The following is a 144179-nucleotide window of genomic DNA, read 5'->3' on the forward strand; positions in this document are numbered from 1 at the left end:
ATGCTCTGCCAATTGTAATTTTTACTTTCATTGTGATTTCAGTATCACTCTGATGAATGAAAATCCTGTATAATGTCAGATAATTTTAAAGAAGTAAATTTGGCTTTAAAATTAAACCATCCACATTAAACACCAAGCCTGCCACCCTCTTGTTATTAAAAAAAACCCCACAACTCGCAATATTCTGAACAATCATCTTGGTTGAAATTTTATTCTGAATTTTCTTCATGAGTCTAAGATTATTAATTAACTCAAGTCCCAGGAAGAGGTTACCAAATTCTACTCACTGAAATGCTTAGTATGATACAATATAGGTTTCTGTTTTCTCTGAGACTTCAGAGCCTGTGCCTGTTCTCATATTAGTTGGCTAAAGCAGTCAGGGTAAGCCCCTGAAATTCCATAGATATGAACTATATAGCTATATTGCCAACCTCCCATTTTTGCTTCATCTTGATGCTGATGCATCTCCTCAATCTTAAATTCGGGAATAATTTCACTGTGTAGAAAGAGCAATTTCCATTTTTAAAAGTAAACTTCTAGTTATATGATAAAGAACAAAAGCTTGAGGCTACTAATACTGAAGCCTGAATATACAGAAGGTAAATAAAAAGACCATGACATGTTATTTTCTAAAAATAATAAAAACAATAAAAATAATGATAACACCAAATTTTGAACAGATTGTGAGGTTTTCTATCTGTCCAATTACTTCCTGAATGTATGAAAAAGTTCAACTCCTAGGGTGATTCTTTGTCATGTTTACCATTTTTACTTCTTCCATCAATTATTTTGTTTATATTGAAAAAAACCTCAACTGCATTGACCTTGTAGAGTGCAAGAACAAATTCTTGATTTACCTACTAATATTCAATGGGTTCTTATGCTATCATTTTAGCAACTAAACACCATGTCAAAATGATGGATAAGAATATAGAGCCCTGAATTAGTGAAGCTGTTACTTCTATAGATATTTCCGTACCTTAATAAGGCATCAAGAAAAATCAACCTGTTTCTAATTTCCTGGAAGAGGATACTGACCCCTACCTGGCTACAACCTCCTTGCAGGTAGCTGTAGATAGTGATGAGGTCTTCCTTGAGCCTTCTTTTCTCCAGGCTAAACAACCCCAGCTGTCTCAGCCATTCCTCACTTGACTTACTCTCTAGATCCTTCATGTTTTTTGCCCTTCTCTGGATGCACTCCAGTACCATAATGTCTTACTTGAAGTGAGGGGCCCAGAACTGGACACAGTAACCAGGACTGCTGCTAAGTGATGGAGGGTGGCTTGGCAAGCATTTCTGCCAGTTTCCTCACTACCCTCACATGAATCTCATCAATCTTGTAGACTTGTGAGTGTCTAAATGACACAGCAGGTCATTAACTACTTCCTCCTGGATTGCAGTGGGTCTGTTCTGCTCCCTGTCCATGTCTACCAGCTCAGGGGGCTGGTTGACCCTAAGAATAACTGGTCTTTCTGTTAAAGACAGAAGCAAAAAAGACATTAAGTACCTCAGCCTTATCTTTATCCTTGATTACAATGTTTCCCCCTGAGTCCAATAAAGGATGAAGATTTTCCTTGGCCTTCCTTTTGCTGTTAATGTATTTATAAAAGCATGTTTTATTATCTTTTATGGTAGTGGCCAGATAGAGTTCTAGCTGTGGTTTCACCTTTCTAATTTTGTCTCAACCTACCAATATATCTGTACTGTTCCTGAATTGCCTTTCCCTTTTTCCAAAGGTCATAAACCTCTTTTATTCCTAAGTTCCAGCAAAACCTCCCTGTTCAGCCAGGCTGGTCTTCTTCCCCAACAGCTTGTCTTTTGGCACACAAAACCAGCCTATTCCTGCATCTTTAAGATTTCCTTCTTAAAGTATGTCCAGATTTCCCAACCCCCTTTGTTCTTAAGGATTATTTACTAAGGTATCCTCTGGAACAAGTCAAAATTTGCCCTTCAAAAGTCCAAGGTAAAGGTTTTGTTGAGTCCCCTCCTTACTTCACTATGAATCAAAAACTCTTAAGACAGTCTCCCACCACCACATCTTCCACCTTCCCTTCTCTGTAAACAATAGGTCTAGTAGAGCACAACACCTGGTAGGCTCATTTACCAGCTATGTTAGGAAATTATCTTCCACAAGCTCCAGGAACCTCCTAGAATACATCTTCTCTGCTGTACTGAGTTTCCAACAGACATCTGGTAGGTTAGAGTCTCTCACAAGAGCAAGGGTTAGCATTCATGAAATGTCAACCAGCCACGTATAGAATTCTTCATCTACGTCTTTGTCCTGGTTGGCTTGTCTATAACAGACTCCCACCAGGAATCTGCCTTGTTAGCCTGAAATTGTTCTCTGTTTTTTTGAAACTATGAATCAATATTCTTTGTATTGCAGACCTAATATCTATGTTCAGTGCATAAAAAAGGACTAGTGAGACTGAAGGAATTGAGGAAATCCAGTTAAGTAGATGAAAAGAAATACCATACAATTGGCAAAATGATCAGTTTTGAAGTCCAAGATATTCGACAGAAACAGATGAAGACATAATGTTCATAACTAAAAAATTATGCAAATATACAGATATTTGAATATTTAACTTGTAAGTAGATGAAAGCATCTTGGCTGTTTGTTTGGCAACTCAGTTATCTCTGAAACTTTTATAATGCATTGCATTGGAAGAGAATAGCACAGCTATTTGTTGTTATCTGTTTTAATAGTATCAGCAGCAAAAGTTCTCCTTCTACAGAAGACCCAGACCTGGCACTAGAGACACTGCTCAGCTGTTAATTAGATGGCTCATTAACATGTTCATATGAAAAACTTATAGGTTTTTTTATTACTTTTATTTGAATTTGGAAAATTTTGAAAGGTTTTTTTACAAATTATTTCCATAATTTTTGGGGTAGAAGGATGTTTAGTCAAGTTTTATTGTTTAATATATTATACCTCACCCTTGCTGAAATCCACCTGCCTATCTTAAAGTTTTTCCAAAACAGGAAGTATTGCTGTCTCTGTTTTACAACTAGGGGAGCTGATAAAGCCCCCACTGCAACCCCATCTTGCTGAGTTGCAAGCCTATGAATCTTAATTTATACATGTTCACATGTCTTTCCTCTATTTTTTTCATTTTTTCCCTCCACCAAAAAAAGCCCTGTTTTTTACACCCCAGTATAAACCTTTTCCTTTATTATATGTTTTGAAAATGAGTTAAATAGTTAATAATGCTAAACTGTAAAATCTCTTTCTCAGTTTCTACATCACATGGAATAAACAGGACATTTCATAGCTCAGAACTGTGGCATCTAGCTCTTCTTCAGGAAAATGTCTCTCTAGATAGCACTTTGTCATTTGAATTTCAAAAGCTCCTTTTGCAAGCACATTATCCTTTGGGTTTACCTTCATTTTTATAGTAAAAGATTAAGCTGCAGAGAACATCAGAGTTCTCTTTTGGAATTTTCTATACTACTATATATGGCCCATGAAGGAATGTTTGGAAACACATTTTGGAAACATGGATTTTAGTAAATTTGTTTTCTTTCTCTTCCAACCATATGCATTTTTTTCCTTAAAGAATATTTAGTTACATATCATTATGATGATATTAGTAATTTGATTTGGTCAAATCCAGGAACTGGATGGAAAAAAAAATCTTAAAAGTTTCTGGTAGCACTGAAAGGCACATGTAACTATGTATTAAACTCCCCTTAAATACAGTTCTACAATGCCTGTCATGGCTGTATGAACCAGAGATTAATGTCTGATGTCAGGTATGAAATTACCTGCAATCAGATTTTTTTCTTAACATCAAAATCAAGAAAAACAATACAGTCTCTACTTCTTTAGTTTGAGTCCTTTTGGATTTGTTTTCGTAATCTGATGACAACTGGGGATAAGATAAGCCTAACCAATGGCAATGTTTAATTTGTCTCTGTGTGTGTTCACTTTTAGGTTGACATTACAGCAGAGTAGCATTAGGTATCCCTAGGTCTACTGGTAGAAAATATATTTATCTTCACACACTAAATGTGAATGTTAGTGTTGAGCTACAAGGGTTTGGTCCTTAAAAAAATATGGAAAGATTTGTTGGAAATTTTATTTTCTGAAGGAAAGAAGATCTGACTGACTGACCATCAGCTAGGTGGTAAACAGTATAATACTTCCTTTTGTTGTACCTCAGTATCTGAGAGATACCAAAGAATACAAATAGAGATGAGGGGAGAGGGACACAGAGAGAGATGAGAAAGGAGTGATCATTATCCTTCTTCAAGTATTCATAATGGAATTATATTTATCAGTCTATGGAGCTTGAGAGGAAGATCGGTATTTATGATTTATGTCTTATTATATGAAAATGTACAGTCTTCAGCAAACTATACTTTATGCTTAAAAGATTTAAACATTATCCTAAAATAATGATTTCCATGCAGTCTTGATCAGGCTTTCACTTGTCTGTCATTGCCGTAGAGTAGGTAGGTAAGGAAAGTGGGTGGAAATCTAGCAACTTAAATCTTAATGGGTACCAATGCCTCAGGGAACACCACGCAGATTTTGATAATTATTCTGATTACCTAATCTTAGTATTTTGTGCTAACAGGCAGTATTCTGAGGGGCTAAAATGTAGGAATGTGTTTTGAGTTTTAGTCTATTAAATGGAATAGCATTTATTTTGGCATTAATACCTTGTTTCTTTTAGTAGGAAACAGAAACAAGTACCACGAAATACAGTCTCTTCATGGTTTTATTAGAATTAACCCTCATGTGCATCATCTGGTTTTTATTGCTACAGTACTTATTGAAAAAAAAAAAACCAGGCAGATAAATATATACAGAAAGGAAAAGGGCAAAGAAAAAGACAGAAAAATAATATAAATTCTTCCTCACACAGTAGACAGGTTTTTACATTCTCCATCTAGCTTCTCTGCCTTTTAGGTATCACTCTAGGCAATAACACTGACAGATATTAACAGACTGGGAAAGTCTATGTAGCGCTTTGAATCTACTGATGTAAATTTTTTCAAAAGAAATTCTAGGCAATTATGAAAGTTGTTCATAACATTTTATGAATAGTTCACTACAAAAAATTCCAGCAGAATTAATTTAAACATATCCTGTTTGACAAATTCACTGTAGGTTTAAGTCAACCCAGCCTCTTCTTGCAAATCTTCTTCCTGTGCAAGGGAGTCAAACCCATTCAAGGTGTATGGCAATGGCTGACATAAATTTTGGCTACTTACCTGTGTCTAGATCCAAAACATCTAAAGTCATAGTTTCAAGGAACAAAGTTTAAAGAATTTTTATTTAAATCCAGGAATTTATTGATGGTATAATCGAAATCTTAGCAGTCTAGCCAACGTAGTCTGGATCTAATTATTGCAGGTGTCCTGGTTCCAGCCAGGAGAGGTTTTGCAGTAGCCAGGAGGGTCATGGCTAGCAACTGGAGGTTATTGTATACTACCTCATATTATTATCCAGGGATGGGGGAAGGGCTCACTTCCAAGTTGTAGTGTAGTGGAGGGAGGAGTCAGGTATTGTCTACAGATAGGGAGTTTCTATGTGAATCATTCACCTCTTTCTGATACCCTCTATCATTAGTATTATTGCTGTTACTGTTTGTTTTGTTATCTCATTGCTGTTTCCAGTAAATTGTTCTTATCTCAACCCTTGATCTCTACCTTTTGTGCCTCCAATTTTCCTCTTCTTCCATCACAGGAGGAAGAGGAGAGGGAGGAACAAGCAAGCAGCACATGGTTTAGAGAGTCTTGGTGGGAGTACTAAACTGGGGAGTACTATTTCTAAACCAAGACAGCAGGAAAAGAAACAATATGCAAATGCAGAAAAACTGGTGGTTTTAAGCCCAGCTGGAGATGAAACATCATGCAGACACTCCTTCAGCCTCTCCTCTCTTCCTTCCAACCCCAGTGGAATGGGGAAGAAAATAGAAGTGAAATTTTTGTGATGAGGTGAAAACAGTTTAATAATTGAAAATAAAATAAAATACAATAATAATAGTAAATAATAATGATAATAAAAAGGGGGGGAAGTGATGCACAATGCAATTGCTCACCACCCACTGACTGATGACAGGCTCCCCCTTCCAGAACCCAGACTGGCCCTTCCAGGTAACTCCCCTCAGTTCGGTCCTGACTTCAGCAAAACCTTTGACACCATTTCCCACAGCATACTCCTGAAAAAGCTGGCAGCCCATGGCTTGGACAGGGGCACTCTGTGCTGGGTTAGGAACTGGCTGCATGGTTGGGCCTAGAGAGTGCTGGTGAATGGGGCTGCATCCAGTTGGCAGTCGGTCACCAGTGGTGTCCACCAGGGATCAGTGTTGGGTCCAATTCTGTTTAACATCTTTATCGATGGTTTAGATGAGGAGATTGAGTCCACCATTAGCAAATCTGCAGATGATACCAAGCTGGGGAGGAGTGCTGATCTGCTGGAAGGCAAGATTGCTCTGCAGAGGGACCTGGACAGACTAGAGAGTTGGGCTGATTCCAGTGGGATGAAGTTCAACAAGGCCAAGTGCCGGGTCCTGCACTTTGGCTACAACAACCCCTGCAGCGCTACAGGCTGGGGCACAGAGTGGCTGGAGAGCAGCCAGGCAGAAAGGGACCTGGGAATGCTGATTGACAGGAGGCTGAACATAAACCAGCAGTGTGCCCAGGTGCCCAAGAAGGCCAATGGCACCCTGGTCCGTATGAGAAACAGTGTGGCCAGCAGGAGCAGGGAAATGATTTCTTCTCTGTACTCAGCACTGGCGAGGCCACACCTGAAGTGCTGTGTCCAGTTCTGGGCCCCTTCAGTTCAGGGAGGATATTGAGGTGCTGGAGCAGGTCCAGAGAAGAGCAACCAGGCTGGTGAAGGGACGAGCACAAGTCCCATGAAGAAAGGCTGAGGGAGCTGGGGTTGTTTAGCCTATTGAAGAGAAGGCTCAGGGGTGACCTCATCACTCTCTACAACTACCTAAGAGGAGGTTGTAGCCAGGTGGGGGTAGGTCTCTTCTCCCAGGCAGCTATCAGTAAGACAAGTGGTCATGGTCTCAAGCTCTGCCAGGGGAGGTTTAGGTTAGATATTAGGAAGAAATTCTTTACAGAGAGGGTAATCAGGCATTGGAATGGGCTGCCCAGGGAGGTGGTGGATTCTCTGTCCCTGGAGGTATTTAAGAAGAGACTGGATGTGGCACTTAGTGCCAGAGTCTAGTAACTGTGGTGGTAGTGGATCAAGGGTTGGACTTGATGATCTCAGAGTTCCTTTCCAACCCATCTGATTCTATGATTCTATGATATACTGGGCATGACGTTCTTGGTGTAGAATATCCCTTTGGTCAGTTCAGGTTACCTGTCCCAGCTATGCTCCCTCCCTATTTGTTTTTGTGTACCTCCTCCCTGGCAGAGCACAAAAGAAGGAAAACAGGGTCCTTGACTAAGGATAAACATGGCTTGCCAAAAAAAGCAGAACACAAGTGTGTTATTAACACTATTCTCATTCTGAATCCAAAACCCAGCACTGTAACAACTACTGAGAAGAAATCAACTCTACTCTAGCTGAAACTAGGAAAAAACCGTTCCATACTTATAACAGAGGTAGAACTCTTATATGTTCACTCCATAATTTCTACTGCTTTGCCTGGTTGCGTGCTTGCTCTTCATCTTCTGTTTCCAGATCTTAAGACTGGTGCTTTCCTTCCCATGGTGGTATGGATGTATGCTTGGTAGTCGACCTTTGTCATCCTTCACTGGAGATAATGTTGTGCTGGTACTGATAATTTTTTCCTTCTTTATTTACTTGTGGTCATTTTTACTGGTCTGCTGACATGCTTTCACATTTTGTGTTGGTCTATAGCTTCAAAATACACTCAGTTTTACTTTATACAGTGGCTTTTATGTGGTGTTTAGTCTATGACCGGTTTTGTATAGCTCTGTGTTTGATATTCTCTAAATGACACCCAGTGAGTTGTTTATAGGTGTGAGTTTCTGGTTCCAGGGCCCATGTCCCATCCCCTGTCATCATGGGGCTGTGCTCCTCTAGGCTGCATTCTCTATCTCCACTTCTCAAGGTCTGTGTTGTCACACCAGATCTGCTTTTCCCTGCAGACTTTAAAAGTCATGGCAATGTTGTACAAAGATAAACAAGTTAGCCATAACTTCCCAGTCAGTTAGAAAAATTGCTCTTACATCTAAACCAAGTCACCAAGGTAAGTTAGAAAAAAAGCTAAGAGAAAACAGGCTTGACAAGTCTTAGTCCTGAGGCCATGCAAATTCAGTTCAGTGTCTGCCCCTGTTGCTAGCAATGACTGTATCATGCAACAAGGTAGCAAAGAGGATATAAAAGTACCTGAAATTTGAAGAGATTTTCCTAGTGAATAGGAAGTGACTGAGCAAGTAGAGGAAGGTGCCATGAAAGTCCTATAAAGAGTTCGATATGACCCTCAAAATTACTCAGTCACCTCTAGCATTGGATGCATATGTCACATCCATTGCCTCAATGAAAGAAGAAAGAAGTCAGTCATTTGTAATAGCAAAAGAACTATTGAATAGATTGGTTACATCTGTAAGTATTTAATAAGGATCCTTTCTCTGTCAAGAACTTGAGAGTACCTCTGCCTTTGTCTTGTCTGTGCAGAGAAAACTGGATAGCCTTGCAGAGAGACCTGGATAGGCTGGAGAGTTGGGCTGATTCCAACAGGATGAAGTTCAACAAGGCCAAGTGCCAGGTCCTGCACTTTGGCCACAACAACCCCCTGCAGCACTACAGGCTGGGGACAGAGTGGTTGGAGAGCAGCCAGGTGGAAAGGGACCTGGGGGTGCTGATTGACAGGAGGCTGAACATGAGCCAGCAGTGTGCCCAGGTGGCCAAGAAGGCCAATGGCATCCTGGCCTGCATCAAGAACAGTGTGGCCAGCAGGAGCAGGGCAGTGATCCTTCCCCTGTACTCAGTGCTGGTGAGGCCATGCCTTGAGTATTGTGTTCAGTTCTGGGCCCTTCAGTTCAGGAAAGACATTGAGGTGCTGGAGCAGGTCCAGAGAAGAAGCAACCAGGCTGGTGAAGGAACTTGAGCACAAGTCCTGTGAGGAAAGGCTGAGGGAACTGGGATTGTTTAGTCTGGAGAAGAGGAGGCTCAGGGGTGACCTCATCACTCTCTTCAACTACCTGAAAGGAGGTTGGTCTCTTCTCCCAGGCAATCAGCAGCAGGACAAGAGGGCAGGGGCTTAAGCTCTGCCAGGGGAGGTTTAGGTTGGATATTAGAAAGAAGTTCTTTACAGAGAGAGTGATCAGGCATTGGAATGGCCTGCCCAGAGAGGTGGTGGATTCGCCATCCCTGGAGGTATTTAAGAAGAGACTGGATGTGGCACTGAGTGCCATGATCTGGTAATCACAGTGGGGTTGGATCAAGGGTTGGACTTGATGATCTCAGAGGTCTCTTCCAACTCAGTTAATTCTATGATTCTGTGAAGAGATAACCTTCCCAAATTAATTTTGGACATACTTTTCCAGATTATATCAGTATTTGAAAAGTGTTTTAGAGAGAACAAAAACCATATTTCCAAACAGACTGGTCATCAAAGTAAAAATCTTTTAGTCCTTTAAAAACTGTGTCAAGTTTTATGCATTCTCCTATAAAGTGAATTTTGAAATCCCTGAGGGAAAAAAGGTAATCTGGGATGAGGGAGTTCTTTAAAGTCTGGCTTCTCCCTATACATTTGAAAAAGATACCTATCAGTGCCTTTTGCCACAGTGGTTTTCTTTGATATGGTAATTTGGTCATTAGACTTGTATCACAGAATATTTACTGTAGGAAAAAAAAAGGAGAAAAAAAACCAGGTAGGAAACACATTTAAACCACAAATGTGTGAACAAGACTAAATCTTTTTTAACATGTTGGCATATAAGACCTGAATATGAATGATATAGCTTCTATCCACAGTTCTACTGTCAGTGGCATACTATTTGCTCATTTGGAAAATGTTGTGGTTGAGCTCACAAATTGAATTTATGGAAGACAATAAAGTTAAGCATATGCTGAATACAAAATGTTCTGTATTTGTGAAGTAAAGAAAATGAGGAGAAACAGATCTCTTCCCACTAGTGGGTGCACCTTTCTGAGGTATACCATCTTATTTCCTCTATTACTTGAAGGGTCAATTAATATTTAGCTGTTCTATGCAAAATAAAGTGATTTCTAAAAAAGGGATTTTGAGATTTTACCAAAATACCTATAACATTATGGACAGGGCATTCTAATGGGGGACACAGATCCAGATCTTCTGAGATAAAGAAGATAATTGAACCTGTCTCTCTAGACAAGCAGTGTAATCACTGAGATGCAAAGGAACTGATGAAAGAGGATATGAGGGGATTAAGAAGAAAATTATTTATGCCCCCTCTTCTTTTGGACTGAATTCATAGGATATGTCCATCAATTTTGAAAGAAGAATGTTAGTTAGTTGAAATCTGCAAAAGGTTCGTGTGTCTTGAGGTGATAAAAAAGCTCAGAGGTACAGTACTGCTCCCCCTCCCCCAGACTGTCATTTTCACTGTTTCCTCAAACATAGATCTGTCAGTTCCTTTCTCAGTATTCCTGGTCCCACTCCTAACCTGAATATGTTTCTCTGTGCCTCTATAGGGAACCTACACTAATAATTTGACTTTCATTAAAAACATGAGTTACTACTACTGTCTTACAAGTTGAAGTAACCCATAAGGACAGGGATGGCTGGTTTAGAGGTGTCCCTTAGTTCCATAAAGAATAACTCATTGGTGGTATCATCTTGGGTGGCCTATAGCAGACTTCCACGATGAAATCTACTTTATTTGTCTGTCCCTTAGTCCTTATCCAGAGTGTCTCAACTGTGTCATCACCAACTGCAATAACATTAATATATTAACACTATCTTCCATTTATGGTGTGCTACAATCTCATGAAAATGTTTTATAAAGTCATTGTAAATGTATCTTGATTATTTAATGATTATTTTTGCATTTCTATTGTAAAAATGAAAAATAATGATGACTTATTTAATCTAAGATAATTATAATGGTAAGAATGTCACCAGAATCCTTTGTTATTATCTTTTTTTAAATATTTCGTTCTGATATTTATTTTGAAGTAGAAGCATAGGTGTTTTCTGCTGAGAATTTTCTTTTACTTGTATTTTGTATATTTGCACTAGTGATGCCTAATCCAGTGTGGCACACTGTACTATTTCTTATGATGTTGCACTGATGCTAAGATGTCAACAAGGTTTGATAGTATCTTCATGATTTTATTTGTTGTTTGTTTTTTTTTCCCTAAATTAAGTTGGTTTTCTGAATAAAAATGATAAATATTTTCACTGTGCATCAGAAGTTTTGTTCAAGCTAGAATGTGGTAGTCCATTTATTTCCATGAGGAAATAATCCAGCAATATCTAATAATAAAATGAAATCTCACATCACAGTTTTTGACCTTGAACTTCCTATTTCTGAAGTAAAAAATGTTAGGATAAATTTATTCTATGTCATGACCAAGAAGCAATACAACACCTTATACTGCCTATGCTTTACAAATTAAGCCAAGATGGTCAAGGTGCTCTGATTGCCTTAATATGTTTATGTGTTTTGTTGATTTATAGAATAGGTTAGTTTACAGCATAAAAGAGAGATTGGAGATAACAATAACTGTCAAGCATATCACACACATGTACTTTAATACAGATATTGATTGGTAGAGCTGAATATTTGATACCATAGGCTGATCTGAAATAATGTTTGTGTAGTAAATAGATGTACAGACATGCATGAATAGTAAAAATAGTCCTTGACTACTCAGTTTGATGTCATATATTGGAGTGCAGGGTTGTTTAATATTTTATTTCTGGTTCTTATAATGACATCAATACAATTACTAGTTGTTTGAGCTGACAAACTAGTGTACTGATATTAATTTGCCATGGATGTCAAAAATAAAGATAAGAAAGAGACAAAAAGAAAAATTAACCTACTTTCTTTCAGCTTTGGAACAGTAAAAACAGAATAGAAGCCAATTCCACTAAGGCTGGAGAAATATATCTCAGTATGTATTCTCTAAAGACATACATTGGAAAAAGACCACACTGTTTGACAAAATGAGCTGTATACGAATTAGTGATGGCAAGTGAAGTAAAGGTTAAACTAAAACGGAAGTAGTGAGATGAAAATAAAGGTAAAAAAATAAATGAAAATATCAAACATAATAATAAAGATCAAGATCAATAGTTCACTTCCAGAAATATAATAATCCTTTGCCAAACAGAATGTCAAATGCTATAGTAGTAGTTGTGTGAATTCATTGACACAGTAATACATCCCCCAACGATGGTCAACCATAATTTAAGTGCAAGGACTCAACTTTGGTTTGTATTGTTGTGTTTGGGAGTAAAATATACTCCATTTTATTACCAGTTATTTGATTATGCAGAGAAAATATTCATCACTCCAAATCACTTGCCCAGTTACTCCATCTGTTAGAGAGCTATTACTGTTGCTTACAGTGATTAAAGCCATGAAAACAATCTAAAGGAGAAGTGACCAGTGGAGCTGAGAATCTGAAGAGAAAAAAGAAAAAAATGAACTCAGAAAAATTATTTTGTGTAACAGTGCTATGGTACTTTCCCATTCTTGTTAAACAGTAAGAACAAGGTAACCCTCTGGAGTTCCTGACTGGCATTCTTAACAATGAGACTTGATGCTGTCCAATGATATCTGATGTCTCAGTAGTTCCTTGGTCAATTTAGTACTGATCTAAAAGCTATCAGTAGATAGATACTCTTTAAGTACAGTACTTGACTGACACTAAGATTTTCATTGCTAGAGAAAAATTCTAGACTTGTACAAAGTTGTGGTGAAAATATCCCTCAGTATAAAGCTCCACAGAAGAAAATCTAGCTAATGTGTCTTTCTGTGCAGTCCTGTGATGAGAGATCCCCTCTCACTGTATGTTTTCATATGAATCACATCTTGCTTCAGAATAACAGCTACCTGCCCCTACCACATTTCTTGGAATGATTTAATCTTTAGATCATTATGATTTGGATGAGGCTATGATTTATAAATACATTGTTCATGTCATTAGATGTCCTTTTAGTTCTAGGAAGTTTTCACACAGTGCCTTCTTTTTTGTTGTTGTTTTTAATCATTTACTTAAATAAGTTGTTTCAAGTTCTCTCGTATCCTTCACATTTTTAAACTATGTGAAGATATTCAAGACCTTCATTACTTAAAACAAATTATTTTAATTTGTTCAACTATATTTAGTCTGTACTTTGACATTTATGCTTCCACATCTAATTTTGATACTGAAATTGCTCTATGTACAGCTCTGACATGCAGATTGCTAGAAATCTGTTTAGATTTTAATACTTTTTAAGGAATAAGAGTTTTCTCTCTCTTCTTTTCAAACTTGGTTTTTGCTTATGTAAGTCTCCTTTCAAAGTGTAGTTTTAAACATTTGTCCAATAGTCTGATGTTGTACAACAAAACTTATATTGCAATTATGATATCCTATTTCCATTACAGAATATACAGACTAGGCTAAAAACATTATTCTGTTTTGTTCTTATTTGGTAAAACAAATAATGTAATTATTTGGTAAAACAAGTAATGTAATTATTTCTAGAACTCAATCAAATTAGTTAATAAATTAACGAATTCAGTTAGTTTAATTAAAACTAATTCAAACTTGCAAAATCAGCTACATTGAGGAGCTGGAGACTATAGTAATAGGTATATAGTTAGCCTGTTCCAGTGCCCTAGTTTACAAAGTTAGGCAATGTCTATCTCATTATGTTACATATCTTAATATTCAAACACAATCACAGACAACTTTTGAACTGGCCTTTTGATATCTCTATATTCCTTGAGAGTTATTCTCTCCCACAGAGTTCAGTGTTAAAATGCTTCTTTTTCAAACTTATTTGTTGTTTAAGTTTTATTTCATTGATTGAATGACCCAATTAAAGTTAATCAGAGTAATGCCTGGAGCCAGTAAAACCCAAGTTCAAGACTCTGCAGGACCAGGGCTGCTGTATATTTCTGGTGGAGGAGAATAAAATAATCTTTAAAGAATATATGTTACATAATGAAAGTGTACTGATTATTTCTGAACTCAGTTTGATAAATTCTAAAAAATTTACTTTTAATCAGCTCTGAAATACTGATGTGATATGTTGTATGGGAATTATAATTTGATAAATGGGTATATTTTAGGTTCCATATTGAGTCCAGATGGTTACAGATTCCTTAATATATCTATCCATGTGGCATTTGCACATTTGTGTATCTCAGTCTTCCTCTCATTTATGTTTAATGATGGATTGAATCCAAACAATGCAAGATGTTCTTCAGCATGCTAAGCTTCTGTTAAGTGGACTGATATTCAGATCCTTCTGCACAGGATCTTCTTTCTTTCAGCGTACTTTGTTCCAAGACAATCAATCTCCATTTGAAACAGTTTTATCGACAACATTTCATGTATAAGCAAATGATAGCACTAAGAGCCTCCCCAATTATCCATGCAGGAGTCTGACTTGACAGTTTTGTGCAACATCCTTACTAGGTTATCAATTCTATTAGACTTTTGAACCAAAGTTATAGTTTTGTATATATTATCATTTACAGATCTGTACTTGATCATTAAAACAAGCTGTAATTCTCAATTAACTTGACGTATTCAGATTTCTCAGGATTCTGTGGTTTTTGGGGGTTGTTTGTTTGATTTAGTTTGGGTTTTTGAGGGAAAGATGAAGAAATCCAGATTATCCTACCACTTTTATGTGTCCCATCCTCTCACCTCCATTGCCCCCTGTTTCTCATCCACTGATAGGAGAACTGTTTTCCTTTTGCTGAGGAAATAGAAGACTAATTAGTTGGATTCCCACCAAAGAATTCAATTAACTGAGATAACAACTTCTTCCCTCAGGTCAGGGAGTCCTGTGAGACATCAGTTGAACTTTACTCTTCTAATGGAAGAAATATCATGTTCACTTGCACTAAGTTCTGTTGGTAACCATAAAAAAGAGAATTAGCAAACAATAGCTTGTGTGTGTGTGTTTTGTTGCCTTTATAAATCAATACTTCAGTGCTGTGGTTTCACAGTATGCTATAATTTTTAGTGTTCATTAGACTTCTGCTGTGCAAACACAAGTAGACTCTGTAACCTCTAGTGAGGAAGGAATAATTTGTTACATATTCACTTTAACCACTATTTGAGCTTAGAGTTCCTCTTTTCAAATGTGTCTTAGTATTGGTTTCTCATTGGATACATACATTCTTGCCATCCCACATGTCTGTCACTACTCCTGTCTTTATTATATCATATGAATGAAAAAGGTTTATTAAATACTGCTCAGAAAAATTACATTGTAATAATAAAATGTGTCTATTGTTAAATATATTGTCTCCTGTGCTAGTCTTAAAACTCAGTGGGAAAACCAAATCCACTTAAACTACCCCCTTTTAGTAGTGGAGGAAAAAAATATTAGGAGAGATTATAAGTTGGAGTCACAATTTACTGAAGAAATTGCAATAAACACAACAATAATAGTAAAAGATTGTACAAAAGAGGGAATGGTTTAACCAAAAAAGACAAGATGTTACCTTACCCCCCTAGAACAAAACCGAGATGGAGTCTGTTCCCACGCTGCACGCCATGTGAGGCCCTGGGTACAAAGGCAAGATGTCAGAGAGCTCCAGCAACAACTATTTTCCTCCCTGCAATCTGGAAAACAGTGGAAAACAGGGACAAAACCATCAGTGTGCTGGATAGTGCAGTCTAGCTGCACTATCTAGGTAGCAATTGAAAAACTACTCTGACATGGCTTGTGGAGAGGCGACTGCGAATCAGCTCTAAAGTGGTTTGAGAAGTGACTCCTGGGTTGGACTGTGACTGTGGTGGGGCAGCTCCTCCTCTTAATGTATGTGATTTAGCTAGTTTTTACTAGATTTATATCTAAATAAATATTCTGAATCATCATTAACTTCAGATGTGTGGGCTACTTCTGGAAAACAGCTTGTTAGAGAGGGAGAAATTCTCAGTTCTTCTGTTGGAAATTTCCATGAAATCAAAAATTTACTAGTCTAGGGTTTTCATTACGGATAAGTAAGTATTTTACCCATTATAATACTGTTGTTTTAAAATCTACTACTATTCATCTTCGCAAACACACTTGAAAGTATCAATATTGTTCCTGACACTTCTTATAAATTCAATTTGTTTTATATAAAATGTCTCAAAATGGTAAGATTTAAGCTCTGATGTAAAATGGGGTTTATTAGATATCTTTGTCCTTAATGAAATTCATGTAGGTTTTTTCAAAATCCCATATTTGCATCATATGACATGTGTTTTCTGATTAGAAAAATATGGAATTGATGCTTCCACAGGATTATTTCCTTTTCCCATTAGCTGAATTTCAGGATGGCTTTTTGATCACTTAAAAGCATAAGACAAGGATAAAGGTTCACACAGTGCTAGTTCAAACAAATGAATTGAGAAATTCTGTTAATAGCTGGGTTAATAACTGGAGCACATTAAATTTTATAAATTTATATTGTATATTTATGGCTGTCTGTTGAACTAGTTTCAACTGTGCAATTTTAACAAGATGTTCATTTTTTTTTTTTTGAGGATTCATTATTTTCTCTGTGTTGAACATCTTCAAAATTCTTTTTTTATTTCTTCTTTTATTGTTTTACATTTATATTTTGTAAGACCTTCTTTGTGTTTTGTGTGACTCCATGCTTCTTTTTCTGTTGATTCTTCATTAACAGATGAAACAAAATGTTACTTACAAAAAAACATTCTGTTCCATAAAAATTACTTTCAGTTGTTCTTTTTATTGTGAGAGAAAGCCAAGTTGTGATTAATAGCAGTACAATTATTTCCAAACACCAGAAGTAATCATTCAATGCTTCTAATGAAGTTAAAGTTGATAACAATTTCTTGTCCAGTGCAATACCAAAGGTACCAGTTCATCAGCCTACTCCCTATCCCTTTCTGACTGATGAAATACCATGTTAGATATGACTTACAGATACTGTTCTTACTTGTTCTCCAAGTGCTCTTCCCATGCTTGAAAATTTCCTCAGCAATCCTTATTTAAGTCAACTAGTCTCTTGGACATTTTAAACAATTCTGCAGGAAGAATTAGAATTCATGGCTTACAGAGTAACTGGTTTAGTCCTGTAATAAGCACATCAGCTGACAAAAGAGAGGCAGAAAGTTGAAGTCAGTGTGTAGATTTGGCAACTCATGGTAAATCTATTTGAACATGGCATTAGCAAAACAACATGGATCCAAACTTGGTTTTGTTGAAACAAATGACAAAATTCTTATCTATTATATAGGTATGCGGGGAGTTTTCTAAACAAATTTCTACAAGAATACTATAGGAGACGAAAATGGAACAATATTTTATATTGAAAAGTTGCTTATTTTGTGGCAACAATCCTGGTGTCTGTCAACTATTAATATAAATTGTGGAATAAAATTAAGTATAAAAGTCCATGATTTACATTCTGAGATGCAGCACAATAGCCCTGCAAATTTCAGTTTATTGGAACCCATCTTAAAAATTATGATCAAGATCGTCAGAGTCTAGCAGCACCTGAGGATGGATGAGAAAGAAAAAACTCATTAATTATCTCTGAAATAATTTTGTATACAGAAAAAAAGCTTAATAACCTTTGTGGCAGATTGATTTTAGAGTGGAAGAAAATGGATTAGCGTTTGGCTTCAGCTAGGTGTTTACTCTAGCTTCAGTAATATGCAGTCTGAAACACCAAAAGTGAGAATTTTTCAGTCCAAACCTTTTCAAGGGCTAGTTGCCTTCATATTATTTTTCTAGAAGGGCTGCACAAGAAAGGTTTCCATAGGAACCAAGTGAAAACTTAAATGTTGAGGTGTTATTTAAATTGTACATATAGATCTCTTACTATGTCAAAAGAAGTTAATAGTATTAGAAAACGACTCTGTGAAAAAATGGGATAAGAACATTAGAAAACAAAATCAATAAGCTAAAGCACAAAAAACTTATAAGAAATAAAAATTGAGAATTAGTCAGTATGCCATGCATTTGGTTTTTATTTATTTGCGTTTTTATTATAATTTTGTGTCCTTTCAAAATCTCTTCTTTTGATGTCATATAAGCCTGGGGTCAATAGAAATTATTTCAGCTGCTCTGAAGTTGCAAAGCTTCTCCAAAGAAAGTAAAACCCTTTGACCTCTAAGGAATGTGAAGAGAGATACAGGATATTTTGAGCATCCCCCCACTTAAAGTTGCCATTCAAAAAGCACAAATCAAAGGCTTTCTGTCCCTGAAGAATTGTTATGTAGAAGGCTGTGCCAAAACGAAATATGCAAAAAATCCCATAGGAATCAAGAAGGTATGCATTTTAAAGGAAAAACCCAACACATTATTAATTGCATCTCCATTAGGATGCTCAAAAGTTATCTCATTCCTTTACTCAAGTGAATACCCTCACATTTGAGAAATACACCAACCATACACTTTCTGACACTATGGGGACAAATTTATTTTTACAAGATTATTTCCATTCTGTGGAGAGTAACACTATATCAAGAGTTCTTGTGATTGTTATAAAAAAGGGTACCTGAATGCCTTATTTTTATACCTACTGAGACAAACAATAAGGTAGTAACTAGTTAGTATTATATAAATATTTCCCCATTGCTTGGTAACTGAGGAAAATAATGATATTTCCTAAACTGCTGAGCTATCTCATAGTCTCATGCTTAACCCAATGCTTCATTTTCATACTCAATAAGTTGTAGATAAAATTCTACAAAAATTTTAATTAAATCTGGGAATATGAACTGTCTATCCACAGAAATATGGCCATCAGCTCTAATTTCATCCTTTCTCTAACAAGCAGAAATTTATCCAAAATTCATTTGTGTCCCCTAACTATACAAGGATTTTTTCTTCAACCCAATATGGAATTTTTCTTTTTTTCTTTATTCAGACCATTAATCTTTTCTTCAGGCCATTTCTCATAATGGAACTATAGAAGTATGTGTTCAATAGCATGAGTTTTGCAAGTAAAGTCATATAATATGAATCAAAGGATTTTTCTATGTTACTAGGTGACCAAGTCAAACTCGTGTTCAGAAGGATCAGTCAAGCCTATCAGAATTCTATTGAGATAGAAGAATCTGAAGGGAAACGTTTTGCTCTCAGAGTCTCTGTCTGTGATATTAGAATTTATTTTTTTTCTAATTCCTTTAGGAACTGTCAGCTATGAAGAATGGTCTGATTGACACACAGTCTATAAGTAAGTTTCAGCTTTACATAGAGAACTTTGTTTCCCAGTTGTACAAGGTCTTTCATCCCATCAGTCTAAGATGAGATTTTATTCTTTTCTTTACAAAGACTGACACTCCATCTACACTTCTTATTCTCCCACTCAGCTGGAAGTTGCCTGCATCTTATCACTTAGCATTTTGCTTCATGTGTCTGTTTCACGAGGACAATTCTTCCTGCGAGTTAAACTCATGTCATTGATTGCAATTACTGGATAGGTCAGGAAAGAAAAGAGAAATTCTGATGAACAGACTATTTGGTATTTTACAGTGTTATTTGAAAAAAAATAGAGACCCTACATTTTCTTCATAGTAAAAAATAGAGAAAATGCAATTGGGACCAACATGTGCTTTTTGCAGTGAAATTAAAGGATTGAAAAAGGTATTTTTAAGTGTGCAAAGCATATTTTGATCAGTGAGCACAGACAATGAATTGTTCCATCTAATAGTATTTGTGCTTTTATATCAATTCTGATATTAACAAAATCAAAATGATGATGCAGGTAGACAGGATCTAGGGGAGTTTCTGTTTCCTAAAAAGTACAAGAATGTACCAGTTGAGATCAAGAGTCTGTTCAGTCTGATACTTTGCCTGTACCTGGCAAGGAACACCTCTGGATTTCCAGAAAAATGTGTTTGACGAGGTTAAACAAAAAATTTAACCAATACAGTACATTTTCCCAATGTACAGTATCATCATCATCTAAATCTAGGGAAAAAAAAAGATATTCTTCAGGAGTTATTCTTCTGATCTATTTTAAGCTTCTGTTGGGTGGCAGCAAGAGCAGGTCCACCCCTGGACCACATGGTCAGGGAAAACAAAAAAAAGCAATGTTGCAAATGGTCGTCAGTGGTTTAAAAGCCCTCCCCGGAAAACAAATAAACAAAACCCGAAAACAAAACCAACATAAAACTACAAACAAAACAAAACCCTGGGAGATTATTTAATCCAAATAAGAGGTGGAAGATTATTTAATCCAAAGTATCACAGAACTGTGGTAGTGGTTTGAGTCCTAGGGGGTGTCTGTTTCCCGGTCCCGCCATGGCAGCGGGTGGCAGTGAGTTGGCTCTGTCTGGTGGCCGGGCAGGCATGGTGGCAACAGTAACATCAGAAGTAGCAATTGCCGCAGTGGCAGTGATGCCAGCCGAGGTCTCCCAACGTCAGCGGCTTTCTTTCCCCAGAAAGGGCAGCAAGGGCGAGATTCATGGAACATCTCCGACCTGTGGCTGGGGCAGCTGCGACCTGCAGCGCAGCTTGAGGAAAGGATGGCATGCTTTTTTCATGTTCAAGGTCACTGTCCGCTGGGACTCGTGGAGCTGCCCCAACATGTGGCAAAGCAGCTAGCTCCACCTCGCCAGGGAAATGACAGTGGTGGCTCTTCTGCTTCTGCCCTGGGGGTCAGGGGACCCATCTGCATTCTCTTCTGCAACTCAGGCAAGGTAAAGACCATTCTGTCTCCTGTGCTTACAGAGACAAAAGAATTGAATGGGATAAAAATACATAATTGGTCAAACCCACATAGAGCTAAACCCTGCCTCCTTTCCCTATATCTGGGGCATTATGCAACACATGATTTAGAGACTTAACTATATTACTTCACAGTCAGGTCTTTTTCAGTTTAAAACAAGTCTTGTTTATTTAATTTTTCCCTATACTGAAGCCAGTCAAAGCTCAGATCTTCCTTGTTCCCCTTCTCATGATCTTCTTTATTTCTTACTATTTCCTGTCAGAGATTAAGGGATCAGAACTGGGCTGATAGAAGTATTGGGAACATAAAGAAGTTCTTCATATCTGGCAGTCATTAATTGTCTGTCTACACCAAACTGTGATGTTTAACATCTATGTTTAACAACCTATGTCTCTTGTACAGCAAGGTAGTATCATATTTCTACCTCAGATCTGGGGAAAAAAAAAAATAGAATCAGAAACCATAAAGAAATCATGTTGCTGGCAGGTCAGAATGTTTCAGATAAATCAATATTCTTGAATGAGAAGATCTGAAAGGAAAAAATTAATTTTTTTTTCTGTTTGCTTAGTTTCTTTGCTTGGTTTGGGGGTTTTAACTTGGTTTTTTTATGAAGTTTACAGAAAACTTTGTAAGAAACTAACTGTTATACTATCCAGGCAATAAAATACCTTTTATTTCCAGGAGGAATGCATATTTTTCCTTCAATTTTTAGATTATGTGCGGCACGTGTCTGGTGTCAGTCACCAGAATGTTATCGAATAGCAATCCCGAAGTAGGTGAACAAGTGTACCTTGGCCATTCTAGTTGCAACTTAGGAGAGAAAACAAGACAAATTATTTATCTGCCATTTCACATTTTGCTGTGGCTACATTATCTGCTTCAAGGCAAGCAACAAAGTCCTAAACATTACAGAAGAAAAGATGTTTTGCCATCAATCACTGTGACATTGGAGATAACTAAAGGCAGTGCAGAAATCATAGGGTTTTAATCATTTCCCAGTAGGCAACACAGGTTTTAAAATCTCCATTCACTAAAGATTTTCAGCTGGTTAAAATACTGAGCACAAAAAACCCTAATAATTTCAATTTAAAGAACAGGTATTGAATTTTAATTCTATGGCACCCAAGAACCTCTGAGACTGTCCTTCCATTCCATAACTGACACACGTTCTGGTGCCTAAATATTGCATCAGCTGGTGTGACGAAAAATGTGCTGTTTGATAGAACTTTTTGAAAGGGATATAGGGAGATAAAGTGCAAGAACTAGGATTATGGTCTAGAAATCTTTTTTCTTCTTTTCCCATTATATCTACATCTCTAAATGGTCATGAAAATTTCTAATTAGTTAGCCTTAAATAGAGTTAACACAGTTGAGGAAAACAACAGTATATTTTCTCATTATTAGAGCATTATAATGTCTAGCATCTCCATGGGACGGACTTAACGTGATACAGGAGACACAATTTTTTTTTTAATTTTTTTCTTTTTTTTTTTTTTTTTTTTTCTTTTTTTCTTTTTTTCTTTTCTCAGAGTAAAAAGAGTTCTCACATGAAAACTAATCTGAAACTGTCACATTCCTGAACTGTAAATAACCTTTCCTACACTGAGAGGCAATATGTAACTGTAGTAAGTGAGTACCAAAACTGGAATGTTCCAAAAATGTATCAGAATGCCTTCTTAGCATTTATTTATATAGATTTAGATGTGTATAAATAATAATAATGGCCAGTCTTCGCGAGTGAAGATCTGGGGAAGGTCTTTCCACCTTCCAGCCTGCGCATTGGATTTTTTAGGTGAGACACAGTGTGCGCGGAACTGAGCCCACCCTTTAATCCTAAGGTTCATCTGCCGGGGCCAAGCGAGCTTGGACGGTGGCAGTGAGGTCCTTAGGACGTAGGTGGGTTGCCTTTAAGGGCTAACGAGCCCCACCTGCCCGGGAGTGGCCCTGACCGGGAATCGAACCCGGGTCTCCGCGGTGACAGCGCAGTGCCTTTACCACTAGACCACCAGGGGCTCCATTTAGATGTGTATTTACTCTAAAAAGGAATGCTTTTTTAAATGATCAAGAGTCTTCATTACTAATGGAAAATATGTTGCCTCTCATGATGAGAGGAATGTTTCATTGTTGTCTTACTTTCAGTAGAGAGTTATCTTCCAGTAATGTATTCCTTCTCATTTTAAAATATTAAAAGATGGAGAGAAGAAAGATTGCTTGTTGTCATCTCCTACAGAAATAATTCACATCCTTCTTCAGTCTTATAGAAGCACCTATAAGCACCTATAAGCACCTATAAGTGAAGCCACTTAGATCCCTTAATCTCTCTCAAAGATAATACCAATATCTACTATTACTTTTCTAGAACCTAAACCTCATCAGGATAAAAGTCAAAAAGTGTTTGGGAAGTATATGAATAGTAGTGTGCTTTCCAACTTCTTTATCAATTTAGGCAGAACATTCCTGAGAAGAGAAATTCTTAAGCAGAAAGTTACTTTTCTCTGCATTTCTGTCTTTTGAACCCACATTTTATTTTTTTTTTATTACTTCAAAGTGATATGGCAAAGGACACCTTGGCATTGAAAAAGTCAATTCAGACAACTTTATGAAAACATCTGTGCAGCTGAAGGTACCAAAGTAAAACTTTATGTCCAGATATGTTTACAAATCTTCCTGCCACTGTTCTAAATATGTAGTGTTTTACAGTAAATAAACTCTGCTACACTGGCTGCTTCATTTTGTGCTAATGATGTGTCTCAGTTAACCAAACTTAATTTGGCCTATGCTGACCATAACAGGAATAAAATAAAGATAAAAATGAAATACCAGAAGAAGACAAAACAAAGAAAATTCATATTTTCTATACTTCTCTTTTATTATATTAGGATAGTAGAACTTTAAAAGTGTACTGTTCATAGTATGTAGTGAAATTCAGCTGTAGCTTAGTTTGGTTAAAACTATTTTTAAACTGAGTCATCTATTTCCATTATGATCATTTTCTAGTAAGACGTTTATACCATAAGTGTTAGCAGTGACTTTAAGAACCTTAATGTTTGTACCAAATGGGAGATACTTTATAGGTTGTTGTAAAGATCAGTTCCATCCCCTCCTAAGACATGTTAATTTGAGTTTCCCACATTAGAAGTAAGCAAGAGAAGTGACCTGGAGCATCACAGAACTTCTTGCACAAAAGACTTTTTCTTTAGGAAATAGAGTTTTGATGAAATTGAGGGAGTTGAGAGGGGGGGATTGTGTAGTATGGGTCTGGTTATGCCAGGTGCTGGGAGTTGTAGTTCTAAGTACTCTGTCACACAAGCTCTGTTGAATGCTTGTATGGGATTGGCTTAAGAAGTTACCTGTGTGACGTGGCAGCATTTGAAACTGCTATATAAGCTGGGACTCCTTGAATAAACTCTCTCTTGTTACACACCACGTTGGTGTCGCTATGGTCCCCATGGGATTTATTATTTATTATATTAATAACTGCTACAGTGTAGGTGTTATATAAACATTTTTAATAAAAATTGACATAGAAAAGTATATCTAACATTTTCAATATATAGTAACAACATTTCTACTGACATGTCCTGAGATAATATAAACATAAAATATATTTTCAATAAAACACTTTTTAAAATAAAGGGAAAATCCTGATTTCCTGATTAATGCTTGATTTCATATATCTATAATTTTCTTGACAATCTATTAATGTAATTTTCATAGAATACATAGGTCTTATAAACATATAACAGTTTGAAGTTAGACAGTTAGGAAAGTGCTTTTTCTTAAGAAGATTTAAGTAATTTGTCATGAATTTCTTTCATGGAGAAATCAGGATTCCTTATGTTGTACAAAGTTAACAGAACTTCCCAGAATTTTAAGGAACTTTGTCTCATGCTTCACAGTACACCTTTGTCATGGTACTATCAGCCTAGCACACGATACATAACATTTCTAGCTTAAGTGATGTGATTTAGGAAAACATATGCAAAGTAGTCTTCTAAAATCAATTATACAGGAGTATAATACCAATTTTGCAATATTAATAAAGGTCCTAAGAGACAGTTCAGTTAATTTTGCTCCAAATATAGTAAATTTATCCTCATGTATTAAACATTGCTTAAATTTGTGTAATATAAATAATACATAGTGCCTAATAATTTATTTATAAGAAATAAACATAATTTAATTTTCTTTTGTAGTTTTAAGCCACATTGTTATTCATGTACTTTAGCTATACCAATTAGCTATGCTTGATAAGTGTAATAATATGTGCAAAATACAAAAATTATTGCAAGTAATCTTTAAGATCGGTCATAGATATTAGGAACCATAATAATGTTTTATTTAATACAAACAATTACGTATTTCTGTATTTTTTCAAGCTCAGATTCTGTGTTCACCTCCAGCATCTTTACATCCTTAAATAAAGTAAATATACACATACACACACGAACACACACATATGCAAAATGAACTAACAAAAAAAATAATCTCAATATGATGAAATGGAGGTAGTAGTTTGGAGAGGAATTTAAACCATCTTTGGTAAGGCATTTTATTTTAGGATGCTATCTGAGCAATGAATACAGTACTCATGTATGGGTGAATGTCCTAACATTTTTTTTCTGCTTTAAATACCATAAAAAAGTAACTTTGAAAATTATGTATTACTAATTTGTGCTTCTGTCTATGGAGAAAAATAGGGTGTCTAGAAGAGTTTGTACATGGTAAGCATTTTGTACAAAAAGTCTTGGAATATTATAAATACATGCTCATTTTCTCTACTTTTGCTTTTCTCTAGATTTATTGAAATTCTGTGACCATATATAGAATATAGGGAGATTATTATCATAAATTCTTTATAGAAAAAAATTGATTGGGAGCATTTTATGGATAGATTACACTTCCAGTAAAAGAATTGAAGATATAAACAGTTCTTCAAGAAAGTAGGTGTGATAGGTAATACGAAAAATGCCACACTGTGGCATGACCTTATCATTACCAATGAGTTTCAGCACTTCACCCTCACATTTGTTTAGAGCTTTTTGCACTTCTTGAGGGAGAATTTATGACTTGTAGACAAATCCTTAGTTTTCTGATACTCCCAGGTGTATCTTCATATCTTTTTAATATGACCTTAACACTGAGCATGCAGAAAAACAACAGAAAAGGGGGTAAAACAAAAATAACCATAACATTTAAAAAAACATAAAATAATTATATCCTTTAAAGAGTGGTAATATTTGGGGAAGAATAATACCTGATTATGATAAGCTTTCTAATGAAAAAACAAGAAAGCGTAATTAGTTATGCAATATCTAGTTAATGATAGTGAATTCCTCATGAATAAAAGTTCATGAGGAATCCACATGCCATCTTGTCATGTTATTATCCACATTAAAAATGATGGCTCAGTAAGTCCTTTAGAAGGATCAAAAAAGTTCCTTACTTGTACTTGGAGATTTTTAAGTGTTATCATTTTATTTCCACCACACCAGATGTTGTTTGGCTTTCCCTAATTAGACCTAACACTGTCAACCTTAAATCATTTAAAATCACCATCTGAACATTCTCTTTAGTAACAGGAAAAAAAAAAAAAAGTAAGCACAGATGTTCGATACAGGTCCCATTTGCCCACAGCCTATTTTTGCCTACAGTCTCCTTTTGCATGTCTTCCTTGAAAAGAGTAAAAATATGGTCAGAACATCAGTCTTCACTGACATCAGCTGTTTTTTAGTTTAACCTCATTAAAGGTTGCTTCCTTCTCGGCTTTGCAATGTGACAACTGGACAACCTGCCTTATACCCTCCAAATCTAGACCTGTAAATCTTAACATATTCATATTCCAAGATTCCTTTTAGCACTGTAAGACAGTTACAGTATAACTCAGAAAACTGAATTGCTAATGCATGACATACATATGCAGGAAACAACTGGGATAGCTGGCTCCATTGTCATAAGCTATGTTTCACAGAGCAGCAAGGGAAAAGGACATAGTTGTTAGAGGTAATATGATGTGGCATGGAATAAGAAAAGTGTTAGAGGATTAAGTCTAATTTTAACTGCCGTTTGAAGTCTGGCTGTGACAGCCATCAGTCTTAAAAACCTGACAAAAATTTTCTTAATTATTTATGATGATAGTAATTCAGGGGTAGGTATATCTGATTGACAACTCTTCATCTAAACTTTTTTTGAAAGTAGAAATAGTATCTTTTTTTTGTTTTTAATGGCAGTAATTGTAAGAAATAGAGCTGTAGTTTTTCTTAGAAAATGTAAGAAATAGAGTATTTGAAAAAATTGAATGCTTAAAAGAGTGAAATTATTCTTTTGGTATTCTGGGTAAATTACAAGGCATATTGTGTCTGGAATTATACATATATGAGAAGAAAGGTGATGTAAGGAGGCCTCTGTGTTGTTAAGGTATGCAGACAGGTTATGTCCGTGTCCTGAAGGTTAGGTGACATAATAGAACTTAAGAAATTACTTAACATGGAATGAAATATTTCTGAACATAACAACTAAGAGTGACAACTCACAAAACAGGCTTTCAGTATAAGAATGGTACCATCAGGTTGAAGAATGGCTGGATTGCAGAGGTAACAGTTACTCAAGTATCACAGATAATTAGAGATTTTGGAGTCACACAACAACCAGGTAACCATGTCAGAAGTATCATCTATGTATGAGACTGTGTAGGTAACTTTATGAGAAAGAAGAAATTTGGGTACAGAAGGAACAAAACTGTAACCAATAGGAAGAAAGTATTAGGGGCTTTTGTTTGTTTGTTTGTTTTTAATCTGGGAACAGATAACAACAAAGAAAAGAAGAGAAAGAAGTAAATGGGGAAAGAAAATAGGAAAATGGAGGTAAGTGGGGTTAAAAGGGACTATTTGAGTATGAGCAAGTTGCTGATCAGTACACTTGCCTGACTGAGTTCTACACCTCATTGCTGTAAACTTTCCTATCTCCTTATTAAGGTCTATTACTAACCGGGGTGAGTGTATGTGTACATGTGCGCAACCACCAGCAGACTACAGACTAGCCAAACAGAAGAAACAAGATGGTTCAGAAGAAACAAGTGGCTCACGTGAATGCTGTTTCTGCATATGTGTATGCTGATAATGGAATTGCTCTCTGTCCATGTTGATCTGTTCAGCTCTTGTTGGTCTAGGATGTGCCTACTTCTGACATGTAAAAGCTGATAAACTGTTCAACCTATCCTACCACATTATCAAGTGATCAGTTTTAAGGAAATTAGGCTTTCAGGTGAGAAATACTTTTACTTCACTTTTCCTGTCAAATAAAGTACAAAAATGTCGTGCTGAAGTCATATTTATAGGTTTTAAATATTGTTGTTTCTTCTCAATTGCAAAGCAATACCTACCTTGTGCTTTCTATTGGAAATCTTGAGTGGGGGTAGCATATAAACATAATGGAAAAATCAAAATCTTTTAGGAAAGAAAAGTTAATGCAATAATATATTCTTTAAAGAAAGTGTTTGAAAGTTCCTTTCAATATCACAAAACCAGGGAATTACAGGGAAAAGACCACAGATGGCGAAGTAGTTTATAACCTCAGTTGTATGAGGCAGGCTCATACAGCACAGCTTGAAACAGATACCCAATGTAATGTATTTCACTGATGTGGTGGAAGTTTTCAGGGATATAATTTTTAAGATTTCATGCACGTGTGTTTCTGTTTTTTCTTTTCGAAGAAGTGTTTGTACAGATTCTGCTTATTGAGAATGTGGGCTACAGCACTAAGGACAAGAACATATATTTTTCAGGTCATTGGAGGAACTAACTTGAACTGGCATATGACTACTTACATGCATGCTCTGCTTTCAGTATGAGTATTCACAATAACATAAGAATAGGAATTGAGAAAAGTAATACTTTGATGAATTATTTTAATGTTGTTACTATTTTTAAGAGTGATTAGAATGTCTGTAATTAGATGAGGCCCTGTTTTTTATGGAATTCTCAAACAGCTTTGGATTTTTTATTTAGTTCATATGTATCAGATGTACCTGCTCAAATTGGTATATAGAAGTCAAAATACATATTCTTACTATAAATATAGTAAGAAAACAGACTTAGTGTGAACAGTAGTTAATGATGAAAATAAGTTTGTGCTAAATTTCTCTCGTGACACAAATAAGTCATGTGTTACCGGGGAGGGTGAGACCTAATATTTGGATTTGTTTCAGCAAAGACATGCATTTCAGCATTCCACATACTGGATAAATGCTATGGCATTAACATAGAACAGCTTTTAGTATAGTGGCTACATTTTATGAATAAAACAACTCACATATTTAATTCAGAGAAATAGTTTGTGTTTGTACATTCTATCTGGAAATAACATCTATTTGAACAAAGAAAAAAAAGGAAGGCACTTTGGATATAAAGAAAAGTGACTCTTAATGGACTTAAGGGCTGTTAAGGCCCATCCTATTCCCTGTGTCCACTGCTTTCTTTATGTATGTTGGAAGGCTGGGTTTGTGATTTATATACTTAACATATGGAAATTATGAGTATTCATCAAGGAAGAAGTTTTTAAGAGAAGTAAAGCATAAAGGTGGATATCAAACACTTGACTTAGCACTCCAATATAGATCTAGGCTACTGAACAACAATGCTGAAACTGAAGTGCCTAAAATTCAGGAACTATATATAGATACATAAAATATCTTTTGTGAAAAGTCTAGAAGAATCCAATATGACAGGATGAAAAGAGAAGGTAAACACATTAGGAAGAAGTCTCAAAAACTACCTCTTACTTGCTGTCAATCACAATCATCACAAACTGTGGGGCAGAACACTCTGCAATAGCAGATTTTTTCACAGTTCAGTATTCTCTTAAAAAACTCTAATCCTCTCAGACATCTACATTACAGAACATAGTCTACATAAAAGAATTATGAGGATGAAAGAGAAAACTTGTGGGAAGAATGAAATAAATAGTATATTTCTCAGAACTTATGTCTGACATAAGTCTTTTTTTACAAGTTTTTGTTGCCACTCAACAGTTTTAACCACAACTAGTAGCGCTGCCAGAATCCCTTAATATGGTAGAGATTTAGAAACCTTCAAAGTCTCAAGTTGATATTTTGTTCATTTTAATCAGAAATAGAGTACTGTGTTATTGTGTTTATAAAATCACGACAAATTGAAATGCTCCATTTGTCATGGTGCCTTGAAATGCAATATCCGTGCTTGGAAAACACAGACAATGATACCCATAAAAGAAACAATGTTTTGAGGGGAGATGTAACCTAAGTGCAGCACAAAAGAAAAAAGAGAAAATGAATTGTAGAAAGCCTTTGGTCATCTGTGTGGGTGTACAGCATAAGTTGTCTGTTTTTTCAGCAATCATTGAGAATTTTAGAGGTAGTCAGTCAAGTAAACTACCTAGAGGCAACTCTAGTGTCTCATAAATCCTAAAGAACCTGAAAGATCATTACTACTTCTCTGGTGCTTCAGACTCTTGGGGGTTTTTTTTAGAGAAACTGAAACATTTTGTGTCTATATTTCTGTTGTTGCCTGTATGTTTCATGATTTCAAAAGATAGATATTATTTTACAGTATTTGATTTTTTTTTTCCTGTGGAAGGCAAAGGCCCAGTGTTGGTGATCTGGCTTCTTCTAAAGAAGGTTTCCTGTAGGACCATAGGATGCACTTAGACTCAATTTCCTACTGATAAAACAAGTAAACCAATGTGTAGGGTTTTTTTTTCCCCTCTCTCTTTTGTCTATTCAGAATAGAACTTTTTGCAGCATTGTATTTTGTGTTCACCATAATGTCACATTGAAACTTCAGCTTCAATTTTCATTTTTATAATAAAAATAGTAAAAACAATAGTTCCTTTATGACCTGACTCTAGTTTCACAGAATTCAGCTGGTATACAGGTAATTTTTCAAGTAAGAATAGACTTATGCAAAGCTTTCTGTTTGTTTGCCTGACCCTGTTGAAAAGTTTTATTTTTGCAATTACAGAACTTTTCAGATAAAATTACCAAGAAAGAAATGCCATTTTCACCTTGGGAGACGTTTTATGACGAACCTCAGGAGAAAGCTCATAACTGCAAGTACTGCATTCATCTGAACAAAAGAAGGAGGACAAACAATTGAAGGTGAAGTCACTGAAATTTTCAGCACAAACATATGAATTAAATATTACAAGGATAAGAAATGTTAGAAGAGACTTGTGAGGAAAAAGAACCTAATTTTCCTTCTTCATTAAATTACAAGTATAAAAACTTCAAAGATTTCATACTGGGTTTTGTAGTTAGTTACAATATCTTACATTCTGCATTTATTGTTTAAAACTTGACTTTTTTTTCTGTATACGCTATATTCTTTTGCACTTTTCGGTGTTATTTTCTAGATACTTGGACTTACTGCCCCAAATTTGCAGCCTACTCTAGTTCATTATAAACAGGGGACCACATTGCTGAATTCCCTTATTTGAAGCTGGGCCAAGTTCACCTAAAAAATTTACAAAACCAATTAAAATGTTTAGCAAACTCTTGATTTTTTTTTTCTCCTGCTGTACTCGAGTATATCCCCACATATAACATGTCTTCATAGACGAATAAGACAGTAAGTCATACAGGTGATTTATCTCTGTTTAGATATTGTAAGGGACGCATTAGGACCAGGAAAATCCAAGTCCTGACCATTAACAAACAGCCCCAAAAATCGCGACATGTGCCTGAGAGCATTGCTGAAATGCTTCTTGAACTCTGTCAGGCTTGGTGCTGTGACCACTTCCCTGGGGAGCCTGTTCCTGTGCTCAGCCACTCTCTGGATGAAAAAACTTTCCCTTATATGTAACTTAAACCTCCCGTGACACAGTTTCATGCCATTCATTCAGGTCCTGTCACTGATCATCAGAAAGAAGAGATCAGTGCCTGCTGCTCTGCTTCCCCTTGTGAGGAAATTGAAGACTGCAATGAGATCTCTCCTCAGTCTCCTCTTCTCTTGGCTGAACGTACCAAGTGACCTCAGCTGGCCCTCACGTCTTCCCTTCTAAATCCTTCACTGTCTTCACAGCCCTCCTTTAGAAACTCTCTTATGATTTTATATCTTTTTTATAATGCAGTGCCCAAAACTGCACACAATGTTCAAGGTGAGGCCACCCCAGTGCAGAGCAGAGCGGGACAGTCATCTCCCTCAACCATCTGGCAGTGCTTTTCCTGATGCCTCCCAGGACAACGTTGGCCCTCCTAGCTCCCAGGGCACTGCTGACTCATATTCAGCTTGCCATCAACCAGGAACCCCAGGTTGTTTTCTGTGGCACTGCTTTCTAGCATCTCATTCCCCAGTCTGTATGAACAATCTGCATGCCAGGTGTAGAATCTGGCACTTTATTAAACTTCAGACGGTTGGTGATTGCCCAGCCCTCTTTTGTCAAGGTAACTCTACCTCTACAGGGTCTCTCTGCCTTTGAGGGAATCAATAGCTTCTCCCAGTTTAGTATAATCAGAAAACTTACTTAATATTCCTTTCCCCCCGTATTTCTTAAAATAATAGTTTTATATTAAAATAAATTACAACATGGGGGTTTCTGAGTCCAATAGCCCAGTAGATAGGAAGGTGGCACAGCTCAGAAGTCCTCAGGTCAAACAGATATTCCAGTTAGCAGAGCACACACAAACTACTCAAACATGGCAAGACACACTCATAAATACAGAAGGAAGACATACAGATGTAGAGGTTGTAGATGGCCCATATCTTATTCCTTCACTGCAGCTGATCAGAGTTGAAGACCACTGGTAGATACAAATAGATATCCCAGTAGCTAGTCCAGACCTATGGCCTCCCCAGAACCCCTGTCTCTTCAGTAGAGGTTTTGGACAATTGGTAACAATTTTTTAGACCCTTATTCTTGCCATGATCCAGTCATCAGATATTCAGTTTCTCTGACACCTGTCTCCGAGACCACTTGTTCTAATTGCTGGCTACTCCAGCTTGAGTCTTACTTGCATTATGTACATGTAGAATAGAAAATATCTAGGAATAGAGTTAGTATAGACAGAATCTGGAGATCAGCAGCGTGAGTTGACCATACAAGCAAGCTGTTTACTCTTGACCAGCCCTACAGTTTTTCTTTTATTGTCTTTTTCTTCTGCTTTCGTGTGCCATATCTTCCTAATCCACCTTTTTTGCTTCTTCCTCTGCCTTTGGTTGCTCCTCTAAACTTCTCACAATATTTTTCTCACATCTCCACAAACTCATAATCATCCCATGATGAGGTTTATATGATCCCAAAGTGATGTCCCTCATAATGAATGTTCTATCACTGTATGAATTAATTCCTCCTCAGTATGCAAGACCTTTCTGGAAGAGCTTCTTTGATTGATTCAGAGCAGTAGGTTTCACATCATGGAAAACAGAAAACTTGTTTCCTTTCAAGAATTATTTCAAAATCATGGTTTGGGAGTAAAGCAATTCCATCATAACCCTTTTCACTGATTAAGCTACTGAGGATCCTTGGCCTGACAATCTTCTCTTATCTCTGCAGGGCTATTGTATTTATGGTGACTCACTTTTAAAATAATTTCAGTTTAAATAACTGTTGAACATAAAAATATACTTAGAAATAAAAAACGAATAAAGTGTATGTTCAGTGAAAGCACATATACCACAATCTTCTGAAATGATTCATTCATGAATAATCTTTATTTAGAAATAGACGTGCAAGGTAGCATGCTGAGGTGATAGCTCTTTAAGGAAGCTAGTGACCTTCTGCAATAACAGAGTGTCTCGATAGAATAGTCTGCACAGGAAGTCATTTGTTGTGATGTATACAGTATTCAGAGCTAGGAAACTTAAAGTTATACATGTGGAGTATTAGTCATAATTTTCATTAGAGAACTTAAATAAAGAAATAAAGAAATAGATTAAGCCTATATCCAAAAAGTCTTCAGACTATGTGTACTAGCAAACACTACACACATCTCCACTTCTAGGTTTCCTGGACCCAAGCCTGGGATCAAATTAACAATTGTGGGCAATTTGTGGACTGGGACTCTGAAAGAAAACAGGGAGTCAAATCCAATTGACAGTGTAGAAAAATATAACCTGACGGTCACAAACAAGTCCAAGATGAAGGAAAGAGATCATTTTTTGCTTGATAGACCATATAGTGACATAGCCTTAAAAAAATCATCCAATTCGTCCCTACTTTCTTTAAGGAGAGACAGGAAAGATGTAGATCTGCTTACAGCTTAACACCAGGATGCCTATGAAGCACTGAAGATATCCTTGTAACTTCTGTCACACAAAATAACTGTTTTCAGTAAAGTGAATAAAATATACTTTGGAAAATAATGTAGATGACACCCTGTAAATAAGCCACATACTCTGAATATTTAGGTTTAACTCTGTAAGTAGATTACTATACGTCTGTTTAATCATTTTATAAATAATAAGATCGTTTTTCTAAATAATATCTCATAGTTTAGGGCACATGTTTCACCCTGTGTTGCGGTGCCTTTCCAGTGAAGCATTATTAACCACATTTTTTGCATAATCCCATTGCTTCATGTTATGTGACTGACTTAGGTTTTTCTTACATCCTCCTGATTTCAAATGCGTGCATGTTCTGCAGTCGTTATGCTCTTTCAGATTCTTTTTTGTATGCTTCCCACTGTGCCACATGAGTTTCACACACCATTACTCAATTAAAAGCTGGCATAAAAAAATTATTATATTTAGCCTTCAATCACTTAGATGGAACTTTGGAACCCACGCATAAATGTCTGTGCTTTTCACAAACACAATGTAGGTTTTCTTCTTTAGCAGAAGATTATTTATAAAAAATTCAGAAAACTAGTAAACCCAGTATCACAGCTAATTATATGAATTGACAGTATATATTTTAATCAAAGAATGTAGAAAGGTTTGTTGTCTCTCATAAAGTGAGTCCGACAAAGAACTTCTTGAAACAATAAAAAAAGTCAGCAAAAGAAACATTTCTCTTAAAGAAGGCAGTTACAGAGAAATCCAAGAACTATAGCAGCAAAATGACTTCATTGCAGCAGACTGGTGGTCTAAATACCATATAGAAGCAGTTATCTCCCATTCTCTTCAGTGCTGTCAGATATGTCAAGGACATGAGAAAAATGAGGAAGAGATTATTTTATCCTCTAGTTAAAAGCAAAGAATTCACAAGAGAAACACCTCTTTATGTTAGCCACTGTGCATTTTCACATTCAGAGCTGATATTTAAATCAACACAAGTTAGAAAAACTATGACTAAAAAAAAAGACACTTCTTTTTCTATTTTTTTTTATGAGAATAAGTTAATTTTCCATTACTCCCATTCACGCATAATTACTGTATGTCTGAAAGAAACATAATTGAGTTCTTAGTGGCATATACTTTCAGGAAATCAACATTATGAGATGAATGAGGTGCCCTTTAAAAAGAAAGTGCTCTTGAAAAAAAAGAAAACCCTTCTAAAAAGAAAAATATAAAATTGTTCTTTCCAGATCTTCAGTTTAAAGTAAGTAATTATGCATTGCATGTTGTAGAACTGCAAATCAAACTGTACCAGCAGGGGAGTGAAAGTTGGAGGCATAAATATGGGAAGAAATATAGGATTTCAGCTGAGATTTCAAATTAAATTAAATTGAGAAGTAGAGGTATGTAGTTTCAGATGCCAAAAACAGCAGAAGAGAAGGTTTTTGCACCAGATTGTGTAAAAAGTGAGGGAGGCCAAAACTGGATGAGTAGGGGATAAAAGGATGAGGAGAAATTAAGTATTGTAGAATATTTGTCAGTAATTAAGATAGCATGGTTTTGTATAAATGTTTGTTCTTTGAAAAATCACATTTTAAACTCTTAAAAAATAAATAATATAAAAAATTTTTAAAAAATTGAGAAAATGCCAAAAACTTACCAACCAGTTAAAAAATGCTGCAAGAAAACAAATGGTAGTATGATATATCTGTATGTTCTTTTTCCCATTTTAAATGCATAATGATTCCCTTTGGACCATAAATAATATAGAAAAATCAACTTCTCTTGTGAACAGAAATTCATAAGCCAGACCTTGAATAAATGCTCCTATCATATTATATATATGATAAATACTCCTATCATATTTATCTGAATAAAGACCCATGTACAAAATGTATATTCTGCATAAGTAGTCTTCTCCCTATACCAGGCTTGGAACTTGTGGATAATTTCCCACTGGCCTTTTCCTGTCAGAACTGTGGTCTGGAACACAGCCATTTTTGATTTACATCATTATTCTCTTAAACATGACTAACAAAGCAGAACTGAGTTGAAAAAGCTGAATTTCAGATTACCTCAGCAGAGCTGCCTCTTCATTTCTCTAGATCAGTTCTTATTTAGCTGTCTATAGCTGGATCACTTACTCTCAGTAACATTAAGTTCCTGTGTAACATCCTGACTATTGTAAAATATGGTAAATTTGTTTCCCCCAGTGCTTTTTTTCTTCTAAAGCTCTGCTATTAGCAGTGTCACTTGCTAGTGTAAAATGGCATGTGTCGATAATTTGTATATGAATATTCATGGAGCCCTGAAGTAACAGTGAATCATGAGACTAACAGAAGTCTTCGGGATGTCTGTTACAGAAACTGATACCTACTTGGCTTCCAGCTCTTATCTGGGTTCAGAAAAAAGACTTGTAACGCCAAAAGCTTTAAATCATTTTCCCTGGATTTTTCCTCCAAATCTAAAGAATTTGTGAAACACTTTTATATAGTAAATACCTGATTACTGTCTATAAAAGGGACCTGTAAAAGTCCAAGTCATATCAAAGGGGTACAAATAATTATGAATATAAAAAAGTATCTTCTGTAAGTATGTTAGAGCTTCCAAAATGGTTTAGCACCTAAAGTCAGTGAGTGGCACTGTCTGTAGTAGATAAAATTTATTTGCGCCCTAGATAAAAGAACTATATTTTCTTTCAAAAAGCTCCTTGGTTTAGTAATTCTTGCTCATAAAATGAAAATGTTCAGAATTTTAACAATGAAAGAGGACAAATATACTGAACAACCTTTTGAAAAAACTGCTGGTAGAGCTGTATTTCCCTCTGTCTTATAGTTCTTAATATAATTAAATTTTTAATATAAATTCAATTCTATTCATCTTTGCACACAAAGATACATTGAAAACTCTAGTGTCTGCACACATATTTTTCACATTAATCTGTCTCTTCTCTCCATAAAATAATGTCATAATAATATTCATTTTACTTCTCTACACCTCTGACCTTCATTGTTCAATGATGAGTGTGCAGGTGCTTTGATTTTTACCATGGGAAACCCATGTTATTCCGTGACTGCTGAAGCATCAAGAAACAACAGTATCTTTTACACATTTTGCAGGTGGCTTAAAAGGAAATCTTATATCTAAAGACTTAATTCCAAAATTGGTGGTCTAGCATTTGCCACACAATCCAACACTGTATACCTAAGCGTCTTGGAGGACATTTGTAACTATTTAAAAGAAATAAGGAACTGAATCAATGTCCAGAAAGGGTAAGAGAGATTATATTCATAATTAACACATTGAATTATAAATTTTATAAGGAATGTAGCAATTAGTAATATGAACTGATGTACTGATTCATTGAAATGAAGGACGTCTCACTTAGTAGGTTTGGTAAATGCCAGATTTATAAAGAAAAGAACATGAAAATCTGCTTATTTACATGCCTCATTTCTAAATAGGACTCTTTTTTGCAGAGAAGGAATTGCAGTGTCTTCCTCATGCCTTCAGCAGGTGTGTTGCATACAACAGGTGGGTTGAGACTGATGGATTTCAAATTACCAAAAATCTAGTTCCAAGAAGGAGGAACACCCTCATATTTGGAACTGCATTTGAACAAACACCAGTTTGGATGGCAGATAGGATCCCTAAGGATTACATAAACAAGATACCTTTCCTTTTTCCAAACTGGAGAAGAGAAACACGTGTTGCGTTGGTCTAAAGAAGGCACCATAGTACACCAATTCATTTTCTGAGTAAGGTGATACCACATTTAAAGTGTTTAAAGTATCTCTGCTTATTAAAAGATTTAAGGCTGTTAAGACCTAGTTGGTATGGCTGGAACAGTTTCCTTTGACTTCAGAGTATCATATGATATTTTTAAAAATAGTTAACCTGCCTGACTTAGGTTAGATATGATTAGCTATAAGGTTCAACAAGGCCAAGCGCCAGGTCCTGCACTTTGGTCACAACAACCTCCTGCAGTGCTACAGGTTGAGAACAGAGTGGCTGGAAAGCAGCCATGCAGAAAGGGATCTGGGAGTTTGGATTGACAGCCAGCAGTGTGCCCAGGTGGCCAAGAAGGCCAATGGCATCCTGGCCTGTATCAAGAACAGTGTGGCCAGCAGGAGCAGGGAAGTGATTCTTCCCCTGTACTCAGGAAAAAGCCTCTGCTCTGGGGTTCCCCTCTCCTTATCCACTTCAGTGTTCATCAGAGGTCTTTTCCAACCCGGTTGGTTCTATGATTCCTGAACTATTCAGGATCAAATTTTTATAGGAATTCCTTGACCAAAAAAAATTATATTCTTTTGTTTCTCATTTCCTTATATATTAAAAAAAAAAAAAAAAAAGGAAAGGAAAGGAAAAGAAAAGAAGAAGAGCAATAATCACTCAACTGATGGTTAATTAATAAGAACATCAGAATGGCCAGAACGGGTCACACTGAAGGTATGCCTATCCCCACATATATTTCAATCAGAATCAATAAGCATGTGTTTAATGAAAAGAAGGTGGCAAGGGGGTTGGAACTAGATCAATAGAATCATAGAATCAACCAGGTTGGAAAAGACCTCCCGTCTTTAAGGTCCCTTCCAACCCAAACCTTTCTATGATTCTGTGAAAAAGTAAGAATATGGGAAGTACACATGACCCATTTTAATTTTTCCTAGAGCCCAACTAGTTTAAGTTCACGAATTTCCTGATTTGGCCAAGGTCACTATGATTTTAGTAGCTGACAATCACTCTATCATTTCCAGTATGGAAGACATTCCATAACTTTGATCATCATATTTTGTAAATGTTTGTGAAGCATTCAGTACTGCAGGGTTGATCACTACAAAGAAAAATATATGAAGAAATAAATAATTCTGTCTTCAGGGCAGGATTTGAATAATTTTCAGTGAATAAGGCTGGGTACAGACTATTAAACAAGATGAAAGCTAAAAGAGGGAAATCTGTTCATTAAGGAGAACTGTCTGCTTCTATATTAAATCAGGCAGGGATTTGGAGGATAGAAGAAGTATATCCTCATGTCATAAACCTAAAAAATGTAATATGGCACTGACAAAAAGGGATACAGACAATCTCAATTCTGGTATTTATACACTTCTGTGTGTTTGCTATTATGAGCTAAATAATAGTCTTTAAACCTTTTTTTCTCACTATATCTAAAAGATTAGGAGAGAATAGCATGTTGTTACTTTGACAAAAACAGAAAGAAATGCAGAGGAGCAGTGAGTTTCCCCTGATAGTATTACAGAACAATTACCCTTTATGGCAGTCCTCAATAGAGTGATATATATTTATTGCGTACTATGTTATTGTTTAGAGGATGGTAAGACCAGAATGATCTTTCACAGTGACAGACATCCTTTCATTCCTGTTTCTCATTCCATTAATTATATATTTTTGTATAAGAGTAACAGATAGGAGAGCCAGGAGGAAAGGATGAGGATGATGTGGCTGCTTTTGGATGAGGAAATGTCAGAAGAGGTAAAGAACTGTCAGAGCTGTGTGTTAAAAGCTTTTTTCAGGCCTCAAATGTCAGCATAGAAGGTGTGAGAATGATTGCCAAAAGAAGAGCATGTTCCTAGGACCATTTTAGAGATGAATAGGAAAATTAAACAATTGAAGGACATGTATGTCTGCAGTTCCTGCTCCACCCCTCTAAATGTCTTGGTGGCCTCCTCTGGACTCACTCCAACAGCCGATGTCCTTCCTTCCCCAGAGCTGGATGCAGCACTCAGCTGGGGTCTCACAAGAGCAGAGTAGAGGGAGAGAATCACCTCCCTCGACCTGCTGGCCTCGCTGCTTTGGATACAGCCCAGGATACAGCTGGCATTCTGGGCTGCAAGCAGACATTGCCAGCTCATGTTCAGCCTCTCATCCACCATCACCCCAAGTCCTTTTCAGCAGGACTGCTTTTAATCTGTTCATCCTGCAGCCTGGATTTATACCTGGGTTTGCCCTGACCCTGGTGCAGCACCTTGTACTTGGTCTTGTTAAACCTCATGAGATTCTTGACCTTGTCCAGATCCTTCTGGATGTCAATACATCCTTTTTGGAACTGGTGAGAGTTTTGATTAAATATTTTTTAAAGTTGATTAAACAATCTCCATAATTCTACCTACACAGTTTAATCTAAAGTATTGGGATAATGTAAAATTATAAACAGTGAAGTACAATGATGCAAAATATAGTCCCAAACTGTATTCAGACACAGTTCTACTGCCTTACTCTTTAAGTAAACACTATTTTTTTTCTGTATGTCATATTGCTGTAAAATCTAAAATATTTTGATTTAGGCATCTGGTAACAACAGAACATGCTGTACTCTACTACTAACCAAATATTTACCACATAACACATAAATCTATCATACCAATGTGTCAATAAGCAAGAGTAGATACTATTAAAGGACAAAACATATGTATGAATATGTCTACTTCATCAACAGTATGGTGAATAACAAGAGAAAGTGACATTTTTTCTCTTGTAAGAGTAATTTGATAACATCCATGTAGATATTATTAGGCTTCATCTTTCTGTGTTTCATGAAGACAGGAAAGCTACATTCAAAGCCATCCATGAAAACATTTGTGTCATCTGGAGGCTGAGTGTCTGAAAGTAGCCTGTGACTGAGGAGGATATTTGGGAAGTTAGAGGAAGTTATAGCAAAATTTATTTTTAGTTTCTTATCTGAAATACCATGTGTTCTTGTTTCTAGGTCTTCCTAGAAACCTAGATTTTCCTAGTTCCACTTCTGGCATCTCAGTTCATTGGGTATTTTAAAACCAAAATAATTTTTTTTTCTTCCAATCTGAAAATTAGTCTGTAATGGTTGTGAGATGTGAGACTAAAATGGCAAAGTAGAAATAGCAGAAACAGTGCCAATAAAGGATAGATTATTTTAAAATAATTTTCCAAAAACCAGAGACACAGATGAAATTAGAAGGAAATGTTTTGTGCAAGTTTCATTAAATGCAACTTTCGAACTCTTTTCTGTCATTCTTTATAAGCTCTTTTTTTGGCTACTATTCAAAAGTGTTTTCTGTCGAATCAGTGTTTTTCATAATTTTGACTTGTCCTTACTGAATGTGTGGAAGAAATGCCTGACTGTTATTACTCTACAATGGTTACTGATTTATAAGGTATTCATGATCAGTGATGATAAGAGATGTCATACTTGAAAGCGAATAGGAACATGTCCACTCACCTGGAACAGAGGCAAAAAAAAACCCCTAGGACATGGTATCAAAATTACTGACTAAATAGTCAACACTCACCTCAGTTGAATGTAAATGGCTGGAATTTTTATGCCATGGAGATATTATCAGAAAATCCTCAAACAAAATACGTTGCTGTACATAGGGATGAGTTAGGTTTTGTTTGAGTCATTTTAACACCACAAATTTATAACCAGTTTGTAACACAATGTACAGACAATGAGATTGGGAAATATTACCCTCCGTGGGACTATGTAAAAGTTTTATCACTCCTTTATACTATCCTGCATTCAACATGCAGCTGTAGTTACAGAAACCAGGGTATGGTCTCCCCATCAAATTGCTAATGAGGAAAATCCATTCTTGTACAAAAAGACTACACTTTTTTTTTAATTACAATTAAACAAAAATATAACTGAATATCCATTGTAAAAATACTTTTGTCACAGTTCTGATTTAATATCCTTAAGAAATAATCAGAATGTTTAAAGTCCCTCCTGTTTCTCTTTATTCAGTTTGTCAGCCTCCCTTATGCATCTGCTCACAATGGTAAATGCAAAAATAACAGATGAGTAATTTTTTTAAGTTATCAAGGTCAGAGTTTGACAACATGGAATCATTATTTTTATTTTAAAAGTCAAAGACTGCTGTTCGAAAGGGACATATAAATCCTACCTTGGCCTGAAGGAAAGCATCTAGGCATTGGTGCGAGGGTGAATGCTTACTTTAGCAATTCCGGCTGCTATGCTTTTGGTAGAGGGAGTGGATCCCAAGAATCTTATAGAAAACAGCTCAATACGGTCTGCAGTATTCCCTGTGTTTATCAGATCACAATCTAATTCCACCAGCCATAGCAGTTATAATGATCTTTGATGTGTCCCCCATTTCCTAAATAGTTCAGAGTTCAGAGAACTACACATTTGTAGAAACTATGTGGTACTTTGAAATATACAAATATTTTAAATATTTCTATGTTTACCAACTTTAATCCTATGCAGGTAAAAGTGAACTTTTTTTCTAAAAATGAAAGTGACTTCTCATGTATGTAAAAATTATTTCAAATATGTATTTATTATACAGGTATTTGCAGAGAGAGAGTGGAAAAATACCGCTAAATGTTATAGGGAAATAAAATAGACACTTTTCTTTGTATCACTGGCTTAAAATCTGGATATCTAGGAAGTCTCCAAGGCCATAACTCTGTTTAGCAGCCCCTTCCACTATTACAGATTGCACATTTCACTCTAATGGGTGACAGACTATTCATTTTAGTGGCCTTTGTAATGTTCTCTGATTCTAATACTAAAAGCAAATACCATAAGAAATGAAATTGTATTGTAATCTTATTTACGTGTAATCTGAATCTTTTAATCCTTTTAAGTGACAGAATGGGAACATACAATATACAAGGTGTTCTTCCCTTGAGAAAGCAGAAGTATTTGCAACTGCGTAAGAGCTTGGATTTTGATAGCAGCATAATAAAATGAAACTTTAATTACTCTAACAGGAAGAGGCAAGAGTTTTTCTGTGATCACAAAGGTAAAAAATAAAACTATAACCCATGGTGCTTATGACTTAGTGTGCAACAAAAGAAAAGTGGAAAGAAGAAACAGCCATAGATCTGTTAGTATTTTGTATCTTTTACTTTTCATGTATTTTGCCACTGGGTACCTGCCTGATATGAAAGTTGAATCAAATCACAAATGAACTACTTACAGATTTTACTCTGAGTATGTACAGTTACACTGAAGTTCACTTATAAAAATCATATCCTTTAAGTTCAATAATGAAAAGATAACAAGTCTGGAGGAACTGAAACAATAAAATTCTTTTACACTGGATTTGCACTGACAATTGCATTTGCATGTATCATGTTTAAAAGTCAGTTGAGGAAATCATATTGCACATATTTGATATTTCCTTGTCACGTATCCTTTGTTTATCAAAACAACCTCCATCTCTAAAGGGAATTATAATGTTATGTTGAATACAAAAGACTTCTAAAACATTTTTTTTTTGTGTGGTAAAACCAGTGATCAGCAATGTTTAAATATCTAAATTCTGTTTATTGAAACTATTCATGGAAGTAATTTTGGAAATGTCCAAGTAAAAGTGTGAAATGTGATGGACAAATGATGAAGCAGGCCTTGATATCCAGTGTTCCTGACAGAAGAGCAGACTCTTCTCTTCTTCACGTGGTGGGAGACATTTTGCAAGAGCTACCTAATGCAGCAAAGTACTTTAAGGTAGATCACCACTTCCATGAGACTAACCATTACTGGTACCTTAATTAAAGATGTATTTAAGACATGAACATTTTCATTAATTTTACTACTTTGAGCAAAAGATTATGACATTTAAAAATATTTAAAAATATATAACTCATTGTCAAAACGGGCTGTTATAGTGGGTTTCTGTGGCTGAGTTTTGGTAGCAGGGGGGTTACAGGGGTGACTTCTGTTAGAAGCTGCTAGAGGTTTCCCCTGTCCCATGGAGCCAACACCAACCAGCTCCAGGATGTGCTTCCTGCCTCTGGCCAAGGCCAAGCCAATCAGGAGTGATAGTAACGCCTCTGTGATAACATATTTAAGAACAGAAGGTTGTGGTGCAGAAAGAATTCCAGTCAGGGAAGAGCAGATTGAGAACATGGGAACAACAGTGCAGACACCAAGGTTGGTGTGCAGAAGGAGGGGCAGGAGGTGCTCCAGGCACTGGAGCTGAGGTCCTGCAGCCCGTGGTGCAGCCCGTGGTGGGGCAGCTGTGCCCCTGCAGCCCAGGAAAGACCATTGGGGTGCAGAGACCCCCCTGCAGTCCATGGAGGAGCCCATGGTGGACCAGGTGGATGCAAGAAGGAGGTTGTGACTCTGTGGGAGGCCCAAGATGCAGCAGGGTCCTGCTGGAGACCTGCATCCCATGGAGAGGGAAACTCACACTGGAGCAGGTTTTTCCTGGGTAGGACTTGTAGCCCATGAGAGGGACGCTCATCCATGAAGGACTGCACCCTTGGGAGGAGTGACCCACAGGACAGCAGTTTGGGAGGAACTGCTGCCCGAGGGATGGACTCAAGCCAGAGAGGTCCATGAAGGACTGTCTCCCGTTGGAAGGACCCCATGGGAGCAGAGGAAGCAGGGAGCAGCCCTTCCTGAACAGCAGCAGAAACAAGTGATTGTAACATCCATTCCCATCCCCCTGCACCACTGGGGGGGAGGAGGGAGAACACAGAAGGAAGGAGGGGTGGGGGGAAAGTTTTTTAAAGATTATTTTACTTCTCACTGTTTTTCTCTGACCCTGTTAGCAATAAATTCACTTTGAGTCACTTTGGGTCTGTTTTGCCCATGACAGTGATCACTAAACGAACCTCTCCCAGCTCTTATCTCAACTCATGAATCCTTCACTGTTTTTTTTTCTCTCCTCTGTCCATTGCAGAGGGGAGTGAGAGCGTAGCTGCAGTGAGTACCTGGTGTCCAGCCAGAGTCAATCCAATACAGCTGTGAATTTCCTTTTTTCTTTTTTTCAGGATTACTTATTCACTAGACTTGGTCATGGCTTCCTATATGTCTCATACTTTTCCGGAAAAAGGGAAATATGTGGCAGTATAAGCAATTGTTCATCGAATTCTGATTTTAAAATTTGAATTGCAGTTCCCATCTTAGCATTAAGCTCTGCATCCAAAGATATAGTTGGTGAGCTGCTGTGTAGTGCTTAGCATTTATTTTTTATACTAATTGCATTAATGGTGTATTAATGTTGTTTTCGTGTATTCATTCTGTTTTCAGATTAAACTGGACTTTGTTACTATCACTCTACATGTCTTTTCCAGAAAAGCTTAAAGTGAAATTTCATCCAAAAATGTATTAATATTTTTCTTGTATAAGACTCACTGAACAAGCTCTGACTATAAACATTATGTTCACATCAGTTTTCTTATTTAGGCAAAAAGTTTTTGAGAAGTTCTTATGACTTAGCTTTTGTTATTTAGAGTATGTTCTTATTTCAAAGTAAACAGTGAGTCCATTTGAGAACAACAAATTGTTTTTATGCAAAAGAAACCCTTAAAAATGGTCTATTAAAACTTCTTAAAATATAGCAAAGCCTTACTCTAGGAGATGAACTATTCCAAAGAAACCTTTGTATCTGACTTTCCAACAGAGGAATTCAAAACCCAATTCTAATTAATGCCTCCATAAATCAGTCTAAAGCTTTGTCAAGGTTATTTATCAGGAAAAATGTGGAGCTAATGTTTCTAAACAGGGTAATGTTTGATGCACTGCAGAAACTTTACTGACATTTCTTTGGCATAAAACATGTATTTTATCACTTAGGAACAGTATCTTCATTTTTAATTGATGCTTAGCAAAAAAATGTGTCAGAATTCTTCATGCTCAGTTTCTAGGTATTTTAGCTTAATATTAAAAAGTGTTTTTCAAACTACATGAAAAATACTTTCTTTTTGGTCAATATAGCTCCCAGATTTCCCTTCTGCTGATAGAATGCCTTGAGTACTAGTAATAGTTGTTATGGCCATTGCCTAAAGAGAGGCCTCAGAAAGCATATGGCACATATTTTCAGACTTATTTTGGTTATATGACAGACTGTATCCTAAATGAGGCACCCTGCTTTAATAAAGCTGGCTTACATGCACTCTTACAGCAAGCTTCCCCAAGCTTCCCACTCTGTGTTCTGCAGGCTTGGCTTTAAACGCCTCTGTTCTTCTGGTCCTGAGTTTCTCAAGAACAAAGCCTGCTAATCATGCCAGATTGTCATTAACTATGTAATAAGAACAAGTGACTACCAAAAATTAGGATAAAGCCACACAGTTTGCTTGAATTGACAGAACGTTTGAACACTCATTTTCAAAGGAAGAGAACAGTTGCATTTACTGTGTTGTTCTACAAATTCTTGCTTTGTTACATTACAGTATAAAATGTGGCAATTAAATATGAGCAACTTTCAGATGTCATTTTTAAAGGTAATATGTAATCTAAGATTTTTTTTTATCAGTCCATCAACCAGTAAATAGAGCTGATGGGTATGAAAGAAGCCAGTTTGTTGCTAATATAAGACTTTCTTCCTTAGCTGTTTGACCTACTTTAAAATTTTTAAAGCTATTTCAACAGACATTTCAAATATTATTCACTAGACAGAAGTTTAATTCCCCTATTCTCCACAGCCTGTTTGATCAATAAACTGATGCAAATTACTCCTAACAAATTGCAAATAACTTCCAATAAATGATTCTTCTAAGCTTTACTCTGCATTATATCAAAGAGCTTCTTATTTTCTTTTGCATTTATGGTGCTTTCACAATCCAATTCCTTTAATACACAAAAGTCAAATGGATTTTTACTAACTTACTTTTTTTTTGTCAATTGATTTTGGTACACTACATTGAATAGTCTGCTTTCAATAATCTAAAGTCTCCCAACTCTACTGCAACATTAATCTTATGCAGTACTTCATTCCAGCAAATCTCACTTAGCTAAGATTTGTACTTTCTCACACTAGCAGCTGTGTGGCCCAAACTTTAAAAACTATATAGTTAACTGACTAACACAGAAATTAGAAAACAAATTTAAAGTAATCAGTACAAGATTTGGTAGACATATTTTTTTAATATAAATTCAGCACCTTTGTACTTAAATATAAGTTACAAACCTATACAGTTTCCTTGATGGTAGCATAGTAATACAGTTAAATTGACAGTACACTGATACTGTAATAATAAATAATACAATTATAATGTTATAACTCAGAGATAAAATCACACCTGATATAATGGGACTTCTAAATTTCTTAATTCTATTTCAGTCACTCTAATTCTTATTGATTATTTTTCAGCTTTCTAGCCAGCCAAACTCATTGAAATCCCCCTTCAAGTTCAGAAAAGACTCTGAATGTCTAACCTTGCTATATTACTGGTATTCTATGAACTTATACATCTTCACTTAAAAAAAAAAAAAGTCTTTAAAGTGATTAAGGAATAAGAAATATGTTTCTATGGTTGATGACATGTTCTAGATTTTTTGACAGTACAGTTAAGCTTTTGCTACTTGAAGGTAGCATTCCTGTCTGCCTTGTGTAGAGAAATGCAGCATTTGCTCAGAATACCAGTACCACACTGTTAGAACTCTTTTGGAATATATCTGGCAGTCACTCACATTCTTAGAGTGGACCAGATTGGGAATTGTAGCCTCACTTTTTGCATATATAAATAATATATTTCTTTATTGGATAAACATTTCTTTTATTGAACTGAACATTTTAATTTTTAAAAAACTAACTAATTTAGAAAAGACTCCGATCATACAAGAATTACACAGAAATTTGCAAATTGCAGATCTACAAAGTTCAGGTATACTTTGTCTGACTATATTAGCACAATCTGTTCTCCCAAATCACTATACTGAATTACTAGCCCAGTTTGTTGAGGAATACTCTGGTATCTGTTATCCTAAATCTTGAATTTTCCTGTTATATGGTATGAGGGGAGTTTAGTGCTTCTGCAATTGACTTTTTTATCCTGTAATAACTCTGAGAATCAGGCAAACTTAATTTAGATGCTACAATCCAAATATTATTATGAGGTTTAGAACTCAACAGAATGAAATTAAGACCACACTTATTGTCACTGAAACTTAAGTTAATTCCCAAGAGGTTTTCTCTCTCATTCAACTCAAATGCTACCAGAATGCTTATACAGTTTCTGTGGTTGGAATGTAATTCTTTGGCAAGACTGTTTTCTTGACTTCCATGGACGAGAATGAAAATTCCCCTTTCTGCTAAGCATTCCATTCAGTTTGAAAATTTTTTGTCAAGAGTTTTACTAATATACAGTCTTCTTTTTAACAAGTGGGATTCTAAAACTTAGTGTATAAAAATATTCAACACATAGATTATTTTTGAGAAAACTTTGCAACAAAAGTCTTCATAACACACACATGTTTATACTGTAGAAGTACATTTAGAAGACAAATGTAGATTTGCTAAGAAATAACACTAACCAGAACGGCCTTCAAGACAGATACTAAATCCTAATCCAAGGTCTGAAAAATCTTGTGATATTCTAGCTAATCTCTTAATGATTAAAGACCCAGACTTCTGAGGAAATTATGAAATCAGGGCTTATGACTCCAGTTCTGGAATTTGTGGGTGCTGCAGTAAGCAGAACTATAAAAGAACTTCCTGAGTTTAAAATTGCAATGACAGAATGTAGGTAGTTAGAAAGTTATTTATATTTCAATACTAGAGATGTTTTGAATCTTTCTAGGAACCAGAAATAAAAGGAATAAAGGGAGTTTTGTTTCTTTTTGTGGTAGTGAATTAATGTTGAGAGAAATACATAGCACAGGAATGGTTGCATGTTGAAATTTGTAGGGGAAGAGATCAACTCCAGACAAACTGTACCAAGGAACTTTCTGGATATTGACAAAGTGTCAGCAGTGTTCTTTGTATTTGAAAAGTCACTGCATGCTATTCCAAGGTAAGTATGATCTACATTAAGCTCTGGTAGATTTTGCCAGGATGCAGGATAAACTCTGTTAAGTATCTGTAGTCTACACAGCTTTCCTGTCTTATCTTACAAATAATAAAACAGGGATAGAAATGAAATGTCTCATGGAAATAGTGCTGAGGAGATAACTTTTGTGTGAAGGAACCAGCAGAAAAGGCCTCATAAAGCCCAGTATGTACAGGATCTTTATTAGCTTTCACAGTGTGCCTCACCTCAGCTTAGAGTCATTGAGCTACAGATACTGGCATTCTTGCAAGCTTCTGCTGAAAAAAAAGACCTTTAGTATAACTGAAGAATGTGGCTTAAGCTCAATAAGTCATATCAATTCTAAAGCATTACTGTTAAATGTCTCATAAAGGTAATTAGTCTGTGTTGCACTCTTCAAAGTTTTGTCAGTCTTAGTGTTGATAACTAAAAACATATTTGGGGACAATGAATTATGCTCCAGGAACAATATCAAACAATATGAGCCACAAAGAAGTATTTAAGCAACAAAAAGCTGTGTATATGAAGAAATAATCCCATTCTTTAAACAGATTTGTGAGTTATTAGCATATATTGAGAAAAAGGAATGAATTCATGGTTTCTTCACTGTTATTGTAATAATTCTGCTGTTTGAATCTGATATTTTAATAATTTAATTTTCATAATATAATATTATACTTTGCATTATGAAATGTTTATTCAACATTCAAAGATTCCAATTATAAAAGGCTTAAATGTAATCTGAAACTTGTATTACCACAATGACCATAATGATATGTGACACTTAGTGAAAAGTATTATGAAACTGGAAAGAACTATCAGATACATCTTTTTTCAAAATGTCACTGAAATTGTAGAACCAGAACAATTTTTTGGCGAAAGAAACTCATTCTTGTTTGTTCTGGAAAAAGGGGAAGAAAAAAAAGAATAATCAGGTCATTCAGTTTAGGGCTTTAGCAGTCTCTGAATCACCCTTAGGAGTCCTAATGGGAAGTATTTGCCAGTTGAAAAGTAGTTATGAATCTGATTGCAACTCCGTGCATCATTACACAGATCTATTGCAAAACAAAATATCTTGTTCCCTGCTTTTGCTGTAATCCACTCAGTGTCAGGAAAAAAAGGTAAGGATGAACTGTTCCTAATAGAGCACTGTATTCCGTAGGCATGTAAATTCTATAAACTGTATTAACAAAAGAGTGAGTAACAGAACCTACACTTTGCAGAGGTCAGTGTTAAAATTCACTAGGATAAGAATTTCACTAGAGAAGGGATGTCAACTACTGTTTCCTGAAAAGTAGAGAAATCTTTTAATGACACATTATTGTTATTCAAAGAATTATTTATTTATTAATCTGTTGAGAGTAAAAAAGAAACATCTTACTGCATGATTACTAAAGGAAATGGGGATTGCTTATACAGGAAAAAAGAGGTATTTTTTGTGTGAGAATGTTCATAATTATTCACAGGATAGTAGACAATGTGATTCCTAAAATAAATCTGAATAACTGTGAAGAATTCAAGTTGTTTTTTAATATCTATAATAAAGGCTCAGTATACAAATATACATCATGTTTGAATATGTGCAGGCATGTGTTTTACATGCATACACATGAAGAATTAATCAGAACTTTAGGACTAATTAAGAAAGTTATAAGCAGTGTAGTAAGTGAGGCAGAAGTAGGATTTAATACAGGTGGGTTTTTTTTTCTGTGATATTCTTAAATGAAGTTAAAAAATGGTTTTGTACAACACAGTATCTAGTAATTCAGGGAGATATCTATATATATTTAAGTTATATTAAAACAAATTCGTATCCAGTTCCTCAAAACTGAGAAAGTATCATTACCATGGCTCACATTTGTTTCTTACAGGAAAAAAAAGACAAACCCACTATCCGATACCTTTGAAAAAAGTTATCGAATACTTCTGTTAAGTAGGAAAGGGCATGAAAATGCCATTATTTTAAATTAAATATCTAGGGACTCTAAGAAGGAATATATACTGTGCCTACAAATGTTATAAGGCTACTTCAGTGACCTCATTGCAGTCTACAATTTCCTCAAGGGATGAGTGTAAGGGTAGGAGACAGCACATAGCTGGGCAGAAGTGTTGATCTTCTGGAGCACAGGAAGGCTCTACAGGGGGATCTGAACAGGTCGGATCAGTGGGCTGAGACCCATTGTTTGAGGTTCAACCAGGCCAAATGCCAGGTCCTGCCCTTGGGTCACAACAACTCCATGCAGTGCTGCTGCAGAAAAAGATCTGGGGGTGTTGGTTGACATTTGGCTTCATGTGAGCCAGCAGTGTGACCAGGTGGCCAAGAAGGCCAATGACATCCTGGCTTTTATCAGAAATAGTGTGATCAGCAGGACCAGGGCAGTGATTGTACCCTTGTACTTGCAGTTGTGAGGCCACACCTCTAATGCTGTATTCAATACTGGGCCACACACTATAAAAAGGACATTGAGGTGCTGGAATGAGTCCACATAAAGGCAAAGCAAATAGGGAGGCGTCTGGAGCACAAGTCATATGAGGAGCAGCTGAGGGTACAGGGGCTTGTTAGCCTGGAGAAAAGGAGGCTCAGGTGGACCTCATGACTCTCTACAGCTCCCTGAAAGAAAGTTGTAGCAAGGTAGGGGTTGGCCTCTTCTCCCAGGTAACAAGTGAGAGGACCAGTGGAAATTGCCTCAAATTGCAGCAGGAGAGGTTTAGATTAGATATTAGGCAAAATTTCTTCATAGAAAGGGTTGTTAGGCATGGAAACAAGCTGCCCAGGAAGTGGTGAAAATGCCATCCCTGGAGGTGTTTAAAAGGTATCTGGATGTGGTACCTGGTGATATGGTGCTGGAGTTTTGAAGTTGTTAACTCACTTGTCTATCATTGGTTTCTGTGTTGCCATAGTTATTATATTGTCTCCTTACATTGGCTAACTGAATGGCCAAACCCCTCCTTTCCCCAGCAGCCCTTATAAGCTGCGGGAGATTTGAATAAAGCCTCTTTGCTGCTGGGTTCCCTTTGTGCTGCGTTGTCTCTGTCTCCTGGCATAGGTGCCTCCACCACCTGTCCCTGCCACGAGGGACGGGCGGCGGGGGGGTGATCTCAGCCCTGGAAACCTTCACAGAGCAGCTGGGAGTGACCCTCCAGAAACCCCTCAAACTGTAACAATATGGTTTTGTGGTAAGCATAGTGGTGCTAGCTGAATGGTTAGACTTGACAATCTTAGAGTCTTTTCCAACCCTAATGGTTCTATGATAGCAAATATTTATATAGAACATTGCTATCTATTGAAAAGAGTGAAAAATAATTTCTCTCTTTGTATTGATTAAGTGATACCAGTATCTATTAATCAGTGTTAAGCCACAGGTACAAAGTGTGTGGGTAGATATAGTGTATTTGTAGTCTGTTCTGTGCATTATCAGTAAGTGCAAAATTTTCAGCTAGCTGAAAATCTCTGTCTACAGACTGAATGAAATAAGGTCAGAAACTACATCTGTCTGGAAAAATTATGTTGTGAGGAAATAGTTTGCAATTTTGTAGCAATCATTAACAGAATATATGGGTTAAATTCATCTGACCTGGTATACAGCTTGCCACAATTTGGTAATGCAAGTTGCTTTTAAAGATAATAGAGAACTATGGGTATGGCTAGTGATGCAGTTTAGAATACTCTAATATATGTATCCAAAATAGTTTAAATGAATCATAAGCTAAAAAACTTTATCAATTATAAAACATTCCTGATTAGCTAGCTGAGATGTTGCTTTACTAGATGTTTAAAGTTAGGTGAGATTAAACCTGTATCTTAGGTCTGTTGTGGTTTAAGTGTTAATCACATTATTTACTTTTTCTCTGTATGTATTTCTACAAGAAAAATTTACACTGCAAAGAAGATCCTGTCCATTTTCAGAATATCAATAGTACTGAAAAGTCCCCTGGCCATGCACTTGTTACTAAAAAAAAACCAAACTAAACTAAACTAATAATAATAAAAAAGCTATTAGGAAAGCCCAGATAATGTATGGAAATTCTGCTTTAGCACTTGTCAAAAAATGCCTTTCAGAAGCAGAATATGATAAAGAATAAAAAATGTACAGCAGGAGAAAGATTTAATGTGAAGTCCCTTACTAAGGGGGGACATGCATCATTATAACTCCAGAACCTCTACTGCAAGAGCATTTCTAATTCATTTCCATTTGTGAAGCCTTTGTTTTTTACGCTTCCTCAAAATGCAATGTTATCTAATGTTATTTCATGCTGAGATGAAATACTGACTGTATCAGTAAGGATAACTGCTGAGAAAGAAGAACAAGAGAATTGTATACATCTAATAGCGCAACATCTTCACTGGGGATATGCTGAGCTAGTAAATATACATCATCTGTCCCTAATGAATTATTTCATGCAGTATTGGTTCCAGCAAATTGTCATATGTGGAAAGATGCTAAGGCTGGACAAAAACTTTTATCAATAAAGTGAACTTGGAAGATTTATTCTTACTAACAAAAAACTCACAAAAACCAAAAAACAAATAAACATTTTATCAAGTTAGGTTTTGATTGAGTTTGAAATTTGTTCTTGATTTCAGCTGCTGGGGAATCAGTCTTCTGATCTGACCAGCAGTTGTTCAATATTTTTTAAGTTTTCCTGTTCTAGGCCAGAATAAAACTAAGTTATGAAGATGCAGATGATAATTAGTGATAATATTTGAATTGTGAATGAATACTCTAGAAAATAGCTTAAAATCAGCCTAGAGAACAAATATCTCATGTCTGATTTTACATGTAGCTTGCACAAAGAAAGTTGTACTAAGACTTTGTTCCTGCATTGGAACCTTACAAAAGATGAGACAAAGAGAGGATAAATTTTCATAAGCTTCTGATAATTCACAGAAGCGTCATAAAAATATTGTGAATAGGACATCAGGAAATGTTACAACATTGTCATTCTCTTGGGGAGGAGTGGCTGGAAAGCAGCCCAGCAAAAAAGGATCTGGGGTAGTGGTTGGCAGCCGGATGAACACGGGCCAGCAGTGTGCCCAGGTGACCAAGAAGGCCAATGGCATCCTGGCTTTTGTCAGAAATAGTGTGGCCAGCAGGACTAGGTAAGTGATTGTCCCTCTGTACTCAGCACTGGTGAAACAACACCTCAAATGCCATGTCCAGTTCTGGGACCCTCACTTCAAGAAAGACACAGGTGCTGAAGTGAGTCCAGAGAAGGACAAAGGAACTGGTGAAGGATCTAGAGAGTAAGTCTGGGATGGGGAAGGCATGAAGGAGCTGGGGTTGTTAAGACTGGAGAAAAGGAGGCTCTAGGCAGGACTTTATCACTCTCTACAGTCACCTGAAAAAGCTTTTGGGGGTCAACCTCTACTCCTGGGCTCCTAGCAACAGAACAAGAGGAAGGGGCCTCAGTCTGTGCCAGGGGACGTTCAGGTTAGATTTTTTCACTGAAATGGTGGTTAAGCATTGGAACAGACTGCCTAGGGTGGTGATGGAGTCACAGTGCCTGAAAATGTTCAAGGAAAGACGGAACATGGAACTTAGCGGAGAACTATGCTTTCAAAATAAGGTGATTTTTATTTAGGAATGTTTAAATTTTTAATTTTAGTTACTCAACACTACTATGAATATTTTCTGATATAATTCCCTGTGATCCAGAAGTCAATATATATTTGTACATTAGAATTTTACTCCTCCTCCTAACTACAATTAGTGCACATGAACAAGGAGAAAACAAACTAAACAAAAGAGAGGCTCAAATTTACAAACTAGTTCCATGTCAAATCCATCGAGTGAAACAAAACAGAAGTAAAAGTACATCTTGAAACAATAGGATTTAAAAGAAGCCAACTTTAGCTGAGCTATTGAATAGATATGGCTTCTGTAAAACACTTTTCACATGACAGCACACTATTAAAAGGAATGATCTCATAGGAGTTTGTACAATACACAGTTCTTGTGTATGTCATATGTTGGATATGGCAGAGTAAATGGCATAGTCTTTTTACATTTTTTTAAACTTTAATTCTGTAATGAGTTAAATTGTCTTTATCCACTGCACAATAAGCAAACACCAGCTGTATTCAATAGCTATATGGGAAAAGTGAATTTGGAAGAATATGCCTTGTCTTAATTTTATACCAATCCTCCTAGAGATTAATTTCCCCTTTTTTCTTACACTAAGAAAATAGCTTTAATATCAGCAACACTGTGCCACTTGTTATTCAAACCATTTGTAAAGAGAAAAGATGAAACAAAAGAAATGGTAACACTTTTTAAACCCTGAAGGTTATCCAACTATTTTTTTATCTGAAAGGTGCTGTTTAATTCTGGAGACCTTCTATTACCTCCCAACCAGAAAAGTCGCAGGTGAATGGTACAAGAGACTTGGTCATCCTCCAGGCAATGAACATATTACCTGTCTTTTTCTTCTAGACTTTAAACAGCAGAAAACAGATTACTAAATTATTTTAAAAATAAAATTTTTTCTTGATTTACTTCTTGCTTATCATTCAGTGTAATTAAGTTTATATTTTGTCAGAAGTTTTCAACTTCTAGTTACAGAGATTTTTCAAATCAGTTAATCATCTATGTTTTCCAAACGGGAACATCAGGCAACTCTATCCATTACACGGTGAACAGAACTATGAAATAACTTCTTGTTTCTACATGAACAACCATAAAAAAACCTTTAGGTTCACCATTTCAAAAACTAGTATGTGTACTCAGAATTTGCATAGTTACAGTGTTCCCATAATCAAACTCTTGTGGAAAAAGAGATGTTTGGAATCACTTAAGATATATTTAAGTGGTTCAATTGCTTGTGTGAAGAATGTTATTTTGTTTTGTTTTGTTTAAACAACTTTTTAGGGAAAAAAATGAAATGAAACTAAACTACACTCTTCAGAACTAAATAAAAGAAACGTGTTTCATTAACCAAAAAAAACCCAACCAAATGAATAAAAAATGATAGGCTGAACTTCTTTCCAGGCTGAACTTTTGGTTCTGTAAATGTATACTTTTAGTTCTTGATATTCACCAATTAATATTTATCAATGTGTGACAATGACTATTCATGGAATGATGTGCGCTCTTTGGTAAAGAAAAGCAAAGTTAGCATACACACCATGCCCATACACTGTACAGCAGACAGCAATCAGTTCAGCTTGACTTCACAGGGCTTGAATCTTTCTCTTTAAACGCTCAGATTTTTCCAAAAAGTACTGAGGCTTTCCTCCCAAGTTTACCCGCCAGGTAAATAAGACATCTTTATTTTAAAGAGGAAGCACTTAAGTAAAGAAATGTGAAATAGTTCCTTTGAGGTAACAGAAATTATGTCTACTGTTATCTCAATTTCAAGAAAAGGAAGTTTGGGAATCTGATCAAAAGTCAGTATTCTGTGCGCTTTGATCATATTACCAGGACTGCAGCACTCCCAACGCAATGTATCAAGCTTCATAGCCCATCCACATCCAAAGCAAGCTGATTTCCTTGGCCTTATCAGATTCTTGAGTTCAGCTTACAAAACCTTGTCCTTGCATGCATTATCTGCCCACAACATATTGAATGAGGATACTCATAATTTTTTTCACCATACTAAACCTCTAATGTAACCCTGTATCATACCATGCATCATCATGGTTAAAGTACTTCTGAAATACAAATCAGCTAGTTGAGAGATTGCGTAGCTGACTGGATGCTATTGTGCAGACAGTCCCACAAGCTGAGTCTTAGATCATGTCACGAAACACTGGAAAAAAAAATGCTCAGTGTCCCCACATTATGCATTCATGCAGAATTGTTACAGTCATGTATTAATAGTTGACAGTAATTATAATAGGTAATGTAGTTAAATATATCACTGTTATGTATTGATAGACATCTGAATTCAATTTGTCACTGTCTAAATGCACTGTATCCATAAACTGATCTTATTTTTGTAACTGCAGATATACTTAAATAAATATTTCTATAAACCCCAGAACTCTTCTCATTACACTTAGATAATCTGTAATTTTATGAGAAAGGATTTGTAGTGGTTTTAGTTACTTTGTGATAAAGATATATTGTAAACACATATGTTATTTTTAACTTGTGAAATTTTCTCAATGATACTGTACATAAAATGCTGATAGCAGGCAGATTCCATGTATCGTTAGAATAAGATATGCCTTCATGCAAAGTGTGAGGCATTTTTGTTCTTTTAATTTTATCTTATCTTGCAGAGAGTTTTGATAACAATCCCTTGGGATAATATGCAGTGCAACATTTAAATATAGTTGCCAGTATACTGTGTTGTCAAAAGAAAGAGATGAAAGCTTCCTCTCATATAAATATCTATTCATAGGTCACTGCTCATGCAAAATAGCATTCACATATATGATCCTCTTTAAGCAAGAGGGTTAACTTTTATTCACCAATAAGGAATAGCACATCCTTTATCGTGGATTAAAAATGTGTAAATGTTATTAAATTTCCAGTCAATTTACCAGTCATCAGCCAATGATATATTCACAATCTTTTAAAAACTGGATTTTTTACATAGAATATTTTCTTCTCTAGTTTTGTTCATGTAAGTCTTAGTTCAAGGTTCAATGAATATATAGGGACTTTAGGCCTAAAATTACCTATAATTTATATTCTGTCTTAGAAATCTGCTTTCCATGAGAGATTACCTGCTCACAAAACTGATTCTTATCATCCATCTGTCATTGAGTTCAATCTTCCAGTGGAATAGAATAATTTATCACTATTACTTTGATGACATTCGTCTCTATCTTTACACTATTAATTCTACTGGGGCCTATATGCTTCCTGAGGAATATTCTGATCCATAAAATATCTCAAAACCAGTATGTCCTAGATGGAGCTTCTGTTGATTGATTCTAGTAGTTCCACTATCATTGTTCCTTATGTGATACATAGCTACCTCTTAGGTGTTGTTGAGCACTTAGCTACAAATACTGCTCAAAGCTATGCTGAGACTTCATCCAAAGATCAATGAAATCAACCAATGTATTTTGGAAAACAACTTTTCCTTGATTTTTTTCTGCTTCATTTCATATCTCTAAGTGAGGTCTAAGCTTGTCTGAATCTAAGTAAAACATATATATTTCAAATAAATCTTTTCTTTGGAAAGTATTGTTTTACAGTTGCAGTAGAAGCTTCACAGGAAAGCTATCTTCCTATTGAACAGAAAATTGGTGTGAAATTTCCCTGATAATCAGGAGTTTTGGCAACTTGAATTTTCAGCAGAGTTTCTGTTTGGTTTCTCCCAATATCTTTGCAAGATACATTACTGTTATTGTTGCTGTCACATTAATGTTGTAAATGCGAAGCTGTGACAGTAACAACTTCTTTGTACACATCTGCCTATGGCCTGTCTATCCTGAATCTTTTAATGCCTACGCTAGGTAGCCTAAAAATTGACAGGAAGTCTTAATTTCAGTAGCGCTATGTAGCTTTTCTTTTGTGCCCATATTTTTGTATTGCAATTTAACTTTTATTTGTTTTGTCTATCACCATAGAAACACAAAACGAAAACTCCAAAAAAATTTTTGCAGAGAGGAGCATAAGAATTCATTTTACATTTAGATGAAATATTGTATACCCAAGACAGTATGCACAAAATCAAGGTGTTTCTAGTTCACATCTCTCAGTCCCTTTTTCCAGAGGTACAAACCAACATTATTGTGTTGCATAGCATACATCATTCACACTACAGTCTTAAGTCTTTCTTGTATTAAGGTCTTTATAACCTGACATACCAGTTTTCAGCTTCAAAGTACTAACCCCTCACAGAGCATTCACCTAAATGATACCTCACTTGGAAATAAGCTAGGCAATACAAATGAATCTCTAGACTTTCAAATCTCATTCTAATAATTAATAGGAGTTTTTCACAAAAGAGTTCAATGAGACTAAGCATGTTGAATTACTCTAGAACTGAGTTAATGTTCAAATAGAAAATAATCTACAAGACATATGATGTAGAATTAATCTACGTACACACTGTAAATCAAACATAGTAAGCTCACAAGTGATGTACTTGTAATACTGGCCTAATGTTATTCTTTGTAGGAAAACAAGCAAACAAACCAAGAAATCCCACTTTTTTTTCTTTTTTTTTTTTTTTAGATTTGGAAAAATTAAACAAAAAGAACACAACGATAACTGAACATAACATTTTTACTATTAAATATTTAATTATTGGTTTCTTATTAAATAATACTTTGTCAAGAGCCAAATTTATTTCTTTTACTATAAAATAATTCCTATTTAAGGTAAATTCACAGGAAGAATATGGAAAATGTTCTGTAATTTATATAGTTAATAATCAATAATTTGGCACAATTTACCATTTCTATTAACTTTGCTGTTCAGACTTTGAACAAGAAGAAATGAAGAAGGGATTCATGCAACTGAATTTGACTATGCATTTCTTATATAAGCTGGCATTATTTGTATGAGTGCAAGTGTAGTGGAAGCAATGAGCCTACTGAAACGTTGACTGGGGTGTTACAAGTGTGGTCTGAACCACAGATAGCTTAAGGAAAGAGGTAGGTATTAATAAGACTGCAGTTATCTGATTGTAGTATAATTACACAGCCAAAATTTTTTCAACTTGAGGCAGAAGAAATAATAGTTAACACACATATTTTAAATATGTGAATCTATAATATTTTTCCATGTATTAATTCACTTAATAATTACTAATTAAGTAACTAAGTCATTAGTTACATTTACCTTTTACATGTATAAAATTTGTATCCTCTTACTTTATGAAACAATTCTTTCAACAAGATCCATTGATATAACCTGCTATTTTACATCTTTCAAGAAAATACCCACTTATGGAAAGACTAGAAGGAAATTGATTTGTTTTTTAATCCTAGTTTAGTTGACAGCCAGTCAATTATGACTAATGTTCCCATCTTGATCTCAGCATTGTCTTTGATAATGCGAAATGGAATCTTTAAAAAAAGAAACAAGGATAAAATTAGGAAAAATGGATTAGAACAATTGCATATTTGCTGTTCAAGATCTTATTCTAAATTTGGTATTCATAAAGTAGGAGAAACTAACATGTAAGTAATCAATGTAAGCAATCAGGTGTACACATGGCTCAGGCAATGTGGCACCATTATCTATACTGTGCATCTGTTATGGAGTATGAGTTTTCTAGAAATCTTCAGCTTTATTTTTTGATAATGAAAGTATTATGATGAAGGTAGGAAATATTGAAGACTGATCTTATATTCTCAACATTATGTACCTTCTACACACTACTGAGGTACATGTACAAAAGGGTGAATTCGATATGCTTTTTTGCGCTTCTACCACAGTCTTGTCTTTTCTCATCACAACATATATTTATTTTTATCTCAGTAATCTATGGCAGAATAATTATGCAATACTTATGCCAGCAAACTCATTCCTGTAGCTCATCTTCTGACAGAAGAGAAAGTAAAACCAAAATAAATGGTAGAGGGTTGTTTTTAGGTTAGGTTCTTCAGGAGAAAATATCTTACTCGTGATTTTTTCCAGGTTTCTGAGATTTCTGAAAAAAATTATTGATTTAGAAATCCAGACAAAGAGGACATAGTGGGATGAAATTCTTACAAATACATGCAAAGAATAAACAAGATTAACAACACTGCTTTAAAACATTTTTATTTTAGCAAAATTTATTTAATATGCAACATACTTGTTGTCTGAAATGTGTCTGCCAAAGAATGTGATTTGTGTTGCTTCTTAAGGCTTTTTGTGCTAATGGTCAATTTTATCTCTTTTAAATGTCCCTCTATTTTAAATAATTCAATAGATTTAATTTATTGGAAGTTGGGTTTTTTAAAAACTATTTTCAGAGTTACTTTAGGCAGTTATCTATACTTACCCTAGCTACCTGCACCAGTAATTGTACAATTACTAATACAACTTCATAAATCTTTCATCAGAAGTATTGTTGAGTGTGTAATATTTGCACTAAAAATAAAAATAGAAGGTTTGCTTTTTATTTGGTAAAGTAATATTAAGATCCAAGTTCTAGTGAGCCCATCATTTCCTCATCTACAATAATGATATTTTAAATTTTTAAATTTAATACTCAACTCACTTGAAATCTTATTATTCCTTCCTATCTTTTATGTGCTTACTGTGAAATAAAGTATAAACCCACCTGTACACAGTGTGGGCTTATAACTTCAAATCTCTTTCTTTGATTAATCTCTGAGGCCTGTGGTTGAAGTTCACATTGTGTAAAGCTATACTCATGCAAGCAGTTGTAGGACTAGAATTTAAGTGTGCAAAATTGTTTAAAGACTCTTAGTCTTTTGATAGAAGAATATAACAAAATAGTTCTGGAAACTTTCTCTACTATGTTATTTAATATAATACTTTGAATGCTAATTTATTTCTTTAATTCCTCTGTGTCATGCAACAATACCAGTAAATTAAAAAGACAGACTGATATTTTCATATATATAAAAAGTCTAATAAAACATAATTGCCAAGAATTCTATGTCATTCTCTATTCTAAAGGACTTCCTAAAAAAAAGTTTGTATTATTATTTCTTTGAATTAATCTCATGTAGTCATCTTAAATACATTGTTTTTATTCATCTTGCATGGTAAGTTAATCAGTTTCTTTAATTAGATATAATTCTACAAGATTTAAAATCATATTGCTAGATATTTCATTAAAATTTTATAATTTAAAAATTCATCATTCTTTTAACTAGGGACAACATTTTCACAAACTTTAAAATAAAGGAATAGTAATGTAGCAATAGCTACAGATGTAGATGCTGAATTATATGGAAATTTTATTCTTTTACTCTTCTGATTATTTATTTAGCAAAAAAAAGGAAAAAAGTGAAACAACAAAAATATATTTCAACTAATGGCACAACTAACACCAATGACTAGATAATGAAGTTATGCTTCCTTTTAATTGAGACTGAGATTTAATTGATTCTGAGAAACACTTTATTTTTTTAATAAGTGGGAAAACTAAACTCTGGAGAGATTATAAACCAAGAAAATTAGCCTCCAGTCTTCAAAGTAAACTGATCAGCCTCAAAGAATAATGGAATTATAGAATATCCTGAGTTGGAAAGACCCACATACTTCTCTCTTATCTTAGTGTAATTTTAATCTTAATTATCAGTGCAAATTATGAGAATTAGTAGATAGACTGAATCATATAAAGTTAATACTAGGGAAATATTAAGATATTTTTGTGAAGATTTTGTTTCTCTCTTGCTCCAGAGACTTTCAGTAATACATAATATTATCTCTTACTTTTCTCCCTGACAGGTTTTCGCAAATTAATTTTCTGACATAAAAAGTGTGTCTTAAATACTCGATGGTGAAATTAGAGAATTTGTTATACAGCTTCCATATAACAGATTGACGAAAAGTGTGGTTTAAATTTATTTTATATAAAACTACATATTTATCTTTAAATTTCAGAAAATAAAACAGAGATAATGCTGTAAATTTAAATTATACTTTAACAATTAGTTAATACACCTTTAAAACATTAGAGTTTTTAAGTGGATTAAGAATCTGACAGTACAGAAGGGAAAATGATCACTCCAGTTATAATTAATTAAGCGAAACTTGCAAACTTTTCAAAACCTTAGTCAAAATGCATCTCTGGTCCCATTATGAAATTCCTTCTTTTCTCATCATATGACTTCTTGCATTTTGACACAGTGGCTTTGTTCTTCCCTAAATTTCTTGCCTTCTTTATGCTACACTGAAAGAGTAAAGAATTAAAGGAAAAAAGTAGAGATTAATTATTCTTCTTGCAAAGGATGGGAAACTAACATTCCAGGAGAGATAAGAATCCTGCAATGTCCATTTTCTGGGAGAGTTTCTGGGACTATGTTTATCTTCTGAAGTGGTAGCTGAAAATATATATTTGGTTCCATTTCATCTCAGGCTGAAGAGATACTTCAGTTTCAGAATCAGTTCTAGTTCACAAAAAAATAGCCCAAACATTTGAAGTCAGGTCAGATGTTGGTTCTTTTGAACATAATTCTGAAACTCCTAAATAAGCTCATCAGTTTGATATGGAAACCTAACACAGTTCTTAAAGAATGACACATGTCAAAGTGAAGCTTCTCAGTTCTCCTTTCCTAAGCTGTTTTTGGGGTTTAAGTTTTCACTGGAAGATACAGCTGGTCTGATAAAGCAGTCATGACACCACCATTCTGCTCTCTGCATAATAAACAGATATTCAAAAAAGGTCCTTTTGCCTCACTCCCATTGAATTATCATCTTTGAAATACTTTGACTGAACTTAAGAGAACAATAATAAACTCTACTGTCCTTAAGTGAATGAAAGAACCACAGTTCTCAAAGGATCTTGAAGAAACACCCAGATACTCTTGAGTTTGCTCAAGAGTACAAGACACTTGCAAGCATTGGTCTTTTTCTTTGTTCTTTTATAAGAAGAAATTCTGTCATCTGAGGACAAAGGCTGACTGCTTTCAGATGTGACTGGGTAAAACTGGATGTTAACTATCTGCATCATATAAAGTTCCTATTGTTGGTGGTGAAAGAATAAGGCATTGGGTAATACAGATTTATTACATTATTACACACACCAGATCTCAAGCTCTAGTTCTTTTAGACAACTTTTAGACCATCTTTTAGATGACTTATTGAAAAATGTTGAACATGTGACTGGACAGAGAAGTTTCTCTTTTCTCTTTACTAAATTATTCTGAGTTTGTTTCCATTCAGTATTTATTAAAAAATCTTTCCTTTAGTAATTTCAGTCCTGCTTGATTAAAGTGCAGAAAATTCAAAAAAATGTTCCAAAAGCAAGGAGGGCACCTCCAATTTATTTTTTCTCTATCTTGTGAACAATTAAGATGCTTCTAAGACTACACACAAATACTGGAGAAAAAGAATTTACTTTTTTAAAACTGAGATATCATTAGAGATTTTGGGTTACCTTGCTGAAGGTTATTTGGGATGAATTTAAGAAACAATTATGTTCCTTTATGGCACTCAGAAGCTTTAACTATAATCTTCATTCCCTACATAACCTCATGTAGAAGAAAAAGAAGCTATAAATCAGAGATTGAACTGTATGAGCAGACAAGTGTGAGGACCAGGAATCTGAGGGGGCAGAAAGGAGAGATGATACAGCAGAGGGCATGAGCATAAGCAAGAACAGCATGATAGTGTTATAAGCACCTACAAATGGAGGGGAGAGCACTTACCTTGGTGAGAAATAAAAAGTATTCACAGGTATTATGAACCTCCCACACTTATGTGCAAATTACGGATTTTCTTAGGATATTATTGATAATGTCAAGCTGTTTGACAAATGGATGCACCTGTTTAGAGGATTGAGAGGATAGGACAAAATTGCCAAGGGCAGTGAGGGTTGTTTGCTTCACAGGAGAAGGTAAGCTGGGGGCTGAATTTGGTAGCAGAACATGAGGGAGCCCTGGCTGCACCAACAAGGAGCAGTGAGGCAAAGCAGTAAGTCTGGGTTAGGACCAGGTCCCAAAGCAGGGATCAGGTCAGACACAGTCCAGTGATCACACAGCAAGGCTACAGTAAACAGGCAGGTCTGAAGGCAAGCCAGGAAGTCAAACCAGAGAGCCACAGTCAGGGCCAGGGAAGAAAATCAGGTACAATTGTAGCTCCACTGTAGCACAGCTGGGGGGCAGCAGTACAAATGAGGTTTAAACGCAACTTCCAAGGAAATGAGAGGTTGGCCCTGCTTCCTACTCCCTTCATAGCAGCTCTTGAACGAGAAGGAGCTAACCTTGGCCACAGCCACCTGAACTCCATACCTTACCTGCTGGAGTGAGGATGTCCTCAAGGTCCTTGAATCTTCCTAGAATTCCCAGATTAAATACTTAGATTAAATACTTTAAATAATAGTTTACATAAGCATAGTAACAGTTTAAATGATCAAGGAGTTGGCTGTGGCTTTGCTACAAATTGCTTAGATACACTGAAAAAAACCCAAACAACCCAAAATTAAAAACTACAGAAACTGAGTCATCAGAAGACAGATTACATAGCTCTTGTTGAATAATGCATGGGTTTTCAGGCACTGTTTGGGGTATACATTTCTGATACACATTTGCTACATACAGCAAAGATATCATAACTTGAAATGTAAGCTCTAATATTTCTCCTCAAATAGACTAAAATCTTATATACAAAGCCTCAAAACTGAGGATGAATAAATCTTCCATCAGCAAGTGTCAAGCAGTTACTGTTCACTATGTGTATTTATGTGTGTTAAGTGAACAGCATGGAGGAGAGAAGACAGCAGTGTAGAATCTAAATTGTGTTTATACGTAAGTACAGAGGTTATAGGAGTGCTCCAGTTCCCATTTTCATTCATCCAAAATATGGTACAGCATAAGGCACGTATCCCAGCTACGGTTCTCTCTTGAGAGTCAGTCAGTTTTAGTTGACATAGGAAGATGGGAGCAACCTGTCATTCTTTCTGTATCTCCTTTCACTAACATTCATACCACGACATTTGTAATGTCACTTAATGAAGACATCTTGTTGGGTACAAACTCAATCCAATTTACAAGCAGTTAATAATTTAAATAACCTTTCTCCAAAGAGTAAGTAATGTTTTAACATTATAATCTTATGTGTCTACCTTATTCTACTGTGCTAAAACATTTGTGACCTTAAAGCATTGTGTTAATTCCCTAATTGTAATTGACAAGGCAATTTCCTGTCCGGCGTTGTGTAAAACAGACAGAGAGCACCAGCCTTAAACTTTTAACTGCCATGTTATTTCTTCTAATTACAAGTGGCAACATGATTAGCTAGAATATTGCCCAACAAAACTGTCTCATATTGTTATTGTTCCACCCTAATAAGGGTTTCTTTTTCTTCATTCCATTTAATAAGTAAAACTTATTTTTCAAGTTTCTCATATAATGCAAGTTTTTGTTATTCACGGTGCCAAATTTAAGCCTTTTTAATGATATTCCAATAGGGTATGTATTCCAATATCAAAATTTCCCTGCCGTTGTATTTTTGAAAACTAAAAAGTTATAGAATCAAGAATCAATAAACATAAGCATCCAAATTCAACACCAGCTCTAATAAAAATACTGTCTGGTTTAGAATTTATGCTAATTACATTATAATGGTTTCCATTAATCATAAAAGAACATTAGAATTAATAAATTTAGATGTTTTAAATTTAATTTTAAAGACAGATGTAAATAAATTGAAACTCTGATTAGCTTCAGTAATTAAAAATCCTTATTACTTTGCCTGAGTAACTTCTCTGTGTGATGTAAAGACAGGAGATTTACCCCTCAGGACATTGATTACTGTGAATTTAGTTGTTTCCAAGGCATTAAAGTACCTTTAGATTTAACAGTCTCCATAGTTACAATGTACCTGAAAAGTCTTTGTCTCTCCCAATCTCCTTTCTCTTCTGGAGTTTCATTATCCTTCACTATCAGGATGAAGCTTACTGTAAATTCTGCCATCACATCTGCCAATATGTGGAGCAATTTTAACATTTGTCCTTCCCAATAATTCAGAACGATGACAAAATATATCTATATGAACCATATCCTTAAGTTCTTAATCAATTTTCACTCACCCTTCACTCAGTAAAACTTCTATAGGTTTGTAATTACTCTAGGATTTGGTCAAATGTGCAAACAATGTAAGTTGGTTTAGTTCTTTTCTTCAAATATTTACTTATCTTGATTAAAAATTGATTTGCAGTACGTAATATGGGTTAGACTTTAGAGATCTCCTTCTCACTATGAACAATATTTGAATTTCCACATCAGAAGAGTTTTGAAGAATGAAAGATTTTAATACAAATTCTTTCTAATTGATAGTTTGACAAGAAGTATCAGTATTGTTGAAATTGTACAAAATTGATATATAAGCTTGCTTTCTGTTAAGATAAACAATCGTGATTTTAAAAAGAAAGTCACTTATTCTGATTTTTGGAATTAAAACTTATCCAGCAGTGTACCTGATTCGCCATGTATGGTGAAAAGAATTTATTGCTGCTTCTCAGCATTGAAGAAGAAAAAGTTCATGCTGTCATTGATTGACCTTTAAAAAGAAAAATGTAGCTGGCTTAGGGGTAAAAGCATTCCTTTCCCCCTCACTTTCTCCATTAGTGTTCACTGCATAGTTTCACAACACTTTTTAGAGTCTGCCAACATAAATCAAATGTTCAGTTGTTACAAGAGCACAATGATCTGATTGTATAAATCCTTGATTCAATAATGCTTCATAAGTTTTTCTTTTGCTAATCCCAAAATAAATCACCTATCACACTTTTATAAAGTTGTCAGTATATTCCTGTTCTTTCACTTGAGAAGGAAGCACACACACCTAGAATATAAAGATTGATTATCAGATTGTCTGAAAATAATTAATTAATCTATCATTTCTAATAGTGTATGATCACTTATTTAAATGAGACAGCCACCAGCTTTTATGATTTCATCTTCCACTTGGAAGTAATGTCTTTTACATTTCACTTATGCTTTTCTGAGTCATCTGTGATGTGTATTTTTATATTGAATTTCAACAAAATATTGCAATGCACTTCGGGCATAGCAGTCTTTTTCTTATAGTATTAGAGGAATATAAATCAACTTGTCCTGAAGGTTAAGAGATATCTTTTACAGAAACGCAGTGCTAATCAGTGAAATTCAGTCTTTAGGTAGAAAAATATACTGCAGGATAGGCAGAAATGTAAAATGTCATGACAGTATATCTGCCATCAAATTCAATGAGAAATTGAGCAAAGGTTATAATCAAATGAATTAGAAACATTTTTTGTGGTTTTTTGATGAATACAAAAACATTTGTCTCTTTTTGCTAAATATGCAAAGTGGTTTTCCCATATATTTCTTGGCATGTATTGTACCTAAAGCTAATAGTACTGGTATCATTAGTGGAAAATTAATGGATAGATTGCTTTTCTAAAGACATTAAAAAAAAAAAATCACTATAGAAACTTGTTTTAATTAAATAGAAAACAATATCAGAACTGAGTTTCTTCGGTCTTGAACACAAAAATGTGTATTTGCAAAATAATACACAAAATACAAATGTATGTGCTGAGTGATGCACAGATAGGTCACAGCTCACTGGAAGTCAAAACAGATGTATATAAGTCTTGCAAATAAAGATAACAGTTCCCGATTTCTAACTTAGAAAAATAAGTGTGCTAGCAAAAAGTTTTCTCTAACTACTAATTATATACTTCAGTAAAATTGCAGGGTTGTGAGTTGCCTGTAGAGCTGAGGCAGACAAGACAAAATCTGTTCCTATTATTTAATTATTTAATTTATTTTTAATTCCTAGGGACATAAACACTTTTAAAACGGCTAATTTCCCATATATATTGCAACCAAGTGTGAGGTCAACCAGGGGACCTTTTCTACTTAAAAGATTTTTCTGGGTTTTGATGGAAGTCATGAACTAGATTTATTAACAAAGGTGAAAGCACCTACAGTTCTACAAAACTAATCTATAATTTCCAGATAAATCCTGCTCAAAACTATCCAATTATAGTATGAAGATCTTCATGGGGAATGTCTTCTAAAATGTTTCAAGAAATAAACTGTTCAGCATTCATTATTTACTTATGTAGGTAAAAGATGGTCCATTTCACATTTGGAATTATATTTGTCCATGTTGTAAGAAAAATTTTACAGACTTTCAAAGATATTAGTATCCAGAATATTTTAAAATAGACTACAATAAACTTTAACATAACTAACTTGAAAAATGTTTGCAAGTGCAAAATTTATTTTTGTGACTGTTATTCTCCTGTTTCATTAAATGTTTTGCATTTATTTTTCTAGCTACAAGATAAACCTACAAAGGTAATCTACTTCTTCCTACTTCTGAATAATTATCAGTAGTAATGACTAGTAGTTTTTTTTTCTGTACTCACAACCACTTGTTCTGTTACATGTATCCTGCTTGCTATTACCATCTACTTGTAATGAATAAGTAAACCACTTAAGAATGGATTTTGACATTTCCAAGACTTATCTTTAAGCAATACTGTCAAGATCCAGTAATTAATTTGAGCAGTATAAGTAATCTGAGGAAGAACTGCAGTGAAAAAAGATTACTGAATACATTGATTCCACTTCCTGGCAGTTGGCAATTTTTTTTCAATGAAAATTAAATTCAAATATATGTAACAATATATAAACTTATCCAGTAAATTGCTAACTGACTTCACGTCTCAGGTAGAGATGTTAACAAAAGAAAAGAAATAAGAGTGTTTAAGATAATTGGAGGACTTTTTTAAATCAGAAGAAAATACCAAGGTGCAAAAGGTTCAAAAACACCTGACAGCCAAAAGAATGTACAACTACAGCTATTTCAGTGGAAGACATCAAGTTTTCAAATGTTAATCACATTGGCATAAATGAAGTTTGGAAGATAACAAATAAAGAAGAAGATGACATCACAACAGTACTAAAAGCAATTTGCATTTTTCATTTTTTTTAATGTTGAATGGATTTCAGTATTCCCCCTGAACTTTTACTTAAATGGATATAATAGTGCTTATTTCACTGAAAGGTGGTCCAAAAATTTCTTTTTAAAGAATAGCTGTTCTTCTCTGTATAGTTAAATTTTATGTATGCACACAGAGACATAAATGTATTTGCATGTTAACTTCACCTGGGAAAATTCATTGGAATCTAATGGTGAGGGCCATTGTACTACAGAAAAATAAAAAGACTGTATTTTAAATAATCTGTATTCTTAAAGCATTCATACTATATATTCATTATTCTACTACAGTTCAGATTAGTTTTGATATCTATACCTGGCTAGACTTGCTTAGACTTGCAAACACTATATGAATGGTTTTACTTACTTGTGGCAGTAGGTCAAGTATCTAAAGGCTGAGAGGATATAAGAGGTGAATTTGACCCTCATAATCAATATTGTTTTAGGTATATATATCTATATATCTATATATTTCAAAGTAGAACCTCTCTGGGAAACCTATTCTAAGTGCTTCACCACCCTCAAAGTAAGGAATTTCTTCCTAACATCTAAACTAACCCACCTTCTTTCAGTTTAAAACCATTGCCCCTTGTCCTGTCAACATCTGCGTGTTTAAAAAGTTCATCTCCCTCCTTTTTATAATCATCCTTAAGGTAGTGGATACCGGAAGGCTGCTATGAGTCTCCCCAGGAGCCTTCTCTTCTCCATGCTGAGCAACCCCAGCTCTCTTAGCCTGTCTTCATATAAGATGTGCTTCATCCCTCTGATTATCTTCCTGTCCCTCTTTTAAGATCCACACCAACAAATTCATGTCTTTCTTGTACTGATATCAGGGCTGTACACACTTCTCCAGGTTGGGTCTCATGAGGCACAATGGAAGGGTAGAATCACCTCCCTCGACCTACTGGGTACTCCTTTTCTGATGCTGCCCAGGGTACAATTGGTTTTCTGGGTTGTGAGCGCCCATTGTTGTCTCATGTCCAGCTTTTCATTGAACCCAGGTGCAGCACCTTGCCCTTGGACTTGTTGAACTTCATGAAATTCTCATGGGTCAACTTCTCAAGTTTGTCCAGGTCCCTCTGGATGACATCCCTTCCTTCTGTTATGTCAGCTGCACTGCTTAGCTTGTGTTACCTGTCTACTCCATCTCACTGTCTGTGTCATTGACAAAGATATTGGAAAGCACCAGTCGAGACAGAGCTCTGAGGGATACCACTTGTCACCAGTGTCCACCTGGACATAGAGCCATTGACCACAATTTTCTGGCTGCATCCATCCAGCTTAATAATAAACCTTTCCTTTGTAATCATTCAAGTCCCTGTAAAAAACCCAAAGAAATGTCAATGTTAATTCATCTTCTCAAACAACTGACTTTGCAGGTCAACCCTGTGGGTTACTGGAAGGTAAGTATTTGGAATGAATGATACTTCCATCAATGACCAAAAATACTCCATGAATTCCAAAGGGAAATATTATAATTCATATTTATATAAATAAATATATGAGTTTGGTATAAAGATTAAGATTCTGATGTGGAACAACAGTTCATTCCAAGAGTAATTACAGTAAAAATCGGTAGGAACCAGACATCTGTTCTTCAACATCAGAAACTAGTCTCTGCAAACCAATATCTAGCATACTTTTTTTACCCTACTACACTGTCTCAGGCCTGGATAAGCACTACATTCATCATATTGTATTCTCACTATGGAAATTAACTACTTGAAGATGTATTTTTGAGAGGGCAATTGTCTAACTGTTTAAAAAAATCAATAATTACATATTCTTTCCATCAAATATTTTCCAGTGTTTGTCATTCATTTTTCAAACCCATTTGATTGCCAGCTCTGGAACTTAGTTTGGGTTTTTTTCTGCCAGTACTTTCCCTGCAGGGAGCCCCTGGTGGTCTAGTGGTAAAGGCGTGGCGCTGTCACTGCTGAGGCCCGGGTTCGATTCCCGGTCAGGGCCACTCCCGGGCAGATGGAGCTCGTTAACCCTTAAAGGCAACCCACCTACGTCCTAAGGACCTCGCTGCCACCGTCCAAGCTCGCTTGGCCCCAGTAGATGAACCTTAGGATTAAAGGGTGGGCTCAGTTCCGCGCACACTGTGTCTCACCTAAAAAATCCAATGCGCAGGCTGGAAGGTGTAAAGACCTTCCCCGGATCTTCGCTCACGAAGACTGGCCATTTAATTAACTTTCCCTGCAACTCTATCTCTTGTTTTATTGTTTCTTCTGGCTCTGCTGAATTTATTTTGAGAAAATAATATCAGACTTACTGTGTGTTACGGAAGATACAAGTTGTGTACTGCCTAGAGTGTGTCAGCTAGCAAAAAATAAATAAAACCCCTCAAATGATAAGTGAGATAAGTGTGAAAGTATTGCAACTTTTCAAAGTTTGTAGTAGCTATTTTTGATGCTGATAGCAGCTGTCATTTGGGTTTGGGAGCATAACAGAAAAGTTCTTATGTTCCTTGTAAGTTTTCTTCCTTTGCCATAGCCAGTAATACAGGAAAATTGTCTTTCCTTCAGCATGGTAAAACATTATGTCTGATACACAGATGTGTGCACATACATGTGAGTCGCTATCCACCTTTAGGTCCTTGGGTTAGAAATGTTCAGTTCAGTTACCTGGGGAGGCTTTGTTTGACAGGGCCCTAAGTGTGACTTCTCCAGGCAATGACAGTTTAGTTGGTTTGCTATAGTCACCTCAGCCCACAGCAGTCACTGCTGCCTGTATTATTTGTTGTTCTTCTGGTGGAGGTGGCATTTCTGTTCTGATCTGCACTGATCTATGCTATTTTTAATTCCCTGAAAGGAAAAAAAAAATACTACAGTTCCATTCCATTCAGTTCAGTTCTGTTCTTACAAAGTACTGGACACTTAAAGATATTACATTTATCAATTATTTTATTATTAAATAGATTATAACAAAAATATTTTGAAATTTTTCTACATTCTGTGAACAGAGAATTTATATGAAAATAAATAAAACATCTGTGTTTTGTATTGTTGCACTAATGCTTACATCCAGGTACAAAATATCATTATTAATAGTGACAATAATAATTATTAATTTTTATTGTTATTACATTATTATCATTATATTTTAATGCTATTATATTATTATCATAAACAAATTTTTCAAGGTTTGTAAACCAAGCTAACAAAGTAAAATCACTTCTGTGGGGTGGGGGCTACAAGATCTGTTTCAAGGGTATGCAATTCCTTTGAGTGTAGAGCAATAAAATATTGGAAAACTCTCTCTCGATATTACTCTAGTGTAACTATTAAAAAATAAGTCACTTAAGAAATTGATGGATTCATCCCTAAATAGTTTCTTTGTTAACATATTATTCTAGTATTTTTATGGGGTACTTATGCTGAAATATACTATTGCAGTAGCAATTTTGTTCTATCATTGATTTGCCTAGGTTAACCTAAAAAAAGCTGTACAAGGAAGTCATAATTCATGGTGTAAATTATCTACTAAAATTTATATCACAGGTTCATAGATAAATATATGTGAATAATGTACATAATGAGTAGTATCTAGGGAAGAAAAAGTTGTTTTAGCTGTATGATAAGCCTGACTTCGTGTCCCAGGGTGAATACTTTGACATCAAGAAAGCAGTTTATCCCTCAAGCACATCCTTGAGTTTACCTCAGGGATTTTCTTTTGCTCTTGCATCAACTTATATGACTGACTCTTGTTCATATTCCTATAGCCTACTATTTGGAAAGATTTTAAAACAAAAATTTTTGCCCAAATCATCATCCATCAGGAATAAACAATGAACTTTATAAACTTTTTTTTTCACTCCAACTGCTAGGTTTCAAGTTTAAACTGTGACCCACTCCTTTTTGCTCTTCATAAAATGAAAACACCTTTGCACTCAGTGAGCACTGCTGGTAGTTCTGTCAATGACTAAAATGCAGACAATTGCTTTATCTGGTAAATCAATGAGATATGTAAAAAGGCTCTGCAGTGCTTGGATTCATCGAACCTTTCTTCATCCATCTTTGGTCAAGCCAATGTAGTAGTGGTTACCTACCCTATTTCTCCCAGGGGTTAGCTGATCCAGAGTTGGGACTCTAGTCACCTTTCTCCTCTTTAGATAGCTGATTTGACAGAAGGAGATGAGCAACTGTTGGTGGGATTTTATGATTCCTGTAGGCTCAGACATTGGCCTACTTGGCATAATTGTTTCTGTTTCAGCCTGACTTTGAAAAAGTTTTCAGAAGAGCCCTACATATGAGAATGGGGAAGAATGTGACATAAAGAGTAACATATAAGCTTTTCCCTTTTTTTTTCCTGTCTCATATGAATTTGGTAGTTAGATAGCTACAATTTATGTGTAGTATTTTATTTAGCAAAATTAGGTTTCAATACATCTGTTCAACCTTGCAATAATTATTGTAATTAAAGAAGCAAAAGGTTGCACCTCTGCCTTCATTTAAATTCTGAGAAAAGAGTCTTTACTAGAAAAAGACTTATTATGTCAGATCATGGCCATGGGCAGAGAGGTCAGCTGATCCGAGTGGCTGCACATACAAAGAGTATGATTTGGATAATTCTATCATTTGTTGTTTAGACCTCATACTTATTTTGTAAATGACCATGAACCCTGAAACAAGGTTTTAACTAGCCTTCCTAAACACTGAAATTCCTCATTGAATTAATGTTGATAGGCATCTACCGACAACCTGAAAACTCAGGACACTAAGGATTTGTAGGCCTGAATTTAAAGGCCTATATGAAGAACTGGTGCCTACCAATGACCTGGCATTGGAGAGGATCACCACTCCTCTGTTGAGTTTGTGAACTATCACTTGATCTGAAACTATGTTAGTGGAAAGCATGTACCTTTCAGATCTAATTGTTGCTGAGGTGAACAATGCCATCCTCTGAACCCCCTAGTCTATGATCTATACGGTGTTCCCTCTGGGGAGCCTAGTATGACTTTCCTGGTTGTATGAAGTAGTAGAGACTATCATACAAAGCCATGAATTAGGGATTATATTACTTTTTGATGCTTTTACTACTTCCCAACCACTGTTGCTTCTGTTGAAAATCAAGAAAAATCACAGTAGCTAAGCAATGTAAAAAAGCACCAGATGCTCCCCTGGAAAAACCCATTCATCCCTTTGTGTGAACATGGACAAGAAAGGAGTCTATCTGTACAAGCATGATTCCCTCATTTCAGCATGTCCTAATGATGCTCATCTCTTGAAGAGCAGAAACTGCTGGTGCATTAGTTAACATGTGCTGCCTGCTTAAACTTTCCTCTTTTTCTTTCCCAGGTCTCTCCCAACCACACAAGCTATGTTCCTGCACCATGCTGGAGGCATGCTCTGATGTTAAGATCTTTGGGGTTTTGTTTGTTTGTTTGTTTCTTTGTTTGTTTGTTTTTTGAGAGCTTTCCAGTGTCTGTTGGTTTGTGTTTCTAAGTATTTACCTAAGTAGTCAAAGAATACTTATACACTCAGTCCTGATCTCACAGGGCGAATGTCCTCTCAAATGTTTTGTGCAGCTTAACCTAGAACACACAGCCATGGCAAATGGCACCTGTGGGCTGGCTCCTGTCTTCCAAGCACATGCCTGTGACTTCATGATTTTTTGCTTAGAAGCAATATGCCTTGCCATTTTGTTTGAAGTCTGTGTATGTCACATCCCTTGCTATCTCACCTGCTATTTTCCTAGAAATTTACAAAACTTATCAACAAAGCTCACATTTTACATAGGTACATGTACATAGACCCAGGGTTTGCTCTACTCATAGATCCTCAGTCCACCAGATATAACTTTGGAGCTTTTTGAACTGACAAAAGTAAAATATATGGGCTTACACAGTATTTAAAGTTACAGAACCTTCAGGATATGCCTTCTGGAGAACAAGTTGAGATAAAGAGAGATTTGGCAAAGGTTTTGTCCTTATTCCTTTTACAGGTGAAAACTCACCCTAGTTCCTTGTTTCTCAGTGCAGAAAATACTCAGTTTACCCTTGAGTGAAACACAAGGATGAATTAATCTGGAGAAAAGTTAGACTGGAGGACTCTGGTCCAAAGGGTGAGTAGCTAATCATCTTCTATAATATTTTTCCTATATTAATAGCTGAGGATCCATTCCCTTCTACTAGACTCTAGAGAAAATGAACAGATTTTCCATTCCTTCAATAAAGGATTCTGTAGAGTCGTAACAGAGATTGCCAGCATGAACCCAAAACAGGTGGGTCAGATCTAATTCTGGAGAAAGAAGTCAATTTAAATATCTTTCAGTGACAACTCAAGACAACTGAGCTCAGCTGATTGAGTGATGGTATTTATGAGGAAAAAGGCAATAACCCAGACAATTATTTTCCCTATCTCTGAGAAGTGTTTGCAACAATGGCAGATGATGCTGAAAATTGAATTTATCTGTGTAGATGTGTAGAAGGGCAGTACAGAAAACATTTTGTGCATGTTTCCAAGGAGCATAATGCACCTTTATCGTAACTTTGTAAATGACAAGCTGTAGAGTCTTCATCATCTCACGGTTTGTATTTACTGAAGCTGCAAATAAATTGACTGTCACTACTCACGACAGTTTTTCATAGACTTCATTTCAGGTAGGCCTAGTGGAGAATATCATTAGATAGCTTTGAGCTACAGAAGCTGATTTTTATTAATGTTCTGGGCACAGTGAAGGCCCCTTCTCTGTCTTATCCCACCTTCCCCTGCCACTTTTCTCCCTACATTCTTGAGGTTGTTGATGATGTGGGTAAAGTCTGCTATATTTATAAGCAAATATTATATATATCTTGGACTCTATATCCTAATTGATGGGGAAAGTGCTCAAAGTCCTGAATCAACACCTACAATTTCCAGCTTTGAAGAAATAAATGTAAATAAATATTAAAACTGGAATAAGACCAAACTCAGTTCTAGACTGCCAAATGAATATCACAAGGTAATAATCTTCTGTCAATTAAAACTGTAAATCTACTTTACAGTAAGCTACATAAACATGTGAGATCAAGATGCTTTTTACATCTTGAATTCTCATACAGTATTAAATTTTGGTATTACACATATTATTAAATACCATTTTTTTCCATGCACAGAATTCTTTTCCATAAAACCAAATTAATATCAGAAGCTCATTATACAGAGATAAACAAAACTATTATACTTACCAGTGAACACAAGTGCTAAAAATAGTTGTGATAATCTTCAGAGCTCTAGCCTTGATCCTCTTGAATGACAAACTCTCTTCTCACTTTAAGGTAATTTCCAGGTCCTTCAAAAGTACTTTTCCAAAACTGGTCAATACTTATTTTACCAGAAGGTTGATGACAACAGTGAAGAAAAAGAAATTAACCAATGGTGAATTTGAAGACTGATGCATTGATAAATCAAGGTATGGTAGCATCAACTTTAGAAAGAAAACCACAGCCTATTCACTGAACTTTGCTTAAAATGAAAACCTCTCCAATTTTTATTGTAAGAAAAGATAATAAACTGAGAAATTGCTTTAAATTAATATTACAGAAAGTAGCTTCTGTGATGATTTTGGCTGTGATAGACTTAATTTTCTTCATTGTAGCTGTGTTTTGGATTCAAGTTGGAAAAAGCATAGATAACTCAGGGATATTTTAACCATTACTAAGCAGTGGTGACACAGAGCCAACAACTTTTTTGCTTCTCACCCCATCTGACCAGAGCCAGAGTACAGTAGTCTGGAGCTGCACAAGGAGCTGGGAGGGGACACAGCCAACACAGGTGACTCCATCTGACCAGAGGGATATTCCATACCGTATGACACTGTACTCATATATAAAGCTGGGGGAAGAAGTAGAAAGAGAGGGACATTTGAAGTGATTGCATTTGTCATACCAAGTCACCATTATGTGTGACAGAGCCCTGCTTTCCTGGGGATGGCTGAACACCTTCCTGCCCGTGGGAAGTGGTGAATGAATTCCTTGTTTTGCTTTGCTTGTGTGCACAGCTTCTTCTTTACCTATTAAACTGTCTTTATCTCAGCCCATGAGTTTTCTCACTTTACCCTCTCGATTCTTTCCCTTGTCCCACTGTGCTGGGAGCGAGCAAGTGGCTGTGTGGGGCTGTGTGAAAATTTTTAGTTGTGGCTTCGTTGCTGGTTGGGGTTAAACCATGACAGCTCCTTATAGTGTAATATAGATTTTCATGCAAAATAAGACTAATTCTGATTAAGTTTTTATAATGATATGTTTTATAATGACTGTGAAAACCTTACATGACTTATGGCCAAATTTACTCCATAGCAAGGACTACAGATTTAACTCTGTACTCAGTTTCATCAAAATAAATCAGGAAAAAATAATTCAAATGACATCACTTTCACTAGTCATCCAGCATATTGCATTCTGGATCAGCTCAGAGGCTTCAGTTTTTGAAATCATAACAGATTATAAAAGCACAGTAAGTGAATGGTCAGTCTAGCAACCTTACCTCTTACATGAAAAATACCCACTAGGTCAAACATTATTAGGGAGTAAGGCAGGTTCTAAATGTGAATTTTGCCTGTGAGGAACAGTGGAGAGATTTTCAAGGAGCCTTACTAATCTACAGCTTTCATAAATATTCAGTACGTTATTGTTGTTAGTAATGTATTGGTGGTGTTAAACTTAACATTTGCTCAATTCCTTTTTCCTCAATTCTTTAGCTTTCTCACTTCTCATTAAATGGTATTTGAATACCTCTCTTTTAGCATTTTCTTTTGCCTATAGCATGACACAGTGTGGAACTTCCTTGGCATTCTAATCAATGAGATGCAGTGTATTTTACCAGCACAAAGAAAACCTACTTTAAATTGAGAATTACTGTTAGCCTCTTCATCCTTACTGTTGAACTATGCAGGCCCTTATCACATTAGTACTTCATGGCCTAGAAGAAGGGTAATTGCATCATCAGTCTCTCTTGGTTTCTGTCGCAGCCCTTTTAACATGCTCATCCTTTCCATTACTTCATGATTTCATTTAATATTCTCCTGGGTTAGAATCATAGCAGCAGCCAGAACATGCTGAATTAACAGTTGCTGTATGCTCTATTCTAGGTTTCTTTCTTGTGCATTAAGGGGCAGATGACTTTTATTTTTTAATGAACGGTGTCTGTTTGAATTTTTGCATCCAAATCGATGGATATTGAATTTTAATTTTAGAGTTTGAATTTGAAATATAAACAGGTAACATAATCCTGTTTTTAATAAAATTACAAAGCATGACTTTCTATAAATTATAATCTGTTAGGTATCCAGTGCACTTGCATTCCCTTCAGGGAGTTAAAACTATTTAAAGGTCTTAACATTGTGGCAGTTGCATGCATGTGTGTTAATTTGTTTTATTTTCCTCTATTAAATTTTTTGAGTGAAGAAATAATTCCATTGCTGAAAATGAGAAAAGATAATTCTTGCTTTCAAATTTACATTGGCAATATGGGAACCCTTCTTTTCATATTTTTAAGGGACACACTATATGGAAATGTAGGGAAGCTTATTATTAATTGATGCAAACCTTCCCTTTTTAATTTTATAGTATATTTTCAGGCATCTACGCCTGTAAAAAGTAATAAAAAAATAGACACAGAATTTTAAAAGTATACAATTATTTATTAAAAAAATATTTAGCTGACAGAGATAGCAAGAGATTTTCCTTTTAAAACTCAAATGACTTTTGCTCCCTGATGGTATGTATGCATCTACAGATAGACATAGATATTATATGAAATACAAAAGTTCTGACTGTAAGTACTAAGCCCTATGCAGGCACAGCCTCCTTGATAATTATAGGCAAGAAATTGAGCATCTGGATCTTTATGATTAAAAAATACTTTCATTCAGGTCTTCTCAAAGGTCAAGATGCTGTCACTAGTATTCATTAAAAATGTTTGAATAGTCTCATTTCAATAATGAGAATAGTTAAAGAGCTGAATATTTCTGCAAGAGAGAAAGAAAGAGATCTAGATAAAAGACCTTTAAAAATGTTTGCTGGTGAGTTAGGACAGTTCCCTGATTTCGAGCCATTTGTCTGAAGTGGGTACTCAGATGAGATGAGAAGGATTCCTAAAAAGCCTGAGAAATCCTTAGGAGACAGTTCAGATTCCTACTTTGCCGGGAATGCTATGTATTTCTTTCACTGCTCTGATGTTGTCCTGCCATGCTATATCTAATAATTGCAGCACTATTTCTTCAGAGTGATGGAGGGAGCAGTTTGGAAGTAGGAACCAGACATGATCTGCTGCATGAGTCTTATGGGAAGACGTTACTTTAGAGAAGAATCCCCAAAGACCTAATATTTCTGTAGCCAGCCTGACTTTTTTTCTTTTAGCTCCACCATATGTCTTTTGGGGGAAATAGGGAATATGTAGAAGGAAGAAGTTGGACAATACTCTAGGGAGTCATGTCGCCCAGGAGAAAGCCAAGGAAAGCGTAAATATATTGTGGGCTGAGACTGCTGGCAACTGATACCAATTACTTGCAGATTCATTTATTGACATCCTGAATATCTTTAAAGAGGACTGTACATTGCGATGGGGAAGAAAGATATATAGAAGAAAACTTTATATTCATATTACCAAAGTAGTAATTTTTGGGTTTAAAGAATTACTATAAAGTATCCTGTTTAATATCATTGGAACTACTTTATGTTTACATGAACACAACTAAGACTATAACAGATTCAGAATTTTTAGAATGTATTTTCATTGTTTGCCTCATCTTTCATTTTACTCTATTTTACTTGGATATATGACTTCTAACCTTATTGCTTATTAGCTGTGTAATTTTTAAATAACTTAAATATTATACAGAAAGAACTCTCCCAAACCCTAAATTTAGATCATATATTAAATATATCAAATTGATAACTGAACTCAAACATTTTAGTTTAATAATAAATCAAACCAACTTAGCTGTCACAAAGCTTCCTTCCAGCTATTCTTGCAAGAAACATAGTAAAACTATCAATTTTGTATCAAAGAACCATGAAAGTGAATAATGCAAGAAACTGCGTTAACTGTAAGCTCATATGACCATTTCAGAATTTATGATCAATTTAACCAGGTAAAATATTTAGATATGACTCAGCAATCTGCACTTGCAGCCCAGAAGGCTAGTAGTATCCTGTGTTGCACAAAAAGGAGTGTGGCCAACAGACCAGAGGAGTTTATTTTCCTCCTCTATTTCACTTGTGAGACTTCACCTGGAGTACTGTGTCCAGCTCTGCAGTTCTCAATATAGGAGATGCATGAATCTCTTAGAACAGGTAAAGAGGAGGGACAGAGAAATTATAAGAGGGCTGGAGCACCTCTCCTATGAAGACAGGCTGAGCGAGCTGGGGTTGCTCAGCCTGTAGAAGACAAGGAAGGACATGGGGAAAGCTTATCAGTTATAAGAAAGATGGAGAGATACTTTTTAACAGAGCCTGTAGTGACATGTAAAGGGATAATGGTTTCAAACTAAAAGCGGGGAGAGTTAGATTGTATATAAGAAATTATGTACTGTGAATGTGGTGAGACACTGTAATAGGTTGCCTAGGGAAGTTGTGTGAGTATTCAAATCATTGGAAATGTTCAAAATGAAACTGGACACATCTCTGAGCAACCTGGTCAAGTGGAAAGTGTCTCTATCCACAACAGAGGCACTGGAACTGGACAATCTTTAAATGTCCAGTCTAACCAAAAGCATTCTACGATTACAGAATTATTGTCTTTGAATCACATGTCTGAGAAGAGAAAATAAAGACCTTTACCGATCTTTAACTGTATTTCTTTGTCACCTTGTGAGAACAGCAGCAATTGGTGGTAGAATTTAAAAAAAAAAAAAAAAAAAAAAAAAGAGAGAGAGAGAGAAAAGAACTGATTAAAAGATGAATACAGCATCTGTGACTCTATACTGGCTTAAGCTTCAAGAGTCCAAGTGATGATGGGAAGTTCTATGTTTTGGATAAACTACAAGACAAAAACAATCAAACGGTAGGCAGCCAATGAGTGTCACTGGACCAGTCAGAACTGATTTGAGCTTTGTATTGGTTTTTTATTTTTTTGCTTGGAAGTACCCCAAAAAATTCATCAGCATATAGCAACCTCTTGGAATAAACACTCAGGCTGATAAATTAACAAAATCAAAAAACTGTTGGGACTGGGACCTCTGGAGATCATCTAGTTCCACCCCTCTCCTAAAGCAAGTTCATACAATGCAGGTTGTACAGGATTGCATCCAGGTGGGTTTTGAATATCTCCAGAGAAGGAAACTCCACAACCTCTCCGGGTAGCCTGTTCCAATGCTATGTCATCCTCATTGTGAAGAAGTTTTTAAATTTTTCCCTCATGTTCTGATCAAACTTCTTGTGTTTCAGTTCATGTCCATTTTCTGTTGTCCTGTTCCTGGGCACCACTGAAAAGATTCTGGCCCCATCCTCTTGACACCCACCCTTAGGATATTTGTATGTAGTCCTTGTCCCAAGGAACAGGAGAAGCATGAGAAACAAGTACTATAATTGAGGCACTATTAAAACTAAAGAAATTACTAAAGCTGTCCATTTTAAGTTTTCTATTATATTTTTCCTGTTCATTCTGAACATTATATATCTGAAATATAATTTAAATTGCTATCTATTCATCTCACATGCCAAGGGAGTAATAAGAAACTCATTTTCCACATAAAGAAAAATAAATCCCATAAAGCATCTAAACAGCAGAAGTAAGTTCTATTTTTATTATACCTTTTCACAGTAGAATTGCACTGAATAAATCATGGATACACTGCAGATGTGAAATCTATTCCTTTCTGCCTATTATTTTGTACTCCCTTTAATTCCCTTAAGTTAGTATTAATAATTTCTAACCAATAACCTGTCTGTAGTTGTAGGAACCTGAAAATGTAATATCATTTATTCTTTTCCCCTTGAATAAACATCTGCTGACACGATATTATGGACTGTTGGTTTTATCATGGAATATTCCATTACGGAACTTAAAAATCAATCAATTTAATAATAATAATAAAAAAATGACAGGGTTTTGACAAGCCTAAAATTACTTAACATCTAAAATTACTTAACAGCAATGTTGTAATTTTCACTGAGATGCTCAAAAGTTAAAAAATATTCTAAATTTTGTTGGCTTTGAATTTACTAATACCTTCAGTGATATTAATTTAAACTATACCTGTTTCATCAGCTACTTAGACCATGTGACTCACACCTGCTCTACTGGGAGCTGAAGGGGTTCATCTGTCAGAGAACAGAGTGTCTTCAGTCATAGGCTTGCCAAACTGTTGAGGAGAGCTTTAAACTAAATTTATGGGGGCAGGGGAACCTCAATCCATCCCACTCCTAAAACTTTGATGTCAGTGCCAGTAAGAGATTCGCAAGGCCTGGAGAGGGATTGCAGATCAACAGGAGAGCACCTGAAGAGCAGCACTAAGGCATTCCTGTCACTCTAGCCAGTAAGTTGGCTTCATTGAGTGACCAACTTAAATGCTGCTATGTAAACAGATGTAGCATGGGGATGTCATTTTCCTGGACTTATGCAAAGCATTTGACACTGTCCTACATAACATCCTTCTCTGTAAATTTGAGAGACATAGATTTGATGGATGGACCACTCTCTCTCACTCTCTCTCCTTCTCTCTCTCTTTCTCTTTCTATTTCTTTCTATCTCTCTACCTCACATTTAACTGTTGCATAAAACCCATACTGTTGACTTCAGCATATGGTCTTGTTTGCACCTTAATTATTCAGTCAGAGGTATCTCTCAATAATCAGATCTTAACAGGCTTGCGTTTGTTTGAAGACAATAAACTCAACATGTCCTGGCAATGTGTGCTTTCAGCCCAGAAAGCTAACTGTACCCTGGGCTGCATCAGAAAAGTTGTGACCAGAAGGTTGAAGGAGGTGTTTCTACCCTACTTCTCCACTCCTATGAGATCCCACATGAAGAACTGTGTTCAGCTCTGGGACTCCTACACAAGAAGCACATGACACATTGGAGTGAGTCCAGGGGAGGTCTACAAAGATGATCAGAGGTCTGGAGTACCTCTCCTATGAAAACAGACAGAGACAGTTGGAATTGTTCAACCTGAAGAAGAAAAGGCATCAAGAAGACCTTACAGCAGCCTTTCAGTATCTAGAGGAAGCCTACATGAGAGTTGGGGAGGGACAGTCTACAATGGCACGTACAGATAGAACAAGGGGTAATGGCTTTAAACTCAGGTTTAGAATAGACATGAGAAATAAATTCTTTATTGGGAGGATAGTAAGATACTGTAACAGGTTGCCCAGAGAAGTTACAGATACCCCATTCCTGGAAGCATTCAGGACTAGGCTGGATGGAGCTCTGAGCAACTGATCTAGTGAAAAGTGTCCCTGTCTATGGCAGGGGATTTGGAACTAGATGTCTTTAGGGTCCCTTCCTGCTCAAACTACTCTATGATTCTATGATTTTGAAGACCATAGCTTCTTAAAGGCTGTAAAAATACCTGCCACACTTGTAAAAAGTATAGGACACCATTTATCAATTTTTGTGCAAGAAAATCCTATTCAGTACATTTTTTCTGTAAATAGTGGAAAATATAAGGGAATATTAAAAACCCCATGGAGAATTTAATCATTTCATCAGCAATCTGTTGGTTTGCCAAGGGCACAGGACTGCCAGCAGAAGTCTGTACCTTAAGAAAATATCTCGGATGTAGACATTTAAATATCAGAAACACAGCCTTAAAATCTGAGGATCAGATCTCTTCAGTCAAGTAATAAATGCATATCAGGACATGAGGTACAGATAAGCAGATCTAGGTGAAACACATTTAACTGAAATTGCCGTTTGAGCAGGATTAAAAGAGTACAATCCAGAAGCATTTTTGCTCAGCAGAAACTACAACTAAGAAAAGAGCCAAATTTCAAGTCATTATATCTGAGCTAAGAGTTCTGATAGAAAAATCCTAATGATATCATTGGGAGTAACACATAAGTACATAGTTAAATGTATCCTACTGAGGGAAATATGTGTCAATCACACCGGAATGGCACCAACTTATATCAAACGCTGAAATTTGCCACTAGAACTGTGAGTTAAGATACAACACCTCAACAAAAGTACTTTCCTTGTTGTACTACATATGTGCTTTCAGATTTACATGTACTCATATTTTAAACAAAACTTTAGGCTCCCTTGTGCTAATTATGAAAGAGTACTTTGCACCCATAGGAAAGATGCAAAAGCAGGTATCAATCATCTTCTGATGCTCACACAGATGGGAAGAAATGTTCAGATGTATTGCTGAGCACTGTGTTCTACTTCTAATAGACATTTCCAGGTTCAGAATTTCTCATTTGGTACTGTGCTTGAACTAAAGGCTATGATGCAGGGAGGGCATGTATTTTTGTCCTTAATAATAATATCTTCACTCTGTACATATTTGCTCTGTTCTCTCTTTTCAATAGTCTACCAATGAAACCCACAAACAACAAAGGCTGGCTGTTAATTAAATAATTTTAATAGATGTAGAGGACCAATTTTTCTATTGTGAAATTTTCATATTTTTCATATTGGCACTTGAATGTCAATAACCAAGATTAACTAATTTCAGCTTACTTCAGGAAGAACTTGAGTTGGATAGATGTCAGCTGCACTGCTCAGCTTCGTGTCATCTGCAGACTTGATGAGAGTGCACTCAGTCTTCTGTTTATGTCATCAAAAAAGATATCAAAGAGCACTGGTCCCAAGACAGAGCCTTGAGGGACAGAACTTGTCACCAGGCTCCATCTGGACAAAAAGCCATTGACCACAGCTCTCTGGCTGAGTTCCTCTAGCCAGTTCCTTGTGCACTGAATAGTCCACTTCAAATATTTGTCTTTTCAGTTTGGAGATAAAGATGTCACGTGGGACTGGTCAAAGGCCTTACAGAAGTCTAGGTAGTTGACATGGATCAATTTTCTCTCACTGACCATTACAGTCACATCATCATAGAAGGCCACCAGATTGATCAGGTGTGATTTACCCTTAATAAAGCTGTGCTGGATGTCTCAGATCACCTCTTTTTCTTGCGTGTTCCTGAACCTTGCTTCTATGAGGATCTGTTCCATTATCTTCTCAGCCACAAAGGTGAGGTTCTTCAGTCTGTAGTTCTACAGATCTTCCTTTCTCCCTTTTTAAAAATAGGAGTGCTATTTCTGTCTTTCACCTGATTGCCACGACTTTTAAAATATGATAGATAGTGTCTTTAAAACATCATCAGACAGCTCCCTCAGGACTTGTGATGCCTGTGTTAAGATCTGATTATTGAGAGACACCTCTGCCTGCATTAAGGTACAAACATATGCTGAAGTCAACAGCACAGGTTCTATGTAACAGTAAACTATGAGGTGGAGAGAGAGAATGAAATAGAAAGATAGAGAGAGAGAAAGAGAGACAGATTAAGCAAAAAATAGTCACCACCCATGGATCCAGTGGCATCCAATTGGTCACTCTTCACCCTGGGCATCTCAATAGGGGGGGTCCCAAGGTCATTCAAAACTTTTCACTATTTGCACATTTTAGCAAAATGAATTAATGTTCATTGGGTACAAAGTTCTCTTATTCTGTTGGTTAAACGATTCCCTCGCTTCCAATGCTAATTACTTTTTTTGGGTCAGTGCATTGTCTTGAGTCAGTTGCTTTCCTGAGTTGGTGGGCCATGATCTCTACCTGCCAGAATAACATTTAACCCAGTCTGAGCTGATTTCAGCACAGCTACTGAGTTGACCTTCCTTGTGGCTTCATTCTTTATGCTTATTATCAGTGATATGTTCTTCTCCTCCAGCTTTGTTTACCTCTCTCTAGTCCTGAGATAATGCTTGGACAATAGTACCACCTTTATCCTATCAGGATAGGGGTCCTCAGGGGTATATTTGGGGGTGGAGAGGGATGAGACTTCAGTGGTTGCAGATAAGCAGTTGCTTCTTTACACTTTTTGCCACAGTGGGAGTCCTTCTATGGTAACAGTGTTTGAGACAGACAGCTGTGAACTTTAAGTCCTTACAGCATGTCATCAAGACCCATAGACTCGTGGCTATTCAGTTCCCTCAGGTGATCTCAAACCTGCTTCTCAATTACAAGTGAGAAGGACTTTGTTCTTCCAACCTCCACCTACAGGAAAAGGGACTTGAGAGACATGGGTAGCCTGACTGCAAGTCAAGACTGAGGTGAAGAAATTGTTAAGTACCTCAGCCCCATGCAGAGCACATGGCAGAGCTGAACATCTGTAGCTGGGCTGTGAGTCGAGGCAGACCCGTCTGGTAGCCCACCCACACCATGCTCCTGCAGCCTGGGAGTGGCTACAGCACAACTCTGGTATGGAAGGCACTGACCAGTATATCCTGCCTGGGAGGGAAAACTGAATTATATAAATACATAAGACTCCATGTGGTCTCTCTCTTCTCCCTCTCCAGCAGGCACCATGTGAATAATCGAATCTTGTCGGTAAATATTGTCCTCTCCTTTCTCTCCTTCTCTTTCTTTCTTTATTCCTTTTAATCTGTTTTCTTTTACTCTTTTCCTTCTCTTGTGGGTAACTTAAAATAAAAAAAACAAAACCCCCTGTGTTTTACTGAAGCTGGTATATGGATTGTTTTAGTGTGTGTTTCCTGTGGAATGGATCTTTGTGCTGAATGTTTTAGTGAAATGCTCTTTTCTTGGTTGTATTTTACTCCTGTAAAAACAATTTGCCAAAATATCTTACCTATCTCACTAATTTAAAAGGAATTTCTCTTAGGGAAGAGTGTGTGACTTTCTCTAGACACCAATTGGAAGTATAATGAACCAAAAGGCTTTTAAAAAGTCCTAAATACAAATGTGACCACTCTGGGCAATTTATAGCTTAATCCGGAGTGTAACACATGGTCATGGCACCAAGCCGGCTGGAGTTCAGGTATTTGGACTATGCTCTTAAGCACACTGTGTGGTGCTTGGGTCTGTCCTGTTCAGGGTCTGGATTCAATAATCCATGTGTGTACCTTCCAACTCAGAATTCTGTGATCCCTTTTGTTATTCTTCACATCTCTTTCCAAGTTCTCTTCTGTCTGTACCTTAGCTTTGCTGATCCAAGCCCTACACATCCAAACCATATTCCTGTACTCTTCCCAGGCCACATGTCCCTCCTTCCACTGACTGTGTATTTCCTTCCTACTAATCAGCTTGAGGAGCAGATCCTTGCTCATCCATGCCAGTGTCCAGCCTGTCCTGCTCCATCTCCTACATACCAGGATGGAGAGCTCTTGTGCTCTAAGAGAAGTGGCATTAAAGAGTTGACAGCTCTGATCAGCTCCACTGCCCCTAAGGACAGTTTCTTAGGGTATCTCATCTATTAATTCTTTAAACGGCTGGAATTTCACTCTTCTAGAGTTCAGAGCCCTAACTGTGGGGTTTTTGCTAGGCAAGTGTTCCTCAAGATCACAAACGCAACGAGGGCCTGGTCGCTACTGCCTAGCCTGCCTCCAATCTTAACCCCCTTCTTAAGCCCATTGACACTGGTGAACATCAATAGATGTATAAATAAATGTATACTCATAAATTTGTGTATATGTGATATGCAAATTACATATCAAAAGTCCATTTTAACACAAAAAATGCATTTTATTTTATGGTTCCAAATTAGCATTTGCATTCCTTTCAAGTGTCCTTTAAAGTGAAGTTAAATATTAATTAAACTTCTACTTTTTCCTACCAAGTATCCTTCAACTCACTAGTAAAGATCAGTAGAATATTTTTAGAATTAAGAAGCCGAAGACCTACAAGTACTTTATAAATAGTTTACAGTTCTATTGGATTTTTTCTGCTTTTCCAGTTTTAGTAATTCAAATCCCCTTTGCCTTTTGGAGTAATTTCTATTTATGAAATTTAGAAAGACAAACTCAAAACAAGAATTATCACCCCTTGATTTTTTTATACCACCAGGCAGCCTTGCCTTTTTCTGAAAGTACAGCAAGAAGCTCTCATGAGAGCATCCTTTCTGTTTTGACTGTAAAAATTATTAACAGGGCTGTTGTAAAAAAATCTTATAATAGCTTTAATGATGGAAAGAAGGATCTCTGCTATGGATGGGGTCTACATGACATGCTGCATGTGGTTGGAGTCCTGTTCAATGCTACAAGGATTTTACATTGCTTCAGCATCTGCAGGGATGTAAAATGATCTATGATTTTCTCTATTTACAGCACTAGCTCTAATAAATAGCATTTTTAACGATACCCTGGAGTCTGAGTGCATTTATTACTAGAATCATGATGAAGCAGCACCTCCTGGTGCAAGATACCTCTCCATAGGTGTCAGGTGGCTGACGCTGGATGTCCCCAAAAGCCATCTCTTCTCCACGCTAAACAAGACTGGGTCCCTCAGCTTCTCCTTACAGCTTCTAGCCAGCTCAGGGTTCTCTGCTGAAATCAATCCAATTTATCAGTATCTCTGCTGTACTGGTTTGTCCAAAACTGGATGTGGTACTCTAAATGTGCTCTCACAGACGCCAGGCAGAGGGCCTGGGAGAGTTTGTTTAAAACTGAGGCAGAGAAAGCATTAAGTACCTCAGTCTTTTTCATCCATTGTCACTAAATCACTCATCCCATTTGGAAAATGGCTTAAAACATTATTTACTTAGCTTTTTTGTAACAGTATAACAGCTGAGGTTTTTCTTGTTTCCTTGGTGTCCTCTGCATACTTTAAATTACTGCACATTATGTAAGGCAATAAAGAAACAGACCAATATTAAAAGGATTTAATTTAAAATATTGAAGGATTTAATTCTAACTATTTTAAGGCTTGTTTAACAAAAGATTATTTTAATAAAATTGATTTGCACAAGTGCTAAATCACTGCCACTGGAGTCAGGGAGCACTTTTAACAATCATTTAAAAGATAGTTAGTTCCGTCACTGTGGTAAGAAAAAAGTATAATAGTTTATCCGCCTACTAGCTTGCTATTACATAATGTCCTAACCAGAGAATACAAGAGTAAGAGAAATTTTTCTCCTAATAGGATTCATCTCACCAATCTTTACCCCATAAATTTAGCCACCAAGACTAAGAGAGTATAGAGACAGAAAAAGGCACTTTTGGAGGAAGTATTACACACGTAAGATGAACTCCTGTTCTTACTCTTTCCTATAATGACAGGGTGAGCCTGAACAACTAATTTACACTCAACAACAAAGTTTAGATAGTGAAAGTTCCACAAGATGGGTCTACTTTGAATGTATGATCTAACCCTGTGCAATTCAATCACAATATTGTTCTATTCATAGGTGAGCATCTCCTTGTTTTTCATTCTCTTGCCTTTTGTTTTTTGAAATCCTAATATTTACCTCCAATATTGATATGACATGAGATGGAAAGCTACAGAAAAATAGAAAATTTATTTCTGGTTTTCTTCCACATGAAATATTGAAACTGTTTTTAACTCTAAAACCAATTAATAATGTAACCATCTAGTTCCTTTCTTTTATTTTAAAACAAACAAAAGAGACTTCACAGAATTTTGAAAGTATTGTAAAAAGCAGAGTGACTTAGTGGAGTATTACCTGTACAGGGAATTCTTTTAGTTTTGTGCTTACAATATACAAATATTTGCAGGGATTAAAAAAATCTGGTTTTAGTTGGCATTTTGATTTTTTTTACCTCTTACTTGTTAAATGTCTCTTTTTTTGAGCTTTTTGAAGTGGTCCATGAGTTCCAGAAATGTATCAGCTGATAAAGAATGTAAGTCTATTACTCTATGTACATCTATGTCTGCTAGCAACAAGATGACAAATGGACAGGAATTTAGTCTCTGAAAGTTCAATAAGCTGGTGTTGTCCTGACATTGCGAACTGTTTACCACAAAAATCCTCTACATCCATCACCCAGACCTGATTCTAATTCTACTGACGTTGAAATCTGAAGCCCTTTGTGAGTCATTTATCACACTTATTAAAATGTTCCATTGTGGATTAGAATAGCAATTCACTATTACTTCAGAATGCTGCCCAAGGGCTACTCTATGCAGGAGATTCTAATGCTTTATTGAAACAGTGGTTTGGTCTTAATAAATGATTCTTTGCAAAGGCGCTATGCCTTCAATTGTGAAAAATGATGCTGGCATTTCAAAGCTGCCATCACTGCCCAGTATTATGCAAATCCCTTTACTTATTACTGCTTTTAAATCTGGCCTAAATACTTCACAGTTAATATTTTAACAAGTATATGTCAATGGGATTATATAGAAAACTGTAAGTAAGGAATGGCTTTCTGCTTACTGAACTATAAAGAGGAGTTCAGTCCTTTGGAACATAAGATAAATGATACAATCTTAAATACTTTCCAAAGGGATATTCTTTCCCTATTAAAATGTAATAATTAGAAACATTTTCATGATTATTTTCCAAAAAAGTATAATCTTGTTTTTCCCAAAACCAAAAACTCAGTGGGAGCAAAATAAGCCCATGAAAACAATGTTGAATCACGTCTTATGTGACTGATTAACTTTACAAATGTAATAAAGTAACTATAGATCTACGGTTGACAAAAAAGTACTATTTAGATGTTTGTGTAATCTAAAATATATATAAGACTGACCTTTATTCATGTGAATCATGTATAAAATGTATATTCATTCAGCACAATGAATTTATTTATATACTTAACTGAATCACACTTGTTTCTTTTTTGTAGACTGATATTGCTTGCTGACACTGTTTGTGAGAGGTGTTCAAAAGAAGTTTTGAACCCTTAAAATATTATTCCTGTATATTTAATGTTTTATTTAGAAAGGTACTTCAGCAGTTAGGGTGTTAGACTCTGATTTCAAACTAATTTTTTTTCTGCCAGTCTTATATCCCATCCACAACTGAATCAAATATAGATTTTCAAGACCACTTACATAACTTTCATGTTCCACACAGCATCTCACCTTTGTGTCTTGCTCTTCTTGTTTTTGAAATGAGATTTGCAGCACTTCTCTATCTCACAAGTGTTTCAACAGTAAATATTGTAAATGTTCTGAGGCTCTCAAACACTATGTGTAAGGAGTATAAAAAACACCTGAGATCAATAGAGTCACAGTAACTTAGATGAGACTACAATGACTTAAACTCCTTCAAAACATGTGGAAAAAAATATTCATCATTGCCCTCATTCATCACAAATACTTTCAGAAAGTGAAGATCATGGAATATGCCACTGCAATATGTTCACTGGGACAAGTTCCAATGAATTTTTTTTGAGGAATTTTCATATCAAATGACATCTGAAAACAGAAGTCAAATCCTCAATATAGCCATTCTAAATCATTATTTTAATCTAAAAATTAGAAATATTATGAGTATAACTCATAATCAATATACCCTATGCATAAATATTTGTATTTTATGTGATTTACTATTTATGTTGTCTTATGAGTGACAAATATTATTTTGCTCAATCAGAAATACATATCTGCAATCTGAAAATGTCATTACTACAGTGCAAATGTAGAATAAGACAAAATACTGTTAGTTCTTAGATGTCAGTCTTTATACCCCAGTATCTGTTTAAAAATATGGATATGTAAGGTGAGGAGAGTTAGCTGAGAAAACAAGGCTCTTAAATTTATGAATAACATTACATTTAAATAAAAGAAATGAGAATTTAAGAAATCATAAGTAAGACTTTAAACTTCAATTCCTGCCTCCTACTGTGGCTGTGTCTTTTTGTACTTTTTAGAGAATTTATCTAATTTTCAAAATTTACCTTAAAAATTAATTGAAGTTTTCTGCATATCAAAAATGTGATCCAGTTCACCCTAGAGTAAGTGGGAAGATTGTGTGGTTCCAAAGTTGCCTCCAACCAGGATTTAAACACTGGCATTGCACACATAGGAATTATGACACAGGATTTCTACTGGAATGGATCAGGCAGCCTATTTATTGAGTGAAGCATGGAGGAAAGAACCTGCTTTAACTGCCAAATGCCTTGGATATTGGGCTGTTTTGTAAATATCACAAAAGAGGCGATACAACGAGTATGATCAATAAAAATCTAATACCTGCATCACAACAGGAGTATTTAAGCAAATATGCAATTATTTGATATTCTATGCTTCAGCTGAGAAGGAATGTTGTATTCCGTTTATGCAGACAGTGTTTTCCCAAGGGAGTGACTGGGTAAGCAGGAGAATTTCTCCTGCCATACCTGTGCTTAACCTCTCATGACAGACATGAGGAACTCTGAAACCACAGCTTGGGCACAGAGAAAAGCCTTGTACATAGTAGCTTTTTAGACCCAAATGTTTGGCTTGGTTTTGCACAAATATGGTATTAAATGGCAGCCTTAGAAAAATGGCTGTTGAAAACATATTAAATATATTAATTTTGTAATTATCTTTTAATATTTGTGGTCTACACCTGATTTTCAATACCACTTGAATTATTATTGGGAAATCAGATTTTATTCTGACCATAATGTCTTTAATTATTCTTTCAATTTAAATGCCAGTTAGTGAGAAACCACTGTAATTTCCTGTTGTGAAAAAGAGATTATACTTTCTTATGTGTTTTCCAATTTTACTAATATTTAGGAATATTGAATATTACTGCCCTAATTAGTTTGATCAGTGGTCTATATCAGTCTCTCTCCCTCTCACAGACATTAGGATACTATATATATATTTCAGAAAATGGCAAGAGGTAGTATTTAGTAACAGCAATTAAACCCAGCCTTTTTCTGCAGATCATTCTTCATGGGATCCTCCAGATGTCAGATCAGAGATCTTAGCAAGTTATTTCCTACATCTAGTCTTTTTACTCTAGGTCAATGGACTTGTCCACTAATTTGTTTAGTCTTCTGAATACGCTGATAACCTTGATACTCCCAGCCCATGGTGTTGAGGAACATGTTTGGTGCAGGTAGCTTGATTAGCAAGTTACAAAGCAAGATGAGACAAAAGGCCATGAACTACCAATCCTTTGAATAAAAAAGGGCATGGGGACCTGTGGCCCAGCCAGGTGAATGGATACTCAGAAACAGGGCAGGAGCCAAGGATTCAGGAGAAAGAGCTAGAGTTCCATGAGCTTGGACTGTGAGGGCCCAAGGGGTCCTTTGTTGGGGGTCCCTCCTTGGAGCCACCAGCTAGAGCTGTTTCTCTGTTACTGTGCCATGAATAAATTGTTTTATGGAACGAGACATATAAGACTGTGCTAAAGAAAAACTGGGGTCGAATCGGTAAGGAAATCTGATCTGACTGCATTGAGAGTGGGGTGTGTGGGGAGTGAAGAGGGGCACCCATCAGGTCATTGGAACTGCCTATTTTGTAGGGGCTTTAGTCCCAGCAGTTGAAGTCTCTGGCATTGGCAGTGTGATTGTGAGAGAGTCTTGTGAATGAATGGTCATACTGAGAAGTTTCCTTAACAGTAGGTTCCAAAATTCACAGCTATATGTGGAAAGAAATACTTTATCTCTTCCAAAAGTCAAAATGAGGAGCCAAACAAATGAGGAACCAACAAACTTCAGATAAGGAGTTTGACTACAGGATAGGTAGAAAATTCCAGGCTGGAGAAGTTACGGCTGCTACATCCTAAAACCATAATTATTAGCTATGCTGAAATAATCTACCTGTCTTCATCTGTTTTTTAATCTAACCTAAATTTTATTTGTTTGACTCATTCAGCCACTTGATTTCAAGGTCAGAAACTGATATGTCTGTGATAAGAACACTTCACATTTACCATATAACTCTATATTACTGCTACTAGCTATGCAGAAAGACAGCTTTTTCTGCTTTTAATACAAACCTAGGGAGCTGTTTTCCTCTTTAATTTAACTCTGGGTTATTTCCAACCTTGTTCTGGGTGTTGTATTTTATATTTGCAAATACTTCATACCTTTTTGACTGCTGACTGTTCATAATTTGGTACCCTCCTGTGAAGAAGCTTAACCAATTACTATATTTTTTTTCTTTTATTCATATACGAGAAGGTGAGCTCTTTTAAGGCAGACTGGTTATGTTTCCACTGCTGAGGTGAAGTGTCAAACTATTTCTTCAAATTTTTCAAAATAATGCTAGAAAATACTTGTTCACAGAAGCAGATAGGAAAATGCTGTCAGAACCACTTTCCCCTGGAAAATGAAACTCTCATAAAATCTAAGTGCTTAACAGCACTGTATCAATTATTCTATTACTTAAGTTTTGAAGAAAGCAAACCTAATGACAGAAAAATACATCTAATGTTTATGGCTTTGAAATAAAAGATTTAAATCATCTCACTTTGAAATAATCATTCATATATTCACTGTAATACAGTTTTTATAATTTTAAACTGAAATTTTTAAAAAGTACCAAAGATATTTTAGGTGGAGAAGCCTATCTTACCATAAGTCAGACATAATAAATTTTGAAATCCTAAGTTCTATTAATTGAATAAAATTTATATTGTCTGTACAATTACAGTCCAGTCAGAATTACTTTACTTTTACCTTACCTTCCCTTAATTCCTCACATTTTTGTTGTTGCCTATTACCTGTCATCATACAGTACAGCTCTCAGTTCCATGAAGGCCAAATGCTTCATTATATCTTCTGTCTTTCTTTGTAAAACAACTGAATAATAAAGGATATAAAAGACAACTGTATGATCATTACTATTTATCATACTCAGCAGTACCATGCATCTGTAATGAACATTTGAACTTTTGGAAAAGAAAATAGTAAAGACATGAACAAGATGAAACTTTTTTTCTATGCCTCTTGCTTTCACCTCTTGCAGAGATCATTTTAGGTAACGAATCTATCTTACTCCCTCTCATTGGTTAGATGCACCATTTAACAGTTCATTTCAAAAATATATCTGTCTGCTTTCCTCTCCTTATACAGTATAGGAGCTCATTAAAACTGGATTTGTCTGTGGTTTTTCTTATAAGTATCACAATACAGGACCTCATTTAAATTGAAATGTACATTTCTTTCTTCTTAGACTCCCTTCCAAAACTTGATACCGTATAATGAATGATTTTTAAAGGGTAATCTTACCATTTTTAGCATCTAATAGGCCTTCATTCTGAAACAAGGAAGAAACTAAAATAACCCTTCATAGCACACAAGGACAGCATACTGCAATACAAATCACTGTCTCTGCTCTTCCATTCTCCCTCCTATAGTGTCATTGCTTTTTATATTAGAAATGCCTGAAAAAAGGTCTCTCTTTCAGTGACAGTATAAAGTAAATGTGATTAAAAAAACCACCACATACCCACCTTTGATGGGGGTAGTAGATTGATTATTCAGTTTCAGCTCTGTATTTTCCTATGCTTCCTCTTTATTAAAATATTCTTTCACATGTCCGATAATGTTACAAACATTCCACGTGTTGCAAGGTATAGCTTCTGATCTGTTATGTCCCAAAACAAGATCTACTGGAATAATCAAGAACATATGGTGTCATATCAAATTCATAACTCCTTACACCATTTCAAACTAACTTTTGATGTTTGGGGTTTTGTTGTTTGTTCTTACCCTTCCCACCCCCAGTTAGAGAACTAGCAGTCTTATTTTCTTCTGATTCTTTAAAAAACTTTGCAAAACTCCAACCTTTAGAAATAAAATTGCCATTAGAAAACTCTCATGTCAGATATCTTGAAACTGTTCTCCAACATGTGTCCTGAGACACCCCAGCAATCATCAGTTTATTTACATCACAGATTAAGACCACCCACAACTCCTTCTCTGACACGTACATCCTCTCTAAAAAGCTGTGGGCAGCTTTTGTATAAGGAAGCAGAAGTGTGCTTTGTTGCTTTTGATAGGACTGGATAGTTTTGAAACACCTTTGATTTTTCCACAATGTTCCAAACCTCGCTAATCAAGTAACTTAAATTCCAAGTAATACAAGATCTGCTTCATTATTTTTCCCCATTCTTGCTACCCATGACTGTGGAAGTGAACTGGTTTGCTTTCCTTCTTTGTATCTCCCTGAGAGACGTTTAGGAGATTATCTGTCTGAAACAGGGAATTTCTGTGTCAGCACAGGAGAAAAAAGTGTATGTATTGCTGAAGCAAATGGATTTGTGGGAGGGAAGGAAAATCTGTTAGCTCATAAGTTTAGGAAGTAGGGACTATGAGTTAATAAGCTTAGGGAGTAAGAATATATCCTGGGAGCAAACAGATTTATGAACACCTGGTGTGGAAGGATTTGTGAAAGTGGATGAAACACATTAAAAATGATGATGGATGAAGGATGTGGTAGAGGCGGAACAATAAGGAAGAGCTTGAGTTTCTAAAATCATATTTAAAGGTAAACCAATAGATTTCAGAAAATGCCTAAAGAAATATGAGATTGTTAAATATTTCAATGATGTATACATGTACCTACCTATAAACATGCATATATATACATAAAATATTACTGTGGACATAATACATATACGTGGAAATTAAAATTTTCAGTTCAATTAAAACCTTAAAGCTGTAAACAGAGCAGCTCACAATAATCTCCAGTCCAGCTAAGGCAATACTTCCACTCAGCATCCAGTATGACACAGAGGAGATGCATTAATAACACCTTTAAGACTGTCATGCAGGAAAATTTTCTAGTATCTGTCCCCTTCTCTTGGTGCTATGCTGTCTTACCAGTGTGGCTTTGTGTCCTAAAGTTAGTGGTACCAGTTTTCCCATGGCATGGGGAGTAAGCTGACTACCGGAGCCATCAGCCAGGTCTGCAGAGAGGTGAGATGTTCATGGTGGGCCTTTCTACCTTTCCAGGACTGGAATCCATTTTTTGTTGCTTTTACATCTTCTTAGATCACAGTCTGTCTCCTTCACACTGGTTCCTAGCTACAGTTTGCAATGTCACAACAGCATAAACAAATATTGCATGTTGTTTAATGACTACTTTGTTATACCTTTACCACAGGTGACACTGACAATGTTTCAGCTGAAATAGATGAAGCAGTGCTCAGCTGGCCACTCAGCCGTTTAAACAAAACCAGTTCAGGCCAACGTAATCCCTTTTACTAGCAATGACCAAAGGTCCTTTTTATTGGGATACATTATACATAATCACTGAAGATGTGTATATTTGCATAGAAAGGACATAAACTGAGAGTTCAAATGGATTGATGGCTTCTTAAAGTATTTTATTTAGACTGTATGAAATGGCTTATGGGATACTGAAATGAGACCAAGATTGCAAGAAAATTTGGCAGGTAAACACAGTCAGTTTTCAGCATGTGTGGAGCTTAAAGCTTTTACATGTTTTCTATGTTCTCCCATCTTATTATTTTTCATTACTCAAAATTTGGGAATTTCATATTAATTTTATAGTCTCATTGATCTAAGGGAAACGTTGGAGACCAAGAATTATTTTGAGTTTTAAATAGCCCTACTCACTTCTGCAGTTCTAGCAAGGAACCATGGGAAAACTACCAGTATGGTTAAAGAAACATGCAGCTGGGGGAACACAAGGCTTCTGCAGGTAAATAATGCAACAGAAAAGCCTTGCTATATTATCATGAACAAAGCAGAAAACACGTGACTGCGCAGCTTTCGAGGCCAAACTTGATGGTTCAGCTCGGTTTTGTCTGCTCTCGTCCATGTAGGAGTCACTGAAAGTCAGATGAAGGGCTATCAGCTTTGTGTGAGAATGCAAGTAGGATGAGTGCTTCAGAAGAAAGTCTTATGTAACCTGTACAGAACATAAGTTACGGTGATGTCTGTAGTAGTTCTGAGCAATCTAGAAACATGGCTAGAAGCCGTTTTGGTTTTGAGAGACAATCCATTGTAAAACTTCCCAACATCCCTGGAAGTAGTGAGGTACTGCTTGAAAAGAACCCACAGGTTAATACCTCATAGAAATTGTTAGCTTTTCTCTTTTAAAATTTATTTGTAAAGGTGCTGTTTCAGTCACCAGCAGATGATTGTCTAGTCATTAGAAAATGCAAAAAATAAGGCAGAAACAGAAATATAAAGTTTTTCCCAGTCTCTGGTGTTTAAAATATACTTTTCCTACTAGCTTAGTTATTTCCCTGCCTTAATTTCACACTTTTGTCACCTTTTTGATAAAATATTTTTTCTCTACTATCAAAGCTATGTGATTGCACAGAAGGCAATCAAGGCTTCCTAACCAAGGAGAGGAAAAGAGGACAAGATAAAGCCAGAGCAAGAATGCAGTGAGATGGTTGAGATGTTGAACCTACAGAGAGTTTTCCAATTACAGTTCTTCAAATAATTTTCCCATATTTGTATTAATCAAAAGATCTGGGGCTATGACCTAGATACGATGTCCCAAAAATCACTTTATCTGGACACTGCCTGTGTGCTCTCTTCATTTCCACAATTCTCAATTTGTTTTCATTCCCCACAACACAATTTTAACAGGTATAGAGAATATCTCTCAGTTTCAAAACTGTCTGTTACACTGTATTTGTAGTAATCTCCAGGGAGGTGGGAGCTGTGGATTTGAATTTGCTTAGATATAGGAACTGAAACTGTGTAAAAGGAAAATACTATTACTGGCATTATATAAATGGAGGACACTCCTCTCTTGGCTACTCTTTTAGAAGGAAGCAAATATTACGTTTTCATTTTGAAAGAAGGCTTAAGTGGCTGGCAAAAGTTAGATATGTTTTTAGAAGACCTGGAAGAACAAACCCAGGAGGAAGCTCCTGAGGAGAAGCACTTGTCTCAGGGTTTGTGCTCTGATCAGCACAACCTGAGCCAGTTTACTAACTGTCAAACTGAAATGATAGTCAGGTTGCATAGAATACCATAATGATTTGTTAGAACAGCAGAGGAGAGACACACATCTGTTGGAGAGTGTCCAGAGGAAGGCCACAAAAATTATCAGAGGGATGAAACATCTTTTCTATAAATAAAGACAGAGAGAGTTGAGATTGTTCAGCCTGGAGACAAAAGGGCTCCAGGGAGGTGTTGTAGCTGAAACAATAGGAAGCACTGACTTGAAATAAGCTTTGAAAATTTAATAAAACTAAAGTATATGAAATTAAACATTTTTATACAGGGAAAAAATAATAGAAGTCACTCTTTTTAACCTGTTGCAGTCTAACTCTGCAGAGAGATGATGAAGAAAAGGACAGCATGAAAGGCTGGAAACTGTCCCCTCAATAAGATTTTAAAGATTAATTTACTAATTGTCCAGCTCTGTCATAATACTTGGATTAAATTTCATTAACAATCAGAGTAATTCATGCATTTGACAAATAAATGGAATTAGATTTTCTGTCAGCACTTTTTATTCATGCAAAAAGTATGAGTTAGAAAAAATTGTGTAACAATCCAGTCAACTTTCTTTCTCCTTATGTTGCTCATGACAAGTTACCAGTTGTGCAAAAAAGTTAAAGAAGTCACCTTAATTCAATTCTTTTAAAATGAGTGAATCCAAACAAAATGGAAAATTTATGTAGAATCTTATTCTTTTCAGTAAATAACAATTCTTCAAAAGTTGAAGTTTTCTAAAGGCATATAAAAAAAGAAACTGACAATGAGCCATGCAGACTATTTTAAATTATTTGGGCTGAACTCTATAGTGGTGGAAGGGAGGGATTATTTTGTTCTCATAATTCTTTTCCAACTTACCAATCATTATATTTGTACTGCAGACTAAAGACCAAAAGTCATAGTCATGGTCATGAAAAGCCTGCAGCTAGAGCTGTGTAATATGCAAATAAATAATTTTTATTGTAACCAAGAAGCAAAAACCAGCACATTAAATATGAAGAATTCATGATTGAGTTATGTGAAGAAATTCAAATTTGTGTGTAGGTTTCTATGAGTTTTAAGGGGTTTTTTCTACCCTTGAATAGCAATCTTTTTTTGAGATCTGTATCAGCTGGAGATTTTACCATTTTTGCCACACCACTCCTCAAATTTCAATATACTGCAGTACTTCTCATATGTAGTGCTATAAAATATTGCATTTGAAGCTTAATGAAGGCGCAATGCATCTAAACCTATGATAGTTAGAAAGTTCTGTCAGCTTAATGAGCCCAGGAATGGCAACAGACGCAGTACTTGCCTGTTTGAAAAACTCTTGAAAGCAGAATATTTCATAAATTTCTTTTAATGAGTCAGCATTTTGGGTTACTGCTGAATGCTCCCTTCTATGTATTTGATATAGTATGAGATTGTCAATTGCCATTGCAATTTTCTATTAAGCTTTCAAGCATTTATCCTGTTCTCCACTGCAACATCAACAGAACAGAGTAGAATACTATTTCTCTTCCCCAAGTAAATTTGGAATATCATTACTCAGATTAATAAACTTCTCAAAATATTGTGTCTTATTTGGTAGCAAAATTAATCTAAATGAGGATGGTCTTTCTTAAAATACATATTTTGAGCTTAATAACCACTTAAATATGCCTGAAGGATAAAAAAGACCAGAATGGTAGATTTTATTGCAATTTTGAATTGGAGGATAATGCCAAATCATCTCTTCCCCTTCTTAGGTTAATTTATTTTAGAAGTGTAGGAATTCGTACACTGTGTTCTCTTGGATTTGAACAGTTAGGTGTGTAAAAGCTTTTGTAACAAGGAAATTGAATAGATACCTGTTTGCAATAACCTCATAACCTTTTTGCTGTGTGCAAAAAGTTCCTTTTCTTAAAATAGAAAGTATGGATACATAAGATCTTGAAGAAATATGTTGTTTATGAACGTAAAAATAGCATAAAATATCACTATCTCCCTGTAAAATTTATGTTTGCTGCAATCTATGCATATTGAAGCACATTATTACCATGTATTATTAAACACGATACAGAAAAAACTCTAAACATGATGCTCAAGTTTGCAACTTTTTTGAACCATTTTAAAGAACCTAAGAGAGAAGGTTACTACTCCAATGACATAATCTGCAAAGCACTGACATGCACATGGTAAAAAAGATAATAGAAACTATTTTCTCAGATACTTTCAAATTGTATTTTCTCAAAACCTAAAAGTCACTGAACCATTCCCCTCATCTAAATGTAATCTATACAACGAACCAAGACCGAAGAAATTGTTTTAAGTGAAACTGCATCTTTTATCAACAGTACTTCTGGTGGACAGAAATGAAAATAGATATATATTCTGACCTGCTCTGAAATAGAGAAGAGGGTGTTTTAGTCAAGAAATATACTATTTTTCACTGTAAAAACCAAACCAAACTACACCTTCATCGTATACATAATCATCTTAAATATTTATACTTATTATTACTTATTTCATAAGCAAGTATGAAAAGACAAACAGGAATCTTGTAAGCTTCAGAACAAATAAGAACACCCCATTAAAAAAAACATACAGTATTGCTGTGTAAGAGGCCACAGGCGTTCCAATGGTTTTGCAAGACCTCAGTCTGATGACTTGCCAGGTTTATTTTGCCTGAAATTGTCTTGAAATGCCAGTAATTTTTGCTTTTACCTTCTTTGTATAGAACAGTAACTAGTTTTCTAATTACAATCATGTTAGGCAATGCCTAATTTGTTTTGTCTTGTACTGTTCCCTGACACATAGGTAATAGTAGTAGTAACTTGTTACTCTTTGCAGAGTGAGATGTTTACATCTAACATGATGATGCAGTGCAGAGACATACAGACTCAGTATGACAGCAGAGGTCCTGAGAAGCAGAGACACAGCATGTGGCATAGGGATCCCAGGCCTGGCACTCATCCATGGCCAGTTAAAGAAATGTAGACCTGGACAAAAGTGGTTTTATGGGGACCTCCAAGAACAAAGTAAAGAATTTAACATAAATAACATGTTGCATAGTGGTGTACCAATGAAGAATGAGAAAGATGCAAAGGTATGTTTAGCAACAATGTAAAAATTACTGTAATTAATTTTTAAGGAGGAAAAGGAAGGGACTATTAATATTAAACTCCTTTTAGGGAGTATATAGGATTTTGATGAATTTACCTACTCCACTCCAGCAGACAGAAGCTATCGACTTTAAGATCACAGAATCACAGCATGGTTTTGGTTGGAAGAGATCTCAAAGGTCATCTAGTCTCAGTCCCTCTCCCGTGGGCAGGGACACCTCCCATTAGACCAGTGGGCAGCAGAAGAATGTCAAAAGAAGTAGAAACTGGATGTGTGTGCACAACAATTTTAGTTGCATGATTACTGAGACTTCTTCTGTAATGCTGATATTCTCAACTTCTTATTTTTTATTCTTTTTCAGTAGTAATTTAATCTATACTGTACACTTTGATTAGACTGAAGATTTCAATTATACTTGGCTTGACATACGACCTTGTTTTGTTTTCCCATAACAAGATTCTGTGTGTAATACCTAGGGATACATTTGTCAGAGGCAAAAGGCATTCACTTCAGAAAAAGGTGACCTGTCTTTATCCCAAAAAAAAGTCACAAAACTGTTGGAAATCTGTTGCAGTTCCTAGATGACAAATTAAATACTTATTTAAAGTAAGCAAAGTAAGTAAAGTAAGTTGTATCTGTCGCGGGTCGAGGTGGGACACGACACAAAACCCTTATGGATCCAGAGGCTGGAACACTTTATTGCACGATGTCTGCTACTTTTATACACTTTTTAGGCTACACATGTCAACTCTCCACTGGTTCCCACATACATAAATATTCTTCCATTGGCCACTAACGGTGTTATATAACTCTGCTTACTGCGCATGTCATGAAACACATTTTGCTGTGCTCAGCACATTTTACCGGAAAACCATATTGTTACAATTTCCGGGTCCGTGCGTAACTCTCCCCTGAACAAAGGTTCCTACTTAGCTTTAACTCTACCCGAATCCCCCAGGCCAGCTGGGGGAGAACCACCACAGTATCTTTTATTAAACCATAACTGTTGTTCATATAGATGATTCTGAGTATACAAACCCTTCTTAAACTTGTTGGGTAGTTATTTTTAGTTTTTTGCTTCTTCCTCTGATATTATCATCTGATCTTAGAAACTGTTACTTTCTCTATGAACCTTTCTTACCTGTTTCATGATTTTTTGAGCTATTCATAAAAGAACATTAATATCCTGTGTAAACTGTATTATAATAATTTTAAATCCCTTATCTCATCTGTGAAGTCATGACAGAAATGTTTGTCAACTTCCTCAGCTGATACTTAGGCTACATCACATGCTTAGATCAGCCAACTACTCCAGCAAAGATATACTTGTACGAAAAATGAATTAAGAATATTTGCCTTCCTTAAGCAAGAAAATAAAGTAAATAATTTAAAAAACTGTCATCATAGAGGTCATCCATCAGTATTTGGAGTATCAAGAAACTACATTTAATTCTTCTTGATTAATTTTGGACCACTTTAAAATTACCAATATAGTTAGAAATTGGCCTCAAGTTAGAGGACTTTTTCCTCTTAACAGTAAAATTATGGCTTTTACATAAATTATAGTTATCACCTGAGTTTAGATAGCAGTTACTAGTAGTAGGTCATCAGAAATACCAGGTATACATTTCAGAAGACAACATAGGATAATAAATAGAGAACAAGAAAAAACATCTGCTATACCAAGAATCATTCCAAAAAAAGAATTCAGAATCTCTTGCTTTTGATACATTGATGCAAATTATGTATATGCAATACTGATTCTGAAAGCTATGTATTTTAGCCATAACTTGCGGGTTGCAAATCAATTTTCATTCTGGAGTACAATGAAATTATGTATTTTGTTAGCTGAGTTTCTGCTGCATATCCTCCTGAATTCTTGAAATCAGTGGAGATCTGTAACTCTCAGGAAGCTTCATTCTGCTAGAACCACTTCCTTTTCATATCTGCATGAAAATACACATTGTATAACATGGAGCAAATAAATATAGTCTTAGAAAAAAAAATAAGACCAAGAACAGAAATGGTCAATAAATATCTTAAAGAACAGTACCTCCTTATCCTGTATGGGTATGGGTTATGCTTTAAACTAGCTATGCTTTATGGCTTTTATGTGCTGTTTGTCAACATTAAAAAGTAATGTAGCATCTTTGCTGAGTTCTTACCACACTGAAAAATAACCACTACAGATACTTCATCTTCCTTTCTGTGTTACTGTTACTGGAATAATTATGTTTAGGTGCTACAGATAATTCTAGAGTGAAGATAATTTTTATAGAGAAGGTAATATCAATACTATTTGACTTCATGTGGTATAACAAATGCATGTTTTGTGATTCTCTATGCTACTGCAGTCTATGTTTAAATAATAATAAGTAAAATTCTGTTGAAAACAAACATCAGCTCTTGGAAGTCACCTAATTAAACAGTTTTCTAACTGTTTTGGTTATCCATGTAGAAATACAATTTAAATTTTAGTCCCATATATTCTCCAGGGAAGACAAAGGTTTACTTTGGACTATGACTTTATCTACACCAACCTTTTTCCCTGTACATTTGTTTTAAATAAGTTACTTCGTAGAATCACAGACCGGTTTAGGTTGCAAAGGAACTTGGAGGTTATCTAGTTCCAACCCCTCTGCCATGGGTAAGGATACCTTTCGCTAGATCAGGTTGCTCAAAGCACCATCCAGCTTGGCCTTGAACAATGCCAGGGTTGGGGCATCCACAACTTCTCTGGGAAACCTGTTGCAGTGTCACACTACTCTCACAGTGGAGAATTCCTTTCTAATATCTAATCTAAACCTAGCCTCCTTCAGTTTGAGGCCATTTTCCCTTGTCCCATCAGTACATGCCCTTGCCAAAAGTCCCTCTCCAGCTTTCTTGGAGGGCCCATTTGGGTACTGAAAGGTTGCTCTAAGTTGTCCCTGGAGACTCCTCCAGGCTGAACAATCCCAACTCTCTCAGGCTGTCTTCATAGGAGAGGGGCTCCAGCTCTGATCTTCATGAGGTTAGTGGTTCTCCTGGTTCCAGCCAGGACAGGGGTAATTTTTGCAGTAGCCAGGAGGGAGCATGTCTAGGGCCCAGAATTGTTCTATACCACTTTATGTCATTGCTGGGTGTGAGAGAGAAGGAAGCTATTTCTGTTCAAGTGTGGCAGAGGGAGCAGTAACGTCGATTCTGAGCCTTTTGCTTGTGAATCATGTGCCTCTCTGCGGTACACTTTGGTTATTAATATTGTTGCTATTGCTGCTAATTTTCTAATCTCATTTCCAATAAATTTTTCTTATCTCAACCCCTGATCTATACCTCTTGTGCCTCCAGTTCTCCTCTCCAGCCTGCTGCAAGGGAGGATAAGGGGAAAGTGAGTGAGCAGTGCCTCAGTGCCTGGTTTCAGTGGGAGCACCATTCCTAGAACACGACAGTGGCTTATTCTACATCCAAGGGAGAAACAAACACGTTGGGAGTCTTGTCACTCTTAGTTGAGGAAAAGCTTTCAAATAGAAGAAAGAGAATGCAAAAAGGCTTTTGCAACTTACTGTCACGCTAAAAATATATCTAGTGTATCTGCTAGAATGAGATAGAAGTATGGTAACAGCACAGAACTCAGTGAATGCAGCAGCGGCTTTAAAATAAAATGAATGCCACAAGCAAGCTTATTTCAATTATTCCATTGAAATAAATACTAAAATTTCTGCATCTTCTTGGATATTTTTAAATTGAGTTTTTCTTTTATTGATAGTCAATATTAGTGTAATCCTGAAATCTTGAAAACAGTCCCTCTGGTCTTCTAAATTGTAAGTGTCTAGCATGTTAGAGTTCAGCCAGGTTTATGTGGCAGTTCTAATACTGAGTAAAGAATATTTTAAATTTATAAAACAAATAACATGTAATATCCTCAAACTTAATAATGAAATAATCTCAGGATTATTCCAAAGATCTGCCCACAGTGACAAGAAAATTAGAAGCAGCATTTAGAGAATAGACATGTTTCAAAATTAGTAGATAACACTAAATGCATATTAAGAGATTATGACATTCAGATGAATAAAATATCAAATATCTTTATTTTAAAAAACAAGCAAATAAAAAACCCAAAAAAACCCAAAATCACCCCCACTGAAGTGTAAATACAACTAGGTTGTTTCCACTGATCTGCCCTTAGGCTTATTTTCAAGGTTATGCAACTAATCTGTATGATTAAGGTGCTTATGAGAGCAATTTAGCCACTCAGGTGCTTAGCGGTAGAAATAATGGAACTACACTAATTGTACCACAACAAATAATGGTCTGAATTTCTACTTTGTAAAAGTCTGCTTCTTTTTACTCCTTACATTTTTAGTACTTCAAAATATTGTTTGGCTAATAGAGAAATTCTGACTCTTATGAACAAGCAAAGAAAAAATCTGATGCAATAGTATTATTTGCTGAGACCAATGTATTCACCATTGCAAAAATTCAGCATACTAAGAATCCAAGTTACCACATCACATACAATATTTTGACAGTCTGTTCTTGTTCAATGTCAGTGAAGCATGAAGAACGCTAAGTTGAATGGTAAAGCTGGTTTCAAAATAGATTCAGTAGCTGCTTGGTATTCACACTTTTATTATCTGTCCTGGAGTCCAAAAATTACTTGGCTATCTACTCTGCATGTTTGAAATATCAGCAAGGATATATTATAAACAAGCCATTCATAACAAATTATAAAACTGTGAACTTACCACTCCTCTAAGGTATTACCACCTTCTCCTGTCACTATTTTTCACTACTTATGGCAAAAGACCAGTTTATTAAGTTTCTAAAGGCTGTAAGCTGCTGACAGTTTGCTTGCCTTTCATCACATCACAAAGCTGACCTATTCAAAATATAAATATAATTAAACAATTTTAGAAAATTCATGTGAGATCAAAGACTTAGTGTTAAGAAAATAAATTTATCATGTGTCAATCTTTGTCAAATATCATTAACCACAAAATAAGTGAATTTTAGAAAGAGAATTAAAACCCATCACCAGATATGTGGCCACTAATTTATTACCTCAACGTGTGTGAATTACTTGCAAGTGACATATTTGCTCTTTGAAATAAAATATATACATTTTCAGATAGAAAGAAAGAAAGAAGAAAATAGATATTGACATAACTAAAAAAAACCTGAACCAAAATAATACCTCATATATGGAAACTATTCTTTAAACATTCACAAGCTATTAATGTTGTAGAATTCAGCTTGACTTATGACAAATCATTTATTATTTCACTTTTTATTAATATACTAATTAGTGGCTGCAAGTAAAACTGTACCCAGCTTGCGCAACATTTCATACACATAATAAGCAACAGTATTTGAAAGCTAACTTTGAAAATCCAGTAGGAAAATTTCAACTACAGGAGCTGTGGACATAGACTCCAAGTAAAAGAGGGTTTTTTTCTCTCATTATAGCTTTTCACTGTGCTCTACACAAAGTAAAAAAAAAACAAAGAGATTTATTTGTCTAGCATATAGATGGTACCAGACTTGAGAATCTTGTTTCAAGAATAAGCTAGGCAAAAGAAACAGCTTTCTATTGTACTGGTATTTTTTACATATGGAAAGTAATAAAGTGTGCATGGAGAGTAAAATTCATTATAAATATCAGAAAAGCTGGGAGTGAAGTTGAGCCTGGAAAGGAGAAGGTGTTTTTAGTTTTGTTTTTATTCCTCCATATCCTAGTGTGTTGTTAATTGACAATAAATTAAACTAATTTCCTTAAGTCTGTTTTGTCCATGATGGGAATCAGTAAGTGATGTCTCTGTCCTTATCTCAATCCATGAGCCTTTTGTCATATTTCTATCCCTATTTTGTTGAGGAAAGGGAGGGACAGACTGGTTTGATGGGCACCTGGCAGTCAATTAAGCCTATCTTTATGTTGTATTTGTAATGGTACAGCTTGTACTAGTGCTTAATTAATAATAAACTTGTTAATGCTGATGTTCATGCTCACTGCTGAGGCTTTGATGAGACCTTTGCTCTTACGATCTGATGTCTGGGGAAAAAAAAATCTTTATTAGGCTACACAAATAATATCTTTTATTAACATCTTTCACCTTTTCATAGTGGTTTTGCATAAATTCAAAATTCTCATTATTAAGATACATTCTATATATATTATATATATAACATTATATATAAGCGATATGAAGTTTTTATTAATGAATGTAGCACTAATTATTTATTTTATTTTCTTTATTCCAATCCAATATGAAATAAATTTTCTGAAGTTTTTTGTTTGTTTGTCTGAATTGGAGCCAAGCTCATGTCTTCTGTTCCATCTAGGATATAAAAAGCCATATAAACACCAAGGACATAATCTCAGTGCCTAAAGGAATTTCAATTTGTTGAAAACTGTCTGACAAGATCTCCTCAAACAAATTAATTAGTATCAAAATGCTTCATGTGCATATTTTTCCAAGATGTTCAGTCTGTCCGAGAACTCCCTGACAAGTGACTCCTTGAATGGCTCGGTATTCTAAAAGAACTCAGTCCCTCATGCTGCCACTTACAGAAAAGTGTTTGGTCCCACTTGCATTTCTGAGGAAAGCTGGTGCCCGACCTGTAAACAAATTCTGATTCCTGTGACCTCCATTGTTGGAGAAGTATGAAAGCCATGACCTATGGGTCACGGTAGAAAAAAAATTCTCAGAGGAGTCCACCCAATTAATACACACAATGAATGTGAAAACAGAGACCTTGAAACAGACTACATACCCATACTCTCGTCCCAAGGAACAGCAAAACTTTGAGCTTTCAAAGCTAAACCTACAACAAACTGTGCTGCTAAGCAACATAATGTCTTCTTTTTGTCACTAGCCTTCATCACACATCTAGACTTCTCCCTTACCTTGAAATAGTGACTTAGTTTCTAGTATAAATGGTTGCAATTGTCACATATAGATATTATGCACTTAGAGGAAATAACAGGAAATTCTGTATTTGTAATGATGCACTACTCTGCATAGGACCTGAAATCAAAAAATGCTGTGCTGTTTTCTCTCTCCACCTTCTGCTGTATCACAGATTCACAGAATGGTTGAGGTTGGAAAGGATGAGAGTCTTGAGACACTATCAGGTTGACCAGAGGAGTTGTGGATGCTCCATCCTTGGAAGTGTTCAAGACCAGGTTGGATGGAGCTTTGAGCAACCTGATCTAGTGAAATGTGTCCTTGCCCATGGCAGGGGTGTTGGAACTAGATGATAATTCATGACTCTTCCAACCCAAACCATTCTATGATTGTATTAATCTATGGTTTAACAGACTTATTCAAGTTGGGCCACCTACAGCAGGTTGTCCAGGGCTGTGTCCAAACAGCTTTTGAATATCTCCAAGGAAGGGGACACCATAGCCTCCTTGGACAACCTGTGCCTTCACAATGAAAAATGTTTCCTGATGTTCAGACAGAATCTCCTGAGTTTCAGCTTATGCTTACTGCATCTTGCACTATCACTGGGCATCACTGAAAAGAGAATGATTCCACTGCCTTTGAATCTTCCCTTGAGGTATAGACATACATTGATAAAATCCCTCTGAGCCTTCTGTTCTCCAGAGTGAACAGTCCAAGCTTTCTCAACCTTTCCTTATACGAAAGATGCTCCAGTCTTTTAATCATCTTTGTGGTCCTTTGTTGAAATCTCTTCAGAATTTCCATCTCTCTCTCGTACTGGAGAGCCCAGAACTAGACCCAGCACTTCGGATGTGTCTCAGCAGTGCTAAACAGAAAAGGAAGAATCACTTCCCTGGACCTACTGACAACACTACTAATGCAGCCCAGGAAAAGCTCAGCCTTTCTCTTTCAAGAGAACAGTGGCTAATGCTCAACTTAGTGTCTGCCAGAATCCCCTATTTTATATGAGGTACATGTTTAAATTCTGGTGTTCAAATTATTGCCTAAGATAAATATTCTCTTTTTCACCCCAAAAAATGCATCACATAGCTAAGATAACATAGAAGAAACCCCCAAAGTTGGAGTTCAGAGCTAATTGATTTCACTCATCTAGAATTTCAGAAATCAAGTGGAATACAGTCTCCCTCTTCTATTCTGATTGTTTCTGTTAGACAAAAACTCAAATTAGATGCCTACATTCAAGTATTATAGAAAAAGTAAAAATACTGTAGGTGGAAAGGCACTTTTTAAAAGTCTGTAGTATGTTGTATGTGCACTATTTGAAATGTTTTATGAATGTTCCATTTCATAATATTCTAGTTGCATAAGAGTTATGGATTAAAATTTTCTATTTTCATTTACTTCAACTTCTGAAATTTTTATCGTACAGTTTTCTGTTATTTGTCTTCACCTAGAAAACAAATTTTTTTGAAAGAGACATCAACAAAAGTTCACAGTTCTTCTGTCTCTAAAGTAAACAATACATTTTCTTTTTCCACAACAAAAAAAAATGAAGTAAAATCCTTCAAGCACTTTATTAATAGCTCTAGAAATAAAGCAGCTGCAGGTAGGAAATCAAATTTGGTTTTGAAGTAGAAAACATTTGCAGATTCTGCTGAAAACTGATTCAACTGTTATGAGTCCTTGCCACAGTATACTACGTTTGTGTGAGATTTTTCTATTTTGTGAAAGATTTTTCTCCTAAATTGTAATTTTTTCCCATTAAAAAAAAAAAAAAGGCAAATTTGTAGCCTGATACAAAACTTAGGATAATCAAAACAAATACACTATACAAGGCTTAAAAATCCCTGCAAATACTTTAGTTCACAAATCTACCCCTGAGTATTTGCTGGTTACTTTGTAATTAATAATTAATCCAACACATATGCTGAGATGTACTTTTTTGAGAAACAGAATGTTTCATCATTAATAAGATAGAATGTAATCAGCACTTATAATCACTACAACATTGACATTTTATATGATATATACTACTATAAAATAATTTAAAATATATTATTATTATTGTTATTATTATTATTATTGAGTGTTTTTCAATATCAGCTAAATTGTACTGAAAACAGGTATAAGGCAGGATGAACAACTTCATGAAAATAACTACAAAGCATGCTATCCTGTTTTAACTTACAGAGACTAAGAAATCATTATATCAAGAAGATAATATTTTCAGTGTGAAGGGCACAGACATGTTTGTGTTAAAAATTGCTGTTTAAATAGATATTTTAAGCACTGTAATTGTAGCTGAAATCAATTGCTGAACCCATTTAACACTTTATAGTATGCAAGTCATTTAAGATTGGAAGCACTTTTGAATTGTCTAGGACTTCTTAAAATGCCTAAAATCAAGCTAAGAGGAAAAACAAGTTAAATTGTATCAGCACATTAAACTTCCATTGGATGGTATTCCAGTGGATTTGCATCAAAACCAAAAATTACAACAATTTCTTAAGGCATTGGTATGTTTAAGGCATGACTACTGCATACCACTGAAAAAGGCTAAGAGCACAGGTCAAATATTGCTGTTTGGACATTAAGCTGTAGTTCCTTCATGTGGAAGAATGTCAGCACAAGAGTATTTGTCTCTGAGGGGACATACAGTCATGATGAATTCTCTGCAGCAAATCCAGTTTTATCCATTATTACTTAATAAAACCAATTTTTTTTCATATTAAAGAAATGGTAGTTGAGATGTTAACTTTTCAGCTTTGATTTTCAGCTTTGATTTTCACCTTTGTTCCAGGCATGTCTTCAAATATCTTACCCTTCCATGCATCAAGCTGCTATGTGCAGCTAGGTTAGTACTTTCAGTGACCTCCTCTTTTCAAAGTTGTGGTGGGTTGACCCTGGACAGATGCCAGATACCCACAGAAGTGACTCTCTCACTCTCCCTCAGCATCTGGGCAGAGGAGAGGAAATTAAAAAAAAAGCAGCTAAGGATTCATGAGTTGAGATAACAGCTGGGAAGGTCACTTACTGATTACCTTCAGGGGCAAAACAGACTCAAAGTGGGGATAGTACTTAAATTTATTACTAACAGGACAAGAGCCAAAGAGTGAGAAATAAAACAGTCTTAAAAACACCTTCCCCCCCACCACTCCTTCCTTCCATGTTTTGCCTCTTCCTCCCCAAGCAGTGCAGGTGGACCGGGAATGAGGGTTGTGGTCATTTGTTGTTTCTGCCGCTGATCAGAGACAGTCCTTCCCTTGCTTCGGTGGAGTCCCTCCCACAGGAGACAGTCCTTCATGGATCTCTCTGGTGTGAGTCCATCCCTCAGGCAGCAGCTCTTCCCAAACTGCTGTCCTGTGGGTCACTCCTCCATGGGGTGCAGTCCTTCACGAATGAGCTGTACTGATGTGAGTTCCCCACAGTGCCACAAGTCCTACCCTGGAAAAACCTGCTCCACCATGGGCTTCCCTCTCCACGGGCCACAGGTCTCTGGCAGGACCCTGCTCTACCTTGCGCCTCCCAGAGAGTCACAGCCTCCTTCCTGCATCCACCTGGTCCAGCATGGGCTCCTCCATGGGCTGCAGGGGGGTCTCTGCACCCCAATGGTCCTCCCTGGGCTGCAGGGGCACAGCTGCCCCACCATGGGCTGCAGGACCCCAGCTCCAGTGCCTGGAGCACCTCCTGCCCCTCCTTCTGCACTGCCGTTGGTGGCTACACTGTTGTTCACATGTTCTCACTCTGCTCTGCTGGAGTTTCTTCTGTGCAACATTCTTCTGTTCTTAAATATGTTATCACAGAGGCATTACTATTGCTGCTGATGATCTTGGCCTTGGCCAGAGGCAGGAAGCCCATCCTGGAGCCAGCTGGCATTGACTCCATGGGACAGGGGAAGCTTCTAGCAGCTTCTAACAGAAGCCACCCCTGCAGCCCCCAGCTGGCACCAAAACCCAGTCACAGAAAACCACTACAAAAGCTTAAGCATAGTCAGCTGGTCACTAATTCTATATTTGAATAAATAATATGATTTATTTATCACCTAGAAGACATACAGTTTTCTGTGTTTTCCTATTCCTTGCCAAAATAAACCATGCTGATATCTTTTCTTGAAATATTGGGGTTTGGGGTTGGTTGTTTGGGGGTTTTTTGCTATGTGGTTTTGCTGTGTTTTTTAAGAGATGAAAACATCTTTTAAAACTTATGGAAATATGTATCAGGCATCACTGTTACCTACAAATATTAGTAAAGACTGAAACTTTTTTTCCTCCTTTATTTTCTTTAGATAAATTTTCTTAAAGTGATTTTTAAGTCTATAACTGTGTATCACTAAACTAGCTTTTTTATTTTGCTTTCTAAATATGAATATATTTTCGTCTTAATTATATAAATATTTCTTTTTTAAATTGTTCAATTACTAGTAGTTATTACTAGACATACCAAGATGACTTAGTATTTGGGAAGAAAAAAACGTGTTTTCTGGAGGTGGAAAAATAATTGAAAGTTTCCAAAAGAAAAATTAACTTTTTAAAAATCATGTTTTCCTAAAGGATTATTGAATTTCTTAGTGACATGCAAAGTGCACTGTACTGCCCTTTTGAATTCTTGCTATATAGAATTATTAGTGTGTAAATGCACATACTCTGTTAGAAGCAATATTGTCCTCTCCTAGCAGTTCTCCTATGCTACATAAACAACATTTGAAGCCTATCATTAAAATAGAATCTGGAAATAAGCACTGGAAATTGCTTTGTAGTTGATTAGATAAATATCACTTCAAGTTCTGGACAGCTCAATAATAACTCTAAAATTAGTTTAGGTCCAGAAATTATCTTCAGTTGTCTGTAGTCCACCATCTAACTGTGAAATGCTAAGATTAAATTATCAGTCAAGGACTAACAAAATTATTGTCACAAATGCTAAAATCACAGGGTTTTGAGAGGATTGTAGTGAGTAAACAGCATAATATTTATAATTTTTTACTTATGTATTTGGGAAAGAATAAGAGAAATATAAGAATAATTAGATTTTGTTCATTATTTTCTAGATATTGAGAACAAGAGCAAAGCAGAAATAATAGCAATAGAAGTGCATTAGTAAACAAAAGACTTTTTAGATATTATGTTCTTAATACTTTATTTCGTTAATTCAACATAGATTCATAATAACTAGAAAGGCATAAACAAATGGAAAGTGGAAATAACAGACTTGAATCTAAAAAGTTAGTATTATCTCACTCTCCTGATTCAAACTAAAAATAACAAACTACATGCAAGTGGAGTAAACAAGTCCAAGTAAATTAATTCAGTGCAATTGCAAAGCACAAGTAGAATATGATATGACTTGGATATGTTTGAATTTTTTTTGCTTTGGACAGATAATAGTAATTGTGTTCAAAAATGCGTGTCTCCTCTACACTGCTATCACACAGAGAGGTACTTCTGTACATCAGGAACATGAATTTTAAAAAATTCTTGATACATGTACCAATAAGATAATTTCAACCCATCATTTCTTCTTTGCCCCTTCTCAGGTGTACCTGTTTACTAAATTTTTTTTTTAATGGCTCATTTTCTCTCAAATCCCAAGGAAATTCCAAGAAATATACCAATGAATTTATATTAGTCATTGATATTTGAAAAGCTGTCAACTTTTCCGCCACTCTATTTGCATTTACAATTATACTTCTCTGTAGCTTTATGTGAAATATTCAGGTTTTTTTCTTGTGTCTGTACATGGCATGAATAATTGCCAATGTTTCTTTCTGTTATATCACCAATGATATATTAAGTGGCTCATACCATATTTACACCTATTATAATGCAAAATTTTCCAGTAATACTACGGATAATCTTTATACACATGGTACCTTTCTAAAATTAATTTTTTACTTTTCTCATACAAATATACCTAGTTATGTGAGTTACAGACTTTCAGGCTTTACTGCTGATTTATGATCAGGGTAATGGTATGTCACAGGTTTTGTGCAGTGACATATTGGTTTTATACATATTGATCTGTATTTTTTTCTAGAGTACAAACTCTATAAAGCAATAACAAACTATGAAGAAAATAGAAGAATATAGTATGAATGATCTATGAATATAGGCAAATAAGGAACTTTCAACCATGCAATTATCAAGATAGGTGGTTAATTAGCATCTAAAAGAGTTAGTCCCAAGTAATTCAACTTATCTGTCAGAAGACAGAGAAATACAAACCCACATGTAAAAAACAGCTAAAATGTGGACACAAATTTTTAAAAAAAAGACTGATGAATAAAGGTAACAGAAGAAATACAACTCCATACTGATTTGTAAAGCACAGTAGAATAACTTTAAACACATAACAATTTGAGTTAGTAATCCTCACAAAGACAGTTTCTGTATAAACAGTTTTGAGGTTATCAAATATTATGGTGATCAGCTTAAGACCTTTCAAGAGGAAAAAAAGTGACAATAGAAAATTAAGAGACATTTAAAACTAGACAAACTGGAAAGTTACTGAAAGTCTTTAGAGATGAGGGGGAAGTGATTTCTTTGGTATTCATCCTCTTCCCACTTCCTAACAAATTTGGATTTAAATTAAAAGAGATGGGAAAAGAGGCAGATTTTAATTTCTGAATAAAAAGTGAAGAAATTATCTATGGTGCTTTGGGTTCTTCATCAAAATAATAATATTTAAAGAGTGTAAATCTTGCCATATAAGATGTTTTATTTTTAAAGTTGCAGTAAGTATAGAAACTGTATATAGACCATTAGTAAATGTGCATAAATCAAGCCACAGTAACTGACAGAAAGCATGGATATGTTGTTAACTTACAGTTCCCTGTCAGCATAACTATGCAAACTCTCTCAAGAAACTGTAAGGAGACCTTAATATATCACCCCAGTTCATTGTTTGTGTCTATACTAATAAATTAAAAAAGGTCAGGTTTCTACTCTCAGTGCTTAATGTTACTCTCCTTAAAAAGACAGTTCATTTCTACATTTACATAGAACACAGATATGGGACACCTATGACTGTATATAGTGATCCTCAAACTCTAATATTATTTTTTCAATATTTTACTAATTTCAAAAATAATTTTTTCCCAGTAATTTGAGTTCTTATTCTCACTTTTTAATTACTTAGGAAAGAAATGAAAATCTGGGTCTCTGATATCCCAGAGAAGAGTCCTAATTGAAGATCTTCAGGCCATAAGGCAGCTGTTCCCAGTGAGTTATTTGGTTATGGTTTAAACCAGTGTGCAAATTCCATTAATAACTTTCGTTATTATTAGGAACTTTTCTCAAATAAATAATCTGGGCTTTCTTTAACCATTTAAATGAGCCCAGTTGTCATGTTTCCTTTTCAGTTCAGTAATATGTCTCCTTTTTATTCTTCCCAAGGAATATGCTTTCAGCAGCTTATCTGAGAAGGGGTGTAAAACTTTTTGTCCAGATGGACCTTCACTTTGACTGGACCTGACTTTGTACCTTTTCACGTTTGCCCACAAGATGATAAAGATTAAGAAAAATAGTAATTTCTTCATTTTACTATAGTTGTGAACTCTTGCTATCCATTTTGTAGATTTTCTAAACTGTTGTATCTCACTTCTATAGGTGAAGTTTTGGCTCAGGGAAGCCTAGACCAAGCTGTATGGAAATGCTTGATGCACTCCTCAAAAAAAAAAAAAAAGTAAAAAAAGTAAAAAAAAAATTGCTCTAATCTTCTTATTGAATTACGTGGATAGGTAACCCCACTAACCTAGCTTTTCACAATCTTGAAAGGGCACACATTTTTAAGTGTGAACTGTCATTTGTGATGTTTTAAATGTCTTTGAGTGGACCATTCAATAAAGTAGAGTTCTACTACAGCATTCTTCATCTGCTTTGCAAACTTGTATAATGGAAGGTCTCAGACTAACTGTATAAAAAAGTTATTATTTTATAAAATGCCATATAATCCTAAATATTGTATGATTGCATCTACTTTAGCATATCAATAAAGAAAAAAAAATGCTATTGAGAGTCTGAGTTGCATGACCTTTCAGCTTTTTCTTAGTGTTTTGTTTGTTTGTTCATTTGGTTTTGGTGTTGCTTTTTTTTGTTTGTTTTGTTTTTTTGAAAGTATTTTATGTTAATTTATTTTTTCTTAATTTTTTTCTCTATCTCTGATGAGGCCCCTTGCCCAGAATGTCCATTTGTTGCTAGACTGCATTTGGTGTGCTCTGGGAGCACATTTTCCACTTTAGTTTCACTCAAGAGGAATGCAGTTCATGCACTCAGGCATTTGGTTCTCAGCATCAAACCACAATAAGTAGAGATAATTAGAAAGACTGTTTCAAAAACACATTTCTGACCGAAACTAAAATACTAATATAGAAAAACTCTGAGTTCTCTCAGTACCAGTTCAGTTTTATAGTTACTTTAAAGTTGTAGTGAAATTCCTGAAAACTGTTATAAATGAGTACATATACTTTGAATTTAATCTCAGAAGTCTAGATGCGAGAAGCTGTGAGGTACCAGGTATCCAGTTTACTTAGATGCTTGAAGGAAGACAGAATCATTAATCTAAATACTGAATGTTGCAGAGAAAAAAAAGTGCTAGTGTCTAATCAGACATGCTACAGCAACCAAGGCATAATGCCTAATCCAACTGCTGTGTTGTAACCCCAGCCAGCAGCCAAGGACCACACAGCCACTCTCTCACTCCCCCACCAGCAGGACTGGGGAGATATTTGGAAGGGTAAAAGCCAGAAAACTCATGGGTTGAGATAAAGATAGTTTAATAGGGAAAGTAAAAGCCACACACAAGCAAAATTAAACAAGGAATTAATTCAGTGTTCACCATGGGAAGACAGGTATTTGACCATCTGCAGGAGACCTGGGCCCTATCACTTGTGATGGTTACTCAGGAAGATAAACTCCATGACTCCAAACATTCTGCCACTTCCTCCTCTTTCCCCCCACTTTATATGCTGAGCATGATGCCATACAGTCTGGAATATCCCTTTGATCAGATTAAGTCACCTGTTCCCCCTGTGTCTCCTCCCAGTTTTCCATGCACCACCAGAGGAGCAGAAAGCCAAAAGCAGAAAGCCTTGGCTCTGTGCAAACACTGCTAAGTAATAATAAAAATCTCTGTATGTTGCCAAACCTGTGTTCAGAATAATCCAAAACACAGCTCTATACCAGGTAATGTAAAGAAAATTAAATGCTCCAGCCAAAACCAGCAATATAGCTTAACCTTGTAGTAGAGAGTTTGGAATAACTTCATTCTGCATTACTGGGAAGGTATGAAATACATCTGAAAAAGGGGTAAGGAAAAAAATTAACAAGATAAAATAATAAACAGTATTAATATCCAATTTCAAATTTCATTTTTAAATCATGAACAGTTGTATCTTAAATTTATCCTATACCAATGTAGATTTTATCTACTTCCATTTTAATCTCACAGTATTCCATAAGCATTTTCCCCCATTTGCCCAATGCTCCATCACTTTAGACTAGATATCATTTATTTATAAAACTAGAAAATCATGTCCTAAGGCAATGCACTACAGGAACCTTTCATGTTTAAATGACGGCTATTGAAGGAACAAGACATGCTACAAAAATAATGCTAGTTAATAAGAGCTTCCATTAGAAGAATACATTAAACTGATGCATTACCAAACCTCTTTGATGTTCTGTATAATTTATCAACAATATTTAGAATATGAAAGTATTATTCAGAATTATTGGTTTATTAAATCTGTTTAACATGTTTCATATAAAGTTAAAAATAATAATTATAGCTTTTTAAAAATTTTGTATTTCGTTATGCCAAAGAAAATATATTTCTTCTAAGTTAACCTATGTGTCAGTGTTTATTCTATTGACTGACTTTCTAGCAGAAAAAAGAAAATGCTTTTCCAAAGCAGAATTAATAAAAAACAAATGTATTTCAAGTCTATCAGAAAGTGAATGACTTAGCAGGTGAGAATGAAATAATATATAATTAAGGACTGAAGTATTCCAAGACAAGGAAACTGCAATTTTTTTGAAAGTGTTGGTGATTTCAAGTCCTAATGACCTCTTGGTCTCAGTGCTTACTTTAGTTACTCTTTCATGTTAAAATTTTTCCTTTCTTCTTCACATTCTTGTATTCCTACAGTAGCGTTAACATTCACAGTGTCTCAACAGCTGATTCAGTTAGATAAATTATTTCAGTTGTTTCAAGGAAAGTTTTGAAATAATATATTAGGTATTATGTTACCTTTACATATTACCACAGAGCTTGGTCGCATAATGGTAGACTGCTGTTCTGGACCAGCAATTTTAAAAGATGAACCCAAGGGTTAATGCTAAAGACGTGCTAGTAATGGTGCAGACACAGGGACAGAGAAAGGCTAAACAACAGCTTCACCTGCCCAAAAAGATATAATAAGGACTTATTCTGCAGGAGTCAATAATAAACCACATATTTGGTGTCCTTTTCTCTCCCAGACAGTTAAAGAGGGTTGGGGTTTTTTTTAGCAACAACCCTGCCATTTCCATTATCCTTGCCCTCAGCTGCATTGCTAGGACATCAAATGAGACCCCAAATGTGGAGCATTTATGAACAGTGCTAATGCTTCTGGCTGGTAGTCTGGTGTAATAAAACTGTTACCATGAACTGAAAATCTCAGAAACTTGTGACAGTATTTTCAAAATCTCTTTTTTTTTTTTTTTTCTTATTTCATAGTACTTGCTGCTTGACTGAGATAAAAGGAAATTTATCATGTCGTAACTATCTACTCTTTTTTGAATCATTACATTTTTGTTTGATAAAGAGAAGTCAACAGTAACGTTTTCCAAACTACAGTCTCATGAAGGAGCAAGGCTAGTAACTCCAGAAATCCTAGGACTAATTTTTGTGAGAGATTCTGTGTATCCATATGCAAAACAGCTCATGACTGAGTAGCTGGAAATACTGGGATGACAGTTGGCCAGTTCAGCTGCTTATGTTATTAGAGAGACTGAAATGGATGTCCACAAGAAACACTATGATTTTTCATTTACAATTTAAATGTATGATTATTCTGCTTCTGCTTTAGTAAATGGATTTTTTCCCCTCAAAGAAAACTTTTCTGAAGTCTTTCAAGGTCTTCAGATTTTTTATTTGCTTTTAATTAATAGAATTTAAAAGCAAGATGGTTCTCTATAGTCAGAAATCAAAAGATATTTGATTGTAAATGCAGTATTGCTTAGTAGTAGAAAAAGTATACTTTTTTGTTTAAGTCCTAATGTCATCCATAAAGAATTTATTAAACAAATAAACAAAAAATCCCTCCAGGAATAATAGATACTACTTTTATATTCAGTGCAAACAATAGGATTCTCTCTGGTGTATCAAGCACAAATGGGATGGGTTGAAGATGAAGGAGTATTGAAATAATAAACCTTTCTAGATAGCAGGAAAATACCCACAGGTATGATTTCGTTACAGTTGCCTGTCAAAATACCATAATATTTGAAACTAAAATATCAGTGTCCCCAGTTATGAAACTGTACTGAGTACAACCCTGGAGATTTTCTGTGACTTTAATGATATGACCAAACTGAAACTGGCCTGTAGAACCACAAATAAAATTGCCCATGCTGCCAATTTTACATGAGGTAATCAATACAGATGCTGAGATGTAGAAAAAATGTGAGGAACTTATCTGTCTCCTAAATTGAAACCAACAGTGGAACTCTGTATGGCAACACTCCAAAACTGATACCAGCTTTCTCCCATGCTTCAGAGCAGACTGGGTTTTTTCCCCCTTCTGCATCACACATTTCAAAGTGATATTGCTTTCCAATATTCAGTGACCTTGCCACAGACACGACACCGTATTTAAAGTTTAAAATGTATTTTAAAATGTACAGCTCAGAAAGATTGTATATGGAGGAAGAAACCTAACACAGTTTTAGTTCTGAAGAGGACCTCGGGAAAAATGTTTCTGAAGGGTGTGGCTGCATACCTAACACAAGAATCTAAAGGAGAAAACTGAGTACAGGGGAAGCTATTCTCTAACTCTCAAAAAAAAAAATCTGAGTGTCATAGCATAGTTATAGAAGAACCTGCTCTTTCTTAGAACATCTGAGCTGTTCACATAATCTACCTGTTTGGAATAGCCAAATTCTCTACGGTGTGGTTTTAAATCTAAAAAACATAATTATTCAAGACTTTTATATCTTTCACCAGATTCTCAGGTTCTTTCCACTAAATCTCATTTGATAAAAACTCCAAGTAAACAGCTGTGTGCACTCAAGACTGTTGACAAGCATTCTTGGTACAGTTTTTGAGATTCCAAGCAGAAACCACAAAGAATTTAACAGAAATCATAATTCAAAACCCAGCAAGTGATGTCTACACAAACTCAGCGTTATCCACCATTTTAGTTTTGTCCCTGGAATCACTGATTTCTTAAGCTGTTTTAAAATATAACAACCTTAATAGAACAGGGCTGAAAATTAAGATATCTTGGTGCCATAGGTACAATGAAACAGCTTCTTTGTTTGGTGCCACCACAACAGAAGGACGGAGTAATTTCCATTACTACATTGCAAATTCTTAATGGAAAAGAGAAAGCAGCTTTTAATCATTAAAATTCCTTCAGTGGTGACAAGTAATTCAATGCCTACCTTGGCAACCTCATGGGGCCCTCTTATTAATTTGAACTGCGTGCTTTCTTGGCAAAGGAAACATTACTACTGATTTCTACCATTTGCAACAAAGACCGCTTTTCATGGACCCTAAATCTGGGAATTCGTTGGTACAATCTTGTATCAAGCCCACAGCATGCAAATGTACAGTGTGTGGAACACTGGAGAATCAGTCTTCGGTGGCCTGAGTTGAAGGGACTTCAAAACAACATCCAGTGTGTGCCAGCTCTTTCACACTGCAAGGTAACTGTGCATTCATAAAACCAAACTGGTATTTTTTGTCAGTAAGCCTCTTTACCTGATTTGTAGGTACATTCAAGGTAACTAGGTGCACTTTCTGGTGTCTAAATAATGCCAACAATACCTGTTGAAAAATACAACAATCACCTCAAAAAAATAATGAACATTTATTTATTTTCCACACCTTCTATAGAGTACATATTTTTTTTTAGAGAATGAATCATGATTTCAGTACAAAAAAAGAGAGAAAAATAACAGAGATTTCCACAGAGTACACAGGCATGTGGGCAGGAAAATTCATCATATAAGGTGTCTGAGCAAATCCAGGGGGAATTAATGATCTGCTCTATTCAAGAACATCTAAAAAACAATGCCATCTGGCATTAAGTAGAATTCAGGCCAAGAGCTGGCAGTAAAATAGGTTTGACAACCTTGACATAAAAACTACTTACTCTCAGTGCCAATTATGGTCTCTTTGCCAGTTCAAAAGCATATCTTTCCAGGAATGGCATTTAGCCCCTACTGGCATTTGAAACACCACACAATCTTTATACAAGAGATTAAAGTAAAAACATTTATGCAAAGCATCAAAAAGAAGTAACAGTATAATCTGGATAAACACACCAAATACTAAATCGCTGTTCATTATGTTTAGAACTAATAAGAAGTGACATCAAATAGGAAAAAAGAAACAGTGTACATTGCTATAGCTGGGAACTTTGAAATATAGTTTGCTTCACTTATTCCAATAATTCTGTTAGTCAAAATTGTTTTAAAATTTTTTGAAAGGATCCTAGTTGGTCATTGCTTTACCTACAGAAATGGAACTTCATCAGCTACCTGTACCTTACCAAATGCATTTTCCTGGGTTAGTGACAAATAGATAAAACTGAGACTAACTTTTCTCACAGTATTAATTGTCTTCACTATCAAAACTTGAAAACAAACTCTATTCAGTTTTCATGTACTATTTCACTGATCTCAGAGACTTAAGGAAAAAACATGGCCTTAATTTATCTGTTATCAAATCTTAAAGCTTCTGTGGGGAGCCAAAGCTGATATGCACGGCTTCTCTTCCTTAAAGGACAAGAACTCAGTTTTACTAAGTGGCAATTAAAAATGGTTGTGCCATCATAAGACAAGAGTGACTTAAGAGGTAATAATAGGATTTCTGGGAAGTAACTATGATCACCTTCCAGTTTAACAAATCCTTCTTAATCTAAAAGAAACCCATTCTTATTTTTAAAATTCTCAGATATAACAACATTAAGGGTTAAAATTTTTAGAAGTACCATGACAATTCTCAAGTAATAGTTGTCCACCTCTAAAATATTAAAACAATTGTATAAAACTTACTTGTCTGACTGGTCTAGAACCCTATAGTGTGTTACTGAAGGTGCTATATTATAATCTACACTGCAACAGTGTATGTAAAATTTTATTGTGTAATTTGCAGTAATCACAGATATTGCCAGATGAATTCTTGATGCTCACTTATTTTTCTTTCATTATTACTAAAAATTTACAATAAATTCCTGCTGAGAAATTTAAAAATATATGTCGCATATTTGATCGAAAAAGTATTGCATTTGAATTTTAATTTCTATAGAACATATGTCTCTTAAGAAAAATACTTTCTTTAAATGAGCATAAGTCAGCCATTATTAATAAATATGGAAAACTAATCCTCTTAAAATCTGAGCATTAAAAAATTCTAATGGTATTTATACTATATTCCCTATATAATGTAACTTGTTTCCCTGCTGTTTCGCATTCTCTGGTTCTGACTTTTAGAAGTGTATCATCATTAACTCTTTCAGAACAAAAGGAGGAAAGAATAAGGTAATTGCAGTGTGGTTATGCTTAACTAAACTATTAAAGAGCAGAAATAACCTTTTTCCATCTACATGTATTGCTCTAAAGAGGTTCTCATATGTATTTTGTAATTCATAAGATTAAAATCAGTTCAGGCAAAAATACACGGTTTTAAAAAGGAGTCAGAAATAAAAAAATAAGGGAGAACACAAAATCTAAACTGACTTGTGACCTTTAATCTGACTTACAGTCCTGAAATGAATTACAAATATGACAGTAGCTTATTAGGATTTTACTTTAGGTCCTTCAATATCACTGAATCAGCAAACTAAGAATTTTAAGCCAAAAAGAAGACATAAGACTCACATAAGACTTAACATAGATTTGAAAATGGACATGTGTAATTATCTATGTTCCACAGACGACATATTTAGTTAGATGTCAGTAAATATGACCTTTTAGTTACTTGTCAGACACAGCATTTAAAGAAGTAAATAACAATGTGTTGTTAATGTTGTTACTCAGAATATTATGCCTCCTGGTTTCCTGTTATTTCATGTAGTACTAGGGAAAAGAGATATTTAAAAAAAATGGAATTGATAAATAAAACTTAATTCAAACAAACATTCATTTGCTACGTTGGAATTAAGAGAAAAATCAACAAAGTATATGAGTTGATGGAATTTATTGACATTTTGTAACTATCTACTCATATAGCACATTGTTTCAGTGTTTTGTGTTGGCTCATAATGAATCTTATCCAGTTCCCCAAAAATTATGGATATTTTAATGAGAATTTGACCTTAATCAATGCCGGCAAGTAAAACGTAAATACATCTTCCCTAAAAATTAGGGAGAATTTTTGGAAAAAAAAAGACAAAACCAACTAAAATGTAAATTAAATATGCCTACATATTTACTACATAAATGTTAGTGGTGCTTAAACATTTCGTAGTTCTGTTCTACTTTATGGATTGGTGGGTGCTCAACCCCATCATCTTCTACATACCAAAATCACAGAACACCTTGGATACAATATATCCCTTCCAAAAAAGAACTACAAAACTAGAAGTATTTCAAATCAGGTTACGTATCTGAAAGAAAGCATAAGATGTGAAATGTAGTAATAAAACATGTCTGACTTAGTTAAACTTTTTTCATAGTAAATTTGAAAGCATAAATATGCATATTTATAAAAAGATTCAACTTGTCTAAAAAACATGTATAGTAATTTGCATTTTCACGTTTTCATATTTAAATTCTCACATTTAAATAAAATGCAAAATCCTAGCACTACTACAAAAGAGCAAATGTATTAGATCAATGTTGTGGATAATTTATGACTAGCTCATTCTAATTCTATTAAAATATGATCCAATTAATATTTTAGAATCATTAAAAAAGTGTGTCAATAAGTAAAATTTTTAGTTGCTTTAATTCCCAAAACCTTGTTTTATTCCAAACATAGCATTGGGAATAACATCTATGAAAAACAAGAACTACCCTAGTCCTATGATGATCAGGATGAACAAACATATATACTACAAAATGTTTGATTTTGAGGGGTTTATTTATTTTCACAAGCCAGATGAAATTGCATGCTATTTTACTCTTACTCAGCAATGAGTTACATGGAGACATTTTTGAAAGAGACCCAGGTGGCACTCTTGCTTAACAAAAAGTGATGTCATGCTATTAAAGAGAACTTCAATCACAAAATCTTGTCTATAATAAACCATTGGTATAGTTGCAGTGTGTATACCAATATTCATTACCGATATAAAAACGTAAAGAAAAATCAAAATAGGAAAAAGTATATTTAGGGCAAATTTTCTTCTGAAGGAGAAAAACAAACCCAATCATATTTACCACATAAAAGGCTTAGTCAAAGTGCAAGAGAAACATCCCCAAATCTTGATAATCTCAATAAAAGTCTTTTTGTCCTGTTTGAATTAAGATTTCACAGACTCTTCTGAGTTGGAAGGGACCCATAAGGATCATCAAGTTCAACTCTTAAGTTTGGTGTGTGTTCAGGGACATATGAAAGGGGTGGGAAGAAGAAAATGAAAATGAAGGCTTTTCTTCTTTATCTTCTTAAAATAATTCTCTATGCACAGTCAACATTTTTAACCTTTGAAGGGACAGCAAAAATAACAAGATTATATCTTAAAACAGTTTGGGTCAAAACCTGAATGTATTTTGGGATGTGAAAACCAGCACTAGTTTATCACAGAGCTTTTCTAAGAGCAATTGGATGACCATATAGTAAGCAGTAGTGATTTATATAATTGAAGCAGATGCTATCATGTTCAACATCTGGCATCAGATTAAATTACTTCATTCTTAAAAGAAAATACTTAAAACAACCAAACTTGGCAATTACTGTAATCATATAAATGTTCAGAAATGGAGAGGGGAAAATCAGTGACAAAGTGAGATATACACATTTCACTGTTTGAATGTCTAGTATCTCTGAAAAAAATTTGACCTTCCTCACCAAAGACTCTCACAGGTAGTTGGCACATGAGACCTTCTTTGATAAAACCTGTGAGAAATAATTGAAAACATTTCCCATCTGATGCTTGGGACTATTTTTAAATATTCAGTAGTCCATATTCACGTGTCACAGCTAAGCAGCTCATTAATGTTGAAAGAAAGCAGCACAGAAACAAGTTACATACAGCCTTCATCACAGAGTAGTTGTCCAACTCACAGTTCCAATCTCATCTCCAACTGTTCTATTTCCTTTTAGGAACTGTAGAAAATACTTCTCCTAAAAGGAAATAGAAAATACTTGACAAAAGACAATACAGATTGAGCTTCTGATCAATATATAATCACTTGGCTTGGGTAAGATTTTTTTCCTCGACAGTATTTATTCCTCTATTTTAGTTCCTTCCCGCCCCCCCACCCCCTCCTGTGACTGGATTTATTCTTCAACTGAATTTATTCAAACTAATACTGATTATTTTATAAATCTTTAAATTGTTTTAAAGCTCTAGCCTTGCGGCTGAAGGTGGTTTGCTATGAAACTCAGAACAATGTCATTTTTGATTGGTTTAGATTTCCATTTTTTCTACTAATAAATATTATTAATTTATTAAGCTATCATTGATTTTCTGAAAATGAGAAAATTTATTTTTATTTCAAATGTAAAAGCAAGATACCTAGAATAAATAACTGGTGAAAAAACCCAGTAATTAAAATAGAATATATTGACAGATTCCATATACAATATTGATTTGTACATGAGGGAGAACACAAATGTATGGTTTATAAAATACTTTTGTTAAGGATCATTCATTAGTATATTTTCTGAACATTAAATGCAAAGTTTAGTGAAAAGAGTGTAATGTAAATGCCATGCATGTGAGATATTATTAAGAAAAAGAACAATGACTCACTTCAGTTTATTGTGAGAAACTGACCTGCAACTTATTAAATTCAGGGGATTGTAGGCTTATGCTTCAGGCATGGAATGCTGAAATGCCATATCAATGTCATGTTTTTAGCAAAAATAACTACACCAAGTAAAGTCCACCTACTCTCTTCATATGTAGCACAAAATTAACATTTACAGTCATTAGGATACACACATTTGTATAAAACCAGTTACTACTTATGTGCTCTCCTTTGAACTAGGTATCAAAGGACAAAGGAAAAACTCTTATTAAAGCTGACAAGCTGCAAGTTACCAAAGATTTGGAAAAGAGAGGCAGCTATGATGGGCTTCTATACAGATAAAAAGTTACATTGGTACTTTAGAAAAAGTAAAAGTACAGTCTTCAAAATTTGTATATAAAGCCACCTCTTACAGCATTTGTGTTTGTTTCACTCGAAATCCTTCACCACAGTTGCAGGTGGAAATGCTAGTTCTGTTGCAAAATTACACAGTAACAGGACAAAAGCAAATGGCCTCAAGCTGCACCAGGGGAGGTTCAAGTTGGGCATTATGAAGAGTTTCTTGACTAACAGTGTTGTCAAGCATTGGAATGGGCTGCTTAGGGAAGAGGTGGTGTTACCACCCTTGGTAGTGTTCAAGAAATGACTGTACGTGGTACTCGGTACTATGGTTTAGTTGACATGGTCACGTTCAGCCAAAGGTGAACCTCTAATAATCTTAGAGGTTTTTCCAATTTTGATTATTCTATGAATCTATGGTTATGTGACCATAAGCAGAAACTTATACTATACTTTCAATATACAACCAATCAATGTTATGAAGCCTGGAGCTGCAGGGAGTCTACATTTTGCTGAGGTCCAACCTCTTAGTCCTTCACTCGGAATATTTGCTTGATTTCTCATTCTCATATTCCTGTGTTTTATGGTAGGGAAAAAAAAGTGGCTTCAACGGAACAGAGCTTAAAAATTTACTGGAAAAGGAAGGTAAATTGTATAGCAGACAATAAATCCAGCTTTTTGTTGGATGCATAATTGATACCTTCACCCTAGGAGTCCCTCCAGACCTTAAGAATCACATCAGATGTTTCCAGGCAGTAGTGATCTGCCAGCTGTGATAACCAAAACCAATTAAATGTTCATCACTGCCATGAGATGGGCAATGGACAGATGAATATATTAAATGACATATCAGCCTCCTCTTGAAGGACATGGGATCTCACAAGCAGTCAGCAATAAAAACTGTATCTTGCTGAGTATTTACACTTGCTGTCATAGTACAGAAAGGTTCTGATAGACCTCTGAGTCACAGGACCAGTCTACTCTGATGCAGACACTCCCTTCTTCCAGGGAGGCCCTACATTCTTTGATTACTAGAGGGTTCAACTCCATAGGAACTAAGGAAGTTCCTGCTACTCCTTATCTGTGTTAAAATTTTGTGGAAAAAAAAGTCTTTGTGAGTAAAAGGGACAATTAGGAATCCTAAAAATAACGTTATTATCACACTGCAAAGAAATAAATAGTACGTTGAAAAGACTACTATGTATCCAACTTAGAAGAAAATGAGTTTGTAATATGTCAAATGATACCAAAAGTTTATATTTACAAATTTCAGAAGGACTAGTCAATTAGACAAATTTATACAGAATATAACTATTATGGTCTGAAAAAGATTAAAATAATACTGGTCATTGAAATGTAAAATACTTCTATGGGTCATACTGGAAAAAAACACCTTATATCCAACAGAATTCCCTAGAGATTAGAAGTTCAGCTTCTTTTTTAGGATAGTATAAAACAATTTATTTAGAAAGAAGCCAGATAAGACCTTTCTGGCCTGCTCACCCTACTATGCATGTTGTTCCAAAGTTTAACCCAAAATTTAACAAAGTTTATTGTGACATTTGAAAAAAAAAAAAAAAAAGACATTCAGCTGTGGGGAAATCTCTCTGTTTAATAATTTCCAAGTTAGAAATACAGAAATATATTAAGGACTAGAAAAAGTAACTGTGGATATAGGCTAATGAAGAAAAAAAGCAAATCTTGATAATTTTTTTACTCTAATTAGTGGCCTTCGGTGAGCATCTCATTGCACCATCTCTGATAGACGCTAGTTATCCTGGGCAGTGCTGTCAGAATGTCATCCTATTTTTTCTATTACAACAGATAAAGAAATAGAGATCTGAAAGAGATATCTACACTAGCCATAAACCATGGAACTAACATATTGGAGGAGCATGGATAAGCCTTCTGTTTTCCCTGCTTCTCATCCTCATTCTTTATTTTGGGATTCAACTTGAAATTTCACTTAAAATTCTGCAGATCAGATGACAATTCAAGATCTGAGAGCAAGAAATATTACACACTTTTAAGCAACTTTTAGCCCTACAATTTCAAAATACATTTTCAAATAGTAAGCAGACACTGGGATCAAAGTATTGTCATTAGTACATAACCCGTGGTTCCTTCTTTTCATCATTATTTTAACTCATAGGTTCAATCAATTGAAGTTTAGGAGTGAGCACATCTGATAATGGCCCCTCCTTCCAATACACACAATGCTTCTTAAATGAGTACTAACACAAATACTTTTTAGAACAGTACAGTCAACTGTAACACATAACTTAACTTAAAAATAGGGAGAAACTACCCTAAAGAATCATTTTCTTCTCATGTATTTTAACTGAACTATCAGGACAGTGAGCGTAGAGGTAGGATTAAAACTGAACACTACTGTTGTACTTCAGTGAAACAGCTTATTAATGAACTAGTAATAGAACACTTAGATATTTAGGACAAATATGTTTTGCAAGGTAGTGAAGCAAAACCTGTGTAATATGTATCTTGCTCATACCATCCAAGAAGTATTTTCCTATTAATTTCTCATTGTGAATGTTCCATTTATACAGTTATTTCCATTAACAGACTGTTTTATACTTGCACCATTAGTAGATGAGAAATACTTATGTTCAGATAGAAGCTTCCAAATTTAGAATACGTATTCTACACATAATGTAAATATTTAAGATGACAGTCTTTTTGTATTCAACAGGCACTTCAGAAAGTTTTATTCATAGAATCTAAGAATCTGATTCAAAGGTACATGAAACCAGTTGTAAGACTATATTTTGCATCTTCTAACATGTTGCACCCCTGTGACTATGTGAAAAACATTGAGCAGATGACACTGGATGAAGTGTGAAAACTCATCAAAGGCTACAATGAAAACAGTTATCCCTTAACAGAATAACATAAGCACCTTCTAATGAAATTTCTAATGCATTTATAGATAAATTCCCCTCTTTAAAGCCAAGTGAGGCAGATCTTGAATGCCTACATAGTACTTGGTTCTTGGTTTTGTGGGTGTTTCTTCTCTTCCTCACCCTTTAAATCTAAACAAAATCATGGCATTATTTCCTCTTTGAATCCTAAAAAATAATTCCCATATGACAGCCATCTGTTAAGACACTACTCCCATGACAGGAAGATATCTCTCTTTTGGTTCTACTACTAATTCCCCAGATTTCTTTCAGGGGACCAGAGAGCACTTTTCTCCAAGTTGAAGCTGTAAGCTTTCTGGTTTGTATTTTACCCATGGGAAAGGAGAACACACACAGGCCAAAGAGATAAAACAGCACATATAGTCAAATACTTCATGTCTTACCAGTAAAGCACAGAAAGATATTCCTCAATACAGAAATGGAGTCACCCTATGTATAAAACCCCACAATCTAGCTCTTGCTTTTTTTAAAAATTTATATTGGTTACTTCTATGGGCTTAAGCCTTGGCTTCTCTGTCCTTTACTAGCTTTACTACCAAGTTGCTACAAAACCCTACTCCCATTCTTGCTCTGTTCATCTCTTCTCATGCTGAAATCAAGCATCAAGAAAAATGGTCTTCTGCTCTTTATAACTTCCAGCTTCCTTTGTCAGGAACCTCCCATATCTGATTTAACAGCTGATCATAAGGTTCTGCTAATTAGCTTTACAGTAAAAATGTTTCTTTTAACAAGCTGCTTGTTTCCTGAGTGTTTGCATTTGATAAAAGAAAACTTTTAGTTAATGCTTACTATTTAGCAGGTCTATGAATTTTTATTCACCTTAAAGATATTAGTGGTAGGTAAAGACCATTTATTCTCAAATTTTAGTTTGATATAGTCTTGCATAGACTTCAAAATATTGATCAGAACCACAAGAGTTTATGAACCATTTAATTTTTCTTATATAATTGCATTCTGGTATTTTTTTTTTTTTTAAGTCAATGAAAGTAACTTTTCAGTTAAGGAAAGTTCAAAACAGAAGAAAAAAATATTAATAAAATGAATGGTTCTATCTAGTCTTGTAAAACATTGATTAACTTATTTTTCCATATGATGAAAAAATATGTATTTTATTTTAAATCCTACTGAAACCTAGTACAAAATAAATTTCATTTCAGTGAAGATCCTCTTTTGTTCGGAAAACATTAATTAGTAGTTGTCTTGAAAAATTAAAAAATAATAAACATTCTGTCAGGAAAAATAATAAACATTCTACCACTTTACCTGTCACTAATATCTTACCACATTCTTTTCAAGTTTTATTCTCTGGCTATATTTTCAGATCTTTTAACCATTAGACCTCAGTAGATGTTTCAGTCAGTGAAATTATGTATTATCTACTTATGATCTTATTTGTAGATTAAGGTCTTAAAAATACATCGACATCTTAAAAAGACAGTACCACAATCCAAAGATTTTAAACATGCTTAAGTTACATAATAATCATAATAATTATTATAATTTTACTTGCATTCCACCTTTGCAGTGATAATGTTGAATATTTTTCAAATATTAGTGTATAGAATTCTTTTATTCTGCAAAATAAGTTTGCTTATTTATCTGTTCCTCTCCTGGAAGATCTTTAAACTCAACTAGCTCCTTGCTCAAAAGATTTTATGACCTTTGATAGTTTAGAAAAGTGTTAAACTAACAAAAACTAGTATGAACAGCTGGCATGTTGTGATATCTATTGGATTCCAAACACTGTGACCCATTCTATATTTTCTCTCATTCTATCTACACGATATAGTCTTGGCGAATATTAAATATTTAAATCATCTCACCTTCCGAACCAGTAAAATAGAACATTGTTAGAGTCCTGGGATTCCAGATGATGTTTAGTTATTATCTAGGAACACTTTTTCTTCATTAGCATAAATTTTATGTGAAACAGTAAAGTATATATTGTATATTTTATTCTAAGTCTGAAATAGCTGTGGAAAATAATGTTTATTATAAAAACTTATACAGTAAAAAAAATAGGATACATTTTATACCGGTTGTCAAATAACAAGGTCTGTACTCATCCCTTTTTCCACTATGATCACATTTCCCCCTTTATCAAACATGCCTTCTTTCTGTCACACTGATCTGTGAAGCAACTGCTAACATGTTCCTCACATGGTTTTTTAGAAGGCTTATAATAGGTCTCCTATTTGAATTAAAGCGTAATGGCTTGGATGTGTGAGAGTATTTGAACACCTTAACTTTCCATTATGCCAACAAATAGTGGACAAGAGTCTTTCACATGATTATCTTTCTGTGTCTCCCTACTGCTACTGCACTATGTAGGAACATGAAAGATTCATTGCTTTACAAAACCATAGAATGTTTCACTCCTCATTCCTCTACCAACATCTGGTCCAGATTTAGGCTCCTTAACAAAGATCATCCTCCTCAGATCTCACAACACAAATCTTCATCTGTCAATGGTATTGCTATTCTTACATCACTTTCAACACAACATTGCCTCCATCCCCGTTCCCTACCCGAAAGTCCACAGTGTCCATCTGGATACTTACATAAACCAAGTAGTCCGTGTGCCAAAGCTATGCCTGGAGTTTGGCAGAGCTGTCAAATACTTCTCACAAAATAAGTTTTTGAGGTGTTTTTCTTAACTGAATAAGTGAAGATAAGAAAACTCTGCATCTGCTGTCCCACAGGCACACTCTTTCATCACAGTTTCACATGGGTTGTGTCCTAAATCACCTGAGTTAATGCTTTCATCCATAATTATTTCCTTTCCAAAATAGGGGTAAAACTTTGTCACGCTGCTGCCAGGAAATGCAGACTGAATAAAGAAAGGGGAAATTTCATTACTTTTAAGGCTAGAAGGAACCATTATGAGGATTTATTCTAACCCTTTTTAAAATACAGGAATTCAAATTTATACGATAATTCACTCATTAAACTTATAACTTTGTAATTCATAACATAACACAGTGACAAAACAAATCAAAAGGTCTCCCACCTTTGGAGGCACAATACAAAAAAATTTAAAAAAAAAAGGTATTTAAAACTGCAGGTTGTCCCTGTCCCAAAAGGCATTAGTGAACACCCAAGTCAGACAGAGTGTGGGAAGGGTCTCCAAGTATAGGCAGGATGAGTAATGTTTCTGTGTTTGCTCAAGTGGCAATAATCTAACAGAAAAAGGAAAAATGAAATGGTGATATGGTAGGGGACAGGGGAGAGGAAGAAAAGTGGTGACATTTTAGAAGAGGAAATAACTGAGACCACTGACATGTGAGCATTGTGTAGGAGCCTATGCAACATATCCAGGTTATCTGTATATTCTTCATTTTGACAGCTTCCACATTCATTCCTCCCTGGATTGGACCTCCCTGTGTAGACCTTAATGTTTTGTTGCAAAGGCCTAGATACCAAGAACACTTTATATGGAAGAGTCCTTTCCTAAACGCCTCTGTGTGGATGCAGTCCTTGCTGGATATAGCTTTACCCTGTCTCCTTTGGTAACTCTCTCTGTGGTACCTTAACTTGCTTATGTCACATCTCTGGCTGGCAGAATCTCAAAAGTGAAAGACTTGGGAGAAAGGAACATTGTCTGAATGTCAATTCTGTTGTCTCTGCTTTTGCATCTATGGAAGTTAATACTTCCAACTTCATTGGTTGAGAGGTGGTAAGTACTGGGCCATTCTGAGGATGCAATTACCCTTACTAACCATAACTACATCCAAAGTAGCAGGTTTATTTTACTAGGTCATTTTCATATAACCATCAATTATTTATCAAATATTTTTCTTCCTTATAATTTTCGTATATTGCTTCACTGGTATAAATTCTGTCATATTATGAAGAAAGAATGCTCAGGAATCAGAGATATTAATTTTATTACTTTGTTTTCCAAATTTTCTGGAATTGTGATATCTCAAAATTCATGAAAACAGGATTAAAGGGTCAGAGCGTTCCTAGTCAACATTTCCAAAAGGCACATATAGTATATGTACGACTTTCAGGTTCTAAAACACCGATTTTCTACATCTGTCTTTGGCCAACCTTCCTTCTATAAATGTCAATTTAGATTTATAATATCAGAATTCCCCATTTTATAAATATCCTTTTCTATTTTATCTATACTTAAAAAATTTTAATTTAACTTATTATTATTTTTTCTTATGTTTAAAGAAGAGTTCATTTTTAGCAATAATTATTTCTCAATAGCATAACTCAGAGAGAAGCACCACAGAAAGTTCTTCAGGTTTTAGGAAGGTTTTTTTACAGATTTGTATGTAGAATGTGAATTGTTTTCAACCTATTTAGTATTAAAAATTGCAGTTAATCTTATCATTAAGTAGAAGTGTCGATTAATGGAGGTTAAACAGAAACAAAACGTATGTATGCTTTATTCTAGGTCAGCATGACCTTGTCTTTGCCCTAGCTACTGAGTTCTGAAACAGCCTGTATAACCTGAATTTTTATTTTCCTGTAACAGCATAAAACTCTTTACTCATGTAGGTTAATAATAAACAAGCCTCTTCATAGAAATTTCAGTTATTGAATTAGCCATTATTACAGATTAATTACAAACCAGGACTGTGAATTTCCAAACACAGGGAAAAACTATTCATATACCGTAAAATCACTACCAGTTCTAAAGACTGAAATATCTTGTTTCTCCCTAGATTAATAAATCCTACCAAAGCATCACTTTTTTGTTTTCTTTTTTTTTTTGTTTTGTTTTGTTTTTGATCCATAATAGACCAACACAAATTCCAGAATTAGAATAAGCTTTTCCCTAATTTTTTTCTTTTCATTTCTGTAATTCAGAAGTCAAAAATTAAAATAAGATAAACTGAAGTGCCATTACTGAAATACTCAGATTTACTTCCTCACTGCATTTTAATTTGAACTCTGTCAGGACTACTGTTGAATTTATTTTCCTCTTTTTGACTATTCTCTGCAACACATAGGAAATATGTATTATTCCATCTAGAAACAAAGATTCAGGGACATTATTTATTTACCTTTGATTAAAAATTTCAAAATTGTAAGAAAATTTGAATTCTGTGTATTTTTTGTATCTTTGATTTAATGTTATCATATTTAATATTATCATATCAATCAGTACTCAAATAAAAATAATAAAATATACCTCAAATATTCATTCAGCACTGAAATCTTATCCAGTGTTTCTGAAGTAGATGCAGTGAATAGAATTGTTATTTTCTTTTATTCTTTGTGTTACTTTTTAAAAGCTAGACAACCAAAAGGTTATTTTCACTTGGAAATAAATAGGAAAAACAATCATAGGGAATATTAAGATTAAGGAATGGTCAATCAGTCTTGTAAGTAGACTCAAAAGTAAAACTGATCTCTAAAATAATCCCTTCAGTAGTTCTCAGAAAACTCTGATCTTGTGTTTTCTGAGAAATTAGGAAAATATTGCTTGGTGGATTTTTGGTTTTTACCTTAGTTTCATACTTTCCCCACATCGTCTTTTCAAAGTACTTCTGAATGTTTATGCAACTAATAGTGTTTTTTAAAGCTGATCAGAAAAAAACCCAAAAAATCCAGAAGTTTCAATGACCCGGCACTGAGGAAAAGGCTGAAAGTGATTGTCAAGGTCTTCTTCAGGGTTATTTCCCACCTGAAGCTGAAATAATGTGAAAATGTAGGTAACCATATAAAAATAACACAGCAAGTAATGATGGATTTTTATAATGAACATTATAAATATAAATACATTTATTTAGGGAATTAAAATCATGGCTTTGTTTTCTAAAACATACAAAACACATAAAGAACTGTCATTAGTTGCTTGGCAACAATATGTTTGATGTTCTTCTGTTGATTTTCATATTTATATATTGATTTAAAAAATCAGATTCTGAATGACACTTGACTTCTTTAATTGAAAAAAAAACAACAATAAAACCAAACCACCTACCAAACAAACAAACTGAAACAAAAACCCCCAAACCACTGTTAATATTATTGGAGATTTGCAAGACGTGTTATATAATCAGAAGACAAAACGTTATTTAATCTTCAGTGATACACAATGTTATTTATGTTAGTGTTTCTATTGTGCTGTGTTTCTATTTTTGATTTTTTTTTAATTTATTCTAAGAAATAAAAAAGGGAGGGGGAAAGGTTTTGCATTCTGTATTTGATTAGAAGAACCACAGCAGTGAAAATATTCTGTAACTGCTGAACAGTTAAACTTCTACATGCACCTTTGAAAACTGCAGTTCTGTTCAATGGCTGATATAACCCTGAACCTAAGCATATTGTATTTATTTTGTATGTATTGTATATTATCTGTATGTATTGCCATTGCTTGCAACAGGTCACGGGTGATATACTGAGTTTGCAAGGCCTCAGGACGAAGAGTTGCCAGACTTGCTCTGTATGAACTTGTCTAGATGGGCCTGATGATTTGTTTTTACTTGACCTCAGGGGGGCTAGGGAAGAGTAACCATTACACCAGGTAAAGGGATATATATTATATAGTGTGTGTATAAAAATTTTGACTATGGCATTATTTTGTCTGTAAGAGTAATATTCTTTCCTTTGGTTTCTTTTTTCCTTCTTTTTTTTCTGTAGTAGCTATCTCTTGAATAATAGTAATTCTACAATGAAATCAACTATATTAATTATAAATTTTTGTCTTTATATGTTTCTTTCTTCCTCTTATATCCATAAAATAGTTTTTGAGCATAACACTGAAGCCTAAACTTCCACAACACCTTCTTTCCCTGATGAAATAGCATCAGTTCAATCTCCTGCTATTAGAATCCATCCCGCTTTTATGAAATAGGTAAATGTTCAGAATCAAAAGGTGAGTATGAGACAACTTGCCTCTGTACTGCTACCTTGCTTCTACCATGCCTTTACATATTTCTTGCTGGGTAATAACAGAAGCTCCATTGCCTCTTTCCCCATAGTTTCTTTGCTGCTTTTTTTTTCTTTCTTTTTTCTCCCTGAAGTATTTTTGGTTCTATAACTGAATCAGTCCATTGTATGTATGTAATTCCAATCTTTCTAATGTATCTTCATTGCTTGCATATGTTTGCAATAAAAAAATGGGTTGTATAATAGCAGAAAATTAGTTAAATAAGTAATTACTTGTTCTATAACAAAATGTCATCTGTGGTGTGACCTATGGTCTGCTTTTTGCAAGGTTTTCAAAATATGAATTTACCGAAGAACAAGTAGTACTTTATTCCATTCATACTGACAATTATCTTTAAAAGAAATGTTTGTTCCACTCTTGGTGGTAAACATGTTGAGCCAACAATGAATTCTGAAAAGGTAGGAATAGTATCACTAGGAAAAAAATCTGCCACTTTGGCATCACACTTTCTCAGACTACTAGACCTGAGGACAAAGCCACGCAGAGAACAGCAAAGGTGGACTTAGGTTTTGGGAAGTGAAAGCAGAATGTCTGGAATGAGGGAGGCATCTTACTACAAGCACAAAAATAAATATGTGTTGTGTACCTGACATTTACCACTCTTCTATATGGCTGCAAAACTTGCACAGCTTCTAGTCCATCCATGCTACCACTTAGCCAGTTCTGTGCTATTAACCTTTCTTTCTGTCCCAAGGTAAGATAAGATGACAAGATTCTGAATATGGTGCCCTACTATGGTGGAACAATATTGCTGAAAATTAAGCTATACTGTTTTGGACTGTGGTTAAAATATTTCCCAGACTGATATTTTCTGATACTGATTGAACTACAGTGCTAGTTGAAATGTGGAAGAGTTAACATCAGAAGGAAGTATTGGAAATTTGGGACTGGGTGGGAGCAGCCCAATCTGTGTGAGCATCCAGCTGCAGGCTGCACTGTGGTAGAGACCCCACAGGGATGCTGAGGAAGGACTAAAGAAAGAGCTCTAACAGCCAGTGCTGACAGAGCCACCAGAACTCAAATCTGCCTTGCCAGACCAAATGGAGACTCCATTAATATATCTTTATTTAATAGCTGTAATCATCACCCAACCTGTTCATAAGTAATGAACTTGACATCTAGGCAAAAATAGTCAGATATTTTATTGCAGACTGAGGACTATTTTAAGGCAAGGAAAATTAGTGCAATTCATGTATTCTGTCTGTGGAGATAATTTGTGCTGTATTTTACCAGTATTTAGCCTATCTTCACCCACTGTCTACCTTATGTTTTAATTTTAGTAAGAAGTCTTTATTATTGTCTTCAAAATGATGGTCATAGAATAAGACCTAAGAAAATGTCAGTTTTTCCCTAGCTAAGCATTGTATAAAATCTAATTTTAGTAAGTGTCAAAGGTCAATAACATTACTTGATCCTAAAATTTTTAAAGAGAAAACATATGAAGAAACCACCATCAGCTGCACATCACAAAGATTTATGACAAATAAATTTTAAAAAGTAGTTGTAACAGTAGAAAAGTCTATATTGAGGAATTTTTGTGGTATATAAGTTAGGCATAATCTGAAGATTCTATCAAACTTGTTTTTTCTTCTGAGATGCAAACTTGCAATAAGACTTTATTTTCTGAATCTACTTTCTATTTTCTTGCTTTATATTTAGTGATAAACAATCTAAAAAGCATGAGGAATATGCAGGTACAATACATGTAACTGAATTAAGATTTAGGCTTTATAGAGAAAATAACATTAAAAAATGGGAAGTTAGAGTTAAATTATTGAAGACTGACAAGAAGTTTTGGGGCATTTTTTCAACAGTGATTATCTATCCATCCATCCAAAAAAAAAATTATAGCTCAGTTATTTGGTCCTGATAACTACAGTATTTCTATTCCTCTATAATATAATAATGCTGCTCTTTTGTACTGTAAGTATACACAAACATTATGAACCACTGTATAAGTAGTCATGTTTATTTCTCTTTATGTTAGCAAAGAACATTGCACAGATGGTTCATAAAGTTTAATTAATAAAATATGACAAAGTGCGAATTCTTATCTAACAACTTATCTAACAATTCATTCTAGTGTAAATTGTCTGGGTTATGAAAGTTTTGTTTCTAAATCAAGATTTCCTGAAATCTTTTCTACAATGTCTGTTTTAAAATAATATTTTTTTTAACATGTATTGTCTGGTACAGCCAAAACAAATACTTTTCATGACATAAATGAGTTCTGGACTAACAAATTCCTTCATACTTTCAAGTTCTATTTGGAATGAGTTAAAGTTACAGGTAGCTAGAAAGGAATTGTCTGAAACTTATAACTTTGTAACTGTTTGTTCATATACATGATAGTTTTTGCATATTTAGGAATAAAATATTAATTATTTAAATATTAATTTCATATAAGAAAAGTTAGTTTGAATAATTTTTCGTTTTATTGTCCTTCATAATATTCACTTGTCTCAGTAATATATTACTTTTATTCTTAATAAATAAACTCTGAATAAGATTTCTCTAAGTGTATAAACTTCAAAAAAATTGGTCTGATTCCTTTTATCCTAATATTTTAAAGCTTTGTACCTTGATCAGTTTTAAACTTCTCTGCAAAATGTTTGACCAGTTGTCATTTTTGTTGAAATGTTAGTGTACTACCAGATTCTTTAATTGCCACAATATGACAAATGTTTTATTTATAGGGTTGTTAGAAAAAAAAAATCAGAATATATGCAACTTGTAACACAATTTTGTTATAGGAAATTAAGGGCATCTTGGAATCTTAAGAGAGAAGCATGTCCAGATTAAAATGCTGAATATCAGGATTTAAAAATTAAAATTGTTTCTGAAAGATTGGACTACTGATATCACTCTAAGATACAGGAGGTATAAAGTACTTTTCTACTGTTTTCTGTAAATATGCTACTATTAAGCCAATTCTTTTAGTTCCTACAAATGCCATAGGGAACTGCAAAATATTTCAAGTGGAAGGTGTCTTGGGAAAGAAGTCTGACCCAAAATGTCTTTCATCAGAAGTCAGTCAAATAGCACTGACACAAAAATGGTTGCACTAAATGACTAAGGGTTTTAACCTTAACCCATTTTCAGTGCCAGAAGACATTACAAGTCAAGATAAGGATCTGAGCAAGATACCAGCTGGGAGCTCCTTTCAGTAATGTGGTAGTATGTTAGGAGTTGAAAGCAAGCTTGTACTGTGTTAGAAAAGCAATATACCTTGGTTTGTGGTTTGATCGTCTTTCAAGCTCAAATCTTGTTGCTCTTAGAGTATGTCTCAGGGAAATCTTTAAGATCGTGTACCTCAGAAACAAATGGTTCTTCACTGACTGTACCTTATAGTCATTTATGCCAAGAGTCAGAAAAGCACTTTACCATCTGTTTAATGTCAAGCATGTAGGCAGGCTACTTCACACAATGTGTTTAGAATGTTTACTGGATTGTATGAAATTATCGTAAAATGTAAACAATATTGCTGACTGAAAAGAACATGACTGTGTAACAAAAAAATTCCTTAATTATTAAATGAGAAAAAATGTACTGTCATACCACATTACCTGAGTATCTGTATGACCAGTTGGAGAAAAGACATTTCTGTCTGAGCCATTCCGGTTGAATGAAACACTGATTTTCTAAGCCAGCTAGAAACAGTTTGGTGAGCCAGTCTTCCACAATTAAAAATTGGTACTCATCTGAACCTATAAGCTTACATGAAATTTAAACAGTAAATTAATGAATCTTCCCCTGATGGTCTAGTGGTTAAGGGTGCGGCGCTGTCACCGCCGAGGCCCGGGTTTGATTCCCGGTCAGGGACACTCCCCGGGCTGATGGAGCTCGTTACCCTGTAGGCAATCCATCTACGTCCTAAGGACCTCGCTGCCACCGTCCAAGCTCACTTGGCCCCGGCAGATGAACCTTAGGATTAAAGGGTGGGCTCAGTTCCGCGCACACTGTGTCTCACCTAAAAAATCCAATGTGCAGGCTGGAAGGTGTAAAGACCTTCCCCGGATCTTCGCTCGCGAAGATTGGCCATTATTATGATGTCAGCAAAGTTGCATCAGTTAGCATGACATTTCCAATTTTTTTCAAACACCTCAGTTATATGCCCAGGACACTTTATGGTCTGACTTCAGACTCATAGTTACAAATCTGAAGTAAACAGAAACAAATTCATAATTGTAAACAGCCAAGCTGTGGAAGCATTTAAAACCCTAGGCTCTCACTTTTTTCCCAAGGTCAGAGGCCTGTAAGCATCTCTTTCTGTCATCACCACATTTAAAGTGGACATACTGCTATTTGACTGCTATAGTATCCTCTATTTGGACAAATATGCAGAGTAGTAGAGCACCATGTAATACATGACCTGGACTTCCATCACAGTTTGAAAACCAATTGAGAATAGAGTACTAGAAAAGCAGTACTGGTTTATGGATGAAGGATCAGTTATGATACTTAAACTGAGATATTAAAGTGTTCCTTGCATAGATAACTATTATTTTTCACTTAAGCAGGTAACCTTTCCTCCACTGTACTGTGAGTTTCAGATTCTAATTTAGGCATTATGGTATCAAGTTTATAGGCCTACCAGTGCCTTATATATAGCAATTGATTCTTACCTATGTACAAGCATGACCATTGGGGCATAAAATCATGGACTGGCTCTAGCATGTAAAACCAAGGACCTATTGACCCCACAATAATGGTCATGAATGCATACCCACAGCAGAATAAGAACAGTGGAATTTTGCATAATATCGTTTCACTTAATGATGTGCTCTTGACCAATTATTCAATGCAGGATCTACATGACATAGAATTATTTTCTGTAGTGTCAGTAACTCTCTTCCATTCATTTTCCTACTCTTGTCATAATCTTATGTAGAATTCTGACTCTATTTTAAGCAAACACTGCATATTATCCCCTTTCTTATTCCTAATTTTTAATTGTCTGTTTTTATTAACTTATTAAAAATATTCTTTTTTTACTTTTTCTCTAACATTAAATAATTAAATAAAGTCTTAAATAAATTATCTTATATGATTTGTTTTCACTTGTAGATCAGAGTGCTACAAATATGACTCTGTTTAGTCTTTCCACAGTTTAGTTCCTATCCCAAAGTTTTAGTTCTCTTTTGGTCTGCTTAGATAGTTAAAAATGTCTTCTCCTCTCATAGGTTTCTGACAAACTCCAAAGGACTGAGAAAAACTGGAGAAAAAGATGAAGATTTCTAGTGGCTATTTCAACTTATAGCAGAGATTTTTCACTCTTTCTGAAGATCCAACCACTGCTGTAGCATGACCATTTATTCAGATGTATCACATACATGTTGAAACACTTTACACCTCACTGAGTATGCTACTGACCCTGTCAGGGTACTTCTTGCCACCATTCATTCTATTTTAAAAAAAGAAACAAACAAACAAACAAAAAACCCACAAACAAACAAACAAAAAACCCCACGCTAACAATATCAATACATATATCAATACATAGTCCAACTCATGGCCTTGGGCTCTTGTAATGATGTTACAATAATGTTGTTATTTCTTTTAAAATTTATCTCTCAGGAATGAGTTTGATCTCATACCTTTCATTAGAGCTGTCAAGTTAGTATTGTTTAGTGAGATTAAGACTGACCATTATGATTTGTAAAAATTTTCATATTATCTGCAGTTTATATGTGATATCAATGTAGAAAATATTAAAATTCATAAAGGATTATTCAGTCATTTTATGAATAAATTAAGTTCAACTATGTTTCCAAAAATTGTAATGCATTATTTATTTTATACAAGTTTGTAAAATTTACTCTGAATAATTTACTCCTTTCATAGTATTTTACATATTTAGTATTTCATTAAGTATAAACCAATATGTACATTCATATCTGAAATTGGAGCAGAGCTTTTGCACACAGAACTATTTTGAATGCTGCCTGCATGCATAATAGCAAGGAATAACAACTCATTAAAATGTCAAACCTGTGGTTAAGTAAGGAATGCTCTCCATTCTTGTAAAGTTTTCTGAGAAAAATATTTTCATAGAATAATAGAATGGTTTGGGTTGGAAAGGACATTAAAGATCATCTAGTTCCAACTACCCCACCATGGACAGGAACATCTTCTACCTAGACAATGTTGCTCAAAGCCTCATCCAACCAGGTCTTGAATACTTCCAGGGATGGGGCATTCACGACTTCTCTGGGAAACCTGTTCCAGTGTCTCATCCTCCACCCTCAACCATTCTGTAAATCTGTGTTATAGCAAGAGGTGAAAATAAAAAAACCCAGAACAACATTTTTGATTGCAGCTCATATGCAGAGTAGTGCATCCTTACAAATACAGATTTTCCTGTTATTTTCTCTAAGTGAGGACCCAACAAGATTCATTAATGTTCTCTTGTGGCTTTTTTGGTAATTTCTATATAACTTTATTTCTCATTTCCAACAAATAACTGTTCCAATATCTTTTTCTCTTTCACAGATAATATTTCTGGTTAACTTCTCACTCACCTATGTTTAATCAGCTATTGCATGCTCAGGGCTTAAGTTTTCTTCTGAAGGTATCTATGTTGGACATAGAGTTACTTTTGCTATCTTGAGATATATTTTTTTTTTCTGAGATGTTTGCCATCTCCTGCTCCTGTTAGTGTAAGGATCTATGGTCTCTATTTATCTCCACCACAACCACTAGTTGTCTCCTTCTATTCAGTCTCTCAGCGCAAATCAGTTCTTACATCCTGATTGAGAGTTGGTTTCCTTCTATTTACTGAGAGACACTGGTTTTACCCTCACAATTTGCTTTCCTCCTAAATTTATAAGTTATTTTCTTAATTCTTCAGTGCCTGTATCCCTTTAGCTCACAGAATACAAAAT

The sequence above is a fragment of the Myiozetetes cayanensis genome, unplaced genomic scaffold, assembly GCF_022539395.1.
Source record: "Myiozetetes cayanensis isolate MyiCay16 unplaced genomic scaffold, myiCay2020 scf7, whole genome shotgun sequence".
In the NCBI taxonomy this organism is placed as follows: domain Eukaryota; kingdom Metazoa; phylum Chordata; class Aves; order Passeriformes; family Tyrannidae; genus Myiozetetes; species Myiozetetes cayanensis.